This window comes from Sciurus vulgaris, assembly GCF_902686455.1.
Source record: "Sciurus vulgaris genome assembly, chromosome: 7".
Classification (NCBI taxonomy): Eukaryota; Metazoa; Chordata; class Mammalia; order Rodentia; family Sciuridae; genus Sciurus; species Sciurus vulgaris.
In genome coordinates, this window is record NC_136467.1 from 59,333,749 (window position 1) to 59,477,927 (window position 144,179).

At 34.9% G+C, this 144,179-nt stretch overlaps 1 protein-coding gene across 2 annotated transcripts; it reads right to left on the reverse strand.

Annotated features, from left to right (window-relative positions):
- Positions 1–5,574: 5,574 nt before the first annotated feature.
- Positions 5,575–111,826, reverse strand: LIN28B (lin-28 homolog B; the record flags this gene model as incomplete). 2 transcript variants are annotated; one of them, XM_079146125.1, is made up of 5 exons in its annotated part: positions 5,575–5,944; positions 49,735–49,806; positions 52,142–52,326; positions 104,218–104,405; positions 111,793–111,826. In XM_079146125.1, 5 exons carry the CDS (start codon positions 111,824–111,826, stop codon positions 5,575–5,577), a joined length of 849 nt encoding a protein of 282 aa, XP_079002251.1. The 2 variants fall into 2 exon arrangements, with proteins under 2 accessions (XP_079002251.1, XP_079002252.1); XM_079146126.1 differs by lacking the exon at positions 49,735–49,806.
- Positions 111,827–144,179: the final 32,353 nt, after the last annotated feature.

A 144,179-nucleotide genomic window follows, 5' to 3' on the forward strand; every position in this document is an offset into this window, starting at 1 on the left:
AAAGATCAAAAAGTGGGCTGGGGATATAGCTCAGTTGGTACAGTGCTTGCCTAGCAAGCACAAGGCCCTGGGTTCAATCCCTAGCACCTCAAAAAACAAAAAACAAAATAAAACAACAACAAAAAAGATCAAAAAATATTACATTCTTTCAGGTGATAGGCTTGTTTTTTTAAAAGTTTTCCATATTCTCTAAAGTACAATACTACCAATTTTTTTCTTGGAGAGGGGGCGGATACTGGGGATTGAACCCAGGGTTTCTTAACCGCTGAGCCACATTCCCAGCCCTTTTTGGTTTTTGAGACAGGGTCTCACCAAGTTGCTTGGGGGACTCACTAAGCTGCTGAGGCTGGTTTTGAACTTGTGATCCTCCTGCCTCTGTTGCTAGGATTACAGCTGTGCACCATCATGCCCAGTTAATACTGTCTTTTTTAACAAAACAATTTTATAAAAAAGTTTTCACATTCTAAGTGAATCATCTATCATTGCACAAGAATGTGCATGTGAATGTACTTGATACACTTTAAGATGGCCAAGATAACAAATTTTGTTATTACCACAATTAAAAATAAAGAAAAAAGTAGGAGTCATAGCAGACTGCCAAAAATAAAGTGAATTATCCACGTGTTGAGTGGTAAAATAATTAAAATAATTATGGGATTGGCCAGTTATAGAATCGTTTTACCAAATTGTACACTGCTGCATAAATGGTTGGGTCCATTTACATTCACATTTTAGATTTTTGGTACTGATGACCCAGGATTTGATTGCTCCTTTCAAAATCTTCATAATTATCAGGAAAACCCTATTAAGAAAATTCTAAAATTATTTCTCCAAAGGCTTTAAAAATTTTATATCAAGCCACGCTTTTTGACCAAAGTGTCTGGATTCACAAACATTCATAATCCCCGTTGGATAACACAGGATAATTCCTAATGACTGTATTTTCATAAATAAGTTTCATGATAATAAATAACCACCACTGTCTGAGAATGTTAAAAAACTTAACCTAGGGTGACACTGGTGTAGGAACTGACTAAATGGTCCTTTATTCATTTATTTAATTTAGCGACCACCTAAATCACACACACACACACACACACACACACAAATTTCCAAAACCAATCATAAATGCCAACGTTATATGTTTTATTTTTAATCAAGTAATTTAAGCCTCAAAATATCCATAATTGAAAGAATAAGACATTAAGCATGAAATGAGAATATAAACCCATGTCTACAGAAAGACAAACAGCGCTTTAGTTCATTGAGGTGACTGACCACACGAGAAGTGCCATTCCAAATATCAACTCCTTTTTTTGTCCTTTAGAAACAGACAGTTCAAGTGTTTTTTCTTCTTATTTCCACTTGTAAACAACATGAGTCAAAATGGACAGTGAGGTAATCTAAATACTACACAGGATAATTTCAAAACACTAGATAAAACACCGTATTAAAGACATATAGAAATGAAGGTCCACTTTGGTCTCTAGTATGGTTAGAGCTGTTAATACCAAAAAAGCAACACACGCTAATTAAAGCCAGCTTGGTGGCGGGTGCCAGTGGCTGATAGATGTAGGCGATTCAAGAGGTAGTCAACGACGTTGTGTTGAAGCTGGTTAACTCTCACAAGGGTTAAGCCACGGATGTATTAAATATAATACTTTCTCACAGTACAGTACTTTACCATAACTTTGCAGCTTTGTTCCAAACATAAAATTAACAAGGAATCATAGGTCAACCTTCCACTCTAAGTGAACAACTAGGACGCAGATCACATAATCACATTTAAAGAGGCTGTTGACGGTTAGGTGACACAATTTGAAGCTTTAAACAAGTGTTCTTTCCTAAAACAAATCTCATTAAGACATCTAGAAAATTAAAGTCAGTGCGGCTGTACTTGTAAATACTTTCCCAAATTTTATAACTGTGGGAAACACATATATATTTTATGATAAACATTTCTTAAAGAAAACAGATAAATTAATTTAACTTTAGGACTTAATGAGATTTCCCATGGCCTGTCTAATTCATCATACAGTGAATGTTAGAATCTATTAACACTTATGGGCTTCTATTCACAAACTAAATACAACCAGCAGTAACTTGGGGCTGCACTGGTGCAAAATAAAACTGAGCCAAAATTTGAGAAAAAAAAAATATTGGCAATAAAAATATCCTATATTTGAAGGTGGGCTGATGCTACTAACATGTTTCCTGGTATTTTTAATTTTTTTACATTGCACACTAAACTTCCAAGTTAAAAGCAGGTGAAAACCTATTTTAAAAATACATTCCAAGACTAGAAATGCAAGTATAAAAATGTTTCCACTATAATCTGCCATGTAGCAAATATGTAGCTTACAGGCTAAGAGACTGGTAGTGCATCTTCTTTAGGAATGACATTTGCGTTGACAGGAGGGTGAGGTCAAGGGGCAGTTTAGTTCACAGGCCCACTGCCCCACCATTAGTGACACCTGCAAACTGGTGTCCACACAGATCCTCTTCCCTCAGTAGCTAGGAATGCATTGCACTTCTAAGTTCACTCCTTGGCAAGCCAGTGCTAGTTAGTTAAGAGTCTGGGGCTGCAACATGCTTTGGCTGCAGGGCAGCAGAGACATGTAAATGAAGGAGATTGGCATCTTTTATAACTGTTTGCCCAGCATGAGCTGCCTCATACTCCAATTCCTCCTACCCCTTCTTGCCCCCCACCTCTGGGCAAAGCAGCTATTTCCAAGATTGCTTCTGTGTTCTGTTTTGCTTAAGTTGAAGAGTGCCCCTAATTCTTTAAACTAAATACATGATAACTTCAAGGAAATGCTTGGAGCCTTTGCTGACTAAAACAAGATGCTTCATTATTCACAAGAGTTTGTCAAAAACACATAGTTGTGATTTGCCATCTATAATATAGATAAAAAGGTTCTGTACCAGAGAGTTGTCAGCCACATGAGGCTGGAGCAGCATAAAGGTGTGCTATGTATCAACTATGAGGTAGCTGTGTGCTGTAAACACAGTATTTAACCCATGTAAATGAACCACGTGCTCACGTTAGCGATCTTCACATCTGCAAGGAGTTGAGGGCTTTTCACATGAAATAAAGACAGAAGAACTAATATCTGCTATTCAGAATTTTGATCTAGGTCAAACTCAGAGGTAGTTACTAACATCAAGTACACATATTCACATGAAGGTCTAAGTTATTTGGCTTGGTTTGAGTAAGCAGGACTGTAGACTACACTGTAAAGAAACAACAACATTATATGGTATGTTCCCTGAGCAAAGTTCTTTGTCCTGAGTATGTTATGTAATAGTGGCAATTTTCTCATATAAAAAATAAATCCCAACTCTTAACCATAAGATAGGTTTGATATGTGCTCTTAGTAGTTCAGTCTGGTCAGATGCTGAAACAGATTTCAAATTGCACCTATATGGTCCACAATTCTCAAGTGTTTCTGTCTTTTCTGTTTTCATTTTTTTACCATGATCTCAGCTCTGAACTTTCATATGTAAACAGGGAATGTCCAATGTTCAAGTCCATAATTTCCTATGTCTATAAAGTCAAGGAACTTTGGTTTGAAATTTCAAAGTGACGTATCACATTTTGCATTTTACTGTTAACCTGCTTATTATACCTGCTAAAAATTAAGCAATGCCACTTTGATTTGTCTACATAATTTAAATAAGCTTGAAATCCTCACATAAGGCAAGGAAGTACTTCTCTACAGCTATATCACATTCAATATCGTCAAAGGTAATAAGCTTTGCATCACAGCACACTGGTATTTCAGTATATACCATGGAGATTCTCAAACACTGTCATGAAATTCAAGCTGAGCTGTAAAGCACTGGCAGGCCAGTCTGAGGCATTTTCTTCTGGTGGCTTGCTGGAACAGCAGCAACTATACCAGTGTCCCCTGATAGGATGCACGGGAGAGGGAGCAGGAACTGTTCAGAATACACCACATTTGAGTCATGCTAATGTCTTTCTGATTATCTGAGCTTACACCAACAGGCCCATACAAAACTATATTTATTGCCAATATTAAGCATACAATTAACTGGTACCTTCTTGGAGATGTTTCAGAAATTTGCCCATAACATCTGGAACCAGGATGATTCCCAATTTTGTTCATGACTGAAACATTAAGGGACTGATACTACAATTGGTCCCTAGCCAGTTACTATAACCGAGAACCAACCCCAGATGATTCTCCATCCTCAGTCCTGTGTTCATCCTGAATTCACCATATGGGTTACTTCAGCGTAAGCACTGATGGTAACTTCCATCAGATCAATGCTTCTGTATGAGATACTTTCAGCTATATGGTGGGAGAGGTTTTGGTCCCTCTGCCCCAGGTTTGTCACTCTAGTTGCCTGACACCAAACATTACACTTTTTAGCATCATTCACAGGTCATACCTACTGGGCAACTGTGAACATCCACTGAATTTTCATTCTCAACCCCAGTATTTTATTCATTTCCATGCTGCTTTTGTTTTAGAAACGAGTTAGAGAACTCTCCAGGGGAAATAAAAACAGTCACCAAAAATATATACCAAATGATTGGTGTTTTCCTCTAAGGTCTTCAGTAGTAAAAAAGGAGGGCTCCCTGCTCTAAGTGATGGTCAGAAGATTGACTTGGTCAAGGGAAGCTGCTGCCGCCACAACCCTTTAAAAACCTCAGAACATGTAAAAGATAACAATGATCTGGTATCAAAATGCCATTGAAAATAATCAAGTCACTACATTTATACATCATCCTCCCCTTCATTTCTCTTAATAGGCAAGTGATTTATAATCAAAACATAGAATTAAAAACATTGAAATATCGGCACAGAAATTACACATTCATTGTCTTTTCGGAGTTATGTATCCCAAAATCGAAAAAGTTTATGGCAGTCAGAGGCTTATGGAGTTAAGGTACTACCTTCAAACAGGAGAATATGAAAAAAAAAAAAAAAAAAACCACTCCATAGATATCAAGAAAAAAAGGCAATCTCAAACTTGGGAGAAAATGGATGTCTTAAAAACTTTTAGTACCATATGATTGGCAGCTCTGAGATCTGAAGTATCCTTTGGTTCACACAAAAGGTAACAGTCATGTTTTTATTTTTATGTAATATAAAAGAAGCAGTACTTAAGAAGAACTCCAGGGGTTAGTTCTGAAACCATCTTAAATGATTCACATGGATTTTCAATTCTTGGACATGTCCAATTATGTGAGGGAGGGTGTGTGCTTCCAGCTACATACACACATATATAAAGACAACCCCTCTTTATATGTATGTCTACATTCCTGTGTAAAATCTTCATACAAACACACACAGATTCAGGCTCTCTCCCTCTCGCACATGTACTTACTGATAAACACAGTATCTCATTCTCTGAATTATGTAAAACATGACACCCTGCTCAAATGTAATTTGCTTAGAGTGATTTGTCTCTTTAAAAAAAATTCACAGTTCCTCAACAGTAGTTAAAATCCCAGGTCAGCTGCTGTCTGTGAAATACTGTTCCCCTGTACTTGCATGAGGTAGACTTCCCAACTGGGTAGAGAACAAGATACGTTAAGAAGTATTATGTCTTTTTCCTTTTCTGAACAGAAGGCCCCTTCTTGTTTTGCTCTTCTGGCGCTGCAGAAGCCTTTGCAGAGGAAGCTTCTTGGGGTGACCTGCCTGACCGTTCCGAGATCTCTGACCTAGCCTCCTGAGGAAATGGTGGGGATGTGCAGCCATGCCCGCCTCCCACTTCTCGGGGGGAGGTCGAAGTGCACGGCTGGGATTCTGCTTCCTGTCTTCCCTGAGAACTGGCCGGCAGCTGTGCAACAGTTTTATGTGGGCAGTTTGCCACCATGTGCATGATGCTCTGACAGTAATGGCACTTCTTTGGCTGAGGAGGTAGACTACATTCCTTAGCATGATGATCAAGGCCACCACAGTTGTAGCATCTGCAAGCAAGAATGAAGAAAACATCTTAGAAGTAGGTAGCCATGTGTCATTAAAAATTTAAAGTCAGAATTTAATAATCAATACAATTATGTAAAATAATCATTTATACAGAAATGCAGAATCTTTAAAATACCAAGATATATAAACTGTCCATGAGATCAGCATATTTTAATATGACTTCTTAAAAGTAATGTTATTTATACTGGTTATACTGGTTGCTTCAAGGATATCAGCACCAAACATTCTGGCAACTTAAAAAATTAATTTTGTTAAGCATAATAATCAATGAAAAGCATGAGTACTAAAACATGAAAGAATATATGATCATTTCCATGGACTGATGGCTTAGTTTAAATTTAACAGGGTATCGTATTTTATTTCTGTGGTACTGGGGATTGAGCCCAGGGGCACTCTACCCCTGAGCTACTCCCTAGCCCTTTTTATCTTGTAACAGGGCCTCATTAAATTGTCCAGGCTGCTCTTGAACTTGGAATCCTTGGGTTCAATATCCCAAGTGTCTGGGATCACAGGTGTGCATCACACTGGTCCCACAGGTGATTTGTAAAGAACAGTTAGTCCACTAGAGGGCAGTCAATATTCAACAAAAAAGCCAGCTAGCTTTAAAAAGAACAGTATAAAAATACAGCTGTTTGCCATGATGTGAAGTAGCAATTTGCTCAGCAACTGGGAAAATTATGGACAAAATTAAATTTTATGAATTTAACGCCATTTTGAGTGTTAATTATTTTGACTATGGAAGCCAGGTGAACTAAAGTTTTTCCTTCATACAAAATTAAATAGTACACTGAAATCTGATATATAAGGAAGATATCAAATCAGACAATCTGGCAAATTACCAAGTAATTTTATAACAATACCAGGAAAATGCTATAAAATAAACATTCTAAATACTTGAATCAGATTAATGAAGTCTGATACTAGTTTAATGACAAGAAAAGTTACTTTCTTCTTCCTGTAGAAATGAGTTTTCCTTAGGGTTTTTTTGTTTTTTTTTTCTAAATTGAAATAAACAATGATCCATTCCTAAATTAATATTTGAATGTACACAGGAGGGATAAGGTTTTGAGGTAAATGTTTGACTTTATTTCTAAAAGCTGAGCAAAGAAATTATTTGGAAGCTGTATCTGCTCAATTTCAATAGACTTTTTCTTTAAAATCTGTATATTAAAAACAAGAAAAGAAAGTGGACAAACTAAGGAAAATTTATATTTACAAAGGTAATCTGAACATTGAATACAGAATGTAATTAGTGATTTGTTTTCAAGTGAAATGTTTTGAGAGCTTTCTAGTTTAAATTTATTTTCTAAATAATTTATGATTCCACATTTCTCATTACAAAGCACAAATAACAGGTCACAATGTTAAAAAAAAAACAAGAAAATATGTAGTAACTGTGAGAATTACTGTAAGATCATAGGGACAACAATAATTAATTGTGACTAATTATATTTGTACGTGTTTCCAGTTCAACAACCTATATACTACCTAATATGTCAAGACAAACTCCTGACCTAATAAGCAGTGTATGTAGGATACTTAGTATTTTATCTTCTGGGATCAGTTTTAAAGGTGAATTTTCTCAATTGGCAAAAACAATAGCAACTATTGTCTGCTTCTCCAGTTATCAAAATCAACTTTACAGATTTTAGAATAATGGATTCACAAGACAGGATTTCATTCTGTGCAGGTATACACCTTTAAGACAGGATCATACTTACAAAAATCAAAGGGAAAACCAATAAATCACGTGTTCTATTTGTTGTGTAACTCATAAATATAAGTTAACAAAACAACATTATACCGAAGATTCAATATTGTTCAACCATATGTTCTAAGAGAGGCTGTAAAACTGAAGAATAAAAATGACCAACAAATGCTTGAAATACAGTAACCAAAATAACACACTCAAAATGGCACCTTTGAAACATATGACCCCATTACTTATGATAATGTTCCCCCCACAGTTCTCTTCTATAATAAAGGGAATGCTACATTAGATTTGCCCATCTGTAAAATATCTTTCTTTTGAATGAAATCCACTTGCTAAGGATAACATCCAGTCAGGAGCTCATTTTCAGAGAAAGAAAACAGGACAGAGGGCTCAGTAAAAAGCTGGCTCTCCTGCAGACACGTGGATTTCATGTCACTGGCATGCACCGTGTTCTTTGGGAAACTATTCTGCCCACTCATTCATCAGGCCCTTGATGTCAGAATTCTTTCACAAACAGCAACTCTGATCACACTCTATGCACTTACCATTACATTTGGGTTATCAAAGTTATTTATAAGGATACTATATAATTTTGTTCATGCATTCTCATCTGCATAGTTAATTCACCCCCTTGGCTTTTCAGATAATGTGCTATCATACGTCCAGACTGCCTTCCACATTGAAAAGATTTGCATTCAGTGTATATGTGCTTGGTCTTAGAAGGGGGAGGAGTGGTATTTTTCGCCTTTTCTATTTAATCATTCAATGTCAATCATTCTTACTAAGAGTGCAGATCACACCCCATTATGAAATCCCTTCCTTCCCCAGGGACTGAAACCAAAATGGAAATGTCCAGCTACCTTGCAGCTCATAAATGATACCACAACCACAAACTCCACCAAGCTATATGTGGTCTGGTCCCTTTTGTTCACACTCCACACTTCTCCAAATCAGTTTGTTTTTCACTAGTTTGTATGAATTTTACATTGTGATATGAGTATAAAAATGGCACGTGTGACCACATACAGCTACATGCTTAAGACATGGAAGGGTAGTGTCACAAGCAAAGGCTACACAAAGAAAACTACAATTGTACTTTGTTATACATAGCCCCACATAAAAAATAAAATAGTCTGCTTGCCTACACAAAGTGAAACCCTGGGATCAATCCCTACCACAGTGAAAAATAAATTTTAAAAAATTAATTAATTAATTGATAAATAAAATGATCCATGTTAAGTATTTTATAAAATGCTGAGCCAATGACATAAAGTATATTTTCTTACCTTGAAACATAAAGAAGAAAAAACATTCCATTTAATCTTAAGAATGGTTAAGTTCTTCATAAACTTTTAAGTACTTCTAACGAGCTAACACATTCACTATGTATTATTTATTTTAAAAGCTTTCAAGATAAAAATAAAAATTGGAGTCAAACTTTAAAAGACTATCAAAGGAAGAGTAAAATTTTTAAATGAAGGAGAACTGCCAATCAACAGATAGAATAGAGGCACATAAGATGACCAAATAAATAGAAACCAATCATTTAGGCTTTTATAAATCAAGACAAAAAGACTATTTGTTAATCAATAATAAAAACATATCCAAATTTCTGAAGGCTCCATTTTTTAAAAAGGAAAAATGACTCAGCAATAAGAATTTAGGTCTGCTATGATCCTTAGAAATCTCAGATTTCTTTGTTTCCAAACAAAGGAATACGTAAATCATGTTTTCAAATGATATCAGCAATAATGTTCAGAACTGAGCTCAACTGAGGATCACTAGATTAAAATGTATGCGTACAGTAATTTTTAAATGATACTCCAAATGTCTTAAACGCTTCATCAATTCTAGGTTCCCCTTAATCCCAAAAGTGATAATAACAGCAAAAATTAGGGAAGTAAGTGATCCTACAGAGGGAGAGCCAGATGTGCCTGTCTAAATGTATAATGGGAAAAAGTATAAGTTGGGGCGCTTCTCCATTTTGAGACTACTAAGAATTTATATGGAAATTCCAATCTCATAAGGGTCAGACATTAAGGATGAAGACACAATGATCTGCAAGCTTCTCAACGGAAAGGGAATGCTGAGAGAAGAGTAAGTAAAGCAGTATCAGGGACAGAGTACAGAGTGGAAAAAGTGAAAGTTTTAGACAGGTAAAAGGTATAAGACAGGAACAGATAAAAATTCCTGGAAAAGAAAGAGGAGAAAAAAATATTCTAAAGTTTCCAAATGGGATGCCAGAGGGACTTAAGAAAAGTCACAGGTTGGAAAGAATTTCAGGAACTAAACTGAAAGTATAACCCACTCTCTGAAGAAATTATCATTTTTAATATAGGGTTCAACTGAAATCCAGAAAAGAGGGGTTGGGAGTGTATCTTAGCATGCATGAGGCCTTGAATTCAACTCTCAGCACCAAAAAAAGAAAAAGAAAACCTCTCACACAAAAACCAAACCCCCAAACAAACAAAAAACAAAACCCAGGAATGATACTAATAACATTCCTCAATTTTATATTTTTTGTTTCTAATCAGTTAAGTGTCGATCAGCCCAGGAGAGCTGAAAAGGAAAAGACCCAGAACGTAGCTCTTGACGGCAACAATCTGCTCATCCTGTGCCTCCTGAGAGTAAGAGGGACCAAAATCAGCCTTCCAGAGGCCCCATTTTGTCCTGGTAGCTTCTAAGCAATCTAAATTATATACATCTGGGTATGGCTTATTCTTTCCATAGGCTCTGTCCCAAAGTACCCAGAAGAGAGTTAGGAAACTGATGAATCACAGAACTAGAGAGGTCCTTCAACGATACTCGAATTTCTCTATCAGAAAGAAGTCTATGCTTTATAGTTTCCTTCTTTTATTTCAGTTTCTTAAATCAAACTCCGAAGACCATAAATCAGACAATATAACATTTAATAAAGTTGATTTTTAATATTCTTCGTAAGTACAACAAATAAGAACACTGAATTTTCAAAAATATTAGTAGTAATAAGTTCTTTTTAAAAGTTTCCTAAGAAATATATGAAAAAAAAAATTCATTTAACATCAGACAAGTTTTTATTAGTATCTTGAAAGATAAAAGTCAGTATCAGGGCTGGGGTTGTGGCTCAATGGTAGAGAGCTTGCCTCAAATGCGTGAGGCACTGGGTTCAATCCTCAGCACCACATATAAATAAAATAAATAAAATTAAGGTATTGTGTCCATCTACAACCAAAAAAAATTTTTTTTTAAAAGCCAGTATCATCCTTCTCTATTACCTTAATTCTAAAACTAAAAAATCTATACACACTACAGGCTAAACATACTGTTAACAAAATTAAAATAATAGAAATAATAATAAATAGGTTCAATTTATTGAGCACTATGTACTGACACCACTATGCTAAAGATTTTTAATGTGTTACATAATTTAAACTTCCTCCAAACCCTATGAAATAGGTACTACAATATCTATACTTTATTGATGAAGAAATTAACTCAGAGAATTTACCTAGAAGAAAATTTTAATTGAAATCAGCATGTTTCACTTCCTTTTTTTTTTTTTTTTTTTTTTTTTTTTTTTGGTACTGGGGATTGAACCCAAGGGCACTTAGCCACTGAGCTACATATTTAGCCCTTTTTATTTTTTATTTTGAGACAGGGTCTCACCAAGCTGCTTAGAGTCTTGCCAAGTTGCTGAGGTTGGCCTTGAACTTGTGATCCTCCTGCCTCAGCCTCCAGAGTCACTGGAATTACAGGTATGCATAACCGTGCCTAACCATTTCCACTTTTATTATATAACCGTGTTATAGTCAACAATATGGATGTCATTTTATTATATGTAAGCCTAAAAAAAAAAGATCTTAAATTTGAAACACCAGCACATATACACACACACACACACACACACATATTCATATGTGTGTGTGTGTGTGTGTGTTTATGATTTGAAGTAGATTTTTCTTGAGATTTGGGTTACTGTTTTATCACTGCACTGGAGAGGTCAGCTCCTTTCTTGAGCTCTTTCTATAAAATCAAAGGCTGGGACTAGATTAGTTCAGATTTCTTTTTCAGTATCAAGGCCAGGTTTTATTTCTATCCTCTTTTATTTCATACATTGCAAAATTTTATTTTAAATATTGGCAAATATTTTTTCCATTCTCTTTAATCATATTTCTAAGACTGTAATTGGGAACCTTAGGTTGATAGGCTATAATCTGTTATCAAACTGACGCCATAAAAGTCAAGTCAAAAAAGAGAGGTCTGACATTTCAGTTAGTCCATGAAATCATACCATGGTGTGCATGACATATTTGGCCTTGAGACACTCCCATCAGATTCCACTGGTTGCAGTGAATGTAAATTAAGACTGTCTCTCTTGGAGAATAATTTGACAGCATATTTCAAAATATTAATATCCATACCCTCTGATCTGGCAACTTTAAACTCTAGGAATCTGTCCTCCAGGTATATTCACCACCAACAACAATGTTGTGGGTACTAAGATAAGAACTAGAGCAAAGTTCATAATGTAAAAAGTTAGAAAAGAAAAATGATAGTAACAATCAAATCCAGGTCTAACTGCAGAGTCCATCTCTTTATACCTAAGCTATATGTAAAACTGAAAACTTAAAGTTTGCATACACCAAGAAACACTCTGCAGATACCAAAAAGAATGAAGTAAAATAATTTTCAAAAACTTGAGATCTTTATGTAAGATTTTCAAGATTTTAAGTAAAAAAAGCAAACCACAGGATAATACATAAATATAGTATAATCACCTTAATGTTTCAAAGACACTATACATGATATAAGTAATTATATGCATCTTTTATCCTATGGAAAAAATACCAGAAGGATAAATAGTAAGTTAACAAATTAACACTGGTTACATCTAGGAAGGAAAATAGTATATGAAGTGGCATTTCATTTCCCATGAATTTTTATAGTTCCTTTTTTAAATTACAAGAAAGAATATATTGTTTGTTTGTTAAAAAATAAAAAGTAATTACAGTTACATAATTCAATTTCCATTTTGTAATTTAACCTTCCCTCTTATTGTTAGTCACATGACAGTGAACCTAATATAATAGTGGTTCCACAATCACCTTGGAAGCTTTTAAAAATACTAATGCCTGAGTCCTGCAGCAGACCTTTCAAACAGAATCTTTCAGAGGGATGCTCCAGACATCAGTATTTTTTAAAAGCTCCTTGGTGAACAGTGATAGGCAGCTACTTGAGAACTGCAGCTGTACACAAACTTCTCTGCAAGGACGATCTTACCATGGGGGTCACTCTATAATCCCAACACTGTAAAGCAATATGGCCCAAAACAAAAAACTGTTTTCAACAGGTCACTGATGCCTCAGAAAGGAGAAGGGGGAGAGATGGGAAGAAAGGGGAAAGCGAGGGAGTGAAGTGTGTATCTTATTTCCTTTCTGGGAACCAAACACGACTCCCTGTAATTGCTGGCTGTGACAGTTACAACCTTGCAGCATTACTGATATCTGCTTATTTTGGAAGGAAAACACTACAAAACCTACTGAGTTTAACTCATAAGTGGTTCTCTGTTCTGAGGACATTTACATGATTAGTTCATAATGAGAAACAGGTTCAATGTGTAGTCACCATCATTAAAATGGATAAAACTTTACGTGCCTTAATCAACTGCTACCTTCTCTAAACTTCATCATCATCAATGATTAACATATGCTTTCCCATTTTCAGTTATTTTGGAATGTCCCATAGCTAAAATAACACCCATAAGCATATACATTTGTTTGATATGATATACTCTGGCAAAATTTCTCCTGATTGGTCAAATTCTGTTGACTTTCAAAGAGAAAATGCTGTACTTTCTTATGGATATAAGTTGGATAATTAAAAATGATAATAATGATAATAATAAATATAAATAAATTGTTAATAATAACAATAAATACTCAGGGGTTGAAGCTGTAGCTCAGTGGTAGCGCACTTGCTTATTAGCACATGTGAGGCACTAAGTTCAATCCTCAGTACCACATAAAAATAAACAAACAAAAAATTAAAAAAATATGTATATATATAAATAAATACTTAGAATCAAACCCAGGTGGTCTGGCTGCAGAGTCCATGCTTTTTACCACTAAACTACAAAGATGTAAAACTGAAAAATAAGTTAAAGCCTGAACATTAAAATATGGGTATAAATCTATACCCTTAAGAAATTAATATGTATATAAGGTATACAAATCTCTTTCCAGATTACCTTGGAAGTGTTTAAAAATACTAATGCCTGGGTCCTACTGCAGACAAGATCTCTTGTTTTTTATAAAATGATTAGTCATTATTTTTTACAAAGTTAATATTTAAACTATACGTTGCCTGGAAGAGTGTCATTAATAGGGTAACTACTACTCACTCTGGATTTCAATATTTAAAAAGTTCAAGATAAGGCTGGGGTTGTGGCTCAGTGGTAGAGCACTTGCCTAGCATGTATGAGGCACTGGTTTCGATCCTCAGCATCACATAGAAATAAATTAAAAGTTAAAAATAAAAAAGCCCAAGATAGTTTAAAAACTTGTTAGACTACCATAAGAGCAGGTTCTCAATATTATTAAGAAGGGACAATTGGCAAAATCATCAATCAGTGCTTCATAATGAATACTAAAAGGTGTTTGGATGGTTTTGCATTACCTAATTCTGTGGAACCAAAGTGAATTCAAAACTCTAAAATTGCTGGCATTGGGAATTAATTCTCTGTCTTCTCTAAAGCTTAGTTTTTAGACAAACTAAACTGATTTGGGGTTTGTACTGATCTAAAAAGGTGTTTTTTACTTGCCCACTGATATGCTAACCTCTCTTTTCTGTCTGGTTATATGATGAGAAACTACAGACCTTGCCTATTGGTGGATTGATTCAACTGCTTATAATATGCATTCAATCATTTTCATAAGGTCAAATGAAAAAGAAAACAAGACTTAAATATACTATGTGCACAACTATGCATGAGATGCCAGTGAAAGGTATGTGATAGTCATCTGGGTAATGAGGTTTATGTACCTCACCTCATCTGACATCTTCTTCTAACTGCACTGGGGGTTGTCTTCAATTTATTAGCTTTTGGGGTCTATGGTAGATATGGTCTACCTTATAATACCAGCTAAAAATGTACCACAGTATCTTGAAAACCAGCTAAAATACACAATAGCTCTTTTTGCAAACCTTTCTTTTTATAAAAACAACATGATATGATGGAAAATATGGGGTAAAGATACATAACACTCAAATGGCAGTGCAGGTCACTGAGAAAGATACACAACTGATTTAGAAGAGGCCACAGAAGGGAACAGAAATCATCAGAGCTTAGGGCACTTCAATCAGGGACAGTTATAAACCAGGTTTTCATATTTCATTCCATTATATTTAAAAGTACGTGGTAGATACTGCTGCAATCCCATGGAATAATAATCATTTGTTGAGTGTCTTCTATTCTGTACCATTAACTTAAGAAGGTATATCATAATGAATTCTAGGTCATAAGTTAAATCTTCATTTGAAATCAAAATGTTATGTCTCTTTTAACAGACAAACAACATCCTAGACAGGTAATCTGCTGGCTAATGGAAAAGTAGAAGAAGAAGAGAAAGGGGAGGAAGGGGAGGAGGAGGAGGAGGAGGAGAAGGAGGAGGAGAAAGACGTACTCAAACACAGAGAACTTAATGCTTTCCAATCTCTTGGGAGTAGAAGCACTTTGTTATGAAACAACCCAATCTCACATGCAGTGGGCACTCGGCCAATGCTACTTTCAAAACTCAAGATAATGAAGGTGCGAGAAGAGGGAATGTCTAGTCCAGGAGTGACACACTCTCTCAGTCTGCTCTCTCTCTCTCTCTTACACACACAAACACACACACAGAGCACATGTTGCAGTATTCAAACTGCACACTTTCATCATTTTTGGAAGTTTACCATATTCAATCACACTGACCTTTAGGTATAGAGTATTTTAGGTTGTTGCTATTATTAAATATAAAGAAAAGATAATATTTAATTCATCTCCAAATTATTAAAATTAGATGCTTGTTTAGATAGAAGAAACAGATTATAATATGCAATCTGAAAATGTCTGCTTATTTATCTACTACAGCAGACTGGCCAGAAACTTAAAACCCCAGAACCACTCGCTTTCCACCAGACCATTCCAAATTCATCAGCAAAGGTGTGTCAGTGGAGTGACATCTGATGTGAATAAGCATCAGCTTGGCCTAAAGAAATATAATCCTGCTAGTGCTTGTGTCAACTTTTTTTTTTCTTGTGGTACTAAGGATTGAACCCAGGGCCCTGTACATACTAGGCATACTCTACCACTCAGAGATATCTCCTGTCCTTTGTACCAATTTTTATAAATGCTTTTTTCTTGCTCATCACATGATTTCTTCTAGTCTTTGGTTCTGTAAGCCAGCATTATTCTTTTCTTATCTGTGACACTATTTAACAAGCCATTCTTAAGTCATATATACATATTGCAAATTTTAGTGCACTGAAAAAACTTTATTAAATATTTGACTGAAGCACAAGAAATTTTAAAAGAATTATCATGATTACTTAATAAGTGAAGCAATAATCTGTTACCTAGAGAAGTGAATATAAACATCCAAACAAAAAAGAATTTAAATGCCAAAATAAAAATAGGTTTACAAATATTTTAGGTATATAAAATAAAAATTTCAAAATAACATAGTGACCAGCTTGTCTCTCTCGCTCTCTCACACACATACTTCTCTATTAAAGCAGAAGGGAGACACCATGAGAAATTCCAAAGAAAAGAAAGACACACAGGCTAAGAATCAATTTTGTTGGCATGACTGATGGTACAAATGAGGGTTAGGTAAAAGTTGGAGTTTATACTGGTTGTTTGCAAGCCACAGGCAAAGAAGAGGCTAGATTAAAAGATGTTATCCTGGGTTTAGCCAAGGGAGTACTTGCTGGGTTTTTCAGAGCTGTGACATTACCATGATTGAGTTACTTTTAATACAAGTAATGCTGACAGTATCTGGGTTTTTATGAAGATTATGTCAAAACACCTCCCTATTGCTGCATTACTGAATTGCTAGCACTGAATTAGTACTATATTACTGAACTACTAAGAAATATTCATAAACCTCCCATTTTGACAATGTTCCTATGAACAGCATTAAAAAATATTTATAGAGGTCCAGTGTCTTAGAGCACAGTGCCTGATGTGATCTTTCCAAAATGTGCCTTCAAGGGCAAAGGGCAAAAGAAACCTGTGCCAAACCATCTCCTGCCTTGATAGCTACACAGGAATTGAAAAGAGTTAAAAGTATTTTGCTAAAATCACCAAGGAAAGGCTTCCAATGATCAGTGAGTTTGATCTCCCATTCCAGCAGCAGCTACAGCTGAGGAAAATGATGAGGTATAGATGAGAAGTAAATAACCCCTGTCCATTTCTAATCTAGTAGACTGGGTCTTCTTGTGACAAGCTTTGCCAAGAATCAGCAGTTCTTAAATTGTTCACCACTTAGGTAGGTAGGTGAAAATTGAACAATTTTATCATGTCCAGAAAATCTCCGTAAACTGATATTTTCTCCTCTTGTGTAAATCAGTTCTGGAAAATGAGGTTCTGAAGACAAAGTCATGAAAATGTTCTTGACCTCATGGCTACTTCTTTTTCTTCTCCTTACTGCTTAGACTGTCCTTCATGTTAAAAAGTTTTATATGTGACTAAAGTTTTATGGTCAAGTAGCTAATACATCCTGCAGATCTCTGTCACTGATCCCTTTGGAATCTTGTCTTTCTATTTAACTTTCTTTCTTTTTTTGGTGCCGGGGAATGAACCCAGTGGAGCTTAACTACGGAACCACATCCCTAGCCCTTTTTAATTTTTTTATTGTGAGACAGGGTCTCATTAAGTTGCCGAGGGTCTTACTAAGCTGCTGAGGCTGGCTTTGAAATTGTGATCCTCCTGCCTCAGCCTCCCAGGCAGCAGGGATTACAGGTGTGCACCACTGAGTCCAGCCCTGCTTAACGTTTTAAGACTATGCTCTGTGAACACATGGCCACCAAGTTAAAGATGGGGGTAAAAACAGAGGGTAAATATGAGGAAGGCATTTAAATCTCTTAATGGACCCACATTTCCAAATATTTTCAGTGTTTGATGATCCTAAGGGATAGTCTGTACATGTAACCAAATTTATTTGTACATACTCTACAAGCCAAAGGAAAAATGGCTTTTTAACGAGGGTAATTCTGTATGTTTTTGAATGACAAGCTTTCCTCTCCTTTGATTACCCTCTGGATTTGGCCAGGAGAAGTTTATATGAAGAACTTGATTTATTTTCTCAGTGGGATAAGAGAAACAAAGCCACTACAAATTTTTTTCTTAAAAAATAAATAAATAAATAAAAACTTGAGAAATACCCTAACAGATGTGGTAAAAGAAAGTAAACTTGTTTGGACAATACTTAATCGTTTTACTCTAAAATTATATTTATTTCAGAAAACTAACAAATGTTTTAATATATGATAGCTGCATGTGGTAAAATGCTACTTATTTATCACAATGAGTGCAAAGTTCTCTTCAATTTCTTTGTCTAGATCCAGAGCATACACTTCTGGATTATCTGGTTCTGGCTCTATGAGGGCTGTATTACAGTTCTTTACATGACTGCTAACTGACAGACATGCCAAGTTATTCTCTGTAGAGAGATAAATTCTATCCTGAAAGACAGAGGTTCAATTGATTTCCCTACCCTGCTGCAGAAAGAGTTAGTTTTGCCCCCATATGCACATTTATTTCAATATTCCTAATCTGGAGTAAACTCTTTGGATTCTTCTTTGAACCAGTTATAACAGCTTCCTGGTTGTGTCACTTAATTGAATTAAATAAAATCTTTTAACATTTTATTCATTTTGTATCTGTATAAGATACATATAATAAATATGGACTAGAGAAGTCACTGCATAGGACACAGAAATCATCATGGACACTGTTCTTTTAAGCACACAGATCTAGAAAGGAGACAAGATAAATGCGTAACTAACTTTAAAATTCAAGATTATGAAACCCAATTTAGATTTTGTGTTTCTTTTCTCAATGATTTTATTTTTTCTATATTTTGAAATTTTGCTGTTTCATAATTCTGGAAATTAGTTCCAAATATGCTAAAAAGAGATTAAAGTAAAAGAAATATGCTTGTTGTTATAAAAATAGTTCTTACATTTAATAAGACACAGTAAAGTAATATTAAGATAATAATAAAATAATGAGAAAAATTAAAATGAGAAAAAGATATAATCGCTAGAAAGACAATAAGATAGTGAAACAAATCACCTCTATCTCGCCTTCCTTCAGTTTTCTTGTTGTGTTTCTCAAGGTATTGCCTGATCTTTCAAGAATGTATAGAGGACATTGTGAGGCGGCATTTTTACCATCTTTTTTCTTTTTAACCTTTCACTGAATACAATTGAGAATTCAGAATCTTTCATTTCCTGTCCATAAAGGCAGAGAACTGACAGAAGATGTTTTACAACTGTTAGACAAATAAAAGTACAAATAGAAAAAGAGCTGAACTCCAGATGCTAAGAGTGATGACAAAGTTAGTTATATAGGTAAAATCTCAGATTATGAATCTTCATATGAGGTAGTATCTCTATAAATTCTCTCAAGTTCAAGAATTAATGAGTGAACAATGTATTTCTAAGGACAAAAAGGAAATAGGCTATTTAGCTGGTCATTCTACAGTGACAGTATTATGCACAATTTCTGAGCAAAAATTTTGCTAAAAGGATACATAACAGTATTCTTTCACCTTTTAAAAGGCATGTACTGGGAAATTCACTTAAGATGGTTCAGAGTTGCACACTTGGAAAGTAGTGAAGACACTGAGAGTTGCACAGAAATTAAAAACACCATTGAAATGATTGTTCTAATTGGTGTCAAAAATGAAACATGTTTTGAAATTACAGGCTAAGGAGAATGACTATCTTCTTTTCATCAAAATTAGGAGCCATAAAAATTTAAAAAAGTATTCCTCTTGGGGTTGCAAGTAAAAGAAGAAACCAGAAGTAATAATGCGCTGGCATGTCTTAGAAATAGATTTGAAATAGGGGAATTTACAACACAGGTATGTTCCAGAATCATCTATGTACAGTTACTTGCATTCAAAGGCTCATGCCCATTTTGGACACATATATCATCATGACAGAAAAATATGGGATAAAACATTTGGATTTGTTATAATTAAATTCTTATTAATTTCTGGGTTTGTAAAAACCATCCTTTAATTTGTAAATTATTAGTAATATTAGTTTAAAGGAGTCCGGTAGATGATGGCTACTCTTCCAGGCATATTTATGGCTAATAAAATAGACTCTGACAATTGCTGTAACAAAAAAGGAGACACCATCATCATCATCATCATTACTGGAACAACAGAAATGGCTATGGGAAGGAGTTGGACCGGCTATAGTAAGGTTGTTAAAAACTATGAAAAAAGAGTAAGGTCTACATAGATGCAGAGATGGAAAAGAAAACATGCAAGATTAGTAAATGGCAAGATAAATTAGACAGAAGTAGAAAATCGGAAGGCTTGTTTAGAAAGGCAAGTTGGTTGGCTTGGAAAAGAAAAGAAAAACTTGATGAAACTATAATATCTATTATATCTATAATATCTTATGGAAGCTCTATAATTAATTTATTTTCCATTCTTTATACACTTATCTTTACTGTTCTTTGAAAGGAAAAAAATATTCTAAGCTTCCCTCTATCTAATCATCTTTTGTCAAATCATACTAAGCTTTAGTTACTGCTGTAATAATTTTCCAAGTAAGTAATAATGTAGTTATTATTAAGTAAGTTAACTATTATCGAGTAAGTTAACTGTATCTTGATGTGCATCTCTGGAGACACTGCTAGTCTGAAACCTGAAGTTTTTTGCTAAGTTTTAAGTTACAAATTTGGGAGACATCACTGAACAGACAAATGGTGTATAAGCCATGTGAGGACTGGAAGAGAACTGTGGACAACACTTTCAGAAATACTACTATTTAATACCTTTCTGGTAGAGGAAACAGGCATCTAAGAAGAAAATAAGAGAAGTAGTAGGAAGATAACAAAGAGGTATTTCCTCAGCTAAAATCTAAAATACACTTTCATATTGGAAAAAGTAGCTACTAATGGAGAGATCAAACAAGATATTAAAATAGGCTGATGAATTTACAAGTGGGAGGTAGTAGGGGCATCAGGTACAACATAAAATGAATGCAAAAGGATTAAGGAATTAAAGTTGGACCACACTGCTAGCATTAAATTTAATTTCCTCAAAGTTAGACAAGCATGTCTTAGGAATTAGATGTTCCTTGAGCAGCAATTTCCTTTGAGAATAGAGAAGATGCACTTTTAAAAAAGCTGTACACAACATATCTGCAAATCAAGAGTCCAAGAGAAAAACAGAGAACAAACATGAACAGGCAATTCACAGAGAAAGAGAAATGGCACAAAAACTTAAAAATGAAATGAAAATTAGGGTAGTAAGAGGAGCAGTGAAATAGATGTGTACTCTGGAAACGTCTGCAGAGCACTGGAAACAACCTTACGCTTTCCCTTGTGAGGTGGTTGATGCAGCAGAGGAACCAGGAAACAAAGTTTAGATCCTGTCTGAAATTAGGAGTGTAATAAGAGATCTTGCCCCATAGAGCTGGAATTCCCTAAAATTACATAGAAATGAAAAGATGAATGAAAGCAGAAGTTGCCACAAGGAAGGAGATGGAAAGAAGACTTTTCTGATTCCAACTTGGTGCTGAGAGGAAGAGAAAACAGATATTTCCCTTGAGAAAGGACAACCACAAAACAGACTCCACCTGGTGTTGCAGCTCAAGAAAGGACTATGATTTAAGATGGGAATTAATTTTAACAAGGTTCCCAGTTGGTACAAATACCTGCAGGTACATAACAAGGTAAAGGTAAATTCTCCCCAGAGGAAATGTATTTACAAGTCATAGAATTCTTACAGATAAAAGTTCAGGAAACAGAACTTTCTGATTAAAAAAGAAAAAGTCACAAAAGACAAAATAAAATCAGGCATCATGAACTAGTCAGCAGACAGACCTAAGACTTCAGATACTGGATTGATCAAATCCAGACTATAAAACACATACATTCTGACATATTTAAAGGAATATTTCTTAACATTATCAGGCTAATATTTACTTTTTATAATAAACATTTTTGTAATGCCCCATTCATATCCTAAAAAAAATTTAAATAATCTAATCTACATATATACATTATTTAATATATATCAATCATCCTTAATTTACTATATAGGAAAAGGGTATTTTATAGTAAAATAATACACATTTCAACTAAAAATATAGTGGCAAAAGTACACAGGAAAACCAATGAAATTATCAATACCTGTATTTACCTATGACAAATGTGGATTTAAGAGAAGGCATTCTAAACAAGAACATGAAAGTGAAAGACAGGAGATACAGGAGGACACTAGATGAATGTGCATGTATTCAATGAGAGGAAATCATTTAAGTAATATAACACATCAAGGCAAATTAATAACAAAAAAATGAGATAATACCCTTCAAATGACCTACATCTTACATATATGTGTAGCGCACAATTCCCTATGTCATCAGATAGCAGATGACAGTGATGAAGTATAGCAGAAAACATACCACATACATTCAATTTTACCACGTGCTGAGAAATAAATTCAGTGTCAAGTACATAAAAAGATCTCAGAGACCATATCCTTTAATAGATGACAGGGAATACACCTAATTAGAAAACAAACAACAAAATATAAGAGATTACAAATAAAGTGAAACAGTTATCACAGTATGGCTGAAAGACATTCTATTCTACATGTAATTATAAAATATAGATATTTTATCTCTGTATTACAAAAAAATTTAGCAATGTATCATTTCAGTGGGCTTCTGACCATAATAGACCTACTGTTATTATACTGACTCTTCTTCAGTCTACAACTATAAAACTGAAAGCTATATGAGAACAGAAAAATACAGTGAAAAGCTATGATGGTCAGGTAGGTACATGCCTGTAATCCCAGCTACGCAGGAGGCTGAGGCAGGAGGATCACAAATTTGAAGCTAGCCTTAGCAACTTAATGAGACCCTCTCTTCAAATAAAAACTAAAAAGGGCTCAGGATATAGCTCAGTGGAAGTACCCCCTGGGTCCAATTTTCAGCATTTGCCCCCTGCACACACACACAAAGAAAGAAAAGAAATGCCGTGATGCTTGGTGAAAGGGGAGCACTCACAGTAAGCTACCATGTTTGTCCTAGCTTTCTGTCTGGATAAATTTTTGGAAAGTAAGGGGCAAAGAAATAGAATACAAATATAGGAGAGTGGTGTCAAAGAGCCAAAGAAATACAGATTTTGGCTCAGGGTTCCTGAAGCAGTTAGAATTCCTGGAATAGGCTGTGGGAGAGAGGCAATATATGCATGGAGGACTATCCTCTTCCCTGCACACACTCCTGATTCTTTTGATTAAAAGCTAAGCTGCATATCTATAGGCTGAGTTCCTGCAAAGCAGAGTAGAAAGAGGCCTTATTATTTGGCATAGAAATAAGCAAATATACTCAAGATCACACAACACAGACAATATTACAGTTCTAGGCAATCCAGGGTGCAGAAATCACACTGAAATTTAAATCTAGAAATGGACATTGCATTTATTTAAGATCCTAGTAAGCTAGGATCCTAGGAAGAAGGACCATATGCTAAAGAAAGAAGGCTATACACTAGGAGTAAACAAAAACCAAAACAGATCTACCCTACTATTGAATGAAAACAAAGCTGGCAGAATGTACCTGGCACTACAACTGCATGAAAGAACAAATCTCAATACCTTGTAAAGAAAACAAAGTAAATCAGACTCCTCACAACCTATCAGTCCAACATTCTGTATACAAGAAAAAAAATATCAGATGTAAAGAAACAGGAAAAGGCAACCCATATGCAAATAAACATGTAGTCAAGACCCTAAGAAGACCCAAATGTTAAAAACATCACAAAAGAACTCACAATAGCTATCATAAAAATGCTCAATAACATATTCTGTATTACTCAAAGGTAAAGATGAACATAAATTATTGTTATTATTGTTGTTGTTATTATTATCATGGGGGGGGTGCCAAGGATTGAACTCAGGGGCGCTCAGTCACTGAGCCACATCCCCAGCCTAATTTTGTCTTTTATTTAGAGACAGAGTCTCACTGAGTTGCTTAGCACCTTGCTTTTGCTAAGGTTGGCTTTGAACTCTAGATTCTTCTGCCTCAGTCTCGCGAGCCACTGGGATTACAGGCAACACAATACATTTTTTAAAAGGGGGATAGAGAATCTTGACAGGAAGAAAAATGAAGGAACTATTAAAAAAAGTGGAAATTCTAGAACTGAAAGTTAGAATATTTAATATGCACGTATTCACTGATTGAATAATGCCATCTTAGAAGCTGCAGAAGAGTCAATAAAAAAAACTGATTACAAAAGAAATAAAAACTGAATCACAAAAAACTAAAGGATTATAAAACATGAACAGAATCTCTGTGATATATGGGAAAATATAAAATAGGCTGATACATATGTAATTAGAATCTCAGAAAGAGAAAAGAGAAAGGGGCAGAAAAAATACTCGAAGAAATAATGGCCGTAAGTCTTCCAAGTTGCACTGGAAACATCTTGAACCAACAAATCTAAAAAAGCTCAGAGAACTCCAAACATGATAAATAAAAAGAAAAATAAACCTTGATACATCATAATTAAACAAATTAAAGCCCAAATAAAAGAGTAAAGGAAAAAAAGACACATTTCATATTATGAAACCAAGTAACAAATGATGTGTGATGTCACCTTAGAAATAATAGAGATAATAATAATAATAATAATAATAATAATAATAGAGATGTTGGAACAACATCTTAAAAGTACAAAAAGAAAATATACTTTAAACTGAAAATTCTAAATCAGTTAAAAATATTTTTAAAAGGCTAAAATACTTTTTTAAAAAATTCTGAAATTTTGGCCAGCTGACTGAAGTTCTTGAGGTTCAAGAGAAATGTTACTATGTAGAAACTTACACCTACAGAAAGGAAGGAAGAGAGTTGAGGATACAAGCTCAGTGGTAGACAGTGCTTGCCTAGTCTGTGCAAGGAAGTCCCTGGGTTCAATCCCCAGCACCAGGGTTGGGTGTTAGGGACTAGAACCAAGAGATGCATACAAAAGAAAAAAAAAAGGTAAATATTCATAGCAAAAGTAATAACAGAATTGTGGAATTTTAAAATATGTTTAAATAAAATATATGACTCAATGGTACAGAGTATGACATAGGTGATGAGTGAATACTTGTATAAGGCTCTTATATTTTATATCACATGAAACAATGTTAACCAAAAGAAAACAGAAAATGAAGAGCAGAGGAACAACAAAAAAAGAGAGAAATAAAAAATAAACAGTGACATGGTAGAATCTAACCATATCAATAGCTACATTAAATATAAATGGTCTCAACACTCCAATTGAAAGGCAAGAATGGTCAGGTTTGGTGGGTACACCTAAATCATATCCGAACTATAATAAAGCTATTGTGACCGTATTAGTATTAAATAAAAGGATACTTCAAAATAGGATGTATTACAAGGGAAGTAGAACGCTTTATAAACATAAAGGTGAATTTATCTGAAGATGTAATATTCCTAAATATGAACATAAATACTCTACTATTTATGGAATTTCCAAGCAAATACTGTTACAACTCAGAGAAGAATTAGAAAAATTACAATCCTTATTGGAATTCAACAATCTTTTTCCAGTAACTAATAAAACAACACACACACACACACCCTAAAATACAGATTTAGGCTACATTATGCATCACCATTACCTAATTAACAATGCAACCAATATCTGTTAAACGTGCATTCTTTTCTATCATGGAACATTATCCAGGATAGAACATTTTGAGACAAAAAATTAGCAGTAAAGTTTCACAAAGATGAAATCTTATAGAATGTTTTCTCTGACTATATAACAGTATTAAATAAGAAATAAATAAAACAGAAATTCTCATATATTTAGGAAATAATACATGTTTAAATAATATTTAGATCAAATAAGATATCATAAGGGAGAAAAAATTTAAAAAAGAATTTATGGAATGTCCTATAGCAGTGCTTATAGGAAAACAAATTGCAAATGTTTACATTAGAAAAAGTTTAAATATCAATGGTTTAAGTTTTTACCTAAAGAATCTAGCAAAAGAGAAAAAAAAAAAAAAAAAAAACCAAAGTAAGATAATCAAAAGAGAAGAAACCAATGCTATAGAAAAAATTTCTAAAGCCAAAAGCCAGTTCGAAAAGAGTAATCAAATTAATAAAGTCCTAGTAAAAATGGACTAGAAACAAGAAAGAGAGAAAACAAATTACCATCAAGAATGAAAGACAGAATATTGTTAATATCTTTGACATTAAAAGGACACGAATGAATATTATGAACAATTTTATCCCCAAAACATTCCACAAATCAGATAAAACAACCCATTCCAGGAAGAAACAATGAAAGTAAATTTACATGTGAATAAAGGAAAAATTTGCATTGTCTTCTTGATGATTAATGTTATGCATTCACTTGGCTAGGACATAATAACCAATATTTATTGAAACACCAGTCTAGTTAGTTCTGTGAATGTAAGTGTTATGGTTTGACTATATGGTGTTCCGCCAAAACTCTTGAGACAATGGAGCAATGTCAAGGGATGAATACAATTAGATTATTAGAACTATAACCTAGTCATTAGATTAATCCATTTGAAATACTAAAAATTTGAAAGGATCACTGTACTAGGCAGAAACCGTAGGCGGGGGGTCAAGCCTGGAGGAAGTGGACCTTGGCAGGTGTGTGATCCCTGGGAGACTACCTCTTGTCCCCCTAGCTCCTCCTTTTCTCTGCTTCCTGGCTGACATGAGTTGAGCATCTCTCCTTTGTCACACCCTGCCACCATGATGCTGTGCCTCTCAGTGTATTGGAGTTGACTGACTATAGACTGAACCCCTGAAACCATGAGCCAAAATAAACTTTTCTTCCTCTAAGTTGTTCTTGCCAGGTATTTTGGTCATAGTGACAAAAAGGTAGACTTGAGATGGGGTGATTGCTGTGATCATATCTGCTGCCTGTGTGGTTCAGAAGTCTTTGGAGCTGTTTTTTTTTTTTTTTTTTTGCGGTGCTGGGGTTTGAACCCAGAGCATTGTGCTTGCAAGGCAAGCACTCTACCAATTGAGCTATATCCTCAGCCCACTGGAGCTGGTCTGTCAGAGGAGTTTGGAAAAGTTTGAACATGTGTGCATCAGGGTAGAGAAGCCTTGACTGTAGGAAGCAGATTGTAGTAAGCAGAATGTAGTAAGTGATTCTGGTGGAGACCAAAATTACAATAAGAGCACAGATAGTAAAGCTTGTGCTCATGAGGTTTCAAATGGAAATAAAATGGAAATAAGGGCTCTACTGGGAAATGGACTAGAGAACACTCATGCTACATTCCGGCAAAGAACTTGTCTACATTTTGTCCATGACCTGGGACTTTTATATAAGGTTGAATTTTAAAATGGTGAACTAATGAATCTGGCAGAGGAAATTCCAAGTCAGCACAGCATTCAGGCAATGGCATGGGTATTGCTGGCAGCTTTCTGCCAGGTTTACTATAACAATCAGGAATAGAAAATAGAACAGAAAGAATTTAAAAACTTGTAGTTTGGTCAGAAAAGTGCATGTAAAATTCAGGCCTAGGAAGGTGTGGTTGCTGAAGAACTTAACACCCCTAAAGAAAAGCTAAGTACTTAGCACAGAGACAACAGGAAAGATGCCTTGGGGACTTCTCAGGACTCAGGAAGACCACACCCATGGGATGGTGTGAAAAAGGAAAACTCTTCTAAGAAGAGACTATGGGGACACCCTGCTCACACAGGAACACTGAGAAAGTTGTGTACCCAGGATTTGGGTCACTATGCTCAGCCATCCAGGCATTCAGAAGCCTAGTCATGATCAAAGGGACCTGAGAATGGGAGCTGGTATCAGAGCTTGGCATCATTCATGTGGTGCTGGCTCTGCCGTGATGCAGGATGCTGGAGTTAGTGTGTCAAGAAGGCTTCCACTGAGATTTCAAAGGAAGACCTGGGAGGCCAGGCAAGAGGGTTGGAATTCCTGCAGACATCCCCACAGAGTGCAATACATGAAGCTGTGAAAAGAAATCTAGGTCTGCAGTGTAGACCCTACATATTAAGAGATGTTTGTAACGTGGAAAGTTCCCTGAGGAAAGTTGCTGGCTGCAGACCCAGCTAAAGAGAGGCTACGTGGGCTGCAACCAGCAAGGTCATCAAAGAGGGACTACACAAGATCATTTCTCAATGTCATGTATCCCAAATGCTGAAAGTAGAGCTATAGAAATGAATGATTGCCCGGTTGGTTGAGTTTCAGTCTTATTTTGGTTCAAGCTCTTCTTTCTATGTCTCTATTTTTCTCTTTTGGAATGGAAATGATTATGCCACTGTGTACTGGATATATGTAACTTGCTTTTGTTTTTACAGCAGCCCACAATCAAGAGTTTGCCCTGAGTCTCAGAGGAAACTTTGGACTTGATCTTTTGGGCAATGCTGGAACTGCTAAGACTATCAGGACTCTAGGAGTAAACTCAGAATACATTTTGTGGACATGAACTTTTGGGGTCCAGGGGCAGAATGTTATGGTTTGAATAAGTGATGTCCCTCAAAGGCTTATGAAACAATGCAACGATGTTCAAAGGTGAATATGATTACGACAGTTGCAACCTAACTAGTGGATTAATACATTTGCCAGATTACTAATCTGAAAGGTCTACTGTACTGGATGGTAACTGTTGTCAGGTGGGGTGTGCCTAGAGGAGGTGGGTCACTGGTAGCATGTCCTTGGGCATTAGATCTTGTTCCCTTGGCTCCTCCTCCTTTCTCTCAGCTTCCCGGCTGCCAGGAGCTGAGCAGCTCTCCTCTGTCATACCCTTCCACCCTGATGTTCTGCTTCACCTCTGGCCAAGAGCAATAAAGTTAGCTCACCATGTACTGAACCTCTGAAACTCTGAGACAAAATAAACTTCTCCCCCTCTAAACTGTTGTGGTCAGGTATTTTGGTCACAGCAACAAAAATCTAAGTTTTAGTTATGATAAACACTGAAATAAACAGAGGTGGTATAAAGCAGATAACCCTACCCACTGTGTTGAGTCTCTTCCAATTAGTTAAACAGAGACACCTGAGTAAGAGGGATTGCTGTTCCCAGAGTGCCTTTGGCTGTGAGCTGCAAACATCAGTTCTTCCCTTCTGGCCTTTTGGCTTGCCCTCAGATTTGAGACTTGCCAGCCTCCAGGAAGTCTGCCTTCATAATATTTTAGGATTCAAGTCATAATCTATTCTTACATGGCTCTCTACCTTGCTAGCTTGCCCAGCAGATTTCAGATTTGTGAGCTCCTATGACAGTGTGAGAAAATTCCTTAAAAAATTCTGTTCCTCTATCTCTCCACCTACTGGCTCTGTTTATGTAAACTCTACCTTCTGTTTGTTAAAAAAAATATATATATTTATAATGAAATACCAAAGAAGTCTCTAAGTCTATATGATTTCATAGGTGAATTCTATAAAACATTTGAAAAGACTAAAAAATTATAAAGATTTCAATTCTCACCAAATTATACTACAGATTAAATGCGATGCCAATTAAATTTCCAGAGGACAAGTTCCATTTATGATTTATGTAAAAATGCAAAATACTTTGAATATCCAAGGCAATTTCGAAAAAGACCCACAAGTCTAGAGAACTGACACAATGTGATTTCTTAAGACTTACTCTAAAGCTACACATAATAGGGCTTTTCAACTTTGGCATTATGATATTCTGGATCAAGTAACTCATTTTGTGGAGACTGCCCTGTGCATTACTGGATGTTTAAAAATATCCCTAACCTCTTCCCACTTGATGCCAATGCAGCCCCTCTCCCTAGTTATAACATTAAAGATGTCTCTAGACATTGTCAAATGTTTCCTGTAGGACAAAACCACCTTCAGTTGAGAATCACTGATAAAGTAAATACTGGCATTAGAATTGACAAGTTAATATGGAAGAATAAAGGCCTTAAGTATGGTACTTTTGTATAGCCAGTGATTTTCAACAAAAGTGTCAAGGCAAATCAATGAAAACACAAAATCTTCATCAACAAGGAACTGGGACTGGGAGTGGTGGTGCACGCCTATAATGCCAGCATCTCAAAAGGCTGAGGCACGGGAGGACTGCCAAGTTCAAAGCCAGCCTCAGTAACTTAGTAAGACCCTGTCTCAAAATAAAACATAAAAAGGGCTGGGATGTGGCTCAGTTGTTAAGTGACTGTAGGTTCAACCTGCGGTACCCAAAAAAATAAAAATTGGAACAATTAGACCAAGTAATGGGGGGAAAAATCATTCTCTACCTCATGTACATGTCAAAATGAATTCATTTATGAATCACCAACCTAAACACAAAGTTATAACTATAAGCTGGGAATGGTGATATACACCTATAATCCCTACGACTCGAGAGGCTGAGGCAAGAGGATTCAAAGTTCCAGAACAGTAACTTAGTGAAACCCTGTCTCAAAAGACAAAAAGGACAAAATGTGGAGATGTAGCTCACCAGTAGAGTGAGTACCTCTGGGCTCAATCCTCAGTACCACTAAAAAAAAAAAAGAGATATAACTATAGAACTTCTTAAAGAAAACATAGGAGGGGCTGGGGAGATAGCTCAGTCGGTAGAGTGCTTGCCTTGTAAGCACAAGGCCCTGAGTTCGATCCCTAGCATCCCCCCCACAAAAAAATAGGAGAACCTTGAGGTAACCAAACATTTCTTAGAACACAATAAGCTCCAGCTAATTTTTTCTTAAAAATAATAAATTGGATATTACTAAAATTGAAAAACTTCTGTTCATTGAAAGCCTCTGGTACAAAAATAAAAAAAATAAACTTCAGAGTTTGAAAAAATATTCTCAGTACATTTTATCTATCAATGAAATTGTGTGCAGAACAATCTAAAGAACTCTTTTTTTATTGTAAACAAATGGGATACATGTTATTTCTCTGTACATGGAGTAAAGGCATACTACTTGTGTAACCATAAATTTACATAGGGTAATGTTTGTCTAAAGAACTCTTTTAACATAATAATAATAGGCCACCAATCTAAGAAACAAACTAACAGAAGAGCAAATACAAATGATTCAAAGTACACAAAAGAATGTGCATTTGTCATCATCGAAATAAAAGTAGAACCGAAATGAGAGACTCCTATACAATCAGTAGAAAGGTTAAAATTTAAAAGACTAAAACTTCAAATTCAAAGAAAATGAAACAAGCCAGGCGCAATGGCACACCCACGTAATCCCAGAAGCTCAGGACCTGAGGCAGGAGGATGGCAAGTTCAAAGTCAGCCTCAGCAACTTAGTGGGGCCTTAAGCAACTCAGAAAGACCCTGTTTCTAAATAAATATTAAAAAGGGCTGGTATGTGGCTCAGTGGTTAAACACCCCGGGTTCAATCCCTGGTACCAAAATAAACAAATAAATAAAATAAAATGGAACAACCTGAAAATGTCTGGTTTAAAATGAAAACTGACAGTTTCTTAAAATCTACAAACCTTTTGATACAGCAATTCTACTTTTATGTAATTTCTCAGAAGAAATAAATAAAAATATATGGCCAAGCATGTTTACAGCAGTTTTATTCATAACACCAATACACTGTTAATGACCCAAATGCCTAGCAACAGGTAAATGGATATACATATTGCAGTACATTCATAAATTACACATCGAAAAGAAAAAGCACTAGTAATATAAGAACATGGGTGACAGCATCTGAACTTACTTCCATGTCAAGGCAGGGATACTTGAAATTAGTTACAATGATCAGAGCAGTGGCAGTGGCAACTCCAGACAAAAGCAAACACAACTCCCTCTAAAGGAAAACTTTTCTAATTTAAGCCTGCTGTATTTCCACAGATTACAATCAAACATGTATGATTTCATAAACAAAGACCATGAAACAATAAAGAAAACAATCCATCATTATGCACATGAGAACTAGCCTAAACAACAAACTAGGGATTTAGATCTCTATTATTCTGAAATGTCAAAAACAGACTACAAAAGAGCTAGAGATAAAAGTTTTTAAAGAAATAAAAGATGAAATCATAAAAATGAATAATCAGCAAGAGACCAGCAAATATAATTGGGTACATTTCAAAGTATAAAATCCAAAAGAGTTATTAGATTTGAAAATAATGTTGATATTTAAAACTTGATGGAATAATTCAAAGGCATCTTAGACACATTGAAAGGTAGGCTTAGTAAATTGGCAAATAAATCTGAGAAATTATATGGAATATAGGAGAGACAGAATATAAGGTTAAAAATATAAAAGAGTGGTTATAAACTACTGAGATTAGAGTGAAAATGTTTGAAGTATATCATGTACAAACACATATGTGGTGAGAACAGAAACAACGAAGGGGAAACAATATTTCAAGAAATAGTAACAATTTTCTAGGATGGATGAAGCCTAATATTACAAATAGGAAACAAAAAAGGAAAAATGCATCTTCATCTACACATAATATCTAAAACTACAGAAACCTAAGATAAAAAGATCTTACAAACAGCTAGAAACAAAGATTATCTGTAAAGAAAAATCAGTTAGACTGATGGTAGACATCCCTTACTGTAACAATGGAAACTTTAAGAGCCAGCACAGTATGTTTAAATGCTAAGAAAATATCTTAACTAGAAAGGCATACCCTGTGAAATTAGCTGCTCCCTTTTGTGAAACAGAGTCTCAATATGGTGTCCAAACTCATCTCAAATGTTGGGTCTCAAATGATTCTCTCACTTCAGCCTCACAATTAGAAGGAATTACAGGCACATGCTACCATGTCTGGTTGGAAATGGTATTTAGAAATAGGAGTAAAATAAACATACATTCAGATTTAGAAAAAACAGTTTACCACAAACAGGTGTTCCTACAGAAAAATCTAAAAGATATATATCAGGAAAAAAGTAAAATGATCCCAGTAGAAAGATTAGAGACGGGAGAGGAAGACAATATAAAATTAAGTTTGTTACGCATATAGATAAAAAGTAACTACAATAAGAAGTAAAAACAAAAATAAAAACTAAAGCACAGTCTATAACTTGAGAGGAGGGTTTTAGAATTTAAAATGCCCTAAGTGTTATTGTTTGAACAGAAGTAACAGTAAAAAATATTTAACTATTGTTATACTATAAAAATCAATCTGGATGGTCAAGAAAATATACAGGATGTCTATACAAATGTGTGATCACTGAATATCAGCTTTAGTTAAAGTGCTGTCTAACTTAAGACTTAGTTAACTTTTGTAAGCATGACAGAATTTTAAGGGAACCACTAAAGAAGTAGAAATAATATTATGTGAACTTTGGACTACTGGGAAGGGGAGATGGAATAAGAAAAGCAACAAAAACTTCCATCAACTGCAACAGGAAAAAGGAGAACAAAACCAAAAAGAAAAGACAAGAGAGCAAAATGCAAAGTGAATAAATAAGGGAACCCTTGCAGTAAAAAAATGTATCAATAATGGCAGTAAATGCATACAGCCTACTATCTGTTGTTTATATGAGGCATATAAAACACAAGGATATTGAAAGACTGAAAGGAAGGATGAAATGATATCAGGTTGCTATGGACCAAATTGTACCTCCTACCCAATATTTATATGTTGAGACCCTAACCCCTGAAGTGACTGTATTTGGAGACAGATTTTGTGAAGAGGTAATTAAGCTTAAATAAGGTCACAAGAGTGGGGCCCCATTCCAATATGACTGATGTCCTTCTCAGAGGAGACACCAAAGGTCATGCCCAGAGCAAGGAGGCAGCCACCAGCATGTCAAGGAGAGGTCTCAGGAGACACTAAACCTGCTGACATCTTGATCTTGGACTTCAGGTTTCCAGAAATTGAGAAAATAAATGTCTGTTGTGAAATAAGGGATATGATGAGTAAATGACTTTTTCCTCTCTTGCCTTATGTGGATTTTTAAGTTTTATAATGCTTATTTATTGACTCTATGATAATAAAAGATAATTTTTTAAAGACATTAACAAACTGAAAAGGGGCCAAACAGTGTTAGTTATATAACATTTTCAATCAACTCCACAATAAAAATTTAAGAAGCTAAGTATAATGGTTAACCACTGGGAGGATAAACACTGGGGGTATGGGAGACAACTTGCACTCCATGCTTCTTACACATTTTGATGTTGAAACCATATGAAAGCATTATTTATCCAGAAACTTGATTTAAAAAGGAAGTTTAGTTGGGCACAGTAATATGCACCTCTACTCCAGGTTTGGGAGGTTGAGGCAGGAGAATCACTTAAGTGGACGAGTCTGAGGCCAGCTTGACCAATACAGTAAGTCTCCCTAGGGATTACAGGTGTGCTCCACTGTGCCCAGCAGAGCTGCTATTTCTTAAGTAAAATGCTGTGTATTATTAGGTAAATTTTTAAAAAATTAAATTTTAAGACCAAACTTCTGAGCGATGGGGCGAGTCTTGAAAACTCACCTAACCAGTGATTAACCAATAATTAATACATTATATTTTAATTTCATTATCTCCTTTTTCCTCCAAATTGAGAACAAAACAACTACATAGCACAAACATAAAAGGAACATTAGCTGGGCCCTCTAATCCCAGTGACTCAGAAAGCTTAGGCAGGAGGATCATAAGTTTGAGGCCAGCCTCAACATCTTAAGAAGGACCTACGCAACTTAATGAGACCCTGTCTCAAAATGAAAACAGTTGGGTTGTACCTCAGTGGTAAAGCACTCCTGGGTTCAATGATCAGTATGAAAATAAATAAATAAATATCCCTATCTCTCCTCTCAGCATCCCCATCTCTTGTCTTGTTTCTTCTTATTAGCATTGCTCTTTTTGAACATTAATTGAATTCTTCCAGAGTACTGATTGAGATCTCAGGTGTGACTGTCTTCTTTCACTACTCTTTTTTTTCTACTCAGTTTTAAAATTTGAAATTATGTTTTTAGTTCCAGAGAGCCTTCCTTTCTCTTCTAACCTGATCTGTTTATGTTAAAATCTCTTCAGATGTCAGTGGGAACCACATTTTCCAGAAGGGCAGTTTTCTTCCTCAGGTTACTTTGTCTCTATGAGTTACTGTTGTTTTTTCCTCCAATTGTGGTTTTTCTTTCCTTTACGTGAGTATAGAGCTGGCTTTTAGCTCTCTTGAGCAGTCAAAATTATGAGCTGTAGAAGGCGTAATCTCTGCTCTTACCAGTTGTCAGTAACCAGGCAAACCACAATTCTTTTCCTAAGGGTACAGATAAGAGGATGAATGACCAAAGAAAGACCCTCTTTCTCTGTACCTTCTTCTGCTCACTGAAGAATATGTTGTTTATCGAAGAAAAAACAAAATGAAAATACTTAGGAATAAAGTTTAATAAGAGATAAGCAAGACCTTATTGAAAAGTAGTAAAACTGAACTGAGTTAATACATGTAAATTCTGTCATGGGCATATTATCTTTGTGTGTGTGTGTGTGTGTGTATGTGTGTGTATATACTACTGAAAATGGTACATTTTCCTCCTTTGATTCTTCAGACCTTGAAAAAAATAGGATTAATTTTATATAATTTTATAACCAGTCACTTTTTATAGTGATTATAATAATTTTTCAATTTATTTATGGTTTTTAAGGTATGAAATATTTTTACTTACCAGTAATAATAGTTTTACCACCTCTATGGTATTATCTTGGTATATTCAATTTTATTATTCTTTCATTTTGTTTCTGCCTTAGTTTGTCAACCTACCTACTGATCAGATAAATGTTGGCCTATATTTTATATTTTTTTCTTTTGAAGTACTGGGGATTGAACCCAGGGACACTCTATCAATGAGCTATATCCCCAATCCTTTTTATTTTTGAGATAAGGCTTATTTTCAGATAAGGAGATTTATCTGGAGTAAGGTCTCCCTAAGCTGCTGAGACTGGCCTCAAATTTGTGATCCTCTTGCCTCAGCCTCCTGAGTCATTGGGATTATAGATGTGCAGGAAATGTGCAGAATTCAAGGGAAAAAAAAGACAGTTGCTAAAGAAGAAACATAAACTAATCAAATGTCTAAATACATAAAGAAATGAATATTTCATACAGGCAACACTTCCTGTAGCAAGACCTTTCAATGAAGAAGTGAGAGGCTGACAAACTACTGCTCAACCTCCTTGTCCGGTAATAGTTTGCAGAGGGGTTTCTTTGAGGAGCGCTGTTACTCTGTGTATCAGTTATTTTTGCATATCCCCATTCAGCATCTCCTTTCCTAAGGATGCTTTGATTTTCTTTTGGAGAATCCTCCCTGCCCTACTTTTAATCCGTGTGGTCTGGATGGGGCTTACCTGTCTCCCCAGCAGAAGGAGAGAGCAAATGATTCATGTCTAGCAAATCGGAGTGCCACATTCTAGGCTGGACCAATAAAATCAGTCCTGGGGTCTTGGTACAATTGCTGGGAATCATATCCCACTTGGCACTGGGATTGAGCACTCAAATGCAGATGCACTTGAAACTACTTTAATTACTAGAATTACAAATTATGTGAGACAATAAATTCTAGAATTCTCTTCATTCAGTCAGTGGTTCTCAAACCTGGGAGCATATCAAAATTACCTGGAAGGGCTTTTAGGCACAGGCAGGGACTTTCTCAATAGGACTCCTAAAGCTCAGGAAATAATGCCAAGAGTTAATAAATGGGATATCATTAAATTTAAAAGCTTCTGCACAGCAAAGGAAACAATTAGGAATATGAAGAGAAAATCCACAGAATGGGAGAAAATCTGTGCTACTCCTGTGAGAGAAGATTACTATCAAGAAAATATAAAAAGCTCAAAAAACTTTACACCAAAAAAAATCAAATAACCCAATTAATACATGGGCAAATTAATTAAAGATACTTCTCAAAATAAGAAATGCAAATGGCCAAAAAAATGTGAAAAAATGTTCAACTCATCAGCAATTAGGGAAATGCAAATCAGAACTACACTGAGTTTTCATCTCATACTAGTCAGAATGGCAGTCACCAAGAATACAAATTATAATAAATGCTGAAGAGGATGTGGAGAAAAAGGAACACTTTTACACTGTTGGTGGGACTGTAAATTAGTACAACCATTATGGAAATCAGTATGAAAGCTCCTCAAAAGATTAGGCTTTGAACCACCATATGACCCAGCTATAGCACTTCTTAGTATTTATCCTGAAGAATTAAAGTCATCTTACTACAGTGATACATGCACACCCAAGTTTATAGCACCACAATTCACAATAGCCAAACTATGGAACTAGCCTAGGTGCTCACCACCAGATAAACGAAGAAGGAAAATGTGGTATATATACACAATGAAGTTTTTATTCAGTCACTTAAAAAATGAAATTATGGCATTTGTAGGAAAATGTATGCAACTAGAGACCATTCTGTTAAGCAACATAAGTCAAAATCAGAAAGTCATTGATTTTCATAAGGTCACAGATTTTTCTTTAATATGCAGATATTTGAGAGAATAAAGGAAGACAACAGTGGAGGGTAGATCTCCTAAAAATCAAAGGGAGATCAGTAGAGGGAAGAGATCAAGGGATGGGAGGTAAGGAGGGATGCTGGGAGTGCTAGAGAGCGATAATGCCCAAATTATATTGTCTTATTGTGTGCATGTATGAATATGTAACAACAAAACCCATCACTATGTGCAACTATAATGCACCAATAAAAAATGTGGGAAAAAGAAGATATTTTTAGATGTCACAGAAGTAAGTTAGAATAAAGCTGGGTAATGTTTTTAAAAAAAAAAATTACCTAGAGCGTTTGTTGGGGAGGGTTGGGAAAACCCATGGCTGAGATCCACATCCCAGGGTAACTGGGATGAAGGTGGAGAATGTGCATTTTTAATAATGAGCTAGATCCCATGTGATGCTGATGCTGATGCAGGAGTAACACTCTACCAATTACATGCATTTCAAATATCTTTCCCCATTCTCTTTTATTCTCTAGCTTAATTTATATTCTTGGTGCTGGAACTTTTAATTCATATGGTTATAACTTTTTAATATAAATTTTTAATTCATATGGTTATTACCTTCTGCAGATGGTTCTAGGTTAGGGTTGCCCAAAAGAAGAACCTGTGAAAGGTTTGAAAGCAAAAATGAAGGAGAAGCAATTATTCTTGGAGGGGCTCATGGTCAGACATGGTAACAGACTGTCACATACCCAGCAGATCCCAGTTGTTCTCTCTCTCTACTGTTCTGTGTCTAGCTTGTCTTTCCAACTATTGGCTCTGCTAACCAGCAGCAGCCTGCTACCAGCTCTCATCTGAAAATTCAGGAGGGTATAGTCAGAGGCAGTGGTTTCTAGAGGCCTGTCTCCAAGGACTCCTTCCTCTAGGTCCCCTTTGACAGTCAGATGTGTTTGGCCTTTTGGAACTTCCTGAATGCTCTGATTTGTCCACTTAGTCCAGTGCTTCATTTTCCAAGATCTGAAATACCATCTTTGTCATATACCAAGATATATATATAATATGTATATACATGTATATGGTATTATAAAGGTTTGTATACATAGACACACAAACAGTCGTCCCATGGTCTACCTGCCTTTCAGCAGGCTAAGACCTTAATTACATATACTTACATAATTTATCTCTTTCTTTTCTTTTTGTAGTTTTTTTTTTTTTTTTTTTTTTTTTTTTTGCAGGGGGGACACTGGAGAACTGAATCCAGAGGCACTTCACCCCTGAACCACAACCCTAGCCCTTTTTGTTTTTTGAATCAGGGTCTCACTAAGCTATTTAGAACTTAGTTGCTGAGGCTGGCCTCAAAACTTGTAATCCTCCTGCCTCAGTCTCCAGAATCACTGGGATTACAAGCAAGTGCCACCAAGCCTAAGGCACAGTTGATTGGAATTTTGAATGGACTTGCACTGAATTTATAGATTAACTAATGGGGAATTAGCTTTCTTTCAACTATTGAGTTTCAAGTTGGGGAAACTGCTCATGTTGGAGAACTTGCTTAGCAAGTACCAGGCCCAGGATCTAATTTTAAGCATCATCAAAGGGGGAAAATAATTTTTGCCATTCATTAGCAAAATACCCTATTTATTTAGGCCTGATTTTATACTTCTCAATACAAGTTTATCATTTTTTTATAAAAGTCTTTTACAGTTTTGTTCGAATTTTTTCTGGGTATAGTAAATTATAGTTTATGTTACAATGAACAATAATGAAATTATAGTTTATGCAAAATGAACCTCCCACCCTATTCCTTTTTCTTTTTTTTTTTTGGGGGGGGTGGGGTTGTAAGGGGGACCCAGTACCTCCTGCATAAGCACACACTCTAGCACTGAGCTATGTGCTCCAAGTTCTCAAATGAACTTTTTTGAAGCTATAGTTTCTAATTGTGAGTTCCTGAAGTATAGGACAGTTCTTACATTCCTGATGTTAAATTGTTCTTAGTTCAATTTGTATGTTGTACTTTTATAGTGAGTAATCTTGTTAAATTTTTTTATTCTGATTAGTATTCCAATAATTTATCTATAAATAATCTCAGCTATACATCTGCTGGTATATCAGAGAACATTCGGTTAATTCTTTTTTAATCCTTAGATCTTTTCATGTTTTTCTTCTCTTATTGCATTGGTAGTACCTCTGGTATAATGTTAATAAACAGAGGGCGAGACTCTAAATGGACTAATGAAAAATGAGGGAACAAAAATCAAACAATAAAATCAAAGAACAGTATCTGAAATCAACCAAGTAAGAAAAAAGTAGGAACTGAAGGCTGGGGTTGTGGCTCAGTGATTAGAGCACTTGCCTGGCATGTGTGAGGCACTGGGTTCAAGTCTCAGCACCACATATAAATAGATGAATAGACTAAAGGCCCATCGACATCTTTAAAAAAAAAAAAAAAAGTAGGAACTAAGTTAATAGTAGTTTCAAACAATGATTCTGTTTAAAAAAACAAAACAAAACAAAAAAACTGCTATCCAAGGAGTCTTTTATTTGTGACAGTAGAGAATGGCTAGTGGGGAGGCAGGCAAGCCACTGGTTCCCATTTAACATACTACAAATAAGCTCCTCAAAATATCATGTTACTTTCTCCATTAATAAGGATGGTTATGAAATTCAGTTACCCTTAGTATGAGATACTTGGAAAACAGAGTTTTAAATTTGTACTCAGGTTTCCAATTGTGAAGAAAGTTACAAAAGGTACATACAATTTGATCTCATTTTTATAAAACAAAAAATATATTTTGTAGAATTTATAATTTTTGATACATGGATACTAGTACCTCTTTTTTATTTTTTTAATTTCTAGTGACTGAACATTCCTATAGCCCAATCAACAAATAGCTCTCCTCCCAAAGCAAGGGAAACACTTGATTTTGTTCCTTGTTAATCCATTGTTTGAAATAATCATATAATAGCTGAGATTAAACTTAAAGCATTCTAGAAACTAAAATTCTTAAACTTCCTTTATTTAGACTTTAAGAAAATATTATAAAAGCATTTCTTCCTTTCCAAATGTTTTAAAATTTTAATGTTTATTCTCCACTTAAATTTGAAGTACACTTTAAAAAGCTTAACATTTTATGAATGTACATATTAAAAATATTACTTTACATGAAAATTTATTAACTATAAATCTAATTCTATAAAAAGATAATCCGTTTCACTGTATTACTACTTCTTACTGATAAGAGCAAGCAGATAATTTATATTGTGTTATAAATTACAAAATGAATGGCATAATTATACTACAGCAACAGAAATAAAAATCTCTTATAATAATGGTTTTAAGTCCTAGATTTTAATCCATTTATTTTCATCAAATTTCAAAATTTTAAATTCCAATATAAATACAGAAGAACTTTTGCACAGACTTCAACTTTATCAGACTACAATTTGACTTGGAATTCCTTATTAATGGAGAATAAAGGCTGCTAAAAACTTTGTGATGCTCCTGGATTGTTACTTGGATTGGTGGCATAAGACTAGTATTAGAGTAGGAGGATTTAGTAGCATAAAGGTGGAAATTTTCTGTTGATTAGATTTTCAACTTGATCAGCCCTTATTCTGTTCACACAGGAACAGACTGGACATCATAATGAGCAGACAAAAAACATGAGAATTTGTGTTTAAATTTAAGCATACTTTCAAGTGAGACTTTGAACAATCTCATAAAGTTCATTAAAAAACATACATATTTAATATTAGAAGCTAAATTGATTTCTCTTTTGAAAGGATCTCAAGGTTTTGAAATATTACCCAATTCTCACAAAACACTTTTACTAAATCATACAATAAATATTTGATCTTATTTTCACCAGGGCTACAGTATAAAGAAAGAAAACTAAGTTACTTCCTAAATCCAAAATTTCAGCTTGCAATGTTATTAGAGATGCCTCTGGAACTTATTTTCCCTGTAGGCATTATTTTACTACTTTCTACGCTTAGAATAAAACAGCAATCAGAATATCAACCTAAAATTCTGATTATCTGCCACTTGGCTTCTGACCATTCCCATCAGGCATCTTGAGAGACCTATGCAGCGCCAAAATGAAACTCAGCCCCACACAATGTCTGGCAGAGGGTGATGAGAACAGCACATTGTCTGCTTGGTCTGAACAGAGGTCACAGCAGGGAGAGCATCTGCTAAGATAATGTGAATGAAGGAAACAACTATAATTGCCTCATTAAGAGATCTCTGGCCAAATAATCACAAGAAGAAAGGACTTAGAAAACCACCCTAAAATTAGGTCTATAATAAGCAAAAATTGGAATAGAATAAAAAATGCAGAATTAAGAAGACTTGGGTATTCTATTGGTTTTACTAATTTCCTTAGTCACTACATAGATGAATGAACACTTGGATGCAACAGTTCAGTTATTCAACTCTAGCCCCTTGCTAATCATTAGTAGGAAGCTTAAGATGCAAATTCACAGCTGTCCAGGATACAAACGAATATAAAATAAAGGATTTGGGGGAATTTCTTACAAGGGAACAACATATAGGAACTAAGAAGGAATACCTACTGATCCGTATTTTGAAATTATAATGAAAAGCATAAAATGAAAAAGCAGGAGAAACATTTTAAGAGGTAAGATGTAAAACTTAAAAGATAAAAGTCTCAAAAAGACAAAAGAGAAAAAAGGACAAATTGCCTGCCTGATCAATTTACCTTATACTATTTTGTACCTCCAGCTTTAAAAAATATTTTTACTTAAAAGTCAACAGTACATTATTACAGTCAAATCCTCACTCACTTCAATTATGTGCCAGTATAGGTCTATATTTTTTTATTCAACATTGTTGATAAATTAAAATATTTCACAGCAAAAGCTAAGAAATGCTTTCCAAGTTTAAATTTAAATATCCAAATTGGATACAAGATTAAAATGTACTGATATTGTGACAAACTATTTTTGCATTTTTTCATATTCTGAGGTTAAGCAATATGAATTTAATTTTTATTCTACAGTTAAAATTTACTATTATATAAACAGTACCTCTAAATGAATTACGGTTATTAATTTTTTGATTCCTATGAACAGTAAAATTAGCTTGTCATACTCATAATCCAGGTTTAAAATAAGCAAACTATTTGATGACTTTGATGTTTTGCACCCAAAATGTGCTGGCTAATTTTTCCATTCCATTTACCATTCTGGTCTTTAAACTGCCTTAATCTCCTGCCCTCAGATGTTGACCTTGTAAGAATAGGGGTCATAGGTCAGAATAGACAGACCTCAAAGGATCTGGACTATCAATTCATGCCTGAAAGATTTCTCTGCCACAATAGGAACCTACTAAACAGCAAATTCCTAAATCTAATCACACAAGTATCAGGGTGAAACAGTTATTTATTGGAATTTGTTGATTTACATTTTCAAACACTTCTAGTACTTAAACAAAATTTTAATTCTTCTTTTGGAAACAGGTACTGAGCTGTAAGAAAATATGAATAAAAATTACTGACAGAAATTATAAAGTAAAACAGATATTCCTTAGGAATGCTATGGAGATTTCAAAATATGTAGCACTAAATTTCCCAAGTATAAAGTTAATGGAAAACTTCACATTACACCACTGAGATAATGAGTGGAAGAGGTTGTACTATTGCAAAACAAGCAGGATTACCACTGGTTAATTTTGAGCTCACTTGCTCTAAGGCAAATGAGGGCAATAAACAAATATTTTTTTTCATTTTAATAAACACAATACAAAGCCTTTTAATAAAGAAGGCCTAAGTAGATTGTTTTTAAAACCCCAAAATAAAACTTAATCACTTCCAAAACCTTCTTGCATATTTAGAGAAACTGAGCCCACAAAATTATGGCCCTGTAAAAATAAGTTTACTATCACACATCTCCACTTTCTTGCCAAAAGGCAAAAGTTAACTCTTCGAAGCTGAAACTAAATCTGACAACATATAATTAGTTTCTGTTTATGTTCGCCCTGGTCTTTCTGACCATAAGTGATCAACATATCTAATGTACCATTTTAATACTGGACTAAAAGGAATGTAAAGTTTCATAATGAATTTCGAGTAGAAATAGTTTCTTTAAAATGATAAATTAATCAGACTTTTATGATCAAATAAAAGGACTTCCCTACACTTCTACACCAAAAGCAGTTATACCAAACGTCTCAACAATTAACTACCTTTCAAAACAAAATACCTTAACACTTTAACTTGTGTAGAAAATAAAAAAGCTAATGCAGTTATGCAAATCAAGTATTGCAGCAAGTGAAAGGAGAGCAGCAGATTCCAGTATTCTTTTCTAAGTTATTTTTAAAACTCTCAAGTCAACAGTTCTGAAAAAGAGAACTTGCATTATTATGAATAGTACATCTTGGAGAGTGTGGTAGGGTCAAAAGATGTGGAAGGTTAAGGAGAACAAAGACAATAGTCAGTACCCCAGGGAAAAAATAGTACTAAAAAGAAGGTAAAAAGAAAAGCCATAAACAAAAAAACCCCTAAAGCTATATGTTGCACACTCAACACACATATCTACCACATATGCAGGCACTGCAAATGTTCCTAGAAGTTATACATTTTATTTACTATTAAGGATTTAAATTATTTTAATCCTTTTTCTCATTAAAATATTTGTGAACATAAACAAAAAAATTCATTTCATAAAATAATTCTACACTATAGGTTGACATGATTATTTCATATAAATACTAAAAGTCAACATTAGACAACAAAATAAATCATTCTATCACTCTCCCCTACAATTTTATTGTTAGAAGTTACTTCCTCATCAAATTGTTTTCTTAAAAGTTATCACGAGTAGGACAGCTTTTTAGAAGAAACATAAATTTTTAAAATCTTTTAGTTATAATCATCTTGATTTCATTATAAAGAAAGCTCTATAAGGCCATTAAATCTCCTACCTTTTAAAATAAACTAAGAAAAACTAAACAGAATAAATATGAAATTATTTCATTTGAAATTTTAAGAAATCTCAAATGGGGAAAATTTTAAATAAAATAAAAATGTTCAATAATATTTACTATTACTGAATAACTGGACAGTAGGAATTAGATATTAAATTTAGCAGAACTTTAAGACAGTGAAAAACCAATCCTACTTTAAAAAAATAATATAGTTATAAGTAAGGTACAATTCTTAATATTATATTATTTCTACGAATATATAATTCTTCACAAAATATGGTTCTAACATTCCACATAAATATTAGAGTAGAACCAATAAGCTCTCTTGAGTGATGGACCAGATTTTGAATTTGTTAAACATAACAATTCTATGTAATAACTTCAAAATTTCTATTTGTTAATTTGAAATGATGGAAAGAAAACTTTATAATCCAAAAATACCGTAGGAGAAAGAATATTCAACAAATGGTATGTGAGCAATTTTCATAATATTCACAGGCAAAAGTCAATCTTGACCTAAGCCTCACACTTTATACAAAACCTAACTCTAAATGGATCATGAATATAATGGGAAAATGTAAAACTTGAAACACTAGAGAAAACACAGAAGGAAATTTTTGTGACCTCTGGTTAAGTAAAGAACTCTTACAAAAATATGGCATCAAATAAAAATGAAAAATTATCTTCTTCAAAAATTAAAAACTTCTGCTCTGTAAGAAGTATTTAAGTGATTGGGAAGACAAGCCACAGACTTGTCTTTGAAGAAAATATGTGCAAATTACCTTTCTGGCAAAGTCTTGTATCCACAATATCTAAATGAAGATAAAACGCACACACACAAAGTGAAAAATGGGCAAAAAGACCAGAAGAGATATTTCATCAAAAAAGGACATGAAGATGACATGAAAATACATAAAAATATGCTCAGTATCAGTAACTAGTATGGAATAAAAATTGAAACCATGATAAAACATCACTATATACCCCTTAGAATGGTTAATATAAAAAAAAAAAAAAAAAAAGTGACAATACCCAAAGCTAGCAAAGATGTGTAGCAGGTAGAATTCTCATATATTGCTCGTGGGAAAACAATGTGGCAGTTTCCAGAATTGCTGGAAAACAATTTGGCAGTTTCCCATAAAGTTAAACATACGGCCATGACCACACTATCCAGCAATCTCACTTCAAAAATGATAACTAATGTTCACACAAACTGCACACAAATCTTTATAGTGGCTCTGTTCATAACTGCCACAAATGGAAAACACCCAAGTGCTCTTCAACAGATGAATGGATAAACAGTGTTCTACCCACATAATGGAATACTACTCAGCATTTTTTAAAATGAGCTATTGATACACTGAATAGTGTGAGTGAATTTCAAAGGTATTATGCTAAATAAAAGTGTGTGATTCCATTCATAAAGATAAAAGTACAGTGAAAGAGAACAGGTTAGTGGTTGCCAGGGTATGGCTGGAGGCAGCATAACTATAAAAGATAGTAAGAGGCTGGTTTTTGGAGGATAAGACTCTGAATGTTGGCAAATACAAGAATTTATACATGTGTTAAAATTCATACAACTGCATACTAAGAGAAAAAGGTTAATTTTACTATACAACCATTCAAAATAAAATAAAACAGCATTCCAGGCAAATGAAATATACAAAAATGAAATACTGTTTACTTCTCTTTTAATAGAAATTAACTGGATTCTAGCTTTCAAGTACTTCAGCAAACCACATCAATCATTTAATAATGCTATTTTAAATATTTTTGTGGACTATGAGTATAAAAATGTCTTATACATGTAAACAAGTTCTCAAAAAAGGAAAGGAACCTATTTAAAGGATCCAGAAGTCAGCTTGAAGGGACAATTAGTAGTCAAATGTGGAAAATTTAAACTAAAATAAATCTTGATAGTTACAGATTATAACTCCTTAAAAAACCCATGTTCTAATGTAATTAATAAATGAAATATTAAAGTATCTCCCCACAAAATGCTTACTAATTACAAAAGAAAAAGAATAACTTAAAATGGAGAAATAAGCTTGACTGATACCATCTCAACCATGCAAAGACAATCACCCACCATGGGCAGTGGGAAACATCAACTCTGTGCCACCTAACAGGAGACAGCGAGAACACAGATCTATTTCCAACACAGTCTTGCTAAAGGTGAAAAACCTCAATCTAATAACAAGGGGCCATGAGACAAACTAAAATCATGATCTGGATTCATCCTGTGTTTTAAAATGTGTTCCTCCAACCCTTCCATTGCTTATAAAGTGAAAATTACATGACAGAAGAATTTTGTAAAATTCAAGTCCAAAATTTTTAGCATAGCACTTCCAATACACAGGCAATGCAGGATTAAGAGAAACCAGTTTAAAGTCACTGGAATAAATCCAATTCATGATATATTTAAGACAACTGGCCTAGTCTCTTCAAAATGTTGATGCTGGTTAAGTACAGCAGCACACAATGGTAATCCCAGCTACTTGGGAGGCTGAGGCTGGAGGATTGCGAGGTCAAGGTCAGACTGGGCAATTTAGTGAGACTGTTCCAAAATTTAGAAAAGCCTTTCTGTTGTTGTTGTTTTGTTTTTTGGTACCAGGAATTGAACCCAAGGGCTCTCAATACCTGAGACACATCCCCAGCCCATTTTAGATTTTATTTTGAGACAGGGTCTCACTAAATTGCTTGGGGCCTTGCTAAATGGTTGGGGCTGGCTTTGAACTTGTGGTCTTCCTGCCTCAATCTCCAGGCTGCTGGGATTATAGGTGAGTACCACTGCGATCATTTTAGGGATGGTCTTTTAAAAAAGGATGCAGGTCAGTGGTACAGTGCTCCTTCCTGGGTTCAATCCCCAATGCCACCAAACAATTAATTAATTACATTAAAATAAGAGGGTGCTACTATAGATTACAAGAGACGTGTAAGTGGATTGCAAGTTCAAAGCCAGCATCAGCAACTTAGGCCCTATGCAACTTAGGGATACCCTGTCTTTAAATAAAATATAAAATAGGGCTGGGATGTGGCTCAGTGGTTAAGTGCCCCTGGGTTCAATCCTCGGAACCAAAAGATAAAAATTTTTTTAAAAGGTAAAAATAGCTCTCTGCTTCCTGGTGCCATGTCTGGAGCTGCTTTCTTCTGCCATGGCCTTCCACTGCGATGATCTGCCTCACCTCGCGCCCAGAGTAATGGAATTGGCTGAGACCTCTGAAACTGTGAGCCAAATAAACTTTTTTTTCCCCTTCTATTTATTCTTGTCAGGTCTGTTAGTGACAGCAAAAAAAAAGCTGACTAAGACAAGCTAGAACTTGGCTAGGTTGGTAAATTATCCTAAGACATGAAATCGTTCCACCAGAGGGAAGAAGCAGAGAAACATGCTAAGGAATCTTTGGAGGAAGAGACTGATCAAATGATGACAATAAGTAACATTTCCTTTGGCACCTGCTCTATTTTAAACTTCTACTACAGTCCCATGTAACTCCTCAGTTCCATGGATTGTGCATGCCACTGACGAACATTCATTGAATTTGTGTAAAAAAATAAAATGAAAGTAAAGGAAATATTAAGAATAATCACAGAATATATCAGAAAAAAACAGCACAACAAATTAATACAAGACTTTGTTCTTTGAGATACAATTAAATAAATATCAAATATGGCAATAACTAGATAATCCAGAATGTTTTATAAGTTTTTTTAGGATACTTTACATAATTAAACATGAAACATGAATCAAAGTACAATTTTATTCTCATTACTAGAACTGTTTCAGGAAGTAGATAAGGTTAATACCCATAGAACTCAAGAAAGTTATCAAAGATCTTGAAGCCTCTTCAAGATACAGGGAGCAAATCAGTGCCTTGGTAACTAACTGCTCCGTCATCAATTGTAAAGACCCACTTCCAGCCACCCCACAAATCTTGTTTTCTCTTTATTTCAGTTTCTATTCAGGAGCCTCAATGCTTATTTTAATATTTTATTGCAGATAATAAAAAGTGTCACTATGGACAACTGGAGTGAAAAAGATCATGGGCATCCCAAACTTCAATAAACAGACAGTCAAAAATCACTGAACAGCAAATGTGTCGAAGTCTTAACCACAATAAGAAAGGCAATTAAGGCTAGTGGTTGGCGCAGTAATTCGCCTTTGACTGCTAGCTCGCACCTTCTAGGATTCCAACTCCAATTCTCTGACCCCACCGCAACCTGCGCCCACGAACCCCTACCTTTTCAGTGTCTTCACTCCTCACCGGTTTATCCCATAGCGTTCATCATTACAGTCGTTCCCTTTACCTTCAGTGCCCTTGTTTCTCTTCCTTTGACTTTATCAACTAGGAAAAACTAGTTTGTCTACCAACTGTAGAAAATTCTGTCTTAATGCCTATTTCACAGCCATAGCCATGACGTCAACAAAGGAGGAGACAGATTTGTATCAACTGACTTGACTTTAAACTCATGCCTACTAACTTTTATAGCCTGGAACTCTTCTTCTTTTCCACAATGTGTTCACCCTTCTATTTTCCTATTTCATGCCTTCTCCTTATTAACTCTCCAATCTCCTCTTTAACCATCACTCTCAGTCAATGACCTTGCTTCAAATTTCATTAAGCAAATAGTATGAAATGGAGAGAAATCTTACCTTATCCCACCTTCATGTCTACCTGCCCACCTGTATCTGTGCCCATAGGCTGTACCTTGCCTGAGTTTTGAAGAATGAACCAGCTATAAATTCACAATTGGTTCTCCCAGTTGTGCTTTAAATCCCAATCTTTCCATCCAAAGAAATCACTGCAGCTATTGTCCTCTTCTCCCCTGCATATTTAATCTTTCCTTTCTATTAGATCATTTCCCATCAACACATAAACATGCTATAATTCCTTCTCCTTAGCTATGGCTTCCTTTACAGCCCATTTACCAGTAAGTGTCACTTATAGGCTACACTTGCTGTCTCTGCTTCCTCTCCTTTAATTCACTGTTGAACACAATCCATGTAGGCATTAAGTCTCACTGGTTCATCAAACCTGCCAACTTCACTAATGACTTGTGTGTTACTAAGCAGTTCAAGTTTCAGTGGTCATCTTACTTGATCATAATACCACTGAACACCCCTGATAACCTCCCCCTTCTTGAAACTGTTTCTTTCCTTGACTTCTAAAACAAAATCCCCTCTTGATTTCCCTCGTTTCTCTCCTTCATTCCCTTTGCTGTGCTTGCTTCTCAATGCTTAGCATGCCAAAGACTGTCTATGTAAACTTATTCCGATGGTGATCTTGTTTAATATTAGAGCTGCAAATATCATCATTTCTCTAAATATTTTATCTCTACTCAGGGAACTCCATCTGCCTAATCCATCTGCCTAATCTACATCTCCACCTGGATGGTTAATTCTAACTAAATATATCCAAAACCATTCTTTTGATATGTTGTTCCTTCTGCAGTCTTCCCCATCTTGGTAAATGTTCCCTCCACCTTTCCTGTTGCCCAGGCCAAACAAACCTTGGAGTCATCCTGGACTCTTCTTCTCTCACAGTCCACTTCTGATCCACCAGTAAATCCTGCCGTCTCCACCTTCAAAACATATTGGAATTTTCGCTCACCACTTCTACAGCTAACATCCCAGTCCAAACCACCACCATCTTTCCCATAGCATTGGAAAAGCCTCCTTAATGATCTCTCAGCTTCCAATCCTGACTCTCAAATTATGCTGTAATCATAGCTACCAGAATGATACTTTAAGGAGGTAAGTCATATTATGCTACTTTTTTAACCTAAAAATTTCCAATGCCTTCTCATTTTCTCCAGAATCAGTTATTCCAATGATTGGCAAAGTCCTACATGAAGGAATGACTTGCTATCTTATGCTTTAACTCTCAGCCTCCAACATCCTCCCCCCCCTTACAAATAAGATAACACAAAAAGCATTAAAAATTATATTGTTACCCAGGTGAGGGGGCTCATGCCTGTAATCCCAGTGACTTGGGAGGCTGAGGCAGGAGGATCACAAATTTGAGGCTAGTCTCAGCAACTTAGACCTTGTCTCAAATAAAAAAATAAGAAAGGGCAGGGATGTGGCTCAGTCATAAAGCACCCCTGGGTTCAATTCCCAGTAACAACAACAAAAGAAGAACTATACTGTTAAACATTTAATATAAAAAATAAAGAATTACTTTATTTTACTTTGCTTTACTTGTATTTTACTATTGTCATCATTATCATCTCTTCTCTGGGAGCAGAAAACCACTTCTACTGTTAAGTGTATTATTAAACTTTCAAATATATTCATCAATTTTCTTTTGTAGAAAATGAGCCCCAAAAAATGAGGATGGAAATAATTTATTCTCTTACTGGAGAGCTTTTCAAATCATTGAGAAAATAGGAACCAGGCAATAAATGCTATAATAATAAGTAGCTAGGCTTTTGGAAGAGAAAGAAAAGTTAGATCTTTATAGCCCTCTCTCTCTTCAAAAACATATTATAATGAGAAGAGAGAGCATAATATTCGAAAGGTAAATTAACAAAAACAGTATAAGAAAATGTTGATGAATATAGTGTACTTTTTTCTTTTTCCTTTCTTTCTGTGTATGGGTGCTGGGGATGAAATTCAGGGCCTCATACATGCTAATAAGCACATGCTCTACCAATGGACTATACCACAGGCCCATATAGTATACTTTTAACTTTGTAGTTTGGAAAGTAGATATAAACTAAAGTTAGATAGTATTATGCAGAGTTACAAACTTGTTTCTATAAAAGTTCAAAACTTCAATACTAATTTTAAAAACCACTATCATTAAAACTAAAATATACTTCATTAGTTGAAAAATATTTCTAATTTTTTATGAGACCAAAGGTTCACATCCTAAATATACAAAGAAATTACAGGTCAGTAATAACAAATGAACATCAACAGATCAAAGGTCAAAGAATCAGAAATATGCAATTTGTAGAATAAAAATTGAAAATTAAAATTTGCAACTTCTAAGGTCAACAAAGGAGACAAAGTAAAACAATGAGCCACATCTCTGAAGATTAAACAAATGACTACATTCAGTCTTGCTTTTGGAAAGGATGTATTTGGGCCTTACTGATTCTGGACCGCAGTTGGGAAATAGGTATCAAACATTTTAAAGCATCAGTTTTTTGGATCCAAAATTTTCCCTATGAAGTAATTCTTCTTTTAACTCAGACTGTTCAAAACTGTACATATAAGGACTTGTACAGTGCTATTATTGATAATTCAAAATACTAAAATTACCCTAACTACCTATTAACATAGTATTGCTCATTTAAATTAAATTCTGGTATATCCATATGGTGGGAATTTATGCAAGTGTTAATAACTGACACGAAAGAGTAATATACTGTTAAGTGGAAAAGATTCACAAGTTTCAAAACAGCATGTATTTTATGATTCCCACCTATAGTTATGATTTCAAGTGATTTTTTTTTCCCCTTACTTTAGTTTTTTATGTTGTTTGGATTTTTCACATGTGAATTGGTTTTTAAAAACAGACAAAGCCATAAGTGAATTTTCATCTGAAAAAACAGGTGAAGTGTTGGCAAATTTTGGATGTATGAAGAGCACCTCTGTCTACTGGGAACTCCAGCTCCTCATGTGTGTTCTCAGACTGTTCAGTCTGGTAAAAGTGGTAGTCAAGGAACCATGAACATGAAGAATTTTATGCCCAAAGCTCAGTTCAGGACTCTCTGCAGATAATTCAAATTGCAAGACTGACTATATTCTTGATATATATATATATATATATATTCTAATCAACTACACGGTGGTAACATTTTCTTTTGGCTAAACTATATGAAGTCCAATAAAACAATAAAAATAAAGAAATGTTAGAAATCTTTCCAAATATAACAAACTCATAAATTAGCCAAGTGATGTGATTACCTGTCTCCCTTTGGTTTTCTTTTTTGTAGTGTCTTCCCTTTGGGTCTTCTTTCACTTCCTAAGCAGGGGCTCCCACCAGGTCCTGTTACCCGTATTGATTCAAGGCCTTTGGAAGATTTTTTAAATGTGAATTCCACTGGTTCACCTTCTTTCAGACTTCTAAATCCTTCCATGAACAGTTTGCTCTGTAAAGAGGGAAAAATGAACAGGGAGAGCAAGATCATTATTATCACTGATTTATTATTTCTCTCAATAATTTTAAAATTAACAAAGCAAGATATTCTGTTATACACAACAAAAGTATAGTTTTTATAAAACTCAGTGACACCTTATAATGTTTAGCAATAGGTACAAAAATGTAAATGTGCATATTCTTTGACCCAGTAATTCCACAAGAATTCTACTATAGACAACTCACACAAAGGTTAAAAAAAAAAAAAAAAAAAAAAAAAAAAGAATCCCAACTAACCTAACGTCCATTAAGTCCCAATGATTAGTCATTCTCTTCAATCTTGTCCTAGGAAGGTAGGAAAGCTTTCTATATACACTTTATTGCACTTCTTGAGCTTTTTATAATTTGAAAGGGAATTATTTTTATAATTTGAAAGACAACTGAGTTTTTGCAAAAAATTAAATTTTCCAATTACAAACTTGTAACTTGTAATGTCAACTGCTCATTGGTTATTTCAGTCCTACTATTTTCATCAAAGTCAATATGCCCATTTAAAATCTACTAAAAATAATTCAGTAATTAGTTTTATTTACTTCTTCAAACCCCCTCATGTACAAATGACAGATCTAACCTGGAATACCATGTAGTTTGTAGAGGCGTTTCTGCATCTAGAGGGTAGGGGCAAAAGGAAGAAATACAATATGGTAGGAGACCTTAGTTCAAATCCAGTTCTTCAAGTAAAAAGTATACTTTCTATTTGTCTATAAATTCAGGCCATTGGAATTCTGACTTAACAATGAATCTGAATGACTCCATACAAATAGGAATTTGTGGTAAAGTAAGTTTGTGAAATGCTATATGTTGCTTCTTCTTGGGCCAATCATATTAGCATATTAGTCTCAGAAACATCTTCCCCTCCACTACTGCCACCATAATAAAAATCTTGTTCAATATGTCTAACTTAGCAATTTCCTGACTTCACTGATCCCAGAGTACATATCGCTAGTGTACTTAAGGAAATACAAAACCAGAAAATCTTCACACCCAGCCCCCACCAAGTCCATGATTTCAAAGGCATCCACTATGGTTTGGATGTGGTTTGTCCCCAAAAGGTTCCTGTGCTACAAGCTTGGTCTCCTGATAGCAGCATTAGGAAAGAGTGTGGAACTGTTAAGTGGGAGATCCTTAAGTCAATTAGTCACATGCTTTTGGAAGGGACTGTGGGACTGCAGTCTTTTGTTCTCACATGTGCCCCTGCCATGATGCCATCTGCCTTTGGGCCTTTGCCAGAAATCTAACCAATGCTCTCCACCCCACCTGGTCTTGGACTTTAAACTTCCAGAATTGTAAGCCAAATAACACTTTTTAAATTACTTGCCACAAGTACTTTATTATAGTTAACAGAAAGAGACTAATAAAGCAGTTAAATATAGTAGTCCCCTTTATCCACGGTTTTGCTTCTCAGCGGTTCAAGTTGTCCAAAGTCAATGGCAGTCAGAAAATATTAAATAGAAAATTCCAGAAAACAAGTTAATTCATAGGTTTTTAATTGCACACCATTCTGAATAACACAATAAAATCTATGGTTGCCCAACTCCATCCCACCAGGGACTTAAATCATCCCCCTCATTCCATGTGCCCACCCTGCATACACTTCCCACGTAGTAGCCATCTTGGTTATCAGATGAACTTGCTGAACCACAGTGCTTGTGTTGAAATAGTCCTTATTTTACTTGATAATGATCCCAAAGGGCATAAGTAGCATTGCTGGCAATTAAAAAACGACAAAGAGAGCTATAAAGTGCTTTCTTTAATTAAAAAAAGATAATTCTCGACTTGAAGGAAAGAAAAAAAAAAATCATCTGCTGAGGTTACTAAGACCTATGTTAAGAACAAATCTACCCATGACATTGAAAAGAAGGAAAAGAAATTCATAATAGGTTTGCTATTGCACCTCAAACTGCAAAGTTATACCTACAGTAGAGTAGCTTAGTGAAGCTGGAAAAGGCATCAGATTTGTGTTATGGGTTTAAAGGAAAAAATAGTACACAAAGGGATTGGCACATAGTGTTTTTCCTATGGGTCCCTGGTTCCAGGCATCCACTGGGGGGTCACGGAATGTGTGTTCTCGGATAAAGGGGACTTCTGTAGTTATATATAATCCATATCATTACAAGAACAAATAAACACACTTCAAAATGTAACACAAAAGTAGACTATTCATTGTGAAAAGCAGTATGAGTTACTAACCTATTTCTAGTGAAGATAACCTGACAGTGAAATCCTTCATGCTGAAATCTGCAATTTGACAGCACCATTTTTGCTACTTGATGGGTTACAGGAGAAAAATCCACAACTGTCTAAATTCTTTAAAATAACAAATCACTATAAAAATTGTTTTAACGGTTTTAAAGCATCATCTCATTTTTTTTTCCCTTAAGCTTTCTCCTCACTAATTGTAAACATTTTTTTTTTGCTTTCATTCCCTTTCTTCCTTCCCACTCAAGAAAGTGCGTATTTCTTTTAAGTCAGATGAAGTGGAGTACAGTTCAACTACTGAAATCATGAGACTGAAGGGACTAGGGTAAGCATAACAGTTTATTATATTTCAACATCAAATCTCTTTCCTAATGCACAACATCTTTCACATCTATATGCGCCCTCTGAATATATCTTAGACTCATAACTCATAACTCAAAATGTACATTAACACACAGATCTTGCTAAGATGAGGTACTTTATAATCTTACCTCTACTTACCCTTGCCATATGGTTTTCCATTACTCTAAAACACAATACTACTCTTAGTAAAACTGGTAGACTTGAACTTTCCTTAAAGATCACCTTGGCTCTGTATGTCAGCTTATTTTGGTTAGGGACGTACTCCCCTACTCACAGTTGTATAACAAAATTATTACTCTTCAAGGCATAGTTTCAGTGATCCTTTATGTCATCGTCCTCAATTGCCCCAAATTGGATCTTTTCTCTTTCACTTAATTGAATTTTCTATATAGTTTTTGCAGGACACTGCCATGTAATGCAAACATTTGTATATGCCTTACATCTCATTTGCTCTTTTGGATTTATCTTCTACTAAGGGTTAGAGAATGTATATCTTAGTATTTTCCAAAGGACTGAACATAATGCCTGCAAATAGCTACCACTCAATAAGTACTTAAAAGAATTCTAGAGTTACCATCAGTAAAATCAAGGATTATCAGTCCAATTCTCACTTGGAAAAAAAAAAATGGACAGAACTCTTTTATAAGTGAGTTGTACCTGCAGAGTCAAATTTTCTTTACCTACTTCTACTTCCAGTACATAAAATTCTTTTAATGTCATAAAAAGAATGTCACAAGAAGTATATCACAAAATTCATTTAATGGGGCTGGGGTTGTGGCTCAGTGGTAGAGTGCTTGCCTTGCATGTATGAAACACTGGGTTTGATCCTGAGCACCACATAAAAATAAATAAAATAAAGGTATTGTGTGTCCATCTGTAACTAAATTTTTTTTTAAAAAATTCATTTCATGTCAAAGTGACACATATATGGTTCATCTGGAATAAAATGCTGCCAGGCTATAATCCCATGCCTATAATCCCAACAAATCAGGAGACTGAGGAAGAAGGATTGCAAGTTTGAGGTCAGTCTGAGCAACTTAATGAGACCCTGACTCAAAACAGAAAGAAGCAGAGAGAAATCTTGGGGATAAATGGCCGTTGGGTACAAACCCCAGAACAATAACAACAAAAAATGTAGACAGGATTGCAATGGTTCAAGGTATTCATGCTAGACAATGACTTCAACCCATCATTCATCTACATTTGATGTGCCTCACAATCCCTGAAGACTGATCTAAGACTATATAGACTGATGATGGTCTTTAAAATTTTTCACATTATTAAGGGAAGACTTTTGACATATGGGCTTATATTTTCATCTATACCATTTGTTTGGACAAAATAGAAAAATACTCTGTATAGAAGAGAATCATACAAATTGAATGAATGAACAAAGAAATAATAAATGAAGGAAGAGCATTTAAAGGAAACTACTGACATGTACTAAAACAGTGTGCTTACGATGGAATAGGCCAATTCTGAATGTGTACATCAGTGCGTAGAATAGCTAATTTGGTTCCTTTTCTTCCAACAAGATACGGTTCTCTTTTCTCCTGTTTCCCTTTATTTTTATTCCAACTTTTAAAATTCATTGTGCCACAAATATATCACAAAATTACAAATAAATGAGCTTTTCATTTTCTTGATATATACCTGTGTCCTCCCAACTGTTTAAAAGAATGGTAATAGGAATACAAAGTGAAATGAGAACAGTTCAAATGCTGTATTTTATCTGTCAAGTATTTCTACCCAGGTCTCCAGACAGTACTAGCATTATCTATCTCTTTTGGCACATAATTTCTCTCCAACTAGATTGGGAAGGCATATAAGTGTAGCTACATGGTCCTCCACAGAAATAGGAATACATTTTATTCTCTGGAATTCCAATTCAACATGGCAGGCTGTATAAACATGCCTCAAGTTGGTCTTTAAAAGCCATCAAAATGACAGTATAACAATAAAATAAAATACAATAGATTCATACAATAAGGAAGATAACGGGAGGGGTGCCAGCCACAGAAAACAGAATTCAAGTGCATTGGAACCAGGAGTGGTGGCGCACACATGTAGTCCTAGAAGCTCAGGAGGCTGAGGCAGGAGGATCTTAGGTTTAATGCCGGCCCCAGCAACTTACCAAGAACCTGAGTCAAAATAAAATAAAAAGGGTTGGAGATGTAGCTTGGAGGCTGGAGATGTAGCTTGAGGGCAGAAGCCCCAGTACTGGGGTGGGGTCATTCAAATTAAGTGGGTTGGAAGTAAATGATGAAAAAATCTTTTAGAATATAGACAAAAACAAAGAAATGGTAGGAGGGGGGAAGGGAGAAGGGAGAGGGGAAAGGATCTAAGACAAGAAGGAAGGAGGGAGAAAGGATAAAACAAATGTGCATCCTATATAACCTTGGACAAGCTGCATAAAGTTGGACATGTCTCCCTCTTTTCTTTTTGTAATAGAATGCACATCACTACTTTTAGTTATAAGAATTTTTTAAAATTTTTATGACTTCTCTTTGTGTGGACACAGATGGAAATAAATGGTAATGATTTTTTAGTCAAAACTGATACTTCCCTTCATATATTCTTAGTATGTCCCAATTCACTAAATAAGAGCAAGATTTTAGTTCTTTTTAAATTCAAATCCCTTAAGAAAACAGAAGCTTGAAAACTATGATGGCAGTGTTGAAGTAAATGTTTGCTGAGAATTTTACTTAAACAGAATAAATCCAATTTAACTCCAGTCAAATTATTAAATTTCATAAGAATAAGATCACTACTCATGTTGAATATTAAAGGAAGCCTCCATCTGACGTGTACTTCAAAACTGAAAAGGATGCACTAAAACTGGCAATACTATTCAAAGGGCATAGGAAAAAGCAAAACATGAAAGCACACAGGTATTAACATTTAATTTCAATTTTAGATTTGATTTATTTTTTATTTTCAAAAATAAATATTTCCTGGGTTCAAACCCAGGACCTTGCACATGCAAGGCCAAGTGCTTTACTACTGAACTACATTCCCATCCCAGTCCTGCATTTGAATGGTGATCCTCCTACTCACAAATTCAAGCTGACTGGCCAAAAACTGCTTAAATAATTTTTTTTAAACTGCTCCAATTTCCTTTTCTATAAGCTAATAATATCACTAGGAATAACAACTATCTGCTATGGTTATTAGTGGGTCCCAAATAATAATGTAAAATGCCTAAAATGGTGCTTAGCTCAATGTCCAGCAGTTCAGTAAATCATTTGGATTATTTGTTTCCACTGTGCTCTCCACCTACTGGCACAGGTAAGGGAGAGCTAAGACAAAACAAGCATGTACTAAGCATGTATAATTAACAGCACTGGCTGAATGCTTTCACCTGCAGAATTTTTGATCCAACCTACCCTTATCCCTTGTCCCCACTTGGCAAAAGTCTGTACATCACCGAATATCAATTTAAACATTACCTCCTCTTCAAAGTCTTTCATGCCAATTTCAAGAAAACGCGGTAATTCCTTTTCCCGTGTTCTAACTACATACCACGTATAGCACCATTATAACACTTACCATTCCATACTATAATGTGTTTGTTTCTTAGAAGGTTACAAACTTCTAGAAAGGAAATATAATTTCTCACTTCCATGCTTAAAACCATCCAAGAAATATAGCAAGTATTCAATATATGTTTGAGGCAGACAGGAGAATCAAGGTGAGAAAGAGAAAGGGAGAGAATAAAAATTAGCAATACCTTTTCCTCTAAGATGAGATGAAGAGCCTAAGGTCTTACCTGATAAATGGCAGAACCAGGACTCAAATCTCTATTGACGCCAAAAGCCCTGTGCACCACAATACCCAGTATAATATTCTCAGGAATAATTCACTCATTCCTCAACAACACATTCACAATCAATATAAGGTTTACAGTCCTGAAGTTCTGGCTTCCAGCAGGCCTCCCTACGCGACCCATACTCACTCTTGAGCTCTTAATTTTCTCAGCTCTTAAATTTTTAGTATAAAACTTCTTGGTTGATACAATGAATCATATGAAATTGATTCTTTTATGGTAGAGCATTTTATTTTATTTCTCCTTTTTGAAATTAAGTACTTGGTAGACAAGGGCTAAGTGAACTTTTAAAGTTATCTACTTAACAGCTGATAGTTGTATTAAAAAAAAAAGCAATTTTAAAAAACAAATTTATGATCCTATGTTTCATCAAATGGAAAAATTATGTACACCAAGTAGACCTGACTTTAAAAAATACACATCTCTGACTTTACATGAAGTAGCAAAATATTAAGTCCACGTATACTATGTATAATTTAAGGAAGAACATGTAGTGCAAACCTAGAGTAGTGCTCTTACTTTTTCATTATACTCTCCAATTAGAAGCCTTTTTTCCTTTTTGCTTCCCCATGTGAACTTCTAGTACCATAAACACACTGAACATTTGCTTATGTACTGTGGTTCTTCAAAGGACCACAAACCACTATAATATCTATAATCTTTCTGCCCCAAGAAAAACTAATTCTCATCCCCATATTGTGATATCTGTCATCCTCTTTAGAATGGATACCCTAAAGCAATCACTAAAAACAGAACAAAAAGGGCTAAGGGTGTGGCTCAGTGGTAAAGTGCTTGCCTGGCATGCGGCCCTGGGTTCAAATCCCCAAGCACAAAAAAAAAAAAAAAAAAAAAAAAAAAAGGCCAACGGATTAATTACAGAGAAATTTTAGAAATATATTAATACAGAAGATAGCAAAGGGCCTGGAGATATAGCTCAGTTGGTAGAGTGCTTGCCTTGCATGCACAAGGCCCTGGGTTCAATCCCCAGCCCCCCCCCCCCCAAAAAAAAGGCAGAAGATAGCAGAAATGGAGAAAGTTATTCCATAAAAGGAGGTAAACAGAAAATTATCAAAATGGTACATTCAAATCCAGACACACAAACCTTTATTACATTGTCAATTAACTAATACAACTAAAATGCAGAGACTGATCTATGCCATCTACAAAAAGAGCCAAAAAAAGATTCAAAATCCTGAAAGAGGATAGAAAAAGATAAAACATGAAAAAAAAAAAGTAATAAGAAGACTATGGCTTTGTTTTACCACTAAAATCAGACTTAAGACAAAGTATAATCAGAAATAAGGAAATTTCATAATGAATTTTTTAAAAAATCAATTCATTAAGATGCCATTAACAGTCACAAATATAAACGTGCCTGTTAAGAGATCCCTAAGACATATAAATCAAGAATTGCAATTATAAAGAGAATGAGACAAATCCCAAACATAAGAGTAGTTGGAGATGTTTTGTATATACCACCATATATTCTCTAGTAGAATAACTAGAGGGAAAAAAAAAAAATCTCTTAAGACATAGAAGACCTTTAAAAACTATCCTTAATTTTAAACTACTTAACATTCGTACCAAAAAAAAAAAAAAAAAGACTACTCTTAAAACTATAAAATTCCCAACAACTCTGCAATTCCATACAGCCCATAGACAGTAATAGCGGGTTATTAAAAAAAAGTTTCAGAGCTGGGGATGTAACTCAGTTCTAGAAAGTGTGTTTCATATGTGTAAGGTCCTGGGTTCAATCCCCGCACCAAGGGAAAATAAAGTTTCAGTGTATTTCAGAGCATGTCCTCTGATCAAAACAGAATTAAAATAAAAACCAATAAGAATAATGTATATTATTAGTATGATGGATTAAAGGAGAAATCATATGGAAAATTAAATTTTTTTTGATACGGGGGATTAAATTCAGGGGCACTGGGTCACTGAGCCACATTCCTAGCCCTACTTTGTATTTTATTTAGAGACAGAGTCACATTGAGTCGCTTAGTGCCTCACTTTTGCTGAGGCTGGCTTTGAACTCTTGTTCCTTCTGCCTCAGCCCTGCAAGCTTCTGGGATTACAGATGTGCGTCACCGTGTCCAGCAGAAATTAATTTTTTAATCAAATAATTTAAAATGTATCAAAATTTGTAGGATATAGCTAAAAACATCCATAGAGGAAAACTTGCAGAATTTAGTAATTATATTTTTACTATAAAAAGAGAGCTCTCAAGCCAATGTTACAGGGTTTTTACCTTAAGAAACTAGGAAAAAAAGGATAAAGCAAACCTAAAGTAGAAAGTAACAAGAACACAAGTCAATAAAATAGGGAGGAAAACAACAGAGGAAAACTAAGCAGTCAAAAGTTGGAGCTGTCAACAAAACTGATAAAACCTTAGGTAGCCTGACAAGAGCAAAAATAGAGAACACAAACTACCGAAATCAGGACTTAAAGTGGGTTTATCAGACCCAAGCCACTTCCCTGTCTCTTGTTATTATACGTGACTAAAACGTGTTGTTGCACTTCAGGCCTCAGAAACCAAATTCCCTCTCCCTCTGACCTACTCCTGCCCTTTGTTCACCTGCTCTTTTATTTTCCCCAAGGCAGGTCACAGAGACCAGAATTGATCTTCTTCAAAACAGGTCACATAAACCAAAAATGTACTCTTATCCTTCTGTACCTGAGAGCTGCTGGCTATTAAGAAATTCTCTGACTGATCCTGTCTGATAGTAGATCATGGGACCCCCATTTCACAAGTGTCCTGCCCATTCCCTCAAGGAAGGAATGCTGCACAGAGGCCAAGAAGAATTTGAACAGACAGGCCTCGCTATGTTTCCCCACTCAGTCATCAGCTTTATATCAGACCTTTTTCATTCAATCAAATTTCTGCATGGTTGTCCATGTTTCAATCAAGCCTGTGTAATAGTCTCATAAATACCAAAAGGGTAGAGTTTCGCGAGCTTCTACACAGCTGAATACATGCCAACTAACAGGAAGGTGAACAGGAATTCATTCCCAGGGCTGGGGAAGTAGCTCAGTGGTAGAGCACTTGCCTAGCACATATGAGGTCTTGGGCTTAAATCCCTGGTATTGCAACAATAATACAAAGAACTCACCTGCATGCCAGGAGGATGGCACACCCAAACTCCCCAGAGACAGAAGCTCCCTGTGCTTAGCGCCCTTCCAGACCTTGTCCTATGTATGTCTTAATCTGGTTGCTTTTTTGTATCCTTAAAATACCCCTTATAGTGAACAGATAAATGTAAGTTTAATATTTTTCTGAATTCTATGAGGTACTCTAACAAATTAACCAAATTCAAGGAGGAAGCAGTGGGAATCCCAAATCATAGTCAGTTACTCTGAAGTTCTAGAGAGCTGGCCTTAAAACTAGGTCTGAAGTGAGGGCAGTCCTATGGGACAGCATTCAACCTCTGGGACCTGACACTATCTCGATAGTACCAGAAGTGAACTGAATTAGAGGACTCCCAGCCCATGTCTGCTTGCTTGGTGGTGGTGACAATAATCAAACATTTTGCTGTCACAGAAGAGATCTGTGTTGCGAGTATACAGTAGGAGAAATTGAGCCTGTGTTTGTTTTTATCTATTCACTTCCCGAAACAGGCACAAGATGAAAATAACAAAATGAGTAAACAAAAATATAATTCAAAGAAAATTCTCAGCAAATTATGAACAGTAGGAAACATTCCCAATCCACTAAATGAAACTTCTAAAAAATCTAAAGCCAAGTCAAAGTTAATAATGAAATACTGAATCCTTTCTTCTGGGAATGGGAGGCAATGCTCAGTACTAGCCATTACAATAAAATGTTAAAAGGCAGCAATACTGGAAGGGAAGAAGCAAATCTGTCTCTATTTACAGATATCAGAACTATTTTTGAAAAATTCCCTAAGGAATCTTCAAGGCAACCGCTAGACCACCATAATAAAGGAAGGGAAGCAAATCTGATACCAATATCTACTGTGTTTATGCATTAACAGCAAAAAAATGAAAAACAAATTTACAAATAGATCACATATCAAAAACACAAAATAACTGAGAAGTTATTAAAGAAAAGACGTAGAAGAGCTTTCTAGTGTAAACAACAAAAGAAAGCTAAATAAATGGGAGATCCACTATGTAATGGAATGGAAGAAATGATGTTGTTAACTGTTGATTGTCTACAGTTTGACAAATTCAACAAATCCCTATCATAAATCCATCAGGGTTTGGGGGTACAAAATGATATGCTGCTTCTAGAATCCATACAGAAACATAATAGACAAAGTATACAAAAGAACTAAGTATAGGACTTACACCACTTGATTACATCACTCAGTATAAAGCTAAAATAATGATGACAGGTTCCAGTATACAGGTTGGTAAGTATCACTAACCAAACAGATCTCTAAAGTGGATCCACTCCTAATCCACTCCTATACAGTAATCTAACTTTTGACAAAGGTGCCAAAACAATCCAGGAAGAGAAAAAATTCTTATCCATAAAAAGTGCTGGGAATATCCACATTCTGAAGAAACTAGATCCCAATCTCTCACCAGTTACAATAATCAACTCAAAATGGAGTAAGATTTAAATGTAAGACCTGAAACTGTGAAACAACTAGAAGAAAATATGGGCAGAACATTGGAAAAGGGAAGGGGTTTTTTGGACAAGATCTCAAAAGCAAAAACAGACAAAATTTATATCAAACTAAATGCTTCCTCACAGTCGGGGGCGGGGGGGGGAGCATCAGAGTGAAAAGACAACCTACAGCATGAAAGAAAAGGTTTGGCAATGATACATCTGCCAGGGATTAAGAGCCAGAATGTGTAAGGAACTCCAAACACTCAACAGCCAAAGGAGAGGAAAAATCAATTAAAAATAGGAAATATACCTAAAGAGATATTTCTCAAAAGAAGACAGATGTACAAAAAAGTGCTTAATGTCACTAATAATCGAGGAAATCAAATTAAAACCACAATGCCATGCTACTTCATTCCAGTTAGAATGTCTATTTTCAAAAAGACAAAAAGAGAGAGAAAGTGCAAAAACTGACAAGAATGTGGTGGTAAAAGGGAACCTTTGCACACTGTTGGTGGGAATGCTAATTAATACAGCATTATGAAAAATAGCAGGGAGGGTATCTCCCAAATTAAAGGCAGAACCACCATATGCTCCCACAATCCTACCACTGGGTGTATTTCCAAAGGAAATGAAATCAGTATGTTGAAGAGACATCTGTAGTCCCAGGTTTACTGCAGCACAATTCACAATATCCAGAAATGAAAAGCAACTATCAACTGATGAATGGATAAAGAAAATGTGGTACGCAACAGAAAACCATTCTGCCATAAAAAAGAGTGAAATCCTGTTATGTGCAAACACACAAGTACACCTGGAGATGACGATGTTAAGTAAGCCAGGCACAGAAAAACAAATACCACATTATCTTACTCATATGCAGAATCTAAAAATGCTGATCTCCTAGAAGTTGAGAGTAGAAAAATTTCCAGGGACTAGGGAACATATGGGACAAAAAGGACTGGGGAAAAGTATGAGTACTAAGTTAGTTGGATAGGAATAGGAAGTTCTAGAGTGTTACTACATAGTAAAGGGATTACAATTAACAATTATATATTACATATTTCAGAAAGCTGGAAGAATTTTGAAAGTTTTCAGCATAACAAATGAAAAATGTCTGAGGTGATATGTATGTTTAACTGATTTAAACATGACACAATGGTACAGAAACATCACACAGTAGCCCATTAATTTGTGTAACTGTCAGGCTTTTGGTGTCCAGTCAAAAGAAACAATGCAAAATTTTTAAATCTTGGATATTATGGTATGAGTCAATAGGAGGTAACATAAGAAGTAGCTATTATATGGGTCTATTCATATTAAAGAATCTATCACATTACACTTAGTGAACCATTAACAAATGGCTATTCCCTATCTATGCTGGATTCAAATGTTAGAGATCTCAGTATCTAAAAGAGGAAAGTTTCCATCAGAGATTATGACAGTTCTTACATTGAATTCTAAGTTAAGATGCTTTTCTGTCATCTGGGGCTCTTTCTGCCACTGAAAAGGCAAAAAAGGGAAGATTTTTAGCTACAATGGTTGATCTTAACTATCGAAAGAGAAAAGTTACTGCTAAACCCCGTGGGCAGGAAGGCACATATCTGGAAATCAAGGGATGCTTTAGACTACTACTTATTGCTTCTGTGTCCAGCAAATCCTTACAAGAAGCAGTTCAGAGAACTAAAGTCCAGTAGGGATGAAGATTTAATAACATCTTTAGAAAAAGAAACTTAACTTACACCCAAGCTGAAGACGATGTAGTGGAGAAAGTTATACACAAATGATAGCTAAGTAAAGACTTAAAGAACCAAGAAATAGCACAGTTAACTGCATTTTATCCCCTAATTGTTCTCTTTACATATATTTAACTCATCTCTCAATTTCCCTTTGCCTGAAACATAAGCTTATTACTCACAGTTTGTTTAATTTAGTACATATATTAAATGTCTGTGTATGAACTAGAAGGATAAAAACCAGAGATGCAAGCAGTGACTTGGTAAAACCCTTCCAGGAGAAAGAGCAAGCATGTTTATATATATATATATATAAAACTTTTTTTTTTTATACTGGGGATTTAACCCAGGGGCACTTTACCACTGAGACACATCCCCAGTCCTTTTTTTTTTTTTTTTACATTTTTCTGGTTACTGATGGCCCTTTATTTTATTTATTTTTATGTGGTGCTGAGAACTGAAGCCAGTGCCTCACACGTGGGCAAGCCCTCTATCACTGAACTACGACCTCAGTCCCAGTCCCCAGTCCTTTTTATTTTTTATTTTTAGACAGGGTCTCACTAAACTGCTTAGGACCTCACTAAATTGCTGAAACTGGCCCCAAACTTGTGATCCTCCTGTCTCAGACTCCCTAGCCTGTGGGAGTACAGGCATGTGCCACTGTGCCCAGCATGTCCCATATTACTCAAGTATACCTACACTATTTGAGGCTGAGGAATGATGCTTTTGGCTATTCTGCTGTGTGGAGATTAGGAGAAGTATGCACATGATTACTGAGAAGTCAAAGGTATGTACAATAGATTACACTGCAAACTGGCTCACAAAATCCCATATCAAGCCAGGTAAGATAAATATCACATTTCTCAGATTCTTTTGTAGATGCCTAAGTCACTTAAAACTGAAAGCCTAGACAGGGCTATACCACAGAGTAGAGAACATGCTGGTACCCCTAAGGCCTTGGGTTCCATCCCCAGCACTAAAAAAAAAAAAAAAAAAAAGCCCAGAATCACCATGTACCTCACCACGAGAGAAAAGAGCCAAAACAACAGAGGAGAGCCTAGATGAAACAGATGATGTCAACAGAAGTCTTTTAGAACTGTAATTAATGTCCTCAGATAGATAAAACTATAATGCATCTACAAAACAAGACAGGAGCTTCAAAATCCCAACAGAGCCTTGGAAACTGAATTGTAATTACAGGAAGTTAAAAAAGAATCAACAGAAATTACAGTTGATGAAATGCTTTAAAAAGACAAAAATGATGAACAAAATGAGTAAAAGATTAAAATAAAATACAGCATCCACTGGTTGGAGTTAAAAAAAAAAAAAAGGAGGATTTTATTGAGCATAGCTCTTCACAAATAGAAAACATGAGTTTTCACAGAGAAAAAATCAGGTCATGAAAAAATTAATTTTAAAAAAACCCTAGAGATCACAGTGAAGCCTCAGAATAACCCAGTATGGCCAGGTGGGGAAGCACATTCCTGTAACCCAGACATTTAGGAGGCTGAAGCAAGATGATGGCAAGCTGGAGGCCAGCCTGGGCAACATAACAAGACCCCGTCTCAAAATAAAATAGCTCAGTGGCAAAGCACCCCTGGTTTCAATTCCTAGAATTGAAAAAAAAAAAAAAAATCAAATTTAAATTTAGATCTATAAGTTAGAGAAAAAGAAATTAAATTCCAAAGTAACCTACCCCAAGTCTTGTAACCAGCTAGTGGCAAGGCTATACCTCCAGCCCCAAACTTCAACAGCCATGGAGGAGACAAAAAGAATGACCTCCTCTAAATATATACATACAGGAGTGCTAAGGATAGAACTTTATGTAATGATGGATGTTCTACACTTGCTCTGTCCAAGATGGTACAACCAACTAGCCATGTGGCTATCAAGGACTTGAAATGATAGTAGTACAACTAAAAGGAAGTAATTTAATTTTTAATAATTTTGATTCAAATGGCCATATGGGGACAAGTGACATTCTCACACACAGCACATTCTACTACTATGTCATAAACTGAAGTCAATCCCATTAATGTAAGAATTAACATAGGCAGTGACTATGAGGCAGCATATTATTTTGGAATGTTTGAATTTACCTGAACACCTTTGGCTTCCAAACTATACATTAGAGAGCAGGACAGTACATGCCTTGAGAGGAAACCTTTATGGCTGGTGCAAGGCTGGGTGAAGAATAAACAAATCCTCCTCCTCTAAGAAAATCGGAGGATCTCTTCCAAGTGCCCAGCCTGCTCCAATGATCACAGAAGGGTCACAAAGCCCCAAGGGATCTTTCCAGGCATGAAACAAGTTCCACAACTCTAATTCTCTCATGGGATAAGTCACTGGCTACACATAAAGCCATGCCTCAGATCTGCCCCATATTAAAGTTTTTTTTTTACATTACTCAAAATAGTTCCAAGTAAGCAGACAGAAAACAAAAAGATAAAATTTTAAGCAAGGGCTTCATTAACTTATGATACAATGAAGCCAAAGATGTTCAGGTCAATTTTTCCCATCCTGCTCCTTCTCTAATATTTGAAAACTTGTCTTAACTAAGGATATGAATTTTTTTTTTTAATCAAGAAAAATTTGAAGGCCTCATGTTATTTAAGGATATCAGCAGCACATCTCCTTAATTAGCTCGTCACCTTTCAGTGACATTCCTGTTTTCATTCCTCCCCACCATCCCCCCCCGCCCCCCCCCCCCCCCCGACTCCTCCAGGGACTCTTAACCACTACACTACATCCCCAGCTCTTTTATTTTGACACAGGGTCTCCCTAAGTTGCCAAGGTTGGCCTGGAACTTAGCATTCCTCCTGCCTCAGCCTCTGGAATCACTGGGATTATAGGCGTGTGCCACCATGCCCAGTTTACTGTTTTCTAAGGTATTTTCAGTAGCACGTTCCTCTAGACTTACTTTTCTGTCTTCTCTATCCATTTGTCATTATACTTCATTGATCTTGGTTAATAAGTCTTCCTTTCTCTTACACATGTCTCTTTTCCCTTAGAATTCTAATCATTTGTTTTTAAGACATTCATGAAACCAGAAAAAGAAAAAAGGTAGCCATAGAGATTATTAGCTTTTGCATGCAGACTTCCCCCCAGTTTCCTCAGCTAGGTCCACAGAGGCATAGAGGGTCATGGGGATAAGAGAACATATGGATGGTTCCACACATTCAGTTACCTTCATAAATAAGCCGGGCCCAGATATTACTGACATGGGAAGCCTGGATTAAGGATTTAATACCAAAAGAAATGTCATTTGCAAGTATTAAAAACTAGTCTGTGTATGTTTCCATTAATATACGGTCCAAAACATAAGAAGGGGCTACTTCTCATGGAATCCTGAGTTAGCACTCATGAGAGTAAACTGCTTATAAGAGCAAGATGGGCCCTACACATTGCTCTGGGTTTCCCTTCTGGTGATGCTTTCTTTGGCTCCTGTATGTGCTCCTGTCATTATATAGTCAGGAAACCTTCACCAGAGTCAAACAGAAACCAGCCTACCCTTGAACCTCCAGAACTGTATGCAAAATAAACCTTTTTGCTTTATAAAGTTACTCAGTCTCAGGTATATTGTTATAGCAACAAAAAACTGACAATGTTTGCATTCAGCCAATGCAGGTCAATGGCTTCTCACAACATGAGATTTTAAAAAGATCTAAGACATAAATAATATATAAAATATGTACACACATGCTAATGTATTTATATATGTATTAGCATCTGCCATCTATAAACAAGCTTTAAAATTTAAGGGAATTAGTAATGTGAACCAGTTTTCAATTCGATAGAACTCTGATTTATCAGGTAGCTTAAATCAGCAATATGACTTCAATCATATTACTTAAGCTTTCTGAATATAATAGCAATACCTTAAAAACAAGGATTTTAATAGAATTAGATAAGTTAATATAGGTCAACTGTTTAGAACAGTTGCTGGGATGTAGTAAATCATATGCTTAGTCTTTATTATTCTAAGTTACGGAAAGATTTTCAATTTAAGTTTAATGAGTATCCTCAATTTAAGACTTGCTTATTCTTTGTTCATATTTTTTAAACTAAAATGATTTCACTTATTAAATTCAAAATCCTAGTCCAACAGAAACTCAGTTACAACAGCATCTTATTATAGATAAAGGTCTCCTGAACAGTTACCCTAAAGGCAAAGCTAGTCAGAACTAGCTAGAACTAGACCAAATTAGCATGAAAAGGGAACTTTGCATATAAATGTGTAAACACATTTAAAGTATTTATAAAATGACAGCAATGTTTTTTCCCACTTATCACAATGTCTGTTCATGTTAGAAAATACAGATAATGCCAGACATGGTGGCGCATGCCTATAATCCCAGCTATTCAAGGGAAGGACTGAGGATGTAGGTCAATGGTGGACTGTCCAGCATATGCATGGCCCTGGGTTCAACACCTGGTACTACAAAAAAAAAAAAAAAAAATTAAAGAAAAAAAAAATCAGTAAAACGCAGACACCATTGTCCTTTTTTTACCCTTCTGCAACGATTACTATCATAAACTTCCTTTTATTCACACACACAGATGGATAAAAATGTAACTTTCTTTTAAACACTGGGTTCCCTCTTTTTTTAATTTAAGAAAGTAACAAATTTTTTTCTGCTGCATTGAACATTAAGGTCCTGGTTTTAGCTACTAAATGTGCTCCTTCTCCTGTCCTTTTTCCAGGTAAAAGCTTATCTCCAGCTTACCTGGAGGGAGGGAGGGAGGGTGGGAGGGAGGAAGGGAGGAGGAAGGAAGGAAGGAAGGAAGGAAGGAAGGAAGGAAGGAAGGAAGGAAGGGAGGGAGGGAGGGAGGGAGGGAGGGAAGGAGGGAAGGAAGGGAGGCAGAGAGGGAGGGAGGGAGGCAGGGAGGGAGGGAGGGAGGGAAGGAGGGAAGGAAGGAAGGGAGGCAGGGAGGGAGGGAGGGAGGGAGGCAGGGAGGGAGGGAGGGAAGGAAGGAAAGAAAGAAAAAACCCAAAGAGAGTCAGGAGTGTAGTTCAGTGATAAAGCACTTCAAGCCCTGAATTTGATTCCCAGCAACACACACACTCTCACACACACACACACACACACAATGAACTGTTGTGGTTGATGCAGAACAGAGATGTGCTAAGCCTCCCCTCTCCCAAGGGTACTCAAAGTAATGCCAAGGAAATCAAAAAACTAATGAACACAGTTCAACAATCTAAGTTTCAGAATTTTATTTTGTTAAATGAGTATACAATGTTCCATTACACTATGTTCATAATGAGCATTTAGTTGTTTCCAATTCTTTGTTATTACAGAAAGTACTATAACATCTTTGTGTACCTCTATCCTTATTTGCATACTATTGACAAAGATTGCCAAATTATACTCCAGGAACCTGTTAATCAGTATATATGTCCATTAGAGGTATATAAGACTATTTCTCTGCAACATTGCCAACTTCAGGTATTAACAACAGCTTTATCAAACGTTCATTTATTAAATGTTACTTTCGACTTACATTTCTTTAATTTCTGTATTTATACGTTTGTGAATTTTCAGTTCCTCTCTTTTGCCCATTTTCTATAAGAATTTTTTTTCTTCACAATTTACAAGTGTTCTTTATTCTATAAGGATATTAACCTTGTAATGTCCATGTGTTATAAATAATTTCCTTACTTTTCAATTTGTCTTGCAATTTCATTACAAGTTTCTACCAGCTATTTAAGTCTAATTAATAACAAAAATATAATTAAAATGACAAAGATTCATGATCACGCACAATATCAAAAAGTTATGTGGTCTACCTTACTTTCCAGATGTATTCATAGTTAATTTATACACAATTTATTTATTTTACTTAAGTGTATGATTCTAATATGTAAGTCAACTTTATAAAATTAAAATATATTTTAAATAATATATTTTACTAACTAAACAATTATCTTTAATAAATATAGGTCATCTAAATATAAAATTGACTTTAATTTTGTCAACATCAGGGAATGATTAATGATATTGGAGTCTAAGAGGAAATGAATGGACATGAAGAAAATTAATTTTTTATACATGCAGTTGTAATATGACACAGCTGGCAAGTCTAGAGAGGGGAAAAAGCAGTTAAATATAACTGGTGAATGTCAACTAACTTTACAACTAATAATTTAAGTATTAAAATCTATATTTTAACAATAAATTAAACCTATACTAATAGTTTAATGCCAAAATTAAAATTAAATAAAATTAAAATTAAAATTTTACACCACTCTTTAAATTGAATTTTATGCTCTATGAATGAAAGATCATCTCAGAACTTCAGTTACGTGATAGGTTAAATTCTACTACCATGAACTTCAGTTATTTCCTGATTTCCTTTCCTATGGAGTTAACAACATGAAATTCTTAAAAATATGGGTATGAATTAGGTATGTTTATTTTAATATTGTTATAGTATGGTTTGATTTGTATTATATATTCCATCTAAAACTACTGATTATGATTAAAACAAATTAGAAGGGTAACGAAAGTACTTAAAAATTTTATAGCACAAAAAGACTTAAAACAATTTGTCAACAATCAGACTTCTCCAACAATGGAAGCTTTCTTTCCTCAGTTTATTACTGTGTATAAATAAGACATTTTTTTTTTTTCAAAAGCATCTCAAGGAAGACAACCTCATCAAAAAGCACAAGGGAGGAAGGATGCTCCTTCCGCTGAGTACCACCAACACTAATGGGGATGCTGAGCATACAAACCCAGAGGTGCCAGCCTCCGCTAATGTGCTCAGATTAATTTTTATGGGATATGAACCCAGTCACATGGAAACTGTAAATCCTGATTTCAGTACATGTATACATCTTACCATTAAAAATTCTACCCTTATTATTTTCTACTGTTGTCACTAAATGTCAAACATTTCAACCTGAAAACCTTTTATCATTTTAGCAGTGGGGTCTGTTATTTCCCCTAGAAATAACACTTGGGTGGTGTTATACACCTTTGTTGATAATGTATTATAATTCAGCATCCAACTAAGACACTAAGCATATAGATAATGGTTCAATTTTGTCACTATCGAGGGTTCAAACTTTTCTTATTCTCTTTGACTCTATTCTACATCTTCAAAACAGAACATAAAATTATAATTACAACCATGTAAAAATGTAGATGAACAAACATTTTAAAGGAAAATAAAGTTGCCTGAAGTAAAGTAACAGGCAAGGCACTGTTCATTAAAACCACTTTTAGAAGGCAGTGTGGTTCATAAACACTAATTTCATCACACCACAAACTGGTTTAGGAATCTATCTAAACTACATTTTAAGTTTATCAATTAAAACCATGTACCGGGCACTGGGGTTGTAGCTCAGTGGCTGAGCACTTGCCTAGCATGCGTGAGGCACTGGGTTCGATCCTCAACGTCACATAAAAATAAATAAATAAATAAAATAAAGGTATTGTGTCCATCTACAACTTAAAAAAAAAAAAAAAAGTACCATCTGGCTTTTCCTTACCTGACCCCCACGCCTCCCTTAATTTTGTCTCTATCGCATCTCAACTACAAGCTTACTAGAGAAGTTCCTAACACGCAGCGTTTATGCCCAAGTCTTTGCTAAATTCTCCTCTTATCATTTAGATACTGAGAAAGACAAGAGGAAACCCTGTCAGCAAGGAGCTGGCCTGGTACTATCAGTTGGGCCTGCTGTTCTCCTGTTCACTAAAAGCAATTCAGAGAACACCCACATCAGACAAGGCCACTTGGTGACCTTATCTGAACAGAGACAAAAACAAGAACACTGTTCAAACTGAAAAACGATCAAACACTCCTCTTTCCTGGTTAGTATGGTTGCTCCCTTACCAGCTCCAATTTTAGCTTCACTACATTCATACCTCTTCCTTTCTAGATAACATCAAGACACCAAATCACAGAATTACTCCTGCTTTCTAACAGTACCCAACTCAGAGCTAACTCCTACTTCCTTAACCTCTCTCCAAATCACCTAATATATAAACTTGAATCCTAGTAAGTCCTTTCTAACACTCTTTTAACTGAGATGCTCTATATGCCACACACTAAGTGGATTCAAGTGTTTCTAGTGGTGTGTTTTTATTACATGATAACACTTTTTATTTTAACCTCATTCGAAACACATTACCTAAGAAGTCTCCCTTTATTACTAAGCAAAAGCTATTTTTAATTGGTTTTAGCTTTTTATTTTTCAGTTTAGTTTATGTTTAGTTCATCATGTGCTTTTATAGTTAATACTATATTTCATGTATTCAGTTAGGTAAAACAATTTTCATTACAAGTGCATGTGCGCACACAGATGTCCTCCACTTACATAAAAGATCATCTTTTTACAGTTCAAACATTTATAGTTTTCTATCATTATAAGAGGACGACAGATGTCACCAATCCTTCTTATTCCTGGTACTTCTTTTTTAGTTGTAGATGGACACAATACTTTAACTTTATGTAGTGCTGAGTGCTGAGGATCGAACCCAGTGCCCTCTCACACATGATAGGCAAGCACTCTACCACTCACCCACAGCTGCAGCCCCCTCCACCATGGTACTTTACAAAGTTCTGTTCCAAGATCCTTCTTCCCCCCACTCTGTAATTCCTTCTTTTTGATGTTATCAACCCCAGTTTCACAAAGACCTAAATCTGATTAGTTCCCAATCTATCATTAGAACCCAATTTCTCTTCTAAGACCCACATAAATATATTCACCTGGAGGATCACAGGGTCTTCATGCTCGCATTTCTAAAACAGAATTCAATATCCAGCCCCTCAAAACTGCTGTTCCTTCTCTTTCACCTAGAATTCTCATCCTTGTGTCTCTTCTTTTCAATACCCAAGTTATAAACCTAACAGTCATCCATATACTTTCCTCTTCAACTACCCTCCACAATAGTTTACACCAAACCTTGGGTATAATCTTTGTATTTCTCATCTTTCTGTCTCCCATGTTAGTACCTTCGTTAAAGTCTTCAGCACCCTTTTCTTAGAATTATAGTTCTCTTACCTCCCTCAAATCCCAATATATTATAGCAGAAACCAACCAGAGTAAATATCTGTTCCAATTAGTTCTTTGTTTAAAATCCTCCAGGGGCTCCCAAATTTGGTCTCCAATGGCGAAACTATCAAGTTAAAGGCCACTTCCAACTTCCCACATCTTCACTGGCTCCCTCATCATTCTAGCACATTCAAATACTAGAATTGTCCTAAAAACGTCTGGCTTTGGTTATAACACTCTCTCCACTGAGAATTACTTTCCCTAGATGTCTGCATAATAAAGATTCTCCTCTTCTGATGGGAAACCTTAATGATCACCTCTTACAAAAAGCATTTTCAGCACCTCAACAAGCACATTTTCCTTGGAATTCCAATGTGCAAATTTCCCCAAAACATGTATGTCACTTTAATGCACTTCTTCGTCTATAGTTTTGTCTTATGAACCACGAGGTCTTCCAACACACAGCTGATGATATAAATTGCTTTTGTATCTTAAATATCCTCTTCTTCCTAATACGCATCTCAGTGCAAGGGAATGAAACTAGGACCTAATGTGTGCTAGGCAGGTGCTCTGCCACTGAGCTGCACCCCCAACCCTGTATCCTAAGTATATAACATATGACATCTAACACAAAATAGAACTAAATACAAAAGTTAAGTAGTTGATTTTTGCTCTGAGCAAAAAAATATAAAATAAAATTAATTTTGCCATGAATCTGTTCACTAAAGTGTAAAGTTAAAAGCTTCGAAATGTTTCTATCATTTATTGGTATAGTTTAATGACTCTTTAGAGATAAACAGCTTCTTTGCACAAGTTATAGGTAAGAGTTACTTCACTGGATAAACAGTTTATTGTTTTTAGAAGTACTTAACTGTACTTAACTGCTCACAAGCTGTAAATAAAATGTAGGCTCTTAACTTTTAAATCCTGAGATGAACAAATTAAATAATGGACATTTATTGAACAGTAGTCTTAACAATGTTAACATAAATGCATAATCCCAAAGACCTTTAAATGTGAAAGAAAATGTTTTAAAGCTTTAAGAAGAAAATGAAGGAAAGCAAGCAGCTTTATAATCTCAGGATATAAAGCTAATATAAATAATTATAAGACAAAACATAAAAAGCATCAATTGTAAGTACAAAGGCTGATAAATCCAATTACATTAAAAGAAACAACTTCTCAAAAGACACCATGAAATTCTTCTGAAGAGTAGAAAAGTAACCAAAGTGTTCTAAAATAAATTAAAGATACATGCCACAACCTCCAGTGTAACAACTAAAATAATAATTCGAAAAGAGTAAAAATAAAAAATAATAGAGAAGAAAAAATAATTTTAAAAAATCTCAAACAAAAGAAAGCAAAGTAGAAGGAAAAAGGAACAAAGAAAAGAAAGCACAACTAGAAAACAAATTCCAAGATGGTAAAGCTAAATAAATTTATATTAAGATATAAATGAGTTAAAACATCAAATATTTTGAACAAAATAAAAACTCACAATGTTTACAAGAGAGACACTAAATGTAAGATCACAGAGAAGTTTCAACGCAAAGGGGTCAAAAAGACATACCATGCAAAACACCAATCAAAAGAATGCCAGTACCCTATTCAACATCAGAAGAAATCAATTTTAAATCAAGAAGTACTAAGAAATGTAGGATGGTTCACGCTGAGGCCCTGAGTTTTATCCCCACTACCATAAAAACAAGCAAACAAAGAAATGTAGGGCATTTCACAAGTGTTAACTGAACAGGAATATGCAACAATCCTAAAGTGTATGCACCTAATAACATGGCTTAAAAGCATATAAAAAGAAAAGTGATGGAATCTGAAAAGTAACAGATAATCCTCAATTATTGGTTTGTACCAATGATTAATAACTCAGTAACAGGTAGAAAAAACAAACAGAAAAATGAGGAAGATAGATTTGAACTACATGACTGACCAGCTTGCCCTCCCCTCCATACTACAGAACTCAGAGAGTCCTTTCAATTGCATGTAAAACAAATCACATTCTGTGGTGTGTGGTTCAGGCAATCTGAAAGGATTGAAATCAAACAAAACATATTTTCTGATCACTGTGGAATTAAGCGTAAGTCAAAAAAAGAAAAATAACTACAATATCACCAAATACTTAAAAAGTCAAAAAAAGAAAAATAACTACAATACCACCAAATACTTAGAAATGTAGCAACATACTTCCAAATACCATTGGTCAAACAAGAAAACAATGAAAATATATTTGGAACGGAATGGTAACGAAAATACGACACAGCAGAACATGTTAATGGAGTCAATGTACATGTCAGTATAGCCTCAGAGAGAAATGTACAATTTTAGTGTACTTATAGAAAAAAAAATAAAGGTTTAAAAATCAAGAATCTAAAATTTCATTTCATAGAATAACAAATTAGCACTAGAAAACTGGAAAGAAGGAAATAATCAAGAGCAGAAATCAATACAATACAAAGAAGATACAAAATAGAAAAAAATCAACAAAGCCAAAGGTAATATTGATAGACTCCTTGCAAGATAAAGAGAAACCTGAGGATATAGCTCACTGGTAGAGCGCTTGCCTAACATATGTAAGGTTCTGGGTTTGATCCCCAGTACAATGCAGGGGAAAAAAGAAAAGAAAAGGAAGCTAAAGAGAAAAAATAGATTTCTAATATAAAGGATGAAAGTAGGAACATCATTGTAGATTATATGGAAATTAAGAAGAAAATAGGAGAGGCTGGAGTTGTGGCTTAGTGGTAGAGCGCTTGCCTAGCATGTGTGAGGCACTGGGTTGGATTCTCAGTACCACTTATAAATTAATGAATAAAATATAAATTAATAAATAAAATAAAGGTCTGTCAACATCTAAAAAATTTTTTTAAAAAGAAGAAAATAGGCCATCATGGTCTATTTTAGGCAATAAATTTGAAAATTTATATGAAATACATAAATTCCTTGAAAATCACAACTTGTAAATGGTTGACATTTTAGAAGAAAAAAATTTAACAGTTCTGTACCTAGTTAAAAAGCTGAATCAGTAATTAAAAACCCACCTATAAAAAGAAACAAAATAACAAAAAACTCTCCAGGCCATGTTGCTGCACTGGTGAGCCCTTTCAAGTATTTAAAGACAAAATAATGTAACACAGCTGGCTGTGGTGGTGCATCTCTGTAATCCCAGTGATTTGGATTGGTTAAGGAAGGAAGATTGCAAGTTCAAGGTCAGCCTCAGCAACTTAGTGAGATCCCATCTCAAAATAAAAAAATAAAAAGGTCTAAGCATGTAGCTCAGTGGTAAAGTTCAATCCACAGGACAAAATAATAACAATAACAATAACAACAATAATAATACAACACTGAAACAAACAAAAACCACTTTCAATGGACTGGGATGTAGCTCAGTGGTAGACCACCTGCCCAGCATGTGTGAAGCCCTGGGTTCAATTCCCAGTACAGTTAAAAAAAAAAAAAGAAAAAAAAGAAAAAGAAAATTTACTACGTTTATAAGATAAAAGGACAATACTTAAAGAATATACTGTTTTTCTGTAAATAGCAAAAAACAGAAAAAAAAATTTAAATACTATTTAACATGATCAACTAAAAACTAAAATACATAAGAATAAACCAAAGAAAGATCTGTAAGACCTCTGTGCTGAAAATTAAAAACATATCTGAGAAAAATTAATGAAGATCCTAATTAGAATAAGATATAGTCCATGGTTGTGTAAATGTATCAGAATTCTGTCATGTATAATTAAAATGAACCAATAAAAAACATATAAAAAAGAAAGAAAAATTAATGAAGCTCTAAGTAGAAGCACAAACATTATTATTATTTAAGATGTCATCACTCTCCTAAAGTGATCCATGGGTGAAAAATAATCACAATCAAAACCCCAATAGAAATGTTTTTTTCCAGTAGAAAATAACAAGCTCATTTTCTCTATGGAAAGAAAGGACCTAAAATAATGAGACAAGTATTGAAGAACAATGAGTCTGGAGAACTTAAACAACCAGACAGTTCCTCACTATATTTACTCTAACTGGTAGTGTAATTAATGCTGATGCAAGGACAGACAAACAGACCAAAGAATTAGCAGACCCACACATTGCAGTCACCTGATCAATGACAAAGGTTCTATTGTGACTTATTGGAAAAAGGATGATCTTTTTAAATATGAGATGCTGGGTTAACTGGATACCCAGAACAAAATAAAATAAACCTTAACATCTACTGGATTTACCTATTCAAAAGTTAACTTGAGGGACAGGGATAGAGTTTAGTGGCAGAGCGCATGTTTGTCAGGCAAAACGTCCTGGCACCACCATCCCAAAAAATTATCTTGGTATGTGTATGGGTCATAGATATAAATATAAAGTTAAACGTATAGTATGTCCGGAGGAAAACAAAGGGAGTATTTTCATATCCTTGGGGTATGCAAAGATATCTTCAATAGGACACAGAACACTGTCTTTTGTAAAGAAAAATAAAAACTGGACATTATCAAAAATTAAAACTTGTGTTCATCTACCATTAAGAAAGTTAAAAAGGACCTTGTGTGTTGGCATACAACTGTAATCCTAAAGACTTTAGTGGCTGAGACAGGTTTACAAATTCAAGGCCAGCCTCAGCAACTTAGTGAGGTCCTAATAAGCAACTTAGTGAGACCCTGTTTCAAATTAAAAAATAAAAAGGGGTAGGGATGTGGCTCAGTGGTAAAGCATCTCTGGGTTCAATCCTTAGTACCAAAAATAAAAGTTAAAAAGGCAAGCCACAGACTAGGAGATACCTGAAGAATATGTGTATGATGAAAAATTCCTACCAAGAAATGTACTAACTGCCATTTGCATACAATGTGTCAAATGCATTCTATTGCCATGTATAACCAATTAGAACAAATAAAAAAATAAAGAAATGTACTAACGGGCTGGGGAGGTAGCTCAGTGGTAGAGTACTTGCCTAGCATGCACAAAGGCCCAGATTCAATCCCCAGCACAGTACAAAATAAAAAGTACTATTAAGACTACATAAAGTCCTCCTACACCTCAATAAATGATAATTGACTAAAATACAAGGAAAAGATTTGAACAGGACTCAAAACAGGCCTTTCTTAGTTTCTGCTAGCTTACTGCACTGAACTTACACCCTTGTCTTATCATATTTTCCACACTTCATCAAACCGAGTACAAAATGCTCATTTTTTAATCATTTCTTCAAGTCTATTTCCTTACAAAAGCCTCTGTATCATACAAAACTTAGTATGTTTTTATCTTGTTAGCCTGTTTTTTGTTAGTCTACAGGGCCCAGGAAAGAAAAAGATTTTTTTTCCTCTCTCCTATAATTTGTCATTGTGTTTGTTTTTTTTTTCCCCAAATCTACATGATGCCACAACCATAGCTTGAAATTGACAATAGTAGAAGTATTAACAGCATGAAAATTGGCACATGCTACCAATTATGGCTTGATTTATTGTTCTGTTGATTGTCTATATACTTAGGGAAATGATGAAGGAAATATCAGTGATGCAGATTAAATTTAATAATGCATCATGTCTATAGCAATTACACTGTAAATAGCAGAAAAACTTAGGGAATAATCTTACAGTATTCAAAAACTGTTAGCCACTTCAACAAAGAATTTGTTCACAGCATTCTAAAATAAAATTCTGACATGTCTTTATGTTTATAGTTTTATTTTTGTCTTAGTATAAAAATACCATTTAATGTTAAGAAGAACTAAAAAAATCAAAAATTTTTTAAAAATATCACTTAACATTCATGTAAGAACCACACTTGTTCATCTACAGCAAGCAAGTTTACCAAGAGAGATGAGAGTTCAGGAAAAAAAATCTATGTGGTAAGAATTCATTAACTACATGAAATTTATAACACAGTCTTGTATAACCATTGTTTCTTACAAATGGTGTGCTGTATCCTTTATATCAGTAAAATTCATAGCACATACACAATTATTTTTGGAAAGTCAATTATTAATCATTTACTAAACCACCTGAGTTTTTTTTTTTAATACTTATTGGTCTGAAAATTACCAAAATCACATCCAGAATTGTTTATACTTTTAAACATCTTTTCTCTGCCTATAGTCCTCAGTAGGAAAAATTTTAGGCAGTTATTAAATTCAGTACATTTTCAGTTTAGGAGCTGGACAGAAGTGATAACCTAGTACAGTGCTAGTGTAGTCTAAGACTCAGTGCTGGTCAATAGTTCATCACTGGACCAAGACAAGTACAAAAACTAAGAGTAAGCATTTGTACAAGTATTTGTACAAGTATCTGTTACAGAACAGATTAAAAAACTTTTTATAAAAAGACTGATGATCAGTGCCCCAGCACACCAAAAATTGCCCTCAGAATAAACCTGACACTAGGTTGTCAAGGGAGTAGCTGCCTTCAAGGAAAGGAAGCCAGATGCTCCTAGCCAGAGGCTATTCTGAGAAGTTGCTGGTGAAAATAGGAAAGTATATCACTTAGCATTATTTTTCTTCCATTTTTTACCTCCCTGGCTAAATTTCAGCTTTACTTACCTCAGCTAATCTTGAGTTATCCTCACTCTCCTTTTAAGATGTCCAAAGTAAATGTTTTCTAAATACCTGATTTTAGTTCATCTGTAATGCCATTGTTATATGATAGATACCACCCCCATCCCCCCCCCCCCCCACACACACACAGTTTTTCTGGATGCCTTGAACATCATTTATTGTCTCTGGTTTTGTAAAATAAAAATATATCATTAAAAATGCTTAGAAGAAGCTGGAGATGTAGCTTAATGATAGAGTGTTTGCCTAACATTCATGAAGCCCTGGGTTCGACCCCCAGCACAACAAAACAAACAAACAAACAAAAAATGCTTAGAAGACATTTACAAGATCTTTAAAGCATTTTAAGTTAATGATTATGAGTTACATAATAAAGATGTTAACACTGATTTATTACTGGCCATCGGTTAAGCATTTCCCAATGCTTGTCCCCATAGAACCACATCCCAAGAGATGCTTTTTTTAAAAGAAGGGTGTAGGGATATAAGAAACCAATATTCAGTAAGTATGAAATATACTATATCCTATGTCCTTGTCCTTGGAAATTGAAAGCAAACTACATACAGTATGATAATACATTCAAAAGTTACATAGTAAATGAAGAAACAGGTCAAATTTTGAATAACCAGGAAGTTCTCAAACTTATTAAATAAGGGATGCTTTTTTCTTTCAGATAACATTAATATACCACAGAACTACTTGAATACAAAACATGTTTTGGGCATTAGTGACATTCAATCTATCACTGAGCTGAAGGATGTTCAAATTAATTCCTTTTTCCTATGATAATCCTGTCTATAACACTTTGTACAAACAAGTTTATATAATGCCTAAAGGATATCCCAAATACATTCTGGCCATTTTGTAAATATTCTCTCAGTTCTTATAACCTTATTTTTTGGCTAACTTAGCAGTTCAAATTTATCCATGACCTACAGACAATTTTTTTTAACTCTGTAAATATAATAGCACTTGACATATTTTAAAGAAATATCCCTATAAAAGGGGCAAAAAAATAACTTGCTCTTATTTTTCTGGGTGTTCTTCCAATAGTTTCTATGATAGCATGATTCCCTCTTAAGCATGCTGGAATTGCTTTCCCTTGGTTATTGCTAGAAAGTCAACAAAAGTTCAAAAAGGACTCATTTTGATTTGTAGTCATTATCTTTTGAATAGGAAACCCACTTTATAAATTAAATTATGCAAGTATTTAAATTAGCTGGAATCACTGAGGATAAATAAGTAACAAAGAATTAGTTCTTACTTGCCAGTACAAACGAGATAATTGAAGGGTAAGAATGAAAAGTTTATAATAAAAGAGTAAAGTGATAGGACCAGAAGAAGACAGAAGCTAAGCAGGAATGGGTAAATGATGGAAATTTCAGTTTAGTTTTCTTTTGTTAAGAGCATCTTCTCCAGTAAAGAAAAATTGATTAATCAGAGAAACAGACAAGGATCACAGGAACCTGGTCAATTTCTCTCAGCAGCCAGCTCCATGTGTTAAAAGACTTTGAAGCAGAAAGACACGGATTATCAATTTTCCACAGAAGCTCTTTACACCAGGAAGACAGAGTAGGGATGGGGAGTTGAGAAACGGGGGTGCTGCAAAACAATAAGGAGCAAAAATAAGTGGCATTTTAAAACAGCGGTGTTTTAGAAAAGACAGGGAATGATAACACTATGGATAAGGCTAAGGTGAATTCATAATGTGGAAGGCTGTCCTATATGCTTTGTGATGTGCCAGGAAACACATACTAGAAAATGATACATTCGACATACATTTTAATATGCGGTGGGAATAAAATTAGTAACAATGGGTTAGGGATAGGCTGTTGCTAATGGTTGTATTGAGAAAATCACAATTTAAATGGACATGGTATGAAAAGGTCAATTCAGTTTGTGTGCAGAAGGAGAATGTTAGTGCAGAGAGGAGATACAGGAGTGAAAACCAATGAATATGTGGATGAGCATATAATGAATCAATCACTGTAAGGAAAGGAACATTTAAAAACAGTGTACAGGCTATTTTCTTTAATATTAAATGAAAACTCTTCTTTTAAAACAGGTTTAATTTCTACAATGCAGGACAGAATCTGAAGTACATTTACTACTTAAATTTCAGTCAACATATGACCAAAAGAATACATGTTTGTTTATCTCTGAAACCAAATCCACATCACATATAATTTTCAACCTTTTAACACCATTTCCCCCACCTAGAATACTTTACCATCCTTGTTCTTCAGCCAAAACATCTTCCTTTCTCAGAGAAATAAAAATTAACCTTCTCTCAATTACCTTGGTTAATCTCTCAATTACTCATCAAGACTCAGGCAAACCTATAAATTTTAATAACAGTTATTTCATGGTATTTTATTACAGAACTACATTACAGAATTTTAAACATATTTTAAAAGTGAAAGTGATCTCTAGACAGTTACCAAAAATTTAATTTCATATTAGCTACAAAAATTAACTTACATATAAAACTTAAAAATTACCTAAACACTTAGGGATGGCCTAAGTTTTTGTACAAAATAAAAACACATACCAATCGCATCTACATTTTTCATGTGAAAATAAGGACACAGGGGCTGGAGGTGTAACTCAGTGTAGAGTACATTCTTAGCATGCTTGAGGCCCTGGGTTCCAAGGAAGGAAGGAAAGAAGATAGGAAAGAAGGGAGAGAGACAGAGAAGGAGATCAATGTAATTTTGTTGCTTCTTCTTGAGCCAGATAACAAAATTTCCCAAGGACTTCATTTTTTTTTTTTAATGGCTCACATATTCAGACTACTGAAATTACAAGTGGATTAAGTAAGAAATACCATGTTAGGTTTACTCTTATTTAAAGAATTGTATACTTCAGCAACAATTATGATTTAGAATCTGTCACTGAAATGTGTAATGTTTTCTTACATTTTCCTTTTTCAACTTCTAAATTTATATACCTTTTTATTTCCTTAGTAATTTCATCTTAAACTCCTCTAATTTATAATACATAATAATATGAAACAGGAAACTAGAAGTTTTATCCTCATCTGCGTAATTATAGTTTTAAGCAAATAACAAACTATTCAGAAATAGATTTTTCTTAAAGTAATAGAGAAAGAGAATTTTAAAAATACACTAAAAAGTATGTAGAAGTTATCTCTGGATGGTGGTATAATGAGAGACTTTTAAATTGACTTTATGCTCTTTCTTTGCCTCTAAATTTCCATCAATATGTGCTACATTTATAATTAAAAAATACAATAAAATTTTAAAACTAAAAACATTAAAATGTTTCATATTTAGCATTCATTCCATATTATTACTTATATTTTTAAATAACTCAGTGGTATTTAGGTCCTCTAAAAATTTTTTTTTTTTTTTTTTTTTTTTTTTTTTTTTGGTGCTGGGGATCAAACCCACCAAGGCAAGCACTGTACCGACTGAGCTATCTCCCCAGCCCTAAAAATATTTTTTTCCTATATTTATGTTTAAATAAAAGACATACATGTTAACTGCAAAGTATCATGTTTGTTTGAAATACTTACCAAATTCACTAAATCAGACTTTCCCACATGGAGGTGACTGTGCCCTCCAGGAGATATTTAGGGATGTTTGGAGACATTTTAAGTTGTCACAATGGGGAGGTATGTTATGGCACCTGGTGAGTAGAGGTCAGTGATATTGCTAAACAGCCGATGAAGAACAGTACAGTTCCTTACAAGACACAAAAGGTTCACTCTGACCCAAGTGCTCAGATTGAGAAATTCTGCTGCAGATTATTAACCTCAATTTTTCTTTACCAACAATGCTACTATCTGCACCTCAAAGTACAGTTCAGAATTCTCTAGATTTCAGACTTCTCATATTGTTACCTTCTCTTTTCCACAAAATAAAACACCTTTTTTTATGTTCTTCGTAGAATAATTTCCAAATTCAAATGTTAATGAGATTTATTGTTTAATTAAAGAAAAGATGCTGTATTTTGTACTAAAGATAATTAGTCTGTTTTCCTATTTTTCACACTGGAGATAGAAATACAAAAGAAAAGAGGGGTGGAAGTTGGTGTATGAGGGTAGATATTTCCATTTGTTCTTTTGGGCTTCTTGCTGTATCTCACATAATAGTTGTCCAATAACTATTTGTTGAATAAACAAACTAATAGAGTTAAATCTTGATAGAAACTGTTTGCCCCAGGTCTCTGTGAAAAGTGACCCACTTGCTCACCAAGATACTGCCTTCAAGTCACATCATATACCTGCCTTTAACTGCAATGCTCCTTTATCTGATTTGCCTAAATTCCAGTTACTTGTTTATCAGGCATGGACCCAACAGCAGCCAGTCAAACTCTGCTCTGATCATTAAGATCTCAAGTATAGACAATATAAAGTTGGGAGGCATTTTGAGATTTAAAAAAATAGAGCTGGATTATTGATTGGACATGAGTCATAAGCAAGAAACACTAACTTTTCACATCTGAATAACTAAAAATGTTGGAAAGGCTGAGGTGTGGAAGGGTGAGAGAGGCATGGCACCCTGACTGGGAATTAGTATACACAGAAGGAACTGTAAGTGGTGAAAGTTCTGCCTAGAGAAATTGAATTAAAGCAGAGAAAAGCTAAGAGTCTTGGAAATAAAAGGACAGTGATTCTGTTAGCAGTATAATGTAAGCAACTGCTCTCCTCAGATTGAACAGGCAACTGAAGTTGCATTCGAGCTTCTGGATTTATAATAGTTGCCAGCAGAATGTCATGTGCTTAGACTGATAAGGAGCTACTCTTTATACTGGGGATGGAGTCACTGCTCCTGGGGCATATAGCAAACAGAGGTAGCTACATGAACAAAAGAACTAGGATTCTGATCAAAAGGGAAGAAAAAGGTGCTGGATATGTAACCAAGAGTGCCCAGTATAAGAATCGTAGATCTTTCTCCCACAATCCAATATCTTGACAGACTAGCCCCATACTATCCTTGTGGAACTGACCTACATCAATTATGCTCTTGTGTTATTAACTAAGATGCCAATTTCTTAATAGGTTTTCTCCTCAGTGCTGGGGACTGAACCCAGGGCCTCATTCAACCAGGTAAGCATGCTACTATGGAGCTACATTCCCAGCCCAAAATGCTGATTTCTATATTTTTCACCATTAAATGTCCTATTGTGTAGTTAAATTGCATCTGTCTACTATACATAGTCTTGGCACTGTCATCCCTTACACCAGATACACCTCTCTGCATTATATCAATTATAGCAATATGCATTTTTTAAAAATTAAAATGAGGATGGTAAGAATATCCTACATTTCCCTTTCAAGGCACTGGACTAGACAATTAAAATACATTAACTCTGATGCTCATAATCCTATAAAATTAGTACTGGTAATTAATTTCTAAAGATAGGAAATGTGAGATAATGTAATTTGGCAAAATGCAAGCACCCAGTAAGCACTTCATACAGGATTCAAACCCGGTATCTCCAAGATCTCCATGGTTTACATTTACCCTGTTATATCTCATCTTTCCAATGATGCTGTCACTTAAAAATATCTATTGGACATCCAGTTCAATGTTCTCTGAAATTAAAAAGAGAATTAGATACACAGGGTCCTTCTCCATCAATAAATTGCAGACACTTTTGACTTACCAGCAATGATAATAAATATAACACAGAAGCCACCATTTTTTTCTGTTAAATAAAAAGGCAGAAAACCAAAATTGCCCTGAACCTCCAAACACAGCTTATCATGCATCACTCAACGTATGATGAACACCAAAGAATTATGCTAAAAGGGAGTTAAACACTAGATTTTCTTAAACAAGAAGAGTTCACACATGTTCTATTATACAATATGAATCTAGTTAGTTTCCTATAATCAAAACTACTTTATCCAATAAAAGACAGGAAAAATGGTACTAATTTATTACACCTTTTTCTTTTTCAGTTGGTAGAGTGCTTGCCTTACAAGCACAAGGCCCTGGGTTCAATCCCCAGCACCACAACAAAAAAAAAAAAAAAAAAAAAAGAAAAGAAAAGAAAAGAAATGTTTGGGGCTGGGTGCAGTGCCACATGCCTGTAATCCTCAGCAGGCTGAGGCAGGAGGATTACAAATTCAAAGTCAGCCTCAGCAACTTAGTGAGTCCCTTGGCAACTTAGTAAGACTCCGTGTCAAAATAAAACACAAAGGGGGAGGGGCTAAGATGTGGCCCCATAGTTAAGCATCCTTGAGTTTAATCCTCAGTATCAAAAAAGGAAAAGAAATTTTAGTGAAGAAGTGATGAGAATATTATTGTAGGAATACAAAATTTGGTGAAACAACTTTCACTCATATATAATTTGGTATGCAAAATAAGAAAACAAAATATAACAGAAGATGGTCTATTATTTACAAAGCATTTTGGAATTTATAAGGAAGTAAGCAGTTCTGACTAGATTGATGAGGAAAGGTCTAAGAAAGGAAACAACTCTGGTACTGGCTCCAAAGGACGGCAATGACTTTGAAAAGTGAATGCAGGAAAAATTTGGGGGAAGGCAGTACTGTTCATGTAAAGGAAAGAGGCAAAACAGTGTAGACTATGTCCACAAAGTAGAAGGTCCTATTCACAAAGCAAGCAATTTAAATAGGAACTATGAGAAGAAAAGCAAAGAAAGCAAATTTAATCAGATCAGAAAGAACTTGGATGTCTGCCTAAGAAGTCTAAATTTGTTCAGAAACAAACAGCCAACGAACCTTGTAGGGTAGTGAATTCAAAGGAATTCACAAATAGCAATGTTCAGGGTCAGGACCAATAAGAAGGATAAATATGCCTGTTCACCAAGTGGTTCTCCTTGGCTTGAACCTTATCTTCCACCATTCCTCTACTACTCTTGTCCCCACCTCCACCATCAAGTCCCACTGCCCTGGACACACTGGTATTTCCAGGAGCTCTTTCACTTCTCCATACCACTATACATTTACGATATGGAATGCACCTGCAGACTAAGTTCCTAGGTATTTCCAGGACTCATTTCAAAAGTTCTCTTCTGGGCTCAGTGGTAGTTCTGTTTGCCTAGCACACTGGATACCCTGAGCTCCATTAGCACCAAAAAAACAAACGAACAACCACAACAACAACAACAACAAACAATTTTCTTCCTTTATAGATTTCCATGCTACTAAATCATGAATAATTCCTACCATAATATTCTTATCCTACTAGTTAGCACTCTATTGGAACTGCTCTTAAGACAGAGACTGAATATTACTGGTCACTGTAATCTCAATACTTTGCAAAGCTAATGCTCAATGAAGTTCTGTTTTCCCTCCTGCCACAAAGCTCCCACAAAACCTCTTCCTCTGTTACAATGCCCTTTCGCTTGTTTTCCCTTGTTCTTTTGTCTACTCATTCTTCATTCCACATCACAAATCTTCTGACCCAAAGAAGTCTTCCTCAGCTGGAGACTAGATTAGGTCCCTCACCATCACACTCACAGCAAGGTACACCTTTTCTTCACTGACCTATAGCAGTTCTGATTTTACTTTGATGTACGTGATTGGATTATCTGTCTCTCTGACTGTTCTTTAAATTCCACGAGGTCAGAATCCCTCTCTGCCTTTTGTTCACAACTGAAGCTCTAGCACCTAGCACGAAGTGAACAGGCTGATATGATATTAAAATAGCTAAATGTGGTTAGAACAGGGCGATTTAAGAACACTGCTCCGGAGTCATACTGTTAACTTGGTTGTGTGAAATTAGGCAAGCAGCAATCCTATGATCATTTTCTTCATTAGCAAAACTGGAACAAAAAGTAACCTATCTTTCTGAGTTGTGAAAATCTAACAAATATAAAATGCACAGTACCTGGCACATGCAAGTACTTTTTAAGGCTAACACAATGCCATTATCATTTTGTGTTGTTTTTACCAATATCATGATTATCCTCAATACCATTACTATAATACCAACTGGTATAACTGAAGGGTTCTCTTGTGCTAAGAGAACAAAAGTCTTAGTGGAGAGGTGTGATACCAGTGGCTCAGGACTCATTTGCCATTTGGTGACAAAATGGTGTCTATGCCTAGGTATTGGCAGTTGTGGGAACTAAATGTTGCAAGCAACTAAAACACACACACCCCCACACAAATGTTAATGTGAAAAGGGTTTTAGACCAAAAGGGAGGAACACAGGATTATAATCTAACTCTCTTTTATACTGTTAAAGGATTGCTTATACACTCTTAACCTTAAATCTGTTTAGCTGTTATATTTTTGTATTTTTCCTTTAAATGACTAATATTTTAAAATTTTTAAATATAAGCATAATGTAATAATTTTTATTATCTCTTAGATGTAAATTATGACTTATAAAATCCTGTTTAAGCTTAATTGTAAAATCCATGACCATACTTAAGTTTTTCAAATTAGGGTCAACAAGAATAACAAATTTAATCAAATGCATGTGGATCTAAGTAAAGAGATTACCCTTTAAGACGAAGAAAGGCTAGCAGAAATATCTATACCATAATGGAAAGAAACTTTGGCCCTTCAGCAATCTTACCCTATGGTTCACAGTGTTCAAACTTCATGCCACTGAATCTGCATTTCTTACTCATCCTTGGGGGGGCGGGAGGGATTGATGTCATAAACAGTCTCTCCAAGGACGACGTAAACACGACATTTCTCAATCTATCAATTCCTGTTTATTTTCATTGTCAGACTATTTTATGAGTCTGTTTGTAGTTTGGGGAAAAAAAAAAAAAAAAAGCCTTCCTGGTAAAAATGTGCTAAGCACACAAATGATGTAGAATAAAACATTCACATATACTTTCTCTGAAAATATTGGTAATAGCAGTAAGTGTGGAGACATTTTTTTTGAATTACCAAACCAACCAAAGCATTTGTTAAGAACTTACTCACCTCCTTATTGTCAGGGAAATCACTGGCAAAAGCCTTCAGAAAATGTGTAAAAGATTTAACCAAACACGAGAGAATGTGGTGAAGGACTAGAATTGACCGTATTAATGCCTAAACATACCATGTAGATTACTTTATTCACAATGACAGTAATACCCAGTTGTATCAAAAATAAATTCTAAATGAATTTAGAATAAAATCTGAAACTCTTATGTTGTTAACCTCTTCTCAACTCACACTCTTCTCCAAGGAAAGTTCTCCTAAAGACAGACCCTTTGTGCTGAGCAACTGCTTTTTCCTGGTATCTCTAGAGTTAGGGCCCCAGGCTTCCTTCCCGAAGAGGAAGTCGAAGGGGGGGAGGGGGGCCACACCAAAGAAAGAGACCACTTAGGGCTGTAATAATTCCTGGTCCCTGATCAAATTATAATATTAGGGCAGGGAATAATATGGGAAGAGCAAAAGGCAATAATAATTTGGGTAATTTCTTTTTTCGATTTATAGCTTGAAAATTTAAAAATATAAATAAAAATAATGAATTATTTCCCATTAAAAATTAACTCTAAAAATATTCCAAGTTTTATGAGATTTTTTAATATATTGAACATTTGATATCACAGAAAATTCTGAATTACCTTCAGCAATAGTTATGGTTTGATAGTAACCAAATACTTTGAAACTAAAAGCTGAGAAGATGGAACAGTGGTCATCAACTAAAAAGAATCTCCCAAACATCCATCTGATTCAATATCAGAATATCTTTGAAAAATAAACACCCAATCCTAAAGAATGTGGGTATAATATGACTATATGGCTCCGTTTACTTGGCTCTTCATATATTTCACCTACTTGAAAAAATATTTTCTATTTATTATTGTTTTCTTTTAAGAGAAAGAAAGTAAATTAAACTAAATGACTCATCAACCTAATATTTACAATAACTCATGTGAAAATAAGTAGAAATACATCAAATGGTGTCACCTTCACCCACTGCCCGTAAATGAACCCTGTACATCTGACAACACCTGAAGACAAAGTCAAAAAATTCATTCATTCTAGAAACTACTTTTCTCCACATAGGTTAAAGAAAAATTCTGCAGGAAGAAAAACTGGTTATAAAAGAAGAAACATTCAAGTTTTCTCCTCTTCAAACTTTATTATTAATTAACACCCAATTCTGTTCGGTTAAAAAAATACATGTATCACACAAAAGACCCTGGTAGCAATAGCAATTCACACATATATGTGTGTGTGTGTATGTGTGTATACATATATATGCAATTGCATATATATATGCAATTTATATGATATATATCATATATAAATATAATTTTAATTATAGGTGGACACAATACCTTTATTTTATTTTTATGTGATGTTGAGATTCAAACCGAAGGGCCTCATGCGTGTAGATGAGGGCTCTACCACTGAGTCACAACCCCAGCCCCCTGGTAGTAATTTTTTAAAAAGTAAGCTTTTGTTTACCTTCTCATAACTTATTGAGACAGACACCAGATGGATTATTTCAATGACTGTGAGTACTAGATTGATTCATATTATTAAAATGTTTAATAATAGTTGTATTTCATGAGTATCATGCTATCCAAATAATAAATGAAGATAGATCATGAATTTGAAAGATTTAGAATCCTAAACTTTTCCCAAAAGCAAAATTTTGGTGACAATTTAAAAAATCACTACACTTTTAAAATTTAATTAAGTAAACAGAAATTGAAGCATTCAAGCATTCAATTGTAAAGGACACACAAAAATCATTTGCCATAAATTTTAATGTTAGCAAAAGCATGAACCAACACGTCAGATCCTAGTTGTTGAAAAGCTGATAACCCAGTTATTAACATAAACCTCAGTTGCCTTTCTGTGTAGCTCAACAGACTTTTATTAATTTTCAAGGTTTTTCAAAAACTCATCACAACACACATTGCTAAAAATTAAGTGAATTTTAGTTCTTTCTTATTCATCCTGAAGAGTAGCAAAAGATCATATTTACAAATCTAATTAGCTATCTTGGATTGATAGCAAAGTTATCTGATTAAAATCATTGTTTTTTAAGATTCACAAGTCTATGGAAATGCAAAGAACCATCTTTTTTTTCATAACATTGCTCTGAAACATTTTATTGATATAAAATTATTTAAATTAAAATGCATATTAGACTTTTAAAATAACATTCTTCCTGTAAATCTTGAAAAGTACCTACTTGCATGGAAATATCATGTGCCAAAGAACAATATGTAATCAGTGAAAAGAGAGGATACTTCTTAGGAAACTACTACTGTTTCATACAATCTAGTTACTATTTGGAGACAGCTACACTGTTTACTAAAATATAATTCAAACACTTGAAATGTAACTTAAGAACAAATTAAAATAACTGCAAAGATTAAATACTTAATGGTTCATGCTATCATGATTAAATCAACATATTAGGACTAAGCAGCCAACATTTATCCTCATTTAATTTCAAAATGAAATAGTAAGTTGGACAGCACTGTCTCCCAAACACCAGCTACACTACGACTGGAGGTGAAAAAGGAACAAGAAAAGAAAATATATATCTAATTTTTTAAAAATATTTATGTGCAGTTCTAAAACATGTGTCTAAAAAATAAAAAAAAATAAAAAAATTTTTTTTCCTCTACCAGGAATTTTTCCTTACTAAAGTCATCCCAACCACCACCTCTACTTTGTTTACACTTTAAGTTCTAAGAAATAAGCTACAGTTTGAAAACCTCATTTGATGCTAAAAGATAACTGGTAAAAGAGTACACTGAGATAAAAAGGTCAGTATTGGTTGTTTGTCTTTTTTTAATCTATTTTAGGATAGAACCTAGCATTTTATGTAGATCTTCATTAAAGTGTAAAACACCTACTATTACTAAATGCTTATTACTAAAGTTTTTTTGGACTCCTAAAAAAGAACATCATGTATGTAAAATAAGGTGATCATTCAAAACTCTTTAATGCATAAAATACATGAATAAGCACATTTCAATAAGAATTTCCTATAAACATAAAACTTTGTCATCTTATTCATTCTGAGATTCACTTCAGCCCTATCTGTGACTAACTAAAAGGGAAGTCACATGACTTAAGCAATGAAAGAGAAAGAAAAGTTTTCTTTCTACAGGAAGAAACAAAAGCTTGGTATTAGCTATCCAAGGCCAATGGTTGGGGCCTGCAAGCCAAAAAGCTGTAATGAATTGAGGTTAATCTTAACAGGGGCCCACTTTAACCTTCTCAAAGCATCAAAAATGTGAATACACCAGTACTTACATAAAATAACAAATCTGTAAAATAAATTAGGTTTCACAACTACAAAATTCTGCAGGGACATAATTCAGTTTACAAACAATGTTGCTGCTTTGTTGGGGTAAATCACCTTAACTGTGATTCCCTGCATAGATACACAGCCCTTCCCCCACTGTTACACAGATACTTCACAAGCCTCTTGAATAAATAGGAGTATCCAATGTCCGGGGTGATGGGTGGTCCTGAGGTCCTGAACCAGAGCTGTATACTTTTAAGGGATGCTGAGATAAGAACAAAGTGTTTTGTGTTTGTTTAAACATGGGTCTAGATGTAAAGTCTTTACACCATTATGGTACAGCTCATAAACTTGTGCTATTATTGATTTAGGCAAGTTTTAAGTGTCAGCATAAATTAAGCACATCAAAATAAAATACTTTGGGGCTTTTTCTAAGTTTGATTCAAATTAATTAATGCTATTTTCTTAAAAATAATCACTATATTTCAAAGATACAAACCCTCAACCTAAGAGAGAACATCATATCAACAAATAGGCTTTCATTCAGCAGGGCACTTTCATAATATAAAATAACATGTACTTAAATAAAATTATATAAATCGAATAAGCTGTGATGCAATGAAAAACTTCTCAAGAAAATGGAATTAACCCATGTGGAGTCACAAGATCAACTATTATATACGATTTTATGCTCTGGGCTTTATATAAGCCCAATATAAAGAGGGGTTTTTGTTTGTTTGTATGTTTGCTTTGTTTTGTAGTTCCAGAACAGAAAGCACGATTTACAATTATCTCGAGGAAAAGATAAGCAATGAATAGTCCTGACCCTGGCTTCTCTGGCTTGATCAAGTGGGTCTGCAACCTGAGCCAAAGGGCGCAAATTCCTCACCATTCAAATTCTTCAATGGCATGAGGGAGAAAACAGGGAAAGAGGCAAACATGCAAACCCAACTGTCCCTAGATTTAGTATTCAACTAAAATTTCAGAGAGTTTAAAAAGATGAAGTCAATACTGTGGTTAAATTTCTGATGCAGTCTCAACCAATCCTACAAAGGGAAGCTTCGTTTTTCCTTGTTGAAACTGAGAAAGATTCATTCACCTTTTAAAATTTATGGCTTACGCTGAGCTATGCTAGGTATGTATCTCTAATATTATTTCATCTACTTAAAGGAGTTGCTAAAAAACATAATTTACAAGCACCAGTGTTTCTGTATTGTATGCAAAATCACTTATTATTAAAATCATATTTAAGAAAAAAAGTTGAAATAATTCATTCCAAACTTATCGCTGACCAAGTATCTAAAGTGACATAAATAACAACTGTGGTCAGATTTTTGTTATAGACTGAATTAAAGACAAAAACAATTCATTTAAATGAAAAAGATGTTATATAAGATAGAAGAATTTAAGCATCTTACAGGATCTGGGAGCATTCTAGTCATCATTTCTAATGGCCTAAGGAAATTAGTTACAAAGCTAAGGAGAGAAATGGTCATGAAAAAGTCCTGGTCAGAGTAATTTGAAATTTAGCACAAACTATAAAACTAAACAAAAAAATGTTAGGTTGATGAGCAAATTAAACTTAAAACACTTTAAAATAAGAATCCAGCTTTGTGATTAACAAAAGTAATAAATTTAAGTGGACTTTGATTTTTAAAAGTAGACTTATAAAAAAGATTTAAAGCAACTGGTAAAAATTAAGTGTATTATTAATAGTACAATAAATTAATATGATTTTGAGTACTGGCAAAGATAGTTTCTCCACAGATCTGAAAACCAATAGAGCTGCGAAATCACTGTATTTAGTTCAAATTTTTTTTAAAACTAACATTTTTTATCATTTATTTTTATCATATTTATCCCCAAATAAAATCAGTAATGATAATACAATTTTACTTGGTAAAAAAGTGAATAAAGTAGTATATAGGAAAAAAAATGACCTTTTGCTTTTATGAAAAGAATAAGAACCAACTGAAAAAATTTAGTTAAAATGTATGCCATAATTTAAAAACTGAAAAATACATAGGTAGCAAGAACAAAGAATCCTTGAATATACCATCCAACAATACTTTATATTTAGTCATTGATCAATAAAAATTAGATAACTAGAAAAAAATTAAGAAACAATTTTTCTAAGTAACCTTTTTCTTAAAAGTTAATACTTCTCAATAACAATGAGCCACCATCTTGTTGATTTACACCTCCAAGGATATTTATAGAAAAAACCCAGTTGAGACAGAAATTCAATAAATTTCTGACAAGAAATAGAAGTACCAATAATCCTAATTATACCCTTTAGGCAAGCAGTGAGTTTATAGTGTATGAAAAAGCACCATAAAGATAAATGAAATTAAGACTGAAGATTAGAGCCAGACGTAGTGACATATGCCTGTAATTCCTGCTACTTGGGATACTGAGGCAGGAGGATCACAGGCTTGAGGCCAGCCTGGGCAACTTGCCAAACCCTGTCTCAAAATAAAAATAAAATGGGCTGCATTTGTAGTTCTGTGGTAAAGCACCCCTGAATTCCATCCCCAGCAGCAACAACAACAACAAAAAGACTAAAGATTAGTAAAATACATATGAATTAATTTCTAGTTCAGAGGCATAGAAACTGCTGGTGTAAACGATATTTCCAGAATTTCAGGCAGAAATAACTAAAGAAAAAAAAATGAAGGAAAAAATGGAAATAAACATGCATCTTCTTTGATAAAATATTTGGAACTATAACCTGTGTCCAAACCAGGCCAAGCCTGGTGCGGTGGCATACACCTGAAATCCCATGATTCTGGAGGCTATGCAGGAAGATACCAAGTTTGAGACCAGCCTCAGCAACTCAGTGAATGAAGCCCTAAGCAACTTAGACTTCGTCTCAAAATAAAAACAGGCTAGGGATGTATCTCAACAGTAAAGTGCTCTGGGTTCAATCCCCAGTGCCTATACAGGGCCTGGTTCCTCTATTTATTTATTTAGGTATATATCAACTTAGCCTCTTCCAGAATGTCTACAAATGGGCATAAGAAAACTTTCTGAAATGATGAAAATGTTCTATGTCATGACAGGAATGTAGTTACAGAATGTTGTCAAAACTCATGTTTAGAATTTGATTATATATAAAGTAGACCTCAATAAAGCTGATAAGGCAAAAAATTAATAAAATTAATGACATAAACAGTATCTTTTAAAAGTTATAGCAACCATCTATATGGTAAAAGTACTAATATAAATACAATGCTCAAAATAAAGATTAAAACTAAAATCTGAGATTGCTATAGTCTTTGAATTATTTTCATGCACATTTTTTCCACTATTACCTCACTCCTGTAAAATAGGGAGGAAACATTATTGGCCACTTTTTACTCACTGAACACTGAAGTTACCAGGAAGTGACTAGCCAAAAGCCAGAAACCCACCAAGTGGCCCAGCCAAACTCAAAACCCTCATTCCCAATGTTTTTTCCACCATGATATCACACTACTTCTCCTTGGAGTCCTCATCACCTGCCAAGTCTGTGTTTAGTGCTTTACGTATGTAATAACATTTAACCCTCATAATAACCTGAGTATTTTTTAATTAATGTCTTAACAGACATTAACAAAGTAACTTACTTTCCCCATAAACATCTAATAAAACAAACTGATTTGAATTCTGATCTATTTGACCAGTCTATACCATGTTATACCATACATTTCAATCTCACAAGGATTAATTAATAGAGCAGTAGGAACTAAACTATTACAACAGGCCTAATTAAAACAATTATTTAGCTGGTTGTGGTGGAACACACTGATAATCTCAGCAACTCTGAAGGCTGAGGCAAGAGGATCCTACATTCAAGAATAGCAAAATGGTGGAGTGAGACAGACATCATTGAATCTACATCGTGTACAACCATAGAAATGAAACAATGTACCCCATTTGTGTACAATGAATCAAAATGCAGTCTGTAAAAAATTTAAAAATATAAATAAATAATTAAAAAAAAAAGAATAGCCTCAGCAATTTAGTGAGATCTGAAGCAACTTAGGGAGACCATGTTTCAAAATAAAAAATAAAAAGGGTTGGAGCTGTGGCTAAACAGTAAACCACCTTGGGTTCAATCCCCAGTAAACACACATGTGCGCGCGCGCACACACACACACACACACACACACACACACACAAGTAATAATAATAAATAATAATAATTTTTTCCTTCCCTTCTACTGAAGAATATACAAGTTCATCATTTATACCTGAAAACATGGGTAAAAAAGATCTCGTGGTACAACAAACTATCAAACCAAAAATATAACAAAATTATTACCAAGCCTCAGTTTATACCCTCATATTATAAACAATGGTTTTGAGATGGAATCTTGCTATATTGTCCAGGCTGACCTGGAATTTCTTAGCTCAAGTCACACTATTGCCTGAGCATATCCCAAGTATCTGGAATGATAGGCCTGTTAAACACAATATTCTATGCCACAAAACTATAATAAAAAGTCTTAGAGTTCACTGTCACAAAAATTAAACTGTTGCAGGGGATATAGCTCAGTGGTAGAGTACTTTTGCCTAGCATACACAAGGCCCTGGGGTCAAAACTCTGTATGCATAAATAAATAAGCCAACAAACATACATTAACTATTGAGCTATCAATATTTATAACACATTTTTCCCAATTTAAAGAAAGTTTATAATTTGATTTAATTTTCAAGAGTATACGAGTATAAAAATATTTATACTGAATATCAATTATGAATAATTTTTAAATGATCTTATTTTCATGAAGACCAGTTTATTTATTCAACACATACTACGCAGTTTATATAATACTATCTCTACTCTTCACAACAAAGTTGTCTTATTACTCCAGTTTATAGCTGACGATAAAAATACAAATTATTTCTACCAATTATGTATAAATCTTATTTCGGAAGTCAATTCCAAATTATCAAATATTTAGATTTTGGAGAAAGAAGCAATCATCACACTATCATCTACCTTGCTGCTACTTAAAAGATAAGGAAGAATCTTAACATACCAAAATGCAACCTAACACTTTTATTACTTCTTTAATAGAACACTCCTTAAAAAATCATTTTCTAAATGTACCCCTACTGGTCTGCAAAGTACTTTCTTGAACATATTATTGTCAGCAACTTCTAAGCTGTTAAGATGACAAAATTGAATAATAAAATAGGGAAGAATTGTTTGAGCTTCTAATGGACTATACATGGTACAAATCCATAAGTCTATAGCAACTACATATAGAACAAGCTAACCTTCTTTCTTAAAATTCTAGGGGAAATATATCAAGGTATGAAGAAATTAATAATAGTCGATAATGATAAAAAATTTAATATTCAGTTCCAAATCAGGTCTAATAGAATATCACATTTAAGATATTTCCAGTTTAATTAATCAGAAATATTCTCACTTGGCTGAGGTTATACTTGGTTTAGAACTAAAAATATTGTGCATCATATTTTTGCTTAACAACTTTTAGGTTAATTCCAATATCAAAAAAGCTGCTTGGGTAAGATATACAAAACTATCTGCAATATTTATGTAATTTCTGAATAGGAAGAATTAAACCAAACCAAATAGTGTTTCATTGCTACCTGAAAGCAACAAAAATTACAATCAAGGACTCACTTTTTAACCTACTATGTTTAGTATAGGTAACAAACAAGTTTTAACTTTTCATGAAAGCCCAGTACTCTGAGATAAATTAGACAGCTTAAGGAATACTAAATGCTTATAAGTGAGGTCACTTAACTACCTATTTAAAAACAAATTCCTTCATGTATTGCCTTCATTTGATGTAGATTGTCTTTAAAGAGAGAGAGGGAGAAGACAATGAATCAAAGTGGCTCCCCCAGTAATCCTGGAGATACATAAGGCTGAGGCAGGAGGATAGCAAGTTTCAGGCCAGCCTCAGCAATTTAGTAAATAAACACTTAAAAACAAATTGGGAAAGGGGTGGGGGCGTGCCTTGGAATATAGCTCAGTTGGTAGAGTGCTTGCCTTGCAAGCACAAGGCCTTGGGTTCAAATCCCCAGCACAAAATTAGGGCTATAGATATAACTCAGTGGTAAAGCACCCCCGGGTTCAATACCCAGTATGGAAAAACAAAATAAAAAGAACCAAAAATGAGTAATGAGTGTAGGACACCAAGAGCTAACTCTAATGTCAAGTATAGACTTTGGGTAATTAAAATGAGTCATGTCAAGTATAGATTTTGGGTGATTATAATGAGTCAAAGTAGGTTCATCGACTTTTACAAATATAGTACTCTAGTGGAGGATGTTAATAATGGAGGAAACTATACATATATAGGTGCAGGAGGCACACGGGAAAATCTCTGTATCTTCCTCCTAATTTTGCTGTGACCCTAAAACTGCTCTTGAAAGGAGAAGTCTTAAAAAAAAGTAAGAAAAAAAGTCAAAGGGTTAAGGATGTGATTTAGTCTTAGAACACGTGCTTAGGATCTAGGTTCAATTCTCAGCACACACACACAAAAAAAGGTGAGAGAAAATACTTAAAAATAAAGCAATAAATATGTCAATAACAAATTCACACTTCAAGATTAAATTGAATAGGAGCATCTTTTTAAACAGCTGTAAAAGATTTAGAGTAAGATTCTTCTGAAATGATCAACTAGGAAAATCACCTTCAAATTTTTGTAGCTAGAAACCATCTTCAGAATATTAAAATACATAATGAGTTATATAAATGAGCTATGAGTGTTTACGATCATTCTTAAGTTTTCAAGATTTCTTTTCGCATAATTATATTTTAAAATTGGCATTTTCTTCTGGGGATACAGTTTTGTGCTGATATTTGCTTAGCATGCGTAAAGACCCAGATTCAATTAGCAGCCCAGCAAGGGGAAAAAAAAAAAGGATAAAATTGCCTTTTTAAACAGTCCTAAGATAATAATCATATATTCTGCATATAAAAAGTTATCATGCCAAACTATCACAAAAGTAAATGTGGGGCTGGAGTTGTAGCTCAGTGGTAGAGCACTTGCCTAGCCCATGTGAGGCACTGGGTTCGATCCTCAGCAACACATAAAAATAAATAAATTAAATAAAGGTATTGTGTCCATCTACGACAAAAACATTTTAAAAAAGTAAACGTGACTAAGTGATTAGCAATGAAATACTATGAAAAGCCCTCAAACATGAACATACTGGACTAAATTTATCTTCATAAATTATATAATTAATATTAAAAATGCAGACATGAAGGTGGGCACAGAGGCACAGGCTTATAATCTAAATTACTAGGGAGGCTGAGGCAGGAGGATCACAAGTTTGAAGCCAACTTGCACTAAATTTAGCCATATGCTGTCTCAAAAAATAAATAAAAAGGGCTGGGATATATAGCTCAGTAGTAGAGTGCCTCTGGGTTCAAACAAAACAAAACAAGAAAATACACAGACATTAACTCTGCTAAATCAATTGATTGAACTGTGTTGTAACACTTAAAGTTTTCATATTTCTATTACTGATCTTCAAATATTTGCATACCTGATACTGTTAATAATGCTTTAAACTTACTATATTTTGATTCCTTCTATCCATTACTCCTTGAGGTGCTTTCTAAGCCAAGTAATAAAAGGAACATAAAACACACAAAATCTTTTAACGTGGGCATTTTAAAAAAGAGAATGTAAATCAGAAATAAAGACCATAAGAGTAAGGACCATAAAAGTAAGGAATGATTTTAAAAATAAATTCATATCTATGTAAGCCATCCGTTAACAATAATTTCATTAAAGCATTTTGAAATTACTCTCTTTGGGAAATTTTACTGCATAAATGATTAAATAAATGAAATATGAAAATTCTTTGTATTTTATTTGGTGGCAAAGAATTACAAATACATATATAAACCCAATATGTGAAGAAAAGTGTTGATCTGCAAATAAGCTGAGGAGGGCTCAATAGGAAGAATGGTTTCTATGATTCTTCAGAAGAAAATGAAATTCAAATGATCACATTTTTTTAGGTGAAATAAAGACTTTGGAAGTAAGTATCAAGATGTATGTAAAGAAAAACTTACATAATAACAAACATCAACAGGTAGTTATTGTGCAACTACCTTTTCCCTTTTTCAAAGAAGATCTAATATTTAATTACCATGTAATTCTAAAATACCATCAAGTATTTAATATACTTATATTTCAAAAAAACTAGTGACCTTTTCCAGGCAATTTAAGCATGCATTTTTTAAACTTATTAATATAAGGAAGTATTACTGGCACTTATAAAATAATTGTCTTCTAATTGATGAAATCACCTTAGTAAGAACCTAGACTTAGAAATCCATATTAACCATGACACAAATCTTACTTCCACTGAGACAAATCTCTGGATTTTGCATTGGATTCTTGAGACATTCCTAAAACTTCATTCTATTTTACAAACAAAATCATCATCAAAATTTTCAAATTTCAGTTAAATATTTTATCGCATACCTCAAAAACAGTGAAATGTGACAAAATGTACAAATATAGTGCTTACACATTTATGTCAGTTTTTAAAAACTAATGTTCATTATTAAACTCTATCAACCTTTCACTATTAAAATAGGTCAGAATACATTCATTCATTTTCCAGTCATAAAATATGATCTTTAAATCAGAAGTGAACTTCAGAAAATCAAATGAAAACTGTCATTTTAAACCACCAATTGTTACTATATTCCTAGAGCCAAATCTCACTGCATTCATCAACATCAGGGAAAGCACAGCACCTGTGCATGTGTATCCACTTCAGAATTTAGAAACATCAAAAGAACTACAGAAAAGTTTTATTACATTAATACCAGCAAATTTTTATAGAGAATTAAATAACAATAAATCTATAGCTCTATTTTAAAATATACACATACATCTTCTACTTCATAGTAACTGAATTGTTTTGATATATAGTTCTTTGCAGTCAATATTGTTCCTGGGTACATATTGGCATGAATTTTTAAGTATTATTTTAAAAAAATTAAAATCACTTTTTTTTCCCCAAATAGATACCATTACAAAATGTGTTCAACATACTTACTGAATGACACATGTACTTCTGATCACCCACCAAAAAATGTCATGTTTTGTAAAAAAAAAAAAAAAATTATTATTTTTTTTTTTGTACTGGGGATTCAACACAGGAGCACTTAACAACTGAGCTACATTCCCAGCCCTAAATAATTTGCATAGGTATTGGTTCAGTTGAACATTGAGTTAAATTTTCTAAGTATCTATGGTACATGTTATTATACAACAAAATTATATTGTAGATACAATGGAAAAATTTAACATGCATAAAACCTGACATGTCTTCAAAAACATTTACATAGTAAAATTCATGGCTAAAATAAAACGCTTTTAGAAATTTTATAAATGGTCTTGAACTGCAGTCTGATTCTACAGGGGATACTCACATAACACCTATACAGACCATTTACAACCATCTAATTATTACTTCTTGTTGCCTGGCTAAACTCAGTAGGACTCCTGTCTTCTTCAAAACAATTATCCATACAATTTATATGTAATTTATGTAAATCTCAATAAAAGAACCACCTTTAGGTATCATTTAATATTATCTTTTTCATATATACATAACATGCAACAGAAAATTAATGCAAGTCAAATATTTAAAATAATGTTTATAATCTGGAAACTGTTAGCTATATATAAAAAACTTTACCAGCAACATAATATTTTTAATTCAATGGATACAGGAATGTTTGTCAACATATATCCATTAAATAGTTTAAATCTGGATGTTTTACATATCTAAATATTAACATTAATAAAATGTCTAATATTTGATTTTGGTAAAAGCCAAATTATAACAAGGTACGATCAGACAAAGAAGAAAAGTGCTATTTTTTCATTCATCTATAAAACAAATTTATGAGATCGTAAAGAACAATTTAACAATCTAAAGAAGGTTCAAAGGGGGAAGCAAGAGCCTGAGAGAAAATGGATTTGTCAATTATTTTACTCATTCAGTCTAAGGAAGAGGAAAACATAATAGAAAATACAGCTTTTTTGCAATATAAAATAGGCATAAAATTCAGTAGCCTACATGTGGACTCCTATTTATGCATTTAAACCCTATTTCGATTCACAAATTATGCTGATCCTTCCACATGTAAACAGCCAATAATGATGACCAGGCCTTTAGGAAAGGAAAACACACCATACAGCAAGGTCAGGAAGCTGCCAGGCACCACAGCACAACACAGCAAAACAGAATGGTTTCTTATGTTCCTATTGTTTATTCGCATAATTTGAAGATGTTATTACTAGGGTGAGGTGTAAATATTTCCAATTCCAGAAACATACAACACAGCATTAAATTAATATATCATTTTCAAGCAAAGATACTAAGTATTTCATCTATGTCAGTCAACCTGTAGTATTGTCATTCATTCAATTCTTTTTAACTTAGATGTCAAGCCAAAATAAACCTCTTTAGTCCTAAGCCTCTTTATTTCTTACTACGAATTCACTTCAATGTATATTTCCTTAACTTCTTTTCATGAAAAAAATAGGCTTGTAAACTGTAAATATCTTTTTTTTTTTTACTATGAAATGATTAATTAATAGAAAGGAATGAAAGAGGAAGTGGTATTAATTTAATATTTCCTGGACAAAGTTTTGAATGGGAAGCAATGACATTCTGCTAGTATTAAAGCATCTTTAAAAGCTACAACACAATATAAGCAAAGGTGGAAATTTACCCCAAGTAACAGACAAGGACATTTTAAACACACAATCCAAAGCCGCCTTTGACCACGTTTTTTTTTTTTTTTTTTGGTTCAGTCTCTTAAAGAGACAGTATCCTTGAACGGGTGCCCTACAGGGAGTGCATTTCTTAAATGTTTAATTACCAATATTCTATTTGGCATTTCTACAAATCCATTCAGGCCAACAGTGTTCTATTTTGTTTTACTGATCTCAAGGCAGGCAGCGATAAACAGAAGTGCTACTGTGTGATAGATGACTAAAATAAAAGTCTATACATTTCTTATCACAACGAAATGTGTTGCTTTTGTTTTTTAACCTTAAAATGATCACTGGTTCTTCATTCATTTTTCCACCCATTCATAGGCAAGGCGACCCAGTCTTCTGTAACCAACAACACCGGAAGCTACAAGAACGCAATTTCTCTGCCGAGTGAAAAGGAGGAAATGCTAATAACGTCAATGGGGTCCGAATAGTCAAATATCAAAGATTTCATTTTCTGTTTAGGAAAAGATATCCTGGAAGGAGCTCATGCACGTGCCCTAAAAACTGGATTTACCACGTGATTTCAATGAAGATTTTTATCTTTCAATATACCTAAGAGCACACCTATTAAAATAACTACAGATCAACTCCTCCGCATGAAAAAGGGTGAAAGGGGGAAAAAATTCGGCTTACTTGGTGTACAAATACATCAACTGGAATATCCAAGGGGCTTCCCTCTCGGTTTATCATGGAGATGAATCCAAATCCCATGCGCACGTTGAACCACTTACAGTGGCCAGTTCCGTGCAAAACCTGGGATTCCTCCTCTGCCTGCTCTGGCAGCTTCCCGGGCTCTTCGCCACCACCTTTGCTTGCCCCGCCTGAGATGGAACAGGACAAAAAAAAAAAAAAAAAATCAGTCAGTCTGTATTTCCATACTGTGTTCATTGAAAAAAGGGGAAAGGGACAGCTTGGGGGGAGGGGGAGCAGATAGAAAAAAACGTTAGTCAATAGTTGGAATCCTTTCTCATCTACAGAAAATATTTTAAATGAAAAGGGTTAAAAGGAAACGGGGAGGGGGGAAGCCACACCGTTCTATCGATCACACCAACTTCCACGTTTCTGTACATACGTGTACTTTTTAACTCCCGTTTTTACAGCCGCATATTATATAGTACAGCATGCGAGACTTTACTTGCATAATGCAGATTTAACACCGATCCCATTTAGAAAAAAAAATTTTTCATCTAAACTATTTTCCCTGGCGGGTATGAGGAGGAAAGAGAAATTGTGAAGATGGTAAGAACTACTAGTTAATGCACACGCGGGCAGCAGTGAATCCACGGTTATTCGCAATGTGCACTCCCCTCCCCCCATAACTTTCAATTAAAGTTGGGGTGGAATGGGGGAGGGGGCAGGTGTATAAAAGTTTTCTTGGGCTCACTAACTGAAACTGCGCTTAATCACACTCACACAATTCAAACAATAGCCCCCTGAAAGCTTTTCAAGTTGTGAATCAGTGTGGGCGGTACAAAACATTTTTGGAGATCTATAACAATAGGTTTGCATAAAGCCCCATTGCACGATAGGGGGTGGGGAGGTAATGCCCAGTATTGGGGTAAAGGGGGAAGTGGGGGACAGGCAAAGAAGGATGAGAAAGGGGGTGGGGGGGAGAAAAGAAGAAAGAAATTCACAGTAAAACAATAGAAAAGAAAATTAACCTTCGGCCATGTTGCCCCACGGGCCCTCAGCTCCAAACTCGTGAGATGAAAACTTTGCCTTTGGAACGGAGTGATCTTCTGCATCAATCTAACATCTTGATTTTGTGCGTTCACAAATTTAGCTCGCATGGTCTAATGTGCTTTCCTTCTTTTGATTTTTTTTTCTCGTCTCTCTCCAGTTTCTGGCCCCCTGAGCACACGTGACTTTGTCAATTACATGCTTTCTTGCTACTAATTTCACCTCGGATCCTTAAGGGGCCGGCAGGAGGAAGAGATAACCAATCGCCATTTCATCTATGCTGACATCAAAATAATTTATGAATGAACACGAAAAACTCAAAACATGTTATCTTAAAGACAATTTGGGACGCTTTACGATAAATCAGAGTGCTGATTTTGTGCTTCTACTTAAACACAATGGAGGGTCCTTGTGAATCGTCGATTTAGAAAAAATCATATGTACACACGCGTGCCCTGTCTAAATAATCTCATACCGGGAAGTCATTTAAATAAAGCAACCAAAATTGTTGATTTTTTTCTCTTAAAATCCAGCTACTTCATAGCAGCAAAGCTGCTTGGGACCAATTTCATATTTAACACTTAAAGGAAAATATATAATTATAAAACACCAAATTAAACCCAATTACATCCCCATTAAGCTTTAGATAATGCAATATACGCCTACAAAAAAAAAAAAAAAAGCACACAATTATCTAAATGTGTCTCGAATTTTTTTTCAAATTTAAAATAAAGTTATGCCGGAAAAATCACTATCACCTTTCATATAGTCAAATTGTGTTTAAATTTATCAGTTCGGGACATTTTAGAGGGGGTTGGTAAGGAATTGTACTTCACAGGTTTCTCCGCCATCTCTTTTCGGGGGAGGAGATGTGATTAATGACTTCCTAAATAACAGCCCAGTTTTCCAGCCTAACATAGAGTGAACCTCAATCAGTGGCGATTGTTCCCCAAGAGCAAGACCACGTAGGGCGGAGGGGGAGGGGAACGCTGGGCATGGGAGGTGCCGAGAAGCGGCCAGGAGAGGCGGCTGCAACGCGGAGCAGAGGAGGTGGGGGTGGAGGGCACTGCGGGGAGGGTGCAGAGCCACACGCCCAAGAAAAGGTAAATTTGTGTAATATTGACTGGGCCATGACATTTTAAAAGTCCACTGCCAGTAGGTACAACAGTCGAATAAACGAAAATTTAATAACGGATTAGGTTCTTCCCGTTCCTTCCCTGCTGGCCCCCACTTTCAAAATGTTACTTTTTAACCTCTCAAATGGGTTCAACGGCTGTTGATTATGAGATGCTGATCATATCACCCCCCCCCTTGTTGAATACTATAGTAAATACTATAGATTAACTAGAAATGCTTTGCTTTTCTTAAAATGCAAAATGTAGCCTGTTTTGAAAAATTAAGAGACCCACCAGTCTTTTCCTACCCCCCACCCCCATTTTCTTAAACAAGCAGTATACGGAAAAACAAACTGCACAGATACCACTTCCCTTCTGCAAAGCTAAGCTGACCCTCCCCCATCATGCCCTCAATCCCCCTCCCCAACTCTCCAAACAAATCCAGGTTCTCCAGTGTTTCACACACAAAATGTTGGGATTTTGAATGGAAAAACTATTGAAAAGCCCACATATACTAATTAATACCTCTTCCTCATATTGAACAACTAAATTTAAAATAATTAGTTCGAATATAAAGAAATTGATGTATATAAAAATGGAAGTTACTTCCAGCTGTTTCTGATAAAAGGTGTCAATCAAAACTGATCAATTTGGAAAGAAATTTTTCTATGTTTCTTTTGTTTCTTAGGAAAGAGGACAAGCTTTCTGCTTTCATTTATTTTGAGGGGAATAACGTGCCAGCTGGTAGGGAGGGGAAAAAAGTAAAATTCCAAATGATTTTGGAAATGTAACAAAAGTTCCACACTTTGAAATTTTCTTTCCTAACAAAACATTTACTAGGCATTGTTTAAATAGCAGAAACTGATTATTACTAATACAATTATTACACTGATTTGAGTAACTTTAATGATAGCAGTAAAGGCTAAATATTGCATGCATTACAGATAGAAAACTAAGTTTTTGTATTTGTTGACTTTTTAAAAACCAATAGAAAAGAATCTGAAAAAGTATTCATGTAAATTGAGGTGAAATAGTATTATTTATGTAAAAATAATTATAAAACTCACAGGCCAGTAATATGGTTTTGTTAAACATGTTAAATCATATTTTATCTCTTTCATTAGAAAATAGTTTACTCACAAGTCAGAAACAATATGCTAGTGATTCTGAATTATTACATTTGATAAAATTAAAACCTATCAATATGTAAATGAAAAGTGAGGGATAACATGGCTTAACCATATTTGGATGGTATACACATCACAGTTGTGCCTGATTGGGGGCATCCAGTATTAGAGGAATTAAGGTAGGGTTCACTGGACTGGTCACTGATGTCAGAGGTTATCGACTCATTCATTTCCTGAGAGGGACATCAGCCTTTCAAGTTGTGTATAAGGCTTTTTCCAACTGGGAACCCTGAGAAATTCTCTAAAATTCATTCACAAAGAATTTAAGGCAAATGCATTTACATACCTTGGGGTGGGGTAAAGGGGGAGAGAATAGGGAAGGAGGTTCCAAAGAGAAAAGGAAGGAGGAAAGGAAGTTTAAAAGGGAGAAAAGGGAAGGCAGGAGACACACAGAATCCCACTCACCAATTTTGCTCCCTCTCCAAATCTTTTGAGTCTAAGATCCTTTTATAAACTGACCATAAACTATTATAGCTCATAGAGTGTTTCTTTCATATAAAATAGTCCTATGAGTCTCCTACAATGCTTTCCAATTTGTCACCTTCCTGAAGTCTTCTGGTTTTAATTTTTTTCTCATTTCCTACTGGTTTTTAGTGCCAGAAAGACCTGTGTTTGACTCAAAACTCATGTTTTATACCTGTGAAAGCCAAATGTTTTATAGCTTGATTTATCATAGTTCTTTAAAAATGTCTTTAAACTTGAGTTCAAGTAGCTACAAAGAATCGTCAATGCAATAGAGGGGGGGAAAATCAGAGATGATTTAACACGTCTGATGGTTATCACAATCTTATTTAGTTTCCCCATTTTAAAAAGAAGGTACATGCTTTCCCAGCTTAATAACCGCCCCCTGCCCCCGCTCGCGGTACAATGCAAGGAGCCGAAAGGTGCCAGAGCCCACCGTGGTTGTTTTCAACTATAAGCAATGAATAACTTTTATAAAAGCAGAAACAATGCTTCGGTTCTTCTTAAAACTAGGAGGAGGGGCTGCGGCACTGCTGTGAGTGACTCCACCCTGGCAAATAAGACCCGGTCCACACCCCGTGGGAGGTTCAGTCCCGCGCCTCCACGCGCAGCTTGCGCCCCAGAGTCGCCGAGACCGTGGCCAGTAAATCTGCCCTTTTCCTCCACCTCCTGCCCAGCAACTTCCTCTCACCTTTCTCTATTCACCTTTCCCTTTAACCATCCTATCGCCACCTCCTCTTTAGAAGTCCAGCCATTCCAAAGGCCGGTGTTGTCTCACTAATTAAGGGACTTTTACATTTTTCATCTTGTTGCCAAGAACAAACAAAAGAAACCCTTGTCTTTACCAATGTGGCAAAAAAAAAAAAAAAACCGGCACAATCTAGCATTTTTACTCAGTTTCCACACACATATTATTTGAAATTTGAGCCCTTTATGAGATACCAGACCCTTCTGAATTTTAGATGAGTAAGGTCGAAAAGGAGAACAGGAGGACCCATGAAAATGCCCGTCCCCGCCCCCACCGGGCCAGACCTAAAATGGAGCTGTCTTCAGACAGACCCTGGCGCAGTTCTAACCATCCTATCAGGAAGCCATGAAAACACCACCACCCCACCCGGTGCCGTCCGAGGGTCCGGAACAGCCGGCAGGAGGGGCTGGGCACTCAGCCCGTGGGTTCTGGGGAGCCCTGTCACTCCTGGTTTCGCCCTTCTCGCAAGCAAGTTGCCGACCCACACGTCGGGGAGGATGAAGCCAGCCACTGCGTTTCAACACCATTTAGCAGTTACTTTCTTGACGTGAAAACATGGAGTTAAACAACAAGGAGTACCGACTACCCATGTTAGTCTTATGGTGGAGGCTCTTCAGAACATACAGGCATGTTGTTTTTGTTGCCAAAAGCAGAAATCCGTTTTTATTTAATTTTCTTATCTGGAGACAAGCTCTAGCTTTTAGAATTTTTCATGGCTGCAAGAAATCTTAAAATTTCTCTTTAAATGACTTCTTGATAATTAAGCAAAATAATTAAGCAAAATCGTGGAAATACAGGTATGGATTAGCGTAAATTTTGTTTGCCACTCAAACTGCTTTTTTATTATTTCAAAAACAAAAAACAAAACAAAACAAGCACTTGCAAATGCTTCTTTCTTTTTGGTCAGTTATATTTCAACAAAGCATTTAGAGCAACAAAATCCAGAAAAGGAGCATTATTTTAGGAACACCATTTTGTAGAAAATATCTTTTTGGAAAAATTGAAATTTCAAAAGCAACTTATATTAACACTTCTCTCCCAATAAATAGGAAAAATTAAAATTTTACAGTTATTATAAGTATTTTCCTAATGTGTTTAACAAATACTTGCTTAAATGATTTTCATTACATTCATGTTATTAAAATCACATAGTAATAAGTCTTACTTTGCTTAGAAAAGCACAAAAGAAAGCCTTATGATTCGAAAAATAAAAGGCACTGCTTTTTATCTACATTACTTGAACTTGTATGTTTCATAAATTAAAGATTTCTGGGGGTTGTTTGGTTGGTTTTGAAAGTCTCTTTAATTTGCCCAGACTCACTTTTAACTGTGATCCTCCTGCCTCAGCCTCCAGAGTAGGTGGGAGTACAGGCATCCACTGCTATGCCCAGCAATTTAAAGATCTTTTTGTAGTAAATGTTCTGATTTTGTGGAGAAAATCATAATTTATATACTGCAAATATATAATTCTTTCACTCTCCCTAAAGCCATAAATAAGTTTATTCTTTAAAATTTCATTGCATTAAAAAAAAATACTGAAAGAAGACTATGAACTCTATCCCAGATATTATTTCAATATTCACACTGTGTTTATTTGCAGGGAAAGGGCAGGCATTACAAAAATAGGGAGAAAAAGAACAGTGGGGAGTAAAAGATGAGAAAATGAGAAATCTCAGGTTTTAAAGAAGTTTGTATGGGAAGGAAATCTGTGGGGAAAGAGCAACCAGTTAGAAATTGTAATTCAGAGTTCTGGTCCCACTTACTAACCTGGTGGTCTTGGACTAATCACCAAACTTCTCTGGGCCTTAGTTTCCTCATCTACAAAGTGAGATTGGACCAGCTGATATTCAAAGTGGTTTAGCTTAAAATGTAAACTTTAGAAATAACCTTCCATTTGGAGAAAGTGGTATCTCTCCTCACCAACCCCCTTTTAATCACAAGGAAACACAGACATGAAACTTTATTGCAGTCACTTAACACATAGGTGTTAACATTATTTCCAAAAGAAAAGAAAAATGTCCCTGGACTGCCCCCTATTTGCCCCTAGAGAAAATACACAATCAATAATAAGGGGAAAATAGTTGGTATATTAAAATACTGTAGCAACTTTTGAGAATCTTCTTTTTCATAATACTCATTAGAGCATCATCTCCATGTTAAAAGATTCATTCTAGAAAAAAAGTGGCACTTGCCAGCTTCCTCCACTAAACCTTTTGATCCTTAAAGCTTCCCTCTGATTACTCATATACTTATTTGTTCAATTTAATAGAAATTTATTTGTACTTTGGAATGCTCATAAACTTTGCTTTATCATCTCTTATGTGTGTTTTCAAAATAGTACTAACCAAAAAAAGTATTAAATTCAACAGAGCAGAAGTCAGTAACAATATTATTAAAAGAAACTTTCTCAAAAATAGTGTTATATAAGTCAATTTCAATAATATAAGAAAATATACTTTAAATTTTTAAAAGTTCAAAAAGACTCAGTTTTGCAGTAGGATTAGTAAGAAATTTTGACATATGTACAGGAAAAGCACTATAAATGGAGCTTTCTGGATTAGAGAAATTCCCTCACAGAAGTTGAATAATTATATTGTACAATTTATGTTACTGAATTATTTGAAACAACATGTCTCTATTTTTAGTTTAATTCAACAGATATGTGTTAATGCCTACTGGGAATTACAAAAATGAGTAAGCCACAAATACTTTTCATTCTTCCTCATAAGCATTTAAATGTTACCATCTAGCTTGAGTTACAAAAAAGGGAATCATAAATTCCAATACTGCTAAAACCAGGGGGGAAAGGAGTTAGTTATAAGATGCCATCCATGCAATTCTGGTGCAATTTATAGATGAACTGATCTGGATGGAGTCTAGTAGGACATGATGCTCATCTTGCCAAAGAAGAAAGTCAAAGTGGAAATTCTAGAGGGCCTGTCAAGATCTCTTGTGCACCACTAGTGGTCTTTTAAAACATGTTAGGTAAAATATTTAATTTAAAAAACAGACTAACCTGGGGCTGATGAAACCTGGTTGAATGACCTCATCGTCTTCTGAAGAACCTAAAATCAGAGAGCTCAAGTCAGTACTACATTAATTGCCTATTTAATTGCCTCTTCTTCAACTTAAGGGATCATTAGAAAACAATAAAATGTCCAGGTTTTGACTCTGTGAAGTGATCTGTAAACTTTTTTTTTTTTACAGTTTAAAACTCACCTAGCAAAATTAGACAGCCAATTGACATAAACTTATCCTTTATTTCTATTAAAAGACATTGGCTTAAGAAAGTTTAAAACAAGATTATTAAGATGGCATTAAAGGTCACAATTTCATGAACAATAGAATTGTAAAATTGTTAATTTTACACTGTAATTCAAAAATCCCAGTATTTTTTCAATCACAGTTGAAATTTACCTAACCTATAATATGTGTTTCTTTATGAACCAAAATATTCTCCTCAGATATATTTTGGAAGATAAATCATGAAAAACTAATTGTGGTGATATAACATACTGGGTCTCTGTTATATTCAAATTTTTGACAGAAAATGACTTTAATACATTTAATCGCTAAGTATATTTGAAAGTATCTAATATGCATTAATCCAGATTTTGTAAAACAAAAAGTGTTCATTTAAAAATATAAGTATTGATGTTTCCAATATATCCACTAACAAATGCCACAACAAGTGAAACTTACAATCAAGAGACAACCCAATAATAGCACTTGAAAGGGAAACTCCTGGTTGCCATGGAATTATCGTATTTATCCTTGGATCAGGATAACTAAAGATTTGGAAAACAGATTGGTTTCAACGAGCACCCGCTCACTTACTATCATATGGTTGTCTTTAAGTTTTAGACACACATCTACTATATAAACTCATACACACACACACACACACACAAAACTATTATGTGCAAATTCTTTAAGTTGCAATCTAATTTTCTTCTCACAAGGAAATGGAAGCTTTTCCAAGTGAAGAGTGCTACTGAATGTTGACTGAAGATTCTTCTTAAAAAGGGTGACAATCCCACTAAGATTTGAAAAGAACAGAGGAAGAATATGAACAAAAGGCACATGAACCTCTGTACATTAAATTCCTCAGTCATCCTATGTTTACAACAAAGACACAAGATGACAGACCCTAACTTTTACAAACTTCATTATTTAAACATATTAAATAGCTTTCCTTTACATTTGAACTATGTTCCTAGTTTGTGTTTTGTCATGTTATATATAAATATTTCAGCAAAATCCTAGGTAATACTTTTTTATTCTAATAACTCACAGCCTATGTGTATTCCTGTTTATAGAAAAGTTCAACCTGTATCACTTGAATGATAAACATGTCCAATTTTTTCACTATCCAAACTTAATTTTAATATTACATACTTTTCAAAGGAGAAAGTAAAATGGAATTATTTCACAAGAAATTCATGTATCTCACTGACATCTTTTTGCTTTTTTGTTGTTTCTTTTTTATACTGGGGATTTACATAGGAGCATGGTACTCTACCACTGAGCTACTCCTTCTCCTAGCCACAAATTTTACTGATGTCAAGTAAAGGTTCAAGTTTTTTTCCAAACACTAGAGTTGGTAAGCACAATTTGGTTTAAATATGAATATATTTCATATATTTTCATATATATATTTCATATATATTTACTTAACCGTGATAGGAATGAGACAGGTAAATGTCACATAAATTATTTAAAATTAAAATGTTCATATTCTTTCATGACTTTTCTGAAGTAACAATAAAGAATTAAAATATTTTTTTAAAAAATGCATGAATATTGCAGAACAGCTGTTTATATGTGGGTGTTTTTACTTAAATTATAATTATGGGAAGATATTTCATATAACATTGTTCATTAACTTTCATTAGGAAACCAAATCTAATTAAAACTGAAATGCTGGACATTTCTCTGCCCCTTCACTGGACTAGTTCCTCCCTGTTCATAATTTAGCTCTCCACTTAGAGGTCTTTTTCTTACTGTTCCATACTGAGTACCATGCCTCTAGCATCTAATACTATATTGTAATTTACTGTAATAGCACATGAAAGTGTTCTTTCTCCCAATTTGACTCTAAGCTCTATGGTGGCAGAGCCTGTTGTACAATTTTCTCCTTATAATCCCAGCATTCTTTAGTGTTCAATCCATTTTTTTTTAAAATGAATCAAATGAGGGGGCTGGGGTTGTGGCTGAGTGGTAGAGCACTTGCCTAGCACTTGTGAGGCACTGGGTTCCATCCTCAGCACCACATCAAAATAAATAAATAAAAGGTATAAAAATATATAAGTGAATCAATGACTTAATGGATTTCTATACCTGGGTTTACACTCTCTAAGATAAATGTTTACAAAATAATATATATAATTTCTATTTTCTTTCTTTTTAAATATAGAGGGGATAGGGTATAGCTCGGTGGTAGAGCACTTGCTTATTAGCATGTGCGAGGCCCTGGGTTTAAGCCCCAGTACCACACCCACACACACAAAAAAAAAAAAAAAAAAAAAAAAGAAAAGAAAAGAAAAAGAAAAAAAATATACCTTATGGATTCATTAGCTAGAACTGCCTGACAACTATTCTCCATTACATTCTTAAATATTTCCTGTTGAAATATATAAAAATACTCTTCAAGTATTTTATATATTGTTCATTTTTAAGATTCATTACTTGTAACTGAATGTAAACGAAAACAATCATTACTATGAATTATGGTATTCATTCAAAAACTGCCAAGCTATTAACCCAGAGAATTAAGGAACGGAATAAAAATAAAATACAACTTCACAACATAATACTCATAATTTATTTCAATTCAATTTACATCTTAACTTTTCTAACATTAATAAAATGCAAAAGTTACTTTATGGCAGCAAAAAAGGATTTAACAATTTACAATAATATTACCCATAAAAAAGAAAAATCTTACTATTACTACCACAATTTCCCAACATTTTAAAAAATATTTGCTGTTTCTATTACCAGTATTTTCTAAATAATGTAATTGTAAAATATGCTATAATTCACTGAATATTCACTTCACAGTTTATTACAAAAATGAGTCTAAAGTATGTCTCAACTATCAATGTACTTTAGTACATTTATTACATTCTTTGGAAGTCAATGTAGGCAATATGACTTTTTTTTCTTGAAGAACAATTGGGAAAAACATTTTAAAATGACATTACTTAAAATTATATGGCAAACATATTACACAAACTTCAGAGTAAAACCTAAAGCACAAAAATTATTTACATGAACTAAACTTAAGATACAACATGTACAAATAATAGATGTGGAAATTCAACCCTGAGGTGAATATGTGTGCTTTATCAAAATGTTTTCTTACAGTATCATCTGAGAATATTTAATATGAATTAAAAGTTTACTGTAACTATTCTTCAAATTAGTCAATAGATTAGATTCAAATGCACCCTAAGCAAAATCAAGATAAAATAGTTTGCAATACTAACCAAACATCCTACTGTAATTTTAGACATAATTGGACATGCTGCTTCTCTGTTAAATACTCAATTATACACAGGTAAAGAAAATAATCTATTAAAAATGAAAGTAACATTTATATGTGACCTTTTACAATTAAAAAAACAGGTTATTGACATTTTAAAACAAAGATTCATATTTGGTGAAACATTTTGAAAATTATTTTGAGGGGAAATTTTCTATTCAAAAAACATTTCAAAGTAGCTTCTTTTTTATAGTTACAAAGTATATGATTCAACTTATAATACATTATGTGAAACAAGTTGGAGGATAATATTTAATATTGCTAAATCACAAGAGATAAATTTAACTTTCTCCATTATTTTACAAATTGAAATTTTTATTGGTTTCACATAAGATATGGGCAGCTTTATCATTGTCTTCAAATGCTGTAATAATAATTTATTCTATAAAATAGAAAACTTCAATGAATAAAAACTTGTCAACTAAGATACTGTAGAGATTGTGTGAAAGCAATGGTCATGGCACAAATGTTAATTAGTAACACAATTATCTAACTTAAATGTAAACAACACAGTTGAGCTTCAATACAATTTAAGTATAGTACAGTTGCTTTTTCCAATTCAAATGTTTATATTTTCCAATATATGAAATAATAGTTTTATGTAATAAAGCTCACAGATGAGTTATTGCTTAGTTCATATTAAATAGAAGAAAAATAAGAGAAAGCAATAATGGTTTAAAGAAAGAACCAAAATTCCTTTAAAAGGCTAATCACTATATTTTAAGGGCCCATCATAACTTTAAGATTAAATACTTAAAAATAGCTTCTTGATAAATAAACAAAAACAATTCCAGGTAAATTGAACACAATTATAATATTAAGAAAATTTTATTTGAAGTACATTTTAAATTTTAATACACAATATTGTTAGTGATTAGAAATTTAATATTGCCAGAGATGTAAAAAGGAATAAGAACTTTCATTGCATTCTAAATATTTTCAATAAACATGTTTTAAAACAGTTCAGTATAATAAAGATAAAAAAATGTTTTATAGGTTGCTCACCTTCCATCACTGACAATGACATACATATAATATTATACAAAAATAACAGCATTTTAACTAGCAGAGAAGATTAAACCAGTAAACTGATGTACAAAAAAACTCCAGTAATTTGTAGATTTTAATAAAATTTAAAATCTACCCAAAAAACTCTAGTCTATTTTTTAGTCTATAAAGTCTAGAACATTTTAACTGAAATACTTTTGAAGAACTGAACAAAAGTTACATAAAAGAATGATTTGAAAAACAAAACCATTTCAGCCCTGTATTTTCCAATCCATCCATAAAAGATACTGATTTAAAAATACTTAGAAAATTTAAAACATGTTTTTCCACCATTAGAACTGGAGTTCTCTTTTCTATATAATTAAGCTTTTGTTCAGCCATGAAAAAACTAAAAACTGATTGCTTGAAAATGAGCTGCATGCCCTTTGTCCTGGTTTGTTACCTTTGACCCTTTATTTGATGATCCTGCATATCAATCCATTCTATTTTTAGGAAAATGTCAAAGTTCTATGCTTAAAATTCTACTTTTCACTGAATATTAAATGTATTACAACAGTCCTTATCAGGTAATTTCTACCCATGTCTCATACTAGTGTTCATCTCACACAATTTAGAACACAATATATTACTGTAAGTGATGAAAGCCTGGTGTTTGTCCTGCTTCAAACAATAGAAAATTTCCCAAAAGTGCTAGATCAAAATCATTACAATTTTAAAATTTATATTCTTTTAGTTAGAAAATTGCTCACATTATTGTTTCCAACTGGAATTTATTGCCTGAGTCATTTCCAGTTAGACTGCATTTTATAATCACATTTTTTTTTAATTTTGATAGTGCCAGAATATGAACCTGCAATAAAAATTGCTAACATGAAGCTCACACTCAACCTTACATCATCAACTAAAATTGCAGTTTTTGAGTTCATTACATGCTTAAACTAATTTTGAAGTCGTATGTGGAAAGGGCAGCTTTTAAAGGAAGACAAAATGTCTAGCATTGATCCTATTGATTTTACTGATATTATTCAAAATTTTGTACAGTAAATTAATTGGGAATAAAATTTATCCCGATGTTTGATTGCAATAGCAATAAACTAGATATAAAAGTAAAAATAAAAATGCGTGTATGAAATACGTATCTATAATTTCCTGTACTTATGATGCCACTTGAACTGCTACACAATTTCTATGTACAGTGGCCAATATGGCTGTCTTGATTCAGCACTATGGTCAGCGACTTCAATAGAGTGTCCTGTCAGGGAAATTCTGCACAGTAAATTCTATTATACATGTATGTGCTGAGCAAGTTTCTCAAACCAATGTAATTCTATGTATCACATACTTCTAGATATGTTTGTATAAATCAATCTGAAGTATCTGAATATAAAGAATTTTCATTGTTCTGCCTGGCAAGCTAGGAATTCTTCCTTTTAGCTCATCAAAATAGTACTCATTAATAAAGAAAATATAGTTCCTTTAAAAGGCAAGAGAATCCGGTACAGGTTTTAAAGAATTTTAACATAAAAGCTTTGAACATTTAATAATTTTAAAATAAAATAAAATTCTACTAAAAATACCAAATAAGAAGGCCCTTTAGCTGACCAAAATTTTAACACCCCATTCAAAATCAATTGCTTCAGTTACTCCTAAGTTGATACATCTCTGTATCCTCACTTTTCTTTTTCCTTAATCCACTCAACTATGGACTAAGATAAATGTTTATAGATCAATTCCTGGTCAGAGCTTGTTAATATAGTCCTCAAATTGGTAGCTATGCACAGCATTTAAATTATTTTTGAGATATCAGTCCCTATACCTGAAGACTGTTAGGTATACGTTTTATTTAATAACTTATTTTCTCCTTAATCATGATTTACAAATTATGATAGTCATGTGCTACAAATTTCAAAAGTGATGTGATCAGATACCAAGCATTATTGAAGCTTTAGGCAAGTAAGATCTGCTTAATCTCCTCCTTCAGGGTCAACAACAACAACAAAAAAACCTTAGATCCACTGTATTTATTGAAATTCTGGTGGCTTTTGGAACTTACATAGACAACACCCTTTAAAATAAGTGATTCTGAAAACTAGCTTTGAGCCATTTTAAGCTCAATTTGCTTAAAATTTAAGCTCAATCTGCTTCACTTCCAAAATATAAGATTTATCCTATTTCCCCCCATATTCCAATATATTTTGTATTGAATTTCTGATTTAATCCATATAAAACTTTTCACTCTTTTTGAAAGAAGTTTGGTTACAGAACACATTTAAGACAACCTACAAACTGAGAAGGATTAATGAGAACATAATCATTGGATCACTTGGCTCAAGATCTACCAAGAAGTAGGGGGAGTTTCATTAACCAATATGTATTACAAATTGATTCAATTCTTTAAATTCTTATATTGCAACCAATGATTAGCTGATCCTATGTGTACTATGCAAAAATCTAATAAAACTTCTTACTCATTGGGGTATTGTCCCCCTCCCAGTTAAGTACTAAAAAGAGGCCTGTGTCACTTTGATTCCTAAAGCTCTTTAGGAAATGAGGCACACTGGATTGCAGTATTTCATACATGCAAAGGCAAATAATTTTAAAAGAACTGCTCCCAAAATGCACAAGGGTCTGGTATTAATCTAAAGGGAATAATGATTATTACATGTTCTTTTGTCAATTTATAGACAATTCCTCTATTAAATCTGTGCAAATTCACAACAGGAAAAAAAATAGCATAAATCTCACAACAAATTTGTATTTTTAAAAAGCACCCAAAATAGTATTAATTTCCAAGAATTCGATTTTGGTTTTTAAAGTTTCCTTGAAAGCTTTGGTAAATTAAATTGTGATGTAATTAAAATTTATTGCCGAATTTATAATTTTCCTTTTAAAAAAGTTTTTATAATAAGATAAATATGGTGATAATCCGCAAAAAAAGGAAACTGAAGATTTTCTTGATCAGAGTAAAAATCATACTAATTTATACTTTTTACAGGCATGATGCAAAATGTTTGAAATGAATTCTAATATTGTCATATAAAATTTTCACTTCGACATTTGTGATCAAGAAATAAAAACTACAATAAAACACAAGCATGAAGTATTCTCCCCCGCATTAACAACTATTGGTATAAAAATCATCACGGGAGAATTTAGGTCTCTGAACAGCAACAATAGTTGGCAATCTTAAAAACCTATGGATAAAAACAAATCCACAGAAAGAACTGAGGGAACTCAAGGAAACAGGCACCTAAGATTCTTCCTGTGTTACATGAAACAATTCAAAATGGCGGACTTACTATTACTTACATTCAAGAAATTTCCGCAATGAGGGTACTAAATACATATTGTTAGCTGTTACTCGAAAACACTCAATATTTACCAACGTGCAATTTAAAAAAAAAAAAAAGTTTTGGGAGTACAAATCCTCGTAAAGCATCCGCATCCGGTGTTCCAGTCGTCAGTTAATGCTTCTGCAAATCTATCATTTCTTCTTTGGCTTTTCCTTTACAAAAACCGTAATCCAAGGGCGTTTTTCTCCGTTCTCCCCAAACTGCTAATTTTAACTCCTGAAATGTGCGCCACGGATACCGAAGCAAAAAGGATCCCCGACGCCTGCCCGGTACAAAGCAGCTTGGTGTGCGGAGAGCTGGAAGGGCAGGTGCCGACGCCCCCTGGCGGCACTGCACCGCGAGTTCGAGGCGCCCGCAGCGGCCGCTCGGACCCGCTGCCACGACCCCCGCCCGCCCGCAGCACAGCGCCGCGAGCCGCCCCGCCTCGCCGCGGGCTCCGAGCTCGCCCCAGCGGTGGGGCGGCGGCCGCAGCGGCGAGCCTGGGCGGCCGCGCTGGCCTCACCGCGCCCACCCGGAGCGCCGACCCAGCGGCGCAGAGCTGGGAGAGAAAGGTGTGAACCCGGAAGTACATCGACCGCCCGCGTCTCAGTGGCAACCCCGGGGCAATAAATCAGGGCCGGCGAAGGAGGGATGCGGCGCGCCAGCTCCCGAACGGCAACTTGCTGCGAGACCTGTCACTTCCCCACCGTGCCCTGTCCTCGCCCCTCCCTGGCGCTCGCGCCTCCTCTTTGCTTCCTGCTCCTCGGCGCCAAGCTCCCCTCGACGTTGCTCACGTGCCAGACCCGGGACCGCGAGCGAGGTCCGCACCCGCGCGCACACCCGGCCACGCTCGCACTCGCGCGGCCGCGGGGACCGGCTGCTTACCTCCGGGGCCTCATGGTCGCGTCGTTAGCTCGGGTGTGAGCGGGGCAGGGTATGAGTATGTGAGTGGCGTTTAGTCCGGTAGGACGGGGCGGAGGAAGGGGCCTGCAGTCTGTCACTTCCTGAGGGAGCGCGGCACTCGGGAGACCCGGGATGCGCGCGGCGGGGCCGGGAGGGTCAGCACATTGTGGGCCGGCGAGGGGACGCGAAATGCGCTGTCGCCGCCGCTCCGCCGCCGCAGCCCGGCGGGTGGCGGGCGGCGGGGAGGAGGGGGCTGGGCTAGGGGGGCCGCGGGGCTCGGCGGCCGCACCAGGCGGTTCGACCGGAGCCCTGCGTCAGGCGGCGGCACGCGCACACCTGCCCGCCGCCGTTCCCGGCCGCGTCATTGGCTGCTCGTGCCGAGCGCGCGAGATTGAACCTTCCATTCATTCCTGGGCCAGGCGGGCGCGCACCGCAGGGCGCCGGCAGTCCCGGGAACGCGCGACTCCGCCGCCGACCTGGAGGCGCGTTCCCGCGCGGGACGTGAGCGCGGAGGGTCGCCGCGGCCCGCAGTTCTGGTTGAGGCTGGGCCAGTGCCCGGGCCTTTCGCTCAGGTGGTTCCGCCCACAGTTTGGGTCCGGGAGAAGGTCTATTGATGGCAGTCGCTGGGGCAAGTCTGGGGGAAAGCGAGACGGTGCTGCTCCTGGCTCCCCATCTGACACTTTGGCACAGTAAAACTCTAAGGTGCCAAAATAGTATCCGAAGCCGGAGTCATCTTATCCTTTATTACCAATGCTCAGGAGGCACCATGAGATAATTAATTACTAACTGCGCAATTCAAAGTAATAATTAGTAGTCTATCTTAGAATCCACGGAGCACCATAGCTGGTGTCAGAAGTAAAAGCTAATATCATCTGTTCCTAAGAAAATACATACTCCGTGTCACACTGATTATTAAAGAATTACTAATTATCACGCAAAGATGAAAGCACCTTAGAGAGAAATAGTGATACGGATACACCTGGCGTTGGTATAGCATCTCAAAATACAACTGCTTTATCTCCTGTTTTGTACCTGATAATGTCATAATTCTTCCCACTCAAGGTTTCTCACTACACTTGAAGAACTAAAATGGCCCTGGTCAGCCAGCTACAAAAATCAGATATAGCCTTGTGATCTCAACTACATGGTGGAACAAATTAAATTAAAGAAATTAAATATTTCAGCAAACTAAAACCAGGTGTGTTTCATAAAAATGTGTGTATGTGTATATATGGTATTAAAATTAAATAAAAGTGGAAAACTTTGAATATGACTAACAAATTCTAGTTAGCTGGGTAATACTGACTAAAAGGCAAATCTCCAAACCATTGCTGTGTAATGATGATTGTATTCTCCCTTCCAGTTTCTGGATTAGGATTAGGAAACCAGTTCATCCCTCAGGGATTAAGCATCTCTGGTCTGGTCTTGAGATAAATGTAGACAAGCTGATCAGAAGCAAAATCCCATAGTGACCCCCTCTTAAGAATTTCCCAGATGAAGAATGAATTTATGGCATTTGCCAGTTAATGGATGGAAATGGAGACTATTGTGCTAAGTGAAATTTAGACAAATTCTGAAACTCAAAAGTCAGAATGTTTTCTCCTATATGAGAAAGCTAGAGTAAAATAAAGGAAAGGGGAGAGAAGGACATTACATGAAAAACCAATTAAATACAAATCAACAGAGGAGTGAAAAGAAGTCTAGTAGAAGGGGAATGCAGGTGAGGGATAAGGGGGCATCATGAACCGAAATCAATTTCCATGCATGTATAAGTTTGTTGGGATGAACCCAACTACTATGTGTAACCATAAAGCTTTAATAATAAGTAAATAAATTTCCCAGATGATTACTTTCAGCAAATTCCCTAAATGACTGCCCAACATTTCATCAGGCAAGTGGAGAATGTGACTGACTTTAAAGATAACTTCTTTCACTGGCAAGTACTTAACACACAAAAGTATTTCTTGTAATACTCACTGTGCAGTACAGGTAATTCTTTCAGAAACAATTCTTAGTTATAATCATTGTTATCAATTGTAGGTGATTTGTTATAATTCTACATACTTTGCATTATGATTCCAAATATAATTTAAAAGAAAAGGATGCAGACATCGATTCATTGATTACTAGAAATGAAAAACAGCAAATAATTATATATTGCCATCTAAAATGTAATATGCTTTGACTTAAAAGCATTATAGTAATGTTTTATGAGCAGAGCTTACAGATGATGCTCTTATAGAACAAACTTTTTTTAAATAATTGTAGTTTTAGGTGCTTTTAGTATAACTTCAGGTATGATATGTATTTATATAATATGCTGAGTCCTGAAAAGAGTTGTGGACAGAAAATAAAAATGAAAATATTATGCAGAAACCTGAGCTGGTATTCCAAGCAATCTTTTTGATCTCCAATTAATTATCATGGCATCATGCCATACTTACAAAAGTAAAAAATGGGACATTAAAATATTTAATGCATCATTTCACGTCAGGTATGTGGAAGGTAGAAAATAACCTTCATGGGCTGTCTACCTACTAAGGAATACCTTAACACCATAAGAAGTACATAAAAGGGCTGAGGTTGTGACTCAGTGGTAGAGCACTTGCCTCACATTGTGAGGCACTGGGTTCAATTCTGAGCACCAAATAGAAATAAATGAATAAAGTAAAAGTCCATCAACAACTTAAAAAAATTATTTAAAAAAAAGGAAGTGAATAAAAAGCCACAGGGCATGGTTCTGGCAATTTCTAAAAATGAATCTTTCTCTCTGGGGCTATGGTGATAATTTGCTTTACTCTTGAAATTATGTCTACTAATTATTCCCAAAGAAAATAGGCTCTTAGTCTTTAATTGCTTCCATACCTACAACAGTGCCTGGCACATAGCAATGTGAAAGAAATATGTTTAAATTAGTGCATGAGATTCACTCTGATTACATCATCAAGCAAAAAATTAATAAAGCACCTATAAAATATAAAATGCAATGTTTTATCTCTCTTGCCCTTTATTTTTTTTATTATTATTTTTTAAATTAAAAATCATAAATTTACATAGGGCAATGCTGTTTGATTCATTGTTATTTTTTTCCCTTCCCCCCACCCCTCCCACCCCTCTTTTCCCTCTATACAGACTTTCCTTCTTCCATTCTTACCACCCTCCTGTTCCCTAACCCTAAACCTAACGCTAACCTCTCCTACCCCCCATTATATGTCCTCATCCACTTACCACCGAGATCATTTGTCCTTTAGTTTTTTGAGATTGGCTTATCTCACTTAGCATGATATTCTCCAATTTCATCCATTTGCCTGCAAATGCCATAATTTTATCATTCTTCATGGCAGAGTAATATTCCATTGTATATATATGACACAGTTTCTTTATCCATTCATCAACTGAAGAGCATCTAGGTTGGTTGCACAATCTGGCTATGGTGAATTGAGCAGCTATGAACATTGATGTGGCTGTATCTCTGTAGTATGCTGATTTTAAGTTGTTTGGGTATAGGCCAAGAAGTGGGATAGCTGGGTCAAATGGTGGTTCCATTCCAAGCTTTCTGAGGAATCTCCATACTGCTTTCCAGAGTGGCTGCACTAATTTGCAACCCCACCAGCAATGTATGAGTGTACCTTTTTCCCCACATCCTCGCCAACACCTATTGTTGCTTGTGTTCTTGATAATCGCCATTCTAATTGGGGTGAGGTGAAATCTTAGGGTAGTTTTGATTTACATTTCTCTTATTACTACAGATGTTGAACATTTTTTCATATATCTGTTGATTGCTTGTACATCTTCTGTGAAGTCTGTTCATTTCCTTAGCCCATTTATTGATTGGGTTATTTGTATTCTTGGTGTAGAGTTTTTTGAGTTCTTTATAGATTCTGGAAATTAGTGCTCTATCTGAAGTATGAGTGGCAAAGATATTCTCCCACTCTGTAGGCTCTCTCTTCACATTACTGATAGTTTCCTTTGCTGAGAGAAAGCTTTTTAGTTTGAATCTATCCCAGTTGTTGATTCTTGCTTTTATTTCTTGGGCTATGGGAGTCCTGTTAAGGAAGTCTGATCCTAAGCCAACAAGTTGAAGGTTTGGACCTACTTTTTCTTCTATAAGATGCAGGGTCTCTGGTCTGATTCCGAGGTTCTTGATCCATTGTGAGTTGAGTTTTGTGCAGGGTGAGAGATAGGGGTTTAATTTCATTCCGTTGCATATGGTTTTCCAGTTTTCCCAGCACCATTTGTTGAAGAGGCTATCTTTTCTCCATTGCATATTTTTGGCAACTTTGTCTAGTATGAGAAAATTGTATTTATTTGGGTTTGTGTCCATGTCCTCTATTCTGTACCATTGATCTACCTGTCTATTTTGGTACCAATACCATGCCATTTTTGTTACTATTGCTTTGTAATAGAGTTGAAGATCTGGTATTGCGAGATACCCCCTGCTTTGCTCTTTCTACTGAGGATTGCTTTAACTATTCTGGGTTTCTCATTCTTCCAGATGAATTTCATAATTGCTTGCTCTATTTCTGTAAGGTACATCATTGGGATTTTAATTGGAATTGCATTGAATCTGTATAGCACTTTTGGTAGTATGGCCATTTTGACAATATTAATTCTTCCTATCCAAGAACATGGGAGATCTTTCCATCTTCTAAGGTTTTCTTTAATTTCTTTCTTTAGTGTTCTGTAGTTCTCATTATAAAGGTCTTTCACCTCTTTTGTGAGATTAATTCCCAAGTATTTTATTTTTTTTTATGCTATTGTGAATTAGTTTTCCTAATTTCTCTTTCTGAAGATTGATCACTTATGTATAAAAATGCATTGGATTTATGAGCATTGATCTTGTAACCTGCTACTTTACTGAATTCTCTTATGAGTTCTAAGAGTTTTCTGGTGGAATTTCCAGATTCCTCCAAATATATAATCATGTCATCAGCGAACAGGGATAGTTTGAGTTCTTCTTTTCCAATTCATATCCCTTTAATTTCTTTGGTTTGTCTACTTGCTCTGGCTAGAGTCTCAAGAACTATGTTGAATAGAAGTGGTGAAAGAGGGCATCCCTGCCTTGTTCCAGTTTTTAGGGGGAATGCTTTTAGTTTTTCACCATATAGAATGATATTGGCCATGGGCTTAGCGTGGATGGCCTTCACAATGTTAAGGAATGTTCCCACTACCCCAATTTTTTCTAGTGTTTTGAGCATGAAGGGATGCTGTATTTTATTGAATGCTTTTTCTGCTTCTATTGAAATAATCATGTGATTCTTAACTTTTAATCTGTTGATATGGTGAATGACATTTATTGATTTCTGGATGTTGAACCAACCTTGCATCCCTGGGATAAAACCCACTTGATCGTGGTGCACTATCTTTTTAATATATTTTTGTATGTGATTTGCTAAAATTTTGTTGAGAATTTTTGTGTCGATGTTCATTAAGGATATTAGTCTGAAATTTTCTTTACTTGATGTGTCTCTGTCTGGTTTAGGTATCAGGATGATATTGGCTTCATAGAATGAGTTTGGGAGGGTTCCCTCCTCTTCTATTTTATGGAATACTTTGAGAAGTATTGGAACGAGCTCTTCTTTAAAGATTTTGTAGAACTCGGCTGAGAACCCATCTGGTCCTGGACTTTTCTTTGTTGGTAGGCTTTTGATGACCTCTTCTATTTCATTGCTTGAAATTGATTTATTTAAGTTGTGTATGTCCTCCTCGTTCAGTTGAGGTAATTCATATGTCTCTAGAAACTTGTTGATGTCTTCGAGGTTTTCTGTTTTGTTGGAGTATAGATTTTCAAAATAGCTTCTAATTATGTTTTGTATTTCACTTGTGTCTGTTGTGATATTTCCTTCAAACAAATCCTTCTCAATTCCAGAAATCAAATAGACCACAACACAATAGTACTAGGCAATTTTAATACACTTCTCTCACCGCTGGATAGATCTTCCAAACAAAAATTGAATAAAGAAATCATAGATCTCAATAACACAATCAACAATTTAGACTTAACCGACTTATATAGAATATACCATCCAACAAAGAACGAATACACTTTCTTCTCAGCAGCACATGGATCCTTCTCTAAAATAGACCATGTTTTATGCCACAAAGCTACTGTTAGCAAATACAAGAAGATAGAGATACTACCTTGTACTCTATCAGATCATAATGGATTGAAATTAGAAATAAATGACAGAATAAAAAACAAACTTCTCCAATACCTGGAGATTAAATAATACACTATTATATGATGAATGGATAACAGAAGACATCAGGAAGGAAATAAAAAAATTCTTAGAAGTAAACGAGAACAAAGACACATCATATCAAAATCTCTGGGACACTATGAAAGCAGTACTTAAAGGAAGATTTATTTCATGGGGCGCATTCAACAAAAGAAGTAGAAATCAACAAATAAACGACTTAACACTACAGCTCAAAGCCCTAGAAAAAGAACAGCAGACCAACACCAAAAGTAGTAGAAGACAGGAAATAGTTAAAATCAGAGCCGAAATCAACAAAATTGAAACAAAAGAAACAATCGGAAAAATTAACAAAATAAATAGTTGGTTCTTTGAAAAACAAAATTGATAAACCCTTTGCCCTTTATTTTTATGACCAGAGTATGTTGGTTTACTTATGAATTACAAATACTGTTATAATGTTGACAAACTAGACTCCATGTTTCTTTTCCTACTCTAAAACAATTTGAAAATTAGTTTAAGATCAAGGTAAGAATAGTATTTGTTAGGATGGTCAACAAAGTACTATAAACCTAGAGGCTGAAATAACAGAAATTTACTGTCTCAGTCAAGGCAACTAAACATCTGAAATAAAAGTACATCAGGATTGATTCCTTCATAGGGTGGTTAAGAATCTGTTTCATGTCTCCCTCCCAGCTTGCCACAAGTGTTCCGTGGCTTATAAATGACTTACAGCCAGGTATGGTGGTGCACACCTGTAATCCCAGCTACTCTGGAGCCTAAGGCAGGAGGATCATAAATTTAAGGCTATTCTCAGCAACTTAGTGAGACCCTGTCTAATTTGGCTGGGGGCATACGTAACTTAGTGGGTTTGATCCCCAGTACTTAAAATCATTTTAAGTATGTATTTCCAATTTCTCATTGGAATGTCTTCATGTAGGGATCCCCACCTACTTGAAGACTGCTGGTTTTGAGTATCCTGTCACTAGGGCCACAGATACAGACCTTAGAGAGTAGGGATCCCTAATCCTGCCCTGCTGTTGTTTAAGAGCATAATGAAAACAAAAGAGTGCAAATTAACAGGAAATGTATTCCCACGTCTGAAAACTAAGATTCAAGACTTAATGTAGGTGCATTACTTACACTTTCATTTATATAATTACAAAACATACATGTTTTCCCTTTTTCAAAAAAAAACCCTGTAGAATATTCAATCTTTGCAAAATAGATTGAATTAGTGAATATTTGCACTGCTTTCATCTAGTTGTCTCAAATCTTTGAGTCAGAAAAAGATTGATTAGCCCCACTTTGTAGATGTGAGAACTGACATGTTATTAAAAAAAAAAAAACTAGTGTTCAAATTTAGATCATCTGATGCTCAATACAACATTCTCTCTTTTTCTGTTGTAGGGCTTCCTCAGTTTGAAATTTTTGTTTTAGATCTTAAACTCAAGTACAGGAACATCTCAATAACCATTTTTCTCATGTATGTAAAAAATTTATTCTTCCTCCATTCTACGGACCTTTTAAATCTTCAAATTTACGTCTTAACCTTGCTTGTAGTATCTCTTCCCTCTGTTCCTACATTTAGCTAGAATTTTGCAATTTAAAAATTTGTTTTTTAACTTTTTATTCAATTTCATAATTAATGCTTTTTTAATGTTTTATTTTAAATTTGTGTTTTCCTGATTTTTTTCTGTTTTAGCGGTCTTTGCCCTCATTCCCATTATCTTTTTACAACATTTCCCATTTCCTTCCATCATTGATCTTTGATATGCAATGGGGAAGGGGTTTAATGATGGTACACTGATACATTCTGCTGCCATAAAGAATAATTCAATAGAACTCAATGATACTAAAAAAATCACATTTAAAATTTATCAAATTTTTATTTTTTGAGGACCTGGAGATGATACTCAGGAGTGCTATACATTAAACTACAGATTAAACTACAGCCCTTTTTTTTTTTTTTTTTTGGAGACAGGGTCCTCTAAGTTGACCAGGCTAGAGTCAAACTTGGTGATTTTCCTGCCTCCTGAATAGCTGGTATTTCACTTCGCATGTATAAAATGAACAGATGTTTGGCATATAGTAAACTCTCAGTAAATGTCATTTGATGTTTTTTATTTCAAGGTGAATGAACACAATGCATACAGTGTTCACAGATCCTAAATCCAGAAGTCAAACTAAGTTCTCCACATTTACATCATCATTTGAGGCTTGCATCCAGCACTATACTAGTGTTCCTTTTCCCAGTCATCTTAACTAATTTAGTGTTTTAATATGAAGTGCTAACATAAGATAACGCGATTGCTTTTTTCACAGTCTTGAATGTGTCCATCAACATGAATGTGTTCTACTTAATACATTTATTCCATCATTTCTACTTTGAACATTTTTGACATTCTTTTGGAAGTTTTCAGAGGTGCCTTTCTAACCTAAGAAACCCATCATATTGATTTGTAGTTCCCTCTCCCCTGACATTTCCTTTCTTTCTCCCTCCTAGACTCAATTTTTTTCTCTTGTGTCCATGCTTTTCCTCATCTACTATCATCAATACTCTAGGATCAACCTAAGAATTATCATAATAGTTCTGGGATAACTTAGAATGTGTATCTTTCTGTCTTAGGAGTAAGGAAGAACTAAGGGATTTGGAGAGTTGTTAGGCAGAGCTGAGAGAGAGCTAGGAGCTGGGAGATACTTCTGCAGAGCACCTGAAACATCACCATTAGAGAAAGAAAGGGAGAGAGAAAAGGGAAATAATTAAAATCAAAACAACATGGATGTTCTTAATGGCCCATGTGGAGAGAGAGAGAGAAAAGCCTATATTTTGAGAGTTATACTGCCAAAGGAAGTATAACCTGGCCAAAAATGGAATGAAACTGCTCTAGATTTAAAACTACTCTTAGGTAGGAAAAGGGTTGAGAAACGGGCATCCTTCAAGGAAGGCATTTCACCAACAAATACTTAAGCTCTGGCCAAAGAGGTAATAGAAAAGGAGTTTTCTGGAGAGGACATGGTGGGAAGGGGGAAGCAGAGGCCACCAAGAGCAACCAGCAAAGACATAGAGGAAGCTCGTCCAGGAAGACTGTTCACATCTTGGTTAGGAGGGCCTCAAGACATCTATCCAGTAGTAATCCAAAATTAGTAGTAGTAGACCTGTATGCTACTGTGTGCCTCCCACTCTTTGAATGGGAATAATCTAGTTCTGGGTAAGGAGTTACAGATAGAAGTGACATGTTCCTTGGGCCAGAACATTCCGTTGCCAGTGTAAGAACCCCCCAGTGTCTCCCCTGCTGCTGTGACCAGCAATTTTACAGATGATAGAGGCCCATTAGCCCAATTCCTGAAAGGAGGATATGAAGAGCTCTAAGTCAACATAAAATTGACATGTAATAAGAGTGTGTGTGTTTATTTATTTGTTTATTTTTGCAGTGCTGGGAATTGAACCCAGGGTCTTCTACATGCTAGGTAAACACTCTACAACTGAACTATATCCCCAGCTCCAAGAACAGATTTAAAAGTTGTTGTTTATGTTTCTGATATATTAGGAAGGGGCAGTGGAAGTGTTGTTCTTGTTATTGCCACTGCATAACTTGTGAATAATACAGCATTCAGGGTGGTAATTAACAATGTCCGTATATTCATTAATGATTTCTACCTGAAATATATGTAGTTCATTTTAATATCTCTTACATTTTAGTGGTAAGATGTTCTCTTCCTGAAATTAACAGAAATATCAAAAACTGAAATATTTAATTCTAAGAGAAGATTAACTCTTCAGTGCTCTTAGAATTTTAATAAAAATTGAAGATTCAAAGAGTAGAATACAACAAAATGACAAACTAGATTTCTAGGGTCAATCCTAGATCAAAGTGTGAAGAAGGTAAATTGACCTTCCAACTAAGTGGTATATTCTATGCAAAATTGGTTATAATAACTCCTCTCCTTGTTGCCATGCTCTTGGATGGTCCCTTCCCACACCACCTATGAGTTTGTCTGTGGCTTGTTTTGGAAAAGGGACATTAGCAAATGTGACACAGGCACAGACTTGAAAAGCATATGGGCCCTGGTGTTCTCTTGCTGCTCTTTGGAACCCTGAGATTACTGAGTAAAGAGGTTTGGACTATTGGAGGATGAGAGAACATGTGGAACAACAATGGACTTTTCCATCCAAGGTCTCCCCTAGACCTATCAACATGCCAACTGCCACAAAAATGATTAGTGCCATCCAGGACCGCCTAGCCACAAGCCCAGCCAATCCAGATCAAAAGAACCACCCATCCAATCCAAACATATGCAAAATAGTAAGTGTTTGAAGTTTTAAGCTACTACATTTGGGTGGTGATTTGTTACATAGCAAAAATTAATTAATGTGAATTCCGACCCTCAGACCCTTCACCAGCTTCCATCACATAATATCTCCAAGTTGTAGGAACCCGCTCATTCACTTCTAGGAAAGTATGCCAAGGCACTTTTCCATGGCCCTTTTTACCATCACTTTTCCATTTTTATCCACACCCACTTTCTCCCTGATGAGAACAAACCTGGTAAACTGTGCATGTGTCATTATTTGGCTAATATCTTTTATGTGACTTATCATAGTGTTTTCTGTATTTGCTTTCAAACCAGGATGCTTGGGGAAGAATTTCCAGGATAAGCAGTCTTGTTCTGAACCACTTTCAATGGGTGATGTGCTAAGTAGTATTTAGGAGGCATAGCTGGAGAATACTTTGCTAACCTTTAGATCATGCCCCATCTCCTTTACCTAAAATTATTGCTGACTCACTGACCACTGAATTTAAAGGTTAAAGAGTGATCCACAAATGTTAGGAACTTCCACCTTGCTACAGTTTTTCTTTCAATAGCATTACTCAGAATTTTCTCTAAGTATAAATTAGAAGAGGTCAGAGGCAACATCCAAGGTTGTGAAGCATGATCATGGCTTAATCTGGAAAGGAACATCTGGAGTTACCTTCTTTTAACTTCTGCCACAAACACAGCAGATGAAGCAATATATTGTTAATAATTTCTAAAATAGTTTTTTTTTTTCCTCCATTTTATGATATGGGGTCTCATTTTGTTGCCTAGGCTGACCTTGAATTCATCAGCACCCTCCTGCCTCAGCCTCATGAGCAGCTGGGACTACAGGTGTGTGCCACTATATGTTGTAGCTCAGTTGTCTCCTTTTTTAAATTAGAGGACTCCCACCCCACTCAGGTTTGTGGGTGATGGTAGGCATAAAGATGCCTCTTCTAACTGTTAGAGCCCATTTTCAAGCTTTGTGTACTATATTCTCCCCCTGAAAAGTTAACAGAGGGTTCAAGGATTGTCCACAAGAATATTATATGTTAAAAAAGAAAGACATTAGTTTTATTTCATTGCACCAAATTTTGAAATGTCAAAGAAAAGAGAAGATACCTGAAAACATTGCCAGATTCACATCTAGCTTTTTTTGTTCTTTAACATAAACTATATTTAATTTTGACTTTTTGTCATTATAGACTTTATCAATGAAAAATTCCCAAGTGATGACCTACCCAGGGTCATTTCCTCCATTGATCATCCTGTCTTAGTAAATGAAATTGCTATACCTTCAGACCTATGATTAAGCCATGGAAGGACAGTATTAAGGTGCAAATATCATCAAGTAGTTAAAACACATGATATGTAATGCATGAGCAAGTTAGCTTAAATTATGGGACAGAATTAAAATACTGTAAAAACCTTTTGGATTCCATTTATTAGGACACAAAATAATGACTGTTAACGTGGGACAGGTGGCAGACACATTTTTAAGCAATCAGCAAAGCTATTCAGAGGTAAATCTAGCTCGACATAAGAATATGTTTATTGTGATCCGATTGAGAGGGATGAAATTATACTGCAATGTAGCATTTCTCTCTTTTTGTATGGTGAAAAATAACTACTAAAATAGAAAGGAAAGGGTATACGGTGACAAATCATCACGTTGAATTTTTACCAGGTGCTAGACTATTAGTATTTGCATACATTGTCTGATTTATATTTCATAAGAAATCTATGCAGTGAGCATAATCATTTCCATTTGCAGAGGAGGAATCTAAGACTACTCACTTTGTGTTTCTCAAAGTAAGTGCCACATATCAATCACACCAAAACCATCTAGAACACTTGAGAGAAATTTAAATTTCTTTTCCTTTCCAGGTGCAGTAGCACATGCTTGTAATCCCAGCAACTTGGGAGTCTGAGGCAAGAAGATCACAAGTTTAAGCCCAGCCTCAGCAACTCAGCAGACCCTGTCCTAAAGTAAGAAATAAAAAGGACTGGGGATGTAACTCAGTGGTAAAGCATCCTTGGGTTCCATCCCCAGTTTAAAAAAAAAAAGTCTTTGCCCCCAGTTCACATTTCCCTGAATAGTTTCAAAAGAATCAGTGTACTAAATTATAAAACTTAGTAATTTAAATTGTAAAATACACAAAAGTTTTTTCTCAGAGGGCAACAATTAATCCATTGGTTAAGCCTTTTCTGTTCATGATTGACTTCCTTAATGATCAGTCACTCTAACTATAATTACATTTCTATATTATAAAGTATCAATTACTAATGTTTTGTCCGCAAGTAAAGGCAGTATAATAAAAAGTAAAGAAATCGGTATTCTGCAGACTGAGGATGTAGCTCAGTAGTAGAGAGCTGGCCTAGCATGTGTGAGGCCCTGAGTTCGATTCTCAGCACCACACATAAATGAATAAAACAAACATCCATCAACAACTAAAAAAAAAATTTAAAAAGAGATTGATATTCTAGGCTTTAGCATATGTGCAATCTCTTCCTCAGTAGACTGTCAAGAGTAGCCTCCTGACAGTCAATTGTTAGTGCTATTGCTAACAAAGCAATTGTTAGTGCTATTTTAATTACCTTTAGCTATTTTAAAAAATATATCTTTTGAAAAAAAATATATCTTTTGTTTCTATTTATTTTGTTTTCTTTGTCTCTTTACTACTATTTTCTTATTTTACACCATTTTTTTTTTCTCTTTTCACTAATTATGCCCTAAGTTTCTTAGTAGTTTCTGGTGATACTTGATGAGCTATTAAATAACAATTTATTTTCCAGGGCTGGGGTTATAGCTCAGTGGTGGAGCACTTGCCTAGCCCATGTGAGGCACTGGGTTCAATCCTCAGCACCACATATAAATACATACATACATACATACATACATACATACATACAGGTAGTGTGTCCATCTACAACCAAAAATAAAGTAAAAAATAATAATAATTTCTTTTCCTTTTTCTAGTTCTGAACAGTTAAGATATATACAGAGTATGAAAACAGGTAGAGATTAAAACAAAAAGTTTAGTTTGAAAACCAGGGCTTAGAAAATCAGGTTTCCCAATGCTTCTTACCAAGTCTTGAACCTTGGGATGTTCTACTTACCTGTAATCACTGTTCAAACCTGTCAAGCCACAAGAATAGTAAGAAAGATAAGCAGCCTCCAGCCATGTTTCTAGAAAACAGTTTTAAATTGAGTAGGGTATGCATATTAGAACATGTGTATTAATACATTAGTACATGTGTATTAGTGCATGTGTATTATTAGTACATGTCTTTTCATGTAAGTATGAAAAGACAACTATTTCTACCATATGGGAACATAAATAAAATTCAGGCCACTTCAGTTCTAGGGGTGGGGATGCTAGGCTTGGCAGAATAAATGTAAAAGAAATCATATATCTGTGGCTACTACCTTAAGTCCCTGCTCTCTCTCCCAATAATAATATTCAAGAACACAGATAAAATGATGCTATAGGAAATCTTTTATGATTTCCTACCAGATCCACCTTGCTTAAAAACTTACTTGAAGTGATTCAATAAATCATGTAGAATTATGATTAATTATATGAATTAATTATGTTAAACTATTCAGTGGAAATTAATATATGGTTTAAGAAGTTACATATTGGCTCTTAGAAATGCAGATGCCCAGGTCTCCTGCCAGTGATCGGTGACTCTTTGAATTGGGATCTTAGAAAAACAAATCCAGGGACACCTCCACTACTTCCTGTCACAAAGTATGGGATTTCCCTGAAGCTAGATGGCTACTATGACAGGTTTGTTTGTTTTTTAAATCACATAACAGGGAGTCCTAGTTAGAGGAGTATGACACAAAATCTCCAGCAAGTCATGATAGTAGTGGCAATAGCAGCCAGAGATAGTCTACTTCAGGTGAAGTCTCCTAAAAGATATACAGAGATGAGTGAGACTGTCCTGTCCTTACAGAACTTATACTTCAATAGATAAAGTAGGATGAGACAATTTATTCCAATAAAAGAAATAAGACAAGTAACAATAGCCAATATTTATTGAGTGCTTATTACATTCCAGGTGCTCTGTTACACAACTGATTCTTACCATAGAATCATATTTATAGATTTAGAAATTGAGACTTTTGTGAGGGGAGGGTGGGTATTAAGTAGTTTGTTCATAGGCATACAGAAAGTAGGTCCTTAAGCTAGAATTTAAACTCAGGCAAAATATGCAAAATATTGAACACAAAACCCAGTAGAGTAGGTGAGAAGAGACTTAACTGGAAGAGATCATTAAATGTGGTTGCTGCTAATTCCCTTTTCTCTATTAGTACCTTGCCTAGAACACTTGCCTAGCACTTGAATGTGTATGTGTGTAGTCATAATGAGTTTAGGAGGAGAGAGTGGAAAGTATCACATTTTATTTTGGAGTTCATGTTTTCCTTTTAGTCTCCTGGTCTGAAGAGAGACAGGAGGGAGAGGCTGTAGCAGCCAGGTTTCTGAACAGAGGGAAGCCAAATCTGCCAAGTGAGAGAAGGGCCAAGAATTCAGGTCTTGGAGATTATGGTAGATTCAAGCACGGATAGCTAGGGCAATTAGAATATGCAAGTAATTAGCCAGAGCTAATTAGTTAACAACAGACTTCTCATCTAAGCTCTGAAAGCCTCAAGTTACAAAACAGCTGAAACAGCTAAATAAGGCTTTAGGTGTCAAAATGGTTCCCAAAGTGGAACATACAAATCGAAGCAGCAAACATAATTGTGAATAAGTCCAAAATATCAGAAGTGTAAGATTCTATTTTCCTTAAAGAGAGCAAAGAAAATCTAAGATTAAAAAGTCATTGATAAATGCTCAAGTTCACTCTGACAGGAATGTGACTTGTAGCTAAAAGGACATGTTTCTTTTATCATTTTTGTATATTTTTTACTTTGTTTAATGAATAATTAATTTACAGTATTGTTTTAATAAAGTGTTGCATATTTAGATTTAACCTTTACCTCTCAAACTTAATAGAGCTAACTTTTGGAGCTCCAAGGATTGTGATAAACAACTAGGAAGCTGTGCTTCTGAGTCCTGATGAAGCAGCACAACACTCTCTTATATAAGGAAACATGGAAATACCTGATGAATGGGAGATGGAAGGGTGGAGAGAGTGGCTGTGGTTATTTATATACTCAATGAGAAGGTCAAAGCAGGTTTCAAGGCTTCCTTTTTTCCTGGAGTTACGCTTGGAAAAGCTTTGAGACTGACAGCTAGTCTCTGTGGTGCTGAAATTAGGATAAAGAGGGAGACAAAAGTCTACCCATCCTCAGTGTAGGATAGGGGTGAAGTTATATAAGGAAAGGAGTTCACTGTATCATAAAAGAGAGTATCTTGTTGGCCAATAGGGAAAGGACTTTTTTTTTTTTCCAAGTTTTTCCCCATATGTTCAAGTGAATTACATTCATCTGTCCTCAAGTTTGCTGCTTGGTTCTTTTCACTCTATGATCGATCCCATCCAGGGAGGTTTTGTTTCTTTGTCTTTGGGTTACTTTTTTCAGTTTTCTATCTTCCATTAATTGTTTTTAAATTTCTGTTTCATTGCTGATGTTTTCTATATTTTCATTCATTTCAAATAAATTCATAAATTGCTTGTTAAATTCATAATTTGTTGTTGATGGCCACTCTAAAACCCATGTCAGATAATTCTAACATCTGATTCACCTTGGTCTTGGTGTGATTAAATTACCTGATCTCATCCAAGTTGTGATTTTTCTGGACCTTTTTTTTCAGGTGAACCCTCAGCCGCACTCATGCTACAGAAATGTTCTGTAACTGAGAGTACTCCTAGCCACATGGGATTTTCTTTTGTATCCAGGACATTTGAGCTATTGTATTAGGATATCCTGGGTCCTATTTAAATCTTCTGTCTTAGCAGACATTTACTCTGTTTAGGTTTAACATGCAGATCCTGGTCTACTTATAGACAGTGATTCCAGTGACAATTTAATTTTCTGAGCCCTTTCTGAGCTATTTTGGTCTTCTCAGTTCCTCTGGTATCACAGGGATCCCACTGACCCCTGCAGTTGCCTCACGTAGGGATAAAAGGCATTTCCTCGGTCAAGACCACCTGTGTCTTTAGGGGGAAGAAGAACTCCATCCAGCTCTCAGGAATGAAAAGTGGTTCCCTGGGGCACTTGTTATCAAAAGAAATGTTTCCTTGTCTGTGCCCCTTGGCCTCTCTCATAGTGTTGGCAAAACTCCTTTTTCCATCCAGGGAAGAAATGTCTCCATAGGCCATCTTCTACTACTAGGTTAGGGTTCAGGAGACATGGGAATTGGGTTGCCTTGTATTGGTGAGTGGGATCGTAAGATAACTGGCCATTGTGCTGTTCTTCTTGCCTGGTATCTCTAGCCAGTCACCCTTAGCCCTTTTTACCTTTGGAGTCTATGGTTGCCTTTTGCATTATTTCTAAGGTGTATAGTTGTACTTAGCAAAAGGAAGGAGAGGTAAGTCTGTGCCATTTTGTTTGTAGTGGCTATTCTCCAGAAAGGGTAGTTTCAAAGGTAATATAGTACGTCATTTAAATTCTTTCAAACCAGTTCTTCAGGTATGTGAAATATTGATAAAATACATGTTATTGAACTCTTCTTATGTGCCATGAACTATCTTGTGTGTGTGTGTGTGTGTGTGTGTGTGTGTGTGTGTGTGTGTGTATGGATAAATATGGTGCCTGCCTTATGGAGTAGGAACAACTTTTTGGTGAACATTTAGGAATATTTAGTTGGAACAGTCATGTTTGGAGGCCAGAATGGCATCACAAAAAATAATAGTTTATCACTTCTCTGTCTTCCCCCGTGGCAGCAATACAACAGAAACCAGGAGCATGCTTTTACTGGAGATGTAAAGAAGCATTTGATATTATGATGACAATTAAAGAAGTATCCCAGGAGAAAAAGCATTGTTAAGGAACAGAATTCTACAACGTTTTCCAGTAAAGAGCATGAGCCACATGGGCCATTCAAGGGAACTGACTTGGGAGTTCCAGTCCTGATAATGTGTAGAGGTTCATGCCAATTCTTATTGCCTCTCAAAGCCACATTTGGACAGGAATGTAAGAGATGGCCTGATTATCCTTGCGATTGTTTGAACAACAATAAAACACAAACAACTGGGACAGTACAACTGGTTCTATGTCTCACACAAATAATAAGAAATAAGATTGTGTTAAAATATTATCTGTGATGGGATGCAGTGACATCTGATTAAAGGGAAATTTATAGCATTGAATGCATGTATTAGAAAAGAAGAAAGTTCTAAAATCAATCAGGCAAGTGTCTACCCTCAGAAACTAGAAAAAGAGCAAATTAAACCCAAAATGAGCAGAAGAAATGAAAGCATAATTAGAGCAGAATGAAAGATATTGAAAATAATAGAGAAGATCAACAAAACCAAAAGCTATTTCTTTAAAATTTTATCAATAAAATTAACAATTCTATCCAAGCTAAGACAACTAAAAGAAAACCCAAATTACTAATATCAGAAATGAAAGAGGAAACATCACTACAGATCTCATGGACATTACAGAGATAATAAAGGAATACCATAAATAACTATGTCCATAAATTTAGATGAACTGGAACAATTGCTTGTATGGTACAATCTGTATATAGTCTGAATAGTTCAGTATCTATTAAGGAAATTGAATTAATAATTAATACCATCCAAAACAGAAAACACCAAACCCAGGTGGGTTCACCAATAAGTTCTGTAAGTATTTAAGAAAAAAAAATTATGACAATTTTCTACAATCTTATTCAGAGAACAGAAGCAGAGGGAGTACTTCCTAATTCATTCTGTGAAACCAGCATTACCTTGAAACCCAAATCACACACATTACAAGAAAAGAAAACTGAGCTGGGCATGTAATTGGGTGGAAGAGTGCTTTCCTAGCATGCTTGGGGCCCTGGGTTTGATCTCTAACACTACAAAAACCAAACAAAAAAGGAACATTGATGCAAATATCCTCAACAAATATTAACAAATAGAATCCACAATGTATAAAAAGAATTATGCACCATAACCAACTGGGATTTATCTCAAGTCTGCAAGTCTGATTCAACATTTGAGAATCAATGCAGTCCATTGCATCAACAGACTAAAAGAGAAAAATAATCACATAATTATACCACTAGATACAGAGAGAGCATTTGGCAAAATTTGACACACATTCATGAAAAAACAACTTTCAGGGAACTATGAATAGAAGAAAACCTCCTCAACTTAAGAATATCTATAAGCCAGTTATGTTGGTACATGTTGTAATCCCAAATATTCAGGAGTCTAGACAGGAGGATCATAAATTCAAGGCCAACCTGGGCAACTTAGCAAGGTTCTATCTCAAAATTTAAAAAACAGAACTGAGAATGTAATTCAGTGGTAAAGCATTTGCCTAGCATGTGTAAGGCCTTAGACCCTGAATTTAGTCCTTAATAGTGCTCTAAAAAAATAAATAATCTTACAAAAAACCTACAACTAACATCATACTTAACAGTGATAAACTTGAAGCTTTCCCCCTAAGAACAAGATGAGAATGTCCCTTTTCCCTACTACTTTTTAATATACTAGAAGTAACTAATTCATTAAGACAAGAAAATAAAATAAAAGATATGCTATTGGGAAGAAAGCAATAAGACTGTCTTTGTTAATAGATGATATGATTATGTAGAAAATTCAAATAGACAAAAAAATGCATGGTACTAATCAATTATTGCAAGATCGCAGAATTTGAGGTCAATATGCAAAAATCAATGAACATTCAAGTGTGAAGTGCATGCTTGTAATCACAGCTTCTTGGGAGGCTGAGGCAGAAGGATTGCAATTTCAAGTACAGCATGGGCAACTTAGCAAGACACTCAAATAAAATAAAATAAAATAAAAAAAGCATTGGGATGTAACTCAGGGGTAGAGTACTGGCCTAGCATATGAGAGGCCCTGAGATCTATCCCTAGTACTGAAAAAAAAAATGAAGTGCAATATAAAATTAAAATCAGTACCATTTATATTGGCACCCAAAAGTGAAATGCTTAGGTATAAATCTAATAAAATATGTATAAGGTCTATATGATGGAAACTACAAGATTCTGATAAATGAAATCAAAGAAAAGCTAAATAAATAGAGAGATAGCCTATGTTCATGGATAGGAAGACTCAATAATGTCAAGTACATTGTTTTCTCAACTCTGTGTGTGTGTTTAGGATTAAACCAAGGGCCTTGTCCATGCTAAGCAAGCACTTTACCAACTGAGCTATATCCCCAGGCCTTTATCAACTTGATCTGTTGTAGATTAAATACAACCCCAATCAAAATCTTAGCAAGTTGGAATATGGCTCAGTGGCAAAGCATTTTCCTAGCATGTCTGAGGCCTTGGGTTTAATCCCCAGCACTGCAAAAATGTTTTTTTTTTTTCTAAATTAAAAAAAAGAAAATACCAGCAAGTTATTATGTGAATATCAGCAAAATGTTCCTAAAGATTTTATGTAGAGGGCTGGAGGTATAGCTCAGTAGGTAGAGTGCTTGCCTTACAAGCACAGGCCCTGAGTTCAATCCCCAGTAAAAAAAAAAAAAAAAAAAAAAAAAATGTATGTAGAGAGAAAAGACCTGGATTAGCAAACATAATATTGAAGGAAAAGAACAAAGTTGGAGGACTGAAACTACTCAACTTCAAGGCTTGTTTTATAAAGCTACCATAATTAAGACAGTGTGGTATTAGTGGAAACAGAAAAATCAATGAATGAAACAATTAAGAAAGAGAACCATAGATATAGTTAACTGACCTTGACAAAGGAGCAAAGGTAATACAAAGGAACAAAGTCTCTTAAACAAATGATACAGGAACAACTGGACATCATCTGTAACAAAAAATCTAGACATATCTTACACCATTCACAAAAATTAACTAAAAATCAATGCTAGACCTACCTTCAAGATGCAAAACCATAAAATTCCTAGAAGATGACATGGAAAAATTCTAGATGACCTTAGGTATAATGATACCTTTATTTTTATTTATTTATTTATTTTGCAGAGCTGGGAATCAAACCCAGACTCTCACACATACTAGGCAAGCATTCCATCATTTAGCTATACCCCTAGTCCTAGTGCTAACTTTTTAGATGCACGACTGGGAGCATGATCCATGAAAGAAATCATTGATAAGCTGGATTAAACTCCAAACTTTCTGCCCTTAGAAAGACAATGTCAAAAGAATAAGAAGATAAGCCATAGCCTGGGAGAAAATATTTGCAAAAGACACATCTTTCAAAGGACTGTTATCCAATATACACAAAGAACTCTTTAAAAAAAAAATGGCTTTAAAACATTGACCAAAGATCTTCACAGGCACCTCATTAAAGAAGATACAGGGAAATGCAAATTAAAGATGAGAATCCAGTGTTGTGGCATGTATCTGTAATTCCAATGATTCTGGAGGCTGAGGCAGGAAGATTGCAAGTATCAAAAAAGAAAAAAGAAAAAAAAAGTCTGGGGATGTAGCTCAGTTGTAGAGTGCCCTGGGTTCAATCCCTAGTATCACAAAAATAATGATGAGATGCCACTACACCCTTAATAGAATGGCCAAAATCTAGAACACTGACAACACCGAATGCTGTGAGATGTGGAGAAGCAGGAGCTCTCATTTATTACTAATGGAAATGCAAAATGGCACAGCTATTTTGGAAGACAGTTTGGTCATTTCTTGCAAAGCTAAACATACTCTTGCAATATGGTCCTGCAATCATGTTTCTCGGTATTTACCTCAGTGATTTGAAAACTTATGTCCACACAACAACCTGCACAGATGTTTCTAGCATATTCATTCATAATTGCCCAAACCTGAATATAAACTGTAGAACATCCAGATGATGGAATATTATTCAGTGCTAAAAAGAAAGCTGTGGAGACAAGAAGAGACATGCAGGAAATTTAAATTCATATTACTAAATGAAAGAAATCGATATGAAAAGGATACATATTATATGATTCCAACTGTAGGACATTATGGAAAAGGTAACACTCTGGAGACAGTAAAAAGATCAGGGTTTGGGTTGGGGAAAGGTTGACTAGATGGAGCAAAGAAAAATTTTAGGGCAGTTAAAGTCTCTATGATACTATAATGATGGATACATATCATTACACATTTATTCCAAAATCTATTGAATGTACAATGTCAAGAATGACCCCTAATGTAAACTGTGGACTTTGAATGATAATGAATGATGTGCCAGTGTAGTTTCATCAGTTGTAACAAACATACCAATGTGATGAGGGATATCACAATGGGGAACATTGCATTTATAGGAGCAGAGAGTTTATTGAAAATCTTTATATCTTCATCTTAATTTTGCTGTGATCCTACAATTACTCTCAAAATATAGATTTTTTTAGCATGATATTGGTTCATACAATGGTGGTTTTATCCACAAATCTACTCTATCATGATCAGAGTCTATCTTCAAAACAAAGCAGTAGGGGCACTTAGTTCTGAAATAAACGATTGATTTAGAATGGCATGGCAATGCTCAAATTTCCTACACTTAGATTTCTGCAGGTTTCCCTAAGGGTTTAAAGTATGTGCACCCTTATTTAGATAACAAGTGACTTGGGAGGAGTTTGGATAATAATTAGTGTATTCATTATAAGGAAATTATCTGGTTCAAGTTATAATATCTGTGTTTGAGTATTTATAATACAAACATCATCTCAGAAACACCTGCAAATTGACTCAAGCACTTATGGTGGATAACTATTGGAATCATTTTCAGTTGATAAGTAGGAAAATCAGAGCACTTCTGTAAGTGCAAAAACAACTCCAACATTCCCAAATATTTGAATACTTTTGAAGTAAATTAATTCAATAATAATCTTTCCTTAATTAGTCTTTAATTTGATATTGATATGGAATACAATTTTCAATGTATTTCAATAAAAATTAGTGCCTATTCTCAGTCTATGTACTTACTGCAGCATACTTAGCCTAATTTAGGAAAATTTTTATTATTAATACTTATTCAATCATAATTTTATCCATTTTTCTACAAAGTATTTATATATGTGTATATAAAAATGTCTACTTTTTTTCTAGTACTGGGGATTGAAACCAAGGGTGTTTTGCTTGAGTTATATTCCCAGCCCTTTTTGTTTATTTTAAGACCAGGGTCTCATTAAGTTCCTGAGGCTGGACTAGAAACTTGCCATCCTCCTGCCTAGCCTCCCAGTCACAGTTATTATAGATGTGTCACCATGCCCAACTCTCATTTGTGTATTGCTATTTCACATTTAAATGTCAGATATACTAAATTTTTATTTGTTGCAATATTAAAGCTGATTACTTTTTAAAAACTTCAGTCTGAAAGTTATTGAAATGAAAAAAAGTATATTGAAAAACTTAGAAAAAGATGGTGCACATAAAGTATTAAGTAGGATTTGCAGAGTTAAAAGTTTGGTATTTGCTTTTCCAAAGCATCAACAAAACATTCCACTACTTGAGGTCTATATTAGGCCATTTGCAAAGGAGCAAAGATGATTTGATAGAGAAAAAAGTTGACTAATTTAAGAAAAAGAAAGAAAGTGGTTCTTAAAAACGTGGTATGTCACATTTACTGGTTTTTCACCACACGGTGCTACTCACCCTGAAGCTAAAGAATAAACAAACACTTATCACAATTCTGTATGAATGGATAGTAGTAGATGGTTTTCAACATAAAGTCCCAGGACTGGAGTTGTGGCTCAGTGGTAGAGCACTTGCCTAGTGTGTGAGGCACTGGGTTCAGTTCTCAGCACCACATAAAAATAAAGGTCTATCAATATCTAAAAAAAAAAATTAAGAGAAAAAACATACAGTCCCAATACTGTGACTATCTACACCCCCAAAATTTTAACCCACTCCTCTTAAACAACCAGAAGACTGATTTAAAAATAAAAGGCATAAAAATGAAACCTCCAGCTCATATTTTTAAAAAAATTTTTTTTAGTTATAGATGGACACAATACCTTTGTTTTATTTACTTATTTTTATATGGTGCTAAAGATGGAACTCAGTGCCTCACATGTGCTGGGTAAGAACTCTCCACCGAGCCACAACCCCAG